Source organism: Stylophora pistillata, chromosome 11, assembly GCF_964205215.1.
Source record: "Stylophora pistillata chromosome 11, jaStyPist1.2, whole genome shotgun sequence".
Classification (NCBI taxonomy): domain Eukaryota; kingdom Metazoa; phylum Cnidaria; class Anthozoa; order Scleractinia; family Pocilloporidae; genus Stylophora; species Stylophora pistillata.
In genome coordinates, this window is record NC_142529.1 from 25,855,978 (window position 1) to 25,999,737 (window position 143,760).

At 40.8% G+C, this 143,760-nt stretch overlaps 8 protein-coding genes, 2 long non-coding RNA genes and 7 pseudogenes across 15 annotated transcripts in view; 14 read left to right on the forward strand and 3 right to left on the reverse strand.

The window, feature by feature from the left end:
- LOC148720845 (uncharacterized) overlaps positions 1-7,548 on the forward strand; it is a 12,503-nt pseudogene extending 4,955 nt beyond the window's left edge. The window contains exon 3 of the transcript XR_015992978.1: positions 313-7,548. The product of XR_015992978.1 is annotated as an uncharacterized LOC148720845 (transcript). The remainder of the gene's footprint in view (positions 1-312) is intronic.
- Positions 7,549-11,993: 4,445 nt separating this feature from the next.
- LOC111320615 (uncharacterized) lies at positions 11,994-13,920 on the forward strand. Its single transcript, XM_088737683.1, has 4 exons — positions 11,994-12,368; positions 12,483-12,737; positions 12,842-13,344; positions 13,501-13,920. The coding sequence occupies exons 1-4, from the start codon at positions 12,140-12,142 to the stop codon at positions 13,918-13,920; spliced, it is 1,407 nt and encodes a 468-aa protein (XP_088593809.1). The 5' UTR covers positions 11,994-12,139.
- Positions 13,921-20,779: 6,859 nt separating this feature from the next.
- On the forward strand, positions 20,780-26,153 carry LOC148720846 (uncharacterized; annotated as a pseudogene).
- A 4,813-nt stretch (positions 26,154-30,966) lies between these two features.
- On the forward strand, positions 30,967-45,017 carry LOC111346299 (uncharacterized; annotated as a pseudogene).
- A 10,568-nt stretch (positions 45,018-55,585) lies between these two features.
- On the forward strand, positions 55,586-56,517 carry LOC148720847 (uncharacterized). The gene is made up of 3 exons (XR_015992952.1): positions 55,586-56,021; positions 56,192-56,312; positions 56,423-56,517. It is a non-coding gene; the product is annotated as an uncharacterized LOC148720847 (long non-coding RNA).
- Positions 56,518-56,905: 388 nt separating this feature from the next.
- LOC148720848 (uncharacterized) lies at positions 56,906-58,011 on the forward strand. The gene is made up of 2 exons (XR_015992983.1): positions 56,906-57,022; positions 57,543-58,011. It is a non-coding gene; the product is annotated as an uncharacterized LOC148720848 (long non-coding RNA).
- LOC148720849 (uncharacterized) lies at positions 57,880-61,064 on the forward strand. 2 transcript variants are annotated; one of them, XM_088737860.1, is made up of 3 exons: positions 57,880-57,987; positions 58,102-58,114; positions 60,093-61,064. In XM_088737860.1, exons 1-3 carry the CDS (start codon positions 57,896-57,898, stop codon positions 60,645-60,647), a joined length of 660 nt encoding a protein of 219 aa, XP_088593986.1. In that variant the 5' UTR covers positions 57,880-57,895; the 3' UTR covers positions 60,648-61,064. The 2 variants fall into 2 exon arrangements, with proteins under 2 accessions (XP_088593986.1, XP_088593985.1); XM_088737859.1 differs by lacking the exons at positions 57,880-57,987; positions 58,102-58,114 and having other exon boundaries at positions 60,057-61,064.
- A 2,847-nt stretch (positions 61,065-63,911) lies between these two features.
- Positions 63,912-65,343, forward strand: LOC148720850 (putative ATP-dependent DNA helicase Q1). The gene is made up of 3 exons (XM_088737685.1): positions 63,912-63,948; positions 64,610-64,835; positions 65,151-65,343. The coding sequence occupies exons 1-3, from the start codon at positions 63,912-63,914 to the stop codon at positions 65,341-65,343; spliced, it is 456 nt and encodes a 151-aa protein (XP_088593811.1).
- Positions 65,344-66,501: 1,158 nt separating this feature from the next.
- Positions 66,502-71,701, reverse strand: LOC148720851 (uncharacterized; annotated as a pseudogene). The gene is made up of 4 exons (XR_015992980.1): positions 69,874-71,701; positions 69,043-69,539; positions 68,459-68,737; positions 66,502-67,971 (listed from the first exon to the last, which is right to left on the reverse strand). The product of XR_015992980.1 is annotated as an uncharacterized LOC148720851 (transcript).
- Positions 71,702-71,879: 178 nt separating this feature from the next.
- On the reverse strand, positions 71,880-72,876 carry LOC148720852 (uncharacterized; annotated as a pseudogene).
- Positions 72,877-83,961: 11,085 nt separating this feature from the next.
- Positions 83,962-101,600, forward strand: LOC148720853 (uncharacterized). The gene is given in 4 exon segments (XM_088737867.1): positions 83,962-85,573; positions 88,110-95,068; positions 95,070-96,321; positions 96,574-101,600. Coding segments are annotated over 4 exon segments (14,046 nt in total). The 5' UTR covers positions 83,962-84,747; the 3' UTR covers positions 101,583-101,600.
- Positions 101,583-107,347, forward strand: LOC148720854 (uncharacterized; the record flags this gene model as incomplete). The annotated part of the gene is made up of 2 exons (XM_088737686.1): positions 101,583-105,071; positions 105,954-107,347. A coding segment is annotated over one exon (3,321 nt), but the record flags the coding sequence as incomplete, so codon positions are not given.
- LOC148720855 (uncharacterized) lies at positions 104,904-107,347 on the forward strand (annotated as a pseudogene).
- Positions 107,348-113,443: 6,096 nt separating this feature from the next.
- Positions 113,444-119,263, forward strand: LOC148720856 (uncharacterized; annotated as a pseudogene). Its single transcript, XR_015992979.1, has 2 exons — positions 113,444-114,809; positions 115,292-119,263. The product of XR_015992979.1 is annotated as an uncharacterized LOC148720856 (transcript).
- A 1,843-nt stretch (positions 119,264-121,106) lies between these two features.
- LOC148720857 (uncharacterized) overlaps positions 121,107-143,760 on the forward strand; it is a 24,904-nt gene continuing 2,250 nt past the window's right edge. The window contains exons 1-3 of one of the 2 annotated variants that reach the window (XM_088737810.1): positions 121,107-121,246; positions 133,655-134,522; positions 137,279-143,760. The exon at positions 137,279-143,760 is cut by the window's right edge and continues 2,250 nt beyond it. In XM_088737810.1, coding sequence (XP_088593936.1) covers positions 133,697-134,522; positions 137,279-143,760 — 7,308 coding nt within the window. In that variant the 5' untranslated portion in view covers positions 121,107-121,246; positions 133,655-133,696. Of the gene's footprint in view, positions 121,247-132,006; positions 132,173-133,654; positions 134,523-137,278 lie in introns of those variants that run through there. The other variant, XM_088737811.1, reaches the window with a different exon arrangement.
- Positions 125,402-126,692, reverse strand: LOC148720858 (uncharacterized). Its single transcript, XM_088737864.1, has 3 exons — positions 126,433-126,692; positions 126,231-126,319; positions 125,402-126,093 (listed from the first exon to the last, which is right to left on the reverse strand). The coding sequence occupies exons 1-3, from the start codon at positions 126,628-126,630 to the stop codon at positions 125,664-125,666; spliced, it is 717 nt and encodes a 238-aa protein (XP_088593990.1). The 5' UTR covers positions 126,631-126,692; the 3' UTR covers positions 125,402-125,663.
- Positions 126,708-127,999, forward strand: LOC148720859 (uncharacterized). The gene is made up of 3 exons (XM_088737863.1): positions 126,708-126,968; positions 127,082-127,170; positions 127,308-127,999. Exons 1-3 carry the CDS (start codon positions 126,771-126,773, stop codon positions 127,735-127,737), a joined length of 717 nt encoding a protein of 238 aa, XP_088593989.1. The 5' UTR covers positions 126,708-126,770; the 3' UTR covers positions 127,738-127,999.

A 143,760-nucleotide genomic window follows, 5' to 3' on the forward strand; every position in this document is an offset into this window, starting at 1 on the left:
GAGTCTTACAGCTTTCCGTGCTACCTAAGTGTAAGGAAAGACCGCAGATTGCCATGTGTTGCTTAGAATGATTAGGTAAATTAAAATGTCTAGCGACTGGTTTCGATTATTTTTATATCTTTGTTTGTATTCAGTCTGTCATTTGACAGAGTGCTCAGATATTGTTTGTTGTTTATTTAAACCGCATGCAAAAAAACTTAATGGCCAGATTTATAATGGTACCGTATGATGTGCATTTTTTATTATTTTTTCTTAAAACTACCGCCATTGTAATTGGCTCTTTTATGATTCCATATGTTCGTTTCTTTCAAGATTCAAAGCCATTCCATCCGCCTTCCAATCTTCCTTTAAAGATTCCACACTTCACTGGCCGTCAGAAAGAGTGTGAAGAGATTAGCAGCCACTTGACTTCCAAAGGTACCCGGATCGTGTCGATATGGGGCTCGCCTGGTTTTGGTAAAACTTCTGTAGCAACTACTGTCGGACATCAACTCCAATCCGGAGGACTACCTGTGTTCTTCTTCTCCATGCGAGGACTCCGGTCAAAAGCTGATCTGACTTCGAGGCTTTTGAGCTTCTTTAGAAGACACTCTTCAAAAACTCAGATACCTCAGCGGATGACCATTGACGATGAACTTTCACTCTTTCTCAGCGAAATTTCAGATGAATTTGTGATGATTCTCGACAACGCTGATGACTTACTTGAAAGTGGAGCTCTGAACGTCAAAGAGGATTTCATACAATTCCTTGAGGTTATCCTCAGTCAAGTCGAAAATGCATCATTTCTTATTACGACGAGGGAATCTCTTGAATTCATAAATGTGCATTTCCAGGGCCATCGCACAGTAAGAATACGACCATTAGACGAGTCCTTTTCTCAAAGTTTAGTGGGTGAACTACTCCCAAGTGCGACCACGACTGACCGCTCGAAAATTGCGAAAATCTGCGGGAACGTACCTTTGGCCATAAAATTGTTGTGTTCCTCTATTTCTGAAGATAATGCTCAGCCTTGTCAATTTTTAAAGGAATTGGGGGAGTCTACGGGAAGAGACCTTGTCGACCTACTAGACAAGCCAGACTATCCTAGCAATCTGCGATTGAAGTTTCTAATGAAAACTTCTTTTGAGAGACTCTCTTTACCAGAAAAGGAGGCACTGGTATCTCTTACTGTTCTTCCAGAAGATTTTAACCTCTCTGTTGCTGCTGCTGTTTTAGATGTCAAATCAAGTGTCGAGGCCAAGAAGGTCTTACATAGACTTCGAAGGAAATCTCTCCTCGACTCCAGCTGCAAACCCGACTTATTTTCGATGCATAAATTGCTTCTGTCATTTGCAAGAGAAAGAGGCCAAAATGAAATGAAAAAAACCATGCTGAACTCCAAAGCACGTATGTCTACATATTACATCTCTCTTTTCGAGAAGCTAAATGACAACTTTTTGACAGGACATTCCATGCAAGCATTTATTGATTTCTTTGAACAGAAGCAGAACATTATTCAGAGTCTACTGGAGAGCTCTTCCGATCCCAAGACATGTGACGTTGCTTTTGGTGTATTAATAAAAGCGGAGGTATTTTTAGATTCCCTTTTCTGGTGCGAGGGAGAAAACATCGACAAACTTTACGAACATGCAGCTGAAGTAGCTCAGAAGTTTGGAAAAAGTGTGTTCTATAGTCGGTTACAGTTGTCTTTGGCATTCACAGAAGTGACCTTGGGGATACATGGAAGAACAATGAAGCTGCTCTTGAAAGTCGACAGCATTACTTTGTCTGTTTATGATAAAGCAAAAATCTTCTGTTACAGAGGCATCTGTCAGCTGGCCTCAAAGAAAATGGACGACGGAGCTCAGAACTTACAAGAGGCTCTTTTATTGATGGGTAACAGCGCTGAAGAGCGAGTTCTCAAAGTTACTGCATTACAGATTCTTGCAACCTACTTTCGTTTCAAAGAGAAGAGAGGAATTGCATTGGAGCTTTACTTGAAAGCTTTAGATGAATGCAGAGCATTAGGAGACGCAAGTCTGCTTGTTATTCCTCCATTAGAGAAGAGAGAGTTGAAAACTATCGAGGGAGAGAAGCCAAAGTCAGATTCTACAACCACGGGACCACTACGATTAGAAATAATTTGCGTTGTTAGCAAAGCTACAAAACAGTTCTCTGATGATGAGACAAAAGAAGCAATAAGCAATTCTGTGCTAAAAATATCAAAAGAAATAGGAAATCCAAGTATTTCACACTCAATTGGCTTATGGAATTTCCAACGCAACGTCAATAGAACATTAAGCAACGTAATGAATAATCCTAAAGCAGCAGTAAAATTGTGCGTCACAAGCATTAGTTACCACAAAGTGACCTTACACAAAAACGCAGAAGAGACCGCAAAGGATAACCCCAAGCCAGACGACGATTTCAACTTAAAGGTGCACCAGGAAGGACTACTAAAAAACTATTTGGACCATGGCTGCGCTCTTTACAAAATGCAAGACTATTCCAAAGCCATTCAATCTTATCAATGTGCCCTTAACATCGCAATAGGAATGTTCGGAAAAGAACACTTAGACACAGTTCAGAGTTACTTTTTTCTCGGACTAACACAACACGAATCAGGTGACCTCTCGTCTGCACTTCGGTCCTTTCAGTGTGCTCTCGACATAACAATTAGACTTTTCGGGGAAGGACACTCACGCACAGCTCACAGTTACTTTTGTCTAGGACAAACACAACATGCATCAGGCGACTTTTCATCAGCCCTTCAGTCCCATCAACGTGCCCTTGACATAAGGGTTGCACTCTTTGGGGAAGAACACCCATACACAGCTCAGAGCTACTCTTCTCTCGGAGCAACACGATATGACTCAGGCGACTTCCCCTCTGCACTCCAGTGCTCTCAGCGTGCTCTTGACATCCGAGTTAAACTCTTCGGGGAAGAACACCCAGACACAGCTCACAGTTACTTTTGTCTAGGACAAACACAACATGCATCAGGCGACTTTTCATCAGCCCTTCAGTCCCATCAACGTGCCCTTGACATAAGGGTTGAACTCTTTGGGGACGAACACCCAGCCACAGCTCAGAGCTACTATTCTCTCGGAGTAACCAAACATGCTTCTGGCGACCTTTTGTCAGCACTTCGTTGCAAGCAGCGAGCTCTTGACATCCGAGTTAAACTCTTCGGGGAAAAGAACCCTGACACAGCTTACAGTTACTTTTCTCTCGGACTGACACAACATGCATCAGGCGACTTTTCATCAGCCCTTCAGTCCCATCAACGTGCCCTTGACATAAGGGTTGAACTCTTTGGGGAAGAACACCCAGACACCGCTCAGAGCTACTCTTCTCTCGGAGCAACACAATATGAGTCAGGCGACTTCCCTTCTGCACTTCAGTGCTCTCAGCGTGCTCTTAACATCCGAGTTAAACTCTTCGGGGAAGAACACCCAGACACAGCTCAGAGCTACTCTTCTCTCGGAGTAACCAAACATGCTACTGGCGACCTTTTGTCAGCACTTCGTTGCAAGCAGCGAGCTCTTGACATCCGAGTTAAACTCTTCGGGGAAGAACACCCAGACACAGCTCAGAGCTACTCTTCTCTCGCAGTAACCAAACACGCTTCTGGCGACTTTTTGTCAGCACTTCGTTGCACACAGCGTGCTCTTGACATCCGAGTTAAACTCTTCGGGGAAGAACACCCAGACACAGCTCACAGTTACTATTCTCTCGGACTAACACAACGCGCTTCAGGTGACCTCTCGTCTGCACTTCGGTCCTATCAGTGTGCTCTCGACTTAAGAATTAGACTTTTCGGGGAAGGACACTCACGCACAGCTCACAGTTACTTTTGTCTAGGAGATACACAACATGCATCAGGCGACTTTTCATCAGCCCTTCAGTCCCATCAACGTGCCCTTGACATAAGGGTTGAACTCTTTGGGGACGAACACCCAGCCACAGCTCAGAGCTACTATTCTCTCGGAGTAACCAAACATGCTTCTGGCGACCTTTTGTCAGCACTTCGTTGCAAGCAGCGAGCTCTTGACATCCGAGTTAAACTCTTCGGGGAAAAGAACCCTGACACAGCTTACAGTTACTTTTCTCTCGGAAAGACACAACATGCATCAGGCGACTTTTCATCAGCCCTTCAGTCCCATCAACGTGCCCTTGACATAAGGGTTGAACTCTTTGGGGAAGAACACCCATACACAGCTCAGAGCTACTCTTCTCTCGGAGCAACACAATATGAGTCAGGCGACTTCCCTTCTGCACTCCAGTGCTTTCAGCGTGCTCTTGACATCCGAATTAAACTCTTCGGGGAAGAACACCCAGACACAGCTCACAGTTACTTTTGTCTAGGACAAACACAACATGCATCAGGCGACTTTTCATCAGCCCTTCAGTCCCATCAACGTGCCCTTGACATAAGGGTTGAACTCTTTGGGGAAGAACACCCAGACACCGCTCAGAGCTACTCTTCTCTCGGAGCAACACAATATGAGTCAGGCGACTTCCCTTCTGCACTCCAGTGCTTTCAGCGTGCTCTTGACATCCGAATTAAACTCTTCGGGGAAGAACACCCAGACACAGCTCACAGTTACTTTTGTCTAGGACAAACACAACATGCATCAGGCGACTTTTCATCAGCCCTTCAGTCCCATCAACGTGCCCTTGACATAAGGGTTGAACTCTTTGGGGAAGAACACCCAGACACCGCTCAGAGCTACTCTTCTCTCGGAGCAACACAATATGAGTCAGGCACCTTACTTTCTGCACTTCAGTGCTCTCAGCGTGCTCTTAACATCCGAGTTAAACTCTTCGGGGAAGAACACCCAGACACAGCTCAGAGCTACTCTTCTCTCGGAGAAATCAAACATGCTTCTGGCGACCTTTTGTCAGCACTTCGTTGCAAGCAGCGAGCTCTTGACATCCGAGTTAAACTCTTCGGGGAAAAGAACCCTGACACAGCTCACAGTTAGTTTGGTCTAGGACAAACACAACATGCATCAGGCGACTTTTCATCAGCCCTTCAGTCCCATCAACGTGCCCTTGACATAAAGGTTGACCTCTTTGGGGAAGAACACCCAGACACAGCTCACAGTTACTTTTGTCTAGGACAAACACAACATGCATCAGGCGACTTTTCATCAGCCCTTCAGTCCCATCAACGTGCCCTTGACACAAAGGTTGAACTCTTTGGGGAAGATCACCCAGACACACCTCAGAGCTCTTCTTCTCTCGGAGTAACCAAACATGCTTCTGGCGACCTTTTGTCAGCACTTCGTTGCAAGCAGCGAGCTCTTGACATCCCGGTTAAACCCTTCGAGGAACAAAACCCTGACAAAGCTCACAGTTACTTTTGTCTAGGACAAACACAACATGCATCAGGCGACTTTTCATCAGCCCTTCAGTCCCATCAACGTGCCCTTGACATAAGGGTTGAACTCTTTGGGGAAGAACACCCAGACACCGCTCAGAGCTACTCTTCTCTCGGAGCAACACAATATGAGTCAGGCGCCTTCCCTTCTGCACTTCAGTGCTCTCAGCGTGCTCTTAACATCCGAGTTAAACTCTTCGGGGAAGAACACCCAGACACACCTCAGAGCTACTCTTCTCTCGGAGTAACCAAACATGCTTCTGGCGACCTTTTGTCAGCACTTCGTTGCTAGCAGCGAGCTCTTGACATCCCAGTTAAACTCTTCGGGGTAAAGAACCCTGACACAGCTCACAGTTACTTTTCTCTCGGACTGACACAACATGCATCAGGCGACTTTTCATCAGCCCTTCAGTCCCATCAACGTGCCCTTGACATAAGGGTTGAACTCTTTGGGGAAGAACACCCAGACACCGCTCAGAGCTACTCTTCTCTCGGAGCAACACAATATGAGTCAGGCGCCTTCCCTTCTGCACTTCAGTGCTCTCAGCGTGCTCTTAACATCCGAGTTAAACTCTTCGGGGAAGAACACCCAGACACAGCTCAGAGCTACTCTTCTCTCGGAGTAACCAAATATGCTTCTGGCGGCCTTTTGTCAGCACTTCGCTGCAAGCAGCGAGCTCTTGACATCCGAGTTAAACTCTTCGGGGAAAAGAACCCTGACACAGCTCACCGTTACTTTTCTCTCGGACTGACACAACATGCATCAGGCGACTTTTCATCAGCCCTTCAGTCCCATCAACGTGCCCTTGACATAAGGGTTGAACTCTTTGGGGAAGAACACCCATACACAGCTCAGAGCTACTCTTCTCTCGGAGCAACACAATATGAGTCAGGCGACTTCCCTTCTGCACTCCAGTGCTCTCAGCGTGCTCTTGACATCCGAGTTAAACTCTTCGGGGAAGAACACCCAGACACAGCTCACAGTTACTTTTGTCTAGGACAAACACAACATGCATCAGGCGACTTTTCATCAGCCCTTCAGTCCCATCAACGTGCCCTTGACATAAGGGTTGAACTCTTTGGGGAAGAACACCCAGACACCGCTCAGAGCTACTCTTCTCTCGGAGCAACACAATATGAGTCAGGCGCCTTCCCTTCTGCACTTCAGTGCTCTCAGCGTGCTCTTAACATCCGAGTTAAACTCTTCGGGGAAGAACACCCAGACACAGCTTAGAGCTACTCTTCTCTCGGAGTAACCAAACATGCTTCTGGCGACCTTTTGTCAGCACTTCGTTGCAAGCAGCGAGCTCTTGACATCCGAGTTAAACTCTTCGGGGAAAAGAACCCTGACACAGCTCACAGTTACTTTTCTCTCGGAGTGACACAACATGCATCAGGCGACTTTTCATCAGCCCTTCAGTCCCATCAACGTGCCCTTGACATAAGGGTTGAACTCTTTGGGGAAGAACACCCATACACAGCTCAGAGCTACTCTTCTCTCGGAGCAACACAATATGAGTCAGGCGACTTCCCTTCTGCACTTCAGTGCTCTCAGCGTGCTCTTGACATCCGAGTTAAACTCTTCGGGGAAGAACACCCAGACACAGCTCAGAGTTACTCTTCTCTTGGAGTAACACATCATGAGTAAGGCGACTTGTCTTCTGCACTTCAGTCTTCTCAGCGTGCTCTTGACATCCGAGTTAAACTCTTGGGGGAAGAACACCCAGACACAGCTAACAGTTACCTTTCTCTCGGAGTAACACAACATGCATCAGGTGACTTTTCATCGGCACTTTACTGTAAACAGCGGGCTCTTGACATCAGAGTTAAGCTCTTTGGGGAAGTATACCCAGACACAGCTCAAAGCCACTATAGTCTTGCAATAACACAATTTGCCTTACGAAATTTCCTTTCAGCTCTTCGATCACTTTGGCGTTCGTTGCAAATCAGCTCGCAGATACAAAGCTGAGCTATTGTTTAGTGAGAGTATACATAGAACAATAGTGAAGGGACGACTTCTCCAGCTGTGCGTTAATCTACGCGGCGTGCACTTGACACTTAAAACTGCTAGGGATAGAACATTAAGTGATTGCTTAAACTTCTCGCGATAGAGCAGTAGAGGATATACCGAGCAACTGTATGAAAGAGTAATAATCATAATAAATCATTATCGTTTGTCTCGCTATGGATAGTCACTTAAGATGTGGATCGCGACGTTTCAACTGCGTACTGCTATCTTTCATCAGGTAATGAGATCGACTGCTTTCGGGTCTCTAAGTCTAATAACTTAATTTATGTCTAATTACTGAAAAGCACTGCCTTGTGTTTGGTTTAATCTCTTCTTGGAGAACCACCAAAGCTATTTAGTTACAAAAAAAGCTTACCGAGTCCCCAGGTTCAGGGAGTAGGGAAGAAGTGGGGTGCTCCCATTACCTTGCATTGGGAATACAACGTAAGCCTTTCAGACTCGATCTACGTCTGTTTTAAACATCGTTATTATATCAAAACAATTCTAGCATCCGTTTGAGTCGAATGCAAATGGATCAATCATCAGTAGAGGAGATAAAAAAAGACATTGGGAAACTCAAACAGTTAACAACCAATTTCATAATTTGCAAGTATGAAATAAGTTTCCAATTTGAATGCTTAATCGGAAACACTGGTAAAAACAAAACAGTACGTATACGTCATCAGCATGCTACTATTTGACTTTGTATGAGGCTGGCTCAGGTACAACTTAAAGAGGGCATTTTATTACGGGGGGAACGAATGTAAATTTACAAGGAATAATAGAGAATTACTTATTAATTCTGCGTCAAAAGTTAAGGAAGCAAATCTCTCCTTCTGACAGAAAGGATGATTTTGAACATCGTTCCAAAAGCCGTAATAATAAAATCCAGCTAAGAGACTCCTTCCCTTTTAACCTTTGTATGAAATTAAACCTCAACCCCGCTGGGAGGGGAAGCGACTTGAATTTGCAGAGAACTGAATGATTTTTTTGAAAACTTGAAAAAGCAAATTAGTCTGAAATAAACTTAAGATTGTTTACTTCATCTCCATGTTTACGGAAACTACATTAAAAATACTTCGGGCTGGTTATTTAATCAAAGTTTAGCCGTTGTTTGGCAAAACCGCGTTCTAAGCCATCTTCAATTTTTTCTATCTGGACATTTATTTTTTTTGAACAGTAGTGAGAGGGCCGAAAGCTTATAGGGGAAAGATATTTTTTAATTAAATCAACTATTGAGAATCCCTGAGGGCCTCTGCTTGCGTAAAACCGTGGTTTGGGTTACATCTCATGTAAATAACTGGTCCTCTATGTCATGAGTTTTGTCATCTGACATGTTGTGGAAACCAACAAACATTTTGGGCATTCCAGACATCTTGAACAGACTTTCCGTTACAGCAGTGCTCAGACAAAAGTTCGCTAGTTATAAAATCAAGATCTCAATATCCCTGACTTCGCTGCAGTTTGCTTTCTTCACCATAGTCTAGTAAATGTTTGTGTATCCAGCCCTCACACATGGTAACAAGATTTTATTGTCTCCTCCTGCTGCACTGTTATCGTCATCGCTCTATTGTGCTTGTATTTTAAACATCACTCCGAAAAAAGTATTTCAAATACCTCAAAAATTGAATGATGCAGAAAAGCTGGTGTTGACGAAATGTAAATAAAAATTCACGAGTAGAAATAATATAACAGTATCGACATTGAACTTATTCCTCAACGGTGTGCTTCCTTAGGGATATACCACCCTTTCCGCTTGCTCTTAACCCTTTCTCTCATTGCTTCCCTTTCTTTCAGCCTATCTCAACTTTCTTCCATCTCCTTCCCTTCTTTATCTCCTCTTCTTCCCTCCTTTCCTTTCCCCTTCCTACCCCTTTCTCTCATTTCTTCTTTCTTCCTGTCCATCCTACCTCTCTTCCTCTTAAATTCCTCCCTCAACATATCGTCCTCCTCTCTCTCCCTCCCCGCGTCTAGATTATATATAGTCACCCTACCGACCCTTCCTGTCCTTCCCTCCACCTTCCCTGCCATTCAACCTCCTCCTTCCCAATCCATGTTTCCTCCATCTTTCTCCCTGCCACGGTGTCTCTTCCCTCATCTCCTCCAATTTCCTTATCATCCTTCTCAGTTTTGCAATTCAAGAACCAGATTTGAATGAGGTCAAGCTGATTAAAACATCTTTCTAAACGACATCACACAACAGATTAGAACTCCATTGAACAGAAAATCCTACTCAGTCTTTTCATGGAAGGCGACATATTCAATAATTTCCGCTCCGTTCCCCTTGAAAACCATGTAATCTCAAAAATCTTCCACGCCACCCGCCGTCTCCTCTTCCGGGTGATCATGATAAATAATAACTGCTGCCTAACATCAGGCCGGTTCAGTCTCGCCATAAATGTTTTAGCACTAGTAAATGGCGCCAAAATACGAACCATGAGCCATAGCTCGACAAAACTCGTCTGATAATGCTACTGAAGGGCACCAATAGCAAGAAACATTATTACGACCATGACAAATACCCCTCGGCCAAAATATATCCTTAAATAAAGGGTACAAAAGTTGACCTTTTCCTACGAGAATATGAAATCCAATAGTCCATGCAGCAGCGCGCAAATGACGCTTCGTGTCAATTTACGCGGGCACAAAGCGTTAACTGTCCCATTTCACTTATCACGGATAATCTTCATTAATAATGATGACAATAATAATATAATAATTTAGCAATGGACATTCCACTGGATGGCTCTTCTTGTTCGCTGTTTCCAGATCGAATTGGAATTTGGAATGTTGATGAGTACACTGTCCTATTAGGGCTCAAATCACAGCACTGATTGCCAATCACGCTCGAGGATTTTGTTAACGTTTAGATGAAAGGGAAATTCCCTTGCTAAAACGTATCGTATGACCAACACGTCGCATTTTATTTGAGTCAAAAGCACTTTTCATACCAGAGCTTGCTGACGCCTTGTTGAATTTATAACGCAAGATTCAGTTTTGGAGTTTTAGAGTTTCCTTTCGTCTATGAATCTTTGACATAATCAACCAGGATGTTCACCATTACCGTAATACAAGCTTGGTACGTAAAAATATTTTCCAATTTACTGACTCAATAAACTAGACTAAATATGAATGGTTAAGAAAATTCGCGAGCTTGTTAGAAGTGACACAACACTGAATAGTACTCATCAGTTCAAAGTTAATGATCGATGTTCTTTGAGATCACCTCCACTAAGTCCTTTCTTGCACAAATTAAGAAAGCTACATGTCAAATCATAAGATGCCCCGGTGAAAATAAACATCAAATTGATACACTAATATCGAACACATTCTCTGATCTGACTCTCTCCAGATTCTTTGCTGTCAACAGTTTAATTAGTTGTGGAGTTTTTACTCATTCGGAGATTTGTTTGAGGAGGAAAGTTATCATCCAAAAGGTCTTAAGACGAAATCGCAGAGTTGCACACGACAGTCGCAGAATAAGGGAAAAATAAAGAGCAAAGATCAGGCAATCGAAGATTCTCCACTCCTAACAAATGTGTATTACTGTAGATTCTGAAAATCGACGATGTTCCTAAAATAGGAAAATACTATTTCAAAATCGATTTATACATTTTAATTCTATAACTTCCGCGATTTGATTGTAAATTCTCTCCTCTAGCTGCCATACATTTCATTGAAAATGAGTTGCAAGAATTTGGTGTTGGATCAAGATAACAAGTTCTACCTGACAAGTTTAAGTATTCTCATTATCAGTTTGCTGGATAATGTATGGATATTATAAGGAGAAGTTACATGTTAATCACTTCTGGGAGTTGAAAGGTTAAAGACTTGGGTTCAAACGACAAGAGCGGATTGTGTTTGCCTTGTTAAGGAAATTCTATCTTTGTAAGAAGTTATGTCTTGAAGGTATGTTGATGCCGGAAATGGAAATTGTTTACTACTGAGTCATATTTTTCGGATCTAGAGGAAATTTCCCTTACTCGATTTGCTAAGGTGTTTCTGACCTGTGAAATTCTTAGAAATCGAAATTTTGTTAAGATAACACTACACGCAACGTGTACAATTTCAACGGTTCTACGACTGAAGCTATCTCGCTATTTGACATTAAGTATTTGCTAAATCATTTACTGCAAACTACGACTGTCATAAGTATTAAGTCAGAGAATTTCTTTGTGAAAATAGAAACTGTAGTGAACTGCTTTAACAGTTAAAATTAAATGTTCTGCTTTTCAAAAAACATGAACCTTATTGCCGTATATCTAATTTTTCTTGAAGCGTTATTTCTACTTTTTGATGTCCGTGAAACGTGCGGAGGACCCCCATTTACCCCCCACCCCCAACCCCCCTCTTGTACCGAGCTTTCCGAGGATACGGAGACTAGGTATAACTTGAGGCTGGAGACCGTTCTAAGTGGCTAAAAGAGTATTTTCTTCGGTTCTCGTTCAAATTTCAAATTTCAAACCAGCAACGTTGTTTCCCCATCAAAAACTGCAAAAGATTGAAGAGAACTGCCCCGGCTCCGTTCGTATCATTTTTCATTTATCATATTTATAGAATTGGACATATTTTGTCTGGGTCTTAAATTTCATGACGTGATACGTGCGCTTCGCTATTCTTCGTTTGCACGTGACGTCACACCTAATTATGCGATCTCTGAAAACCGGAAGTCGGCCATTGCTGGTGGACCAGTGCCGGATGCAAACAAAGCGAAGCAAGGACTTTTCGTCGCAGTTGTTGAGTTTTTGTTGTTGTTTTATTCGGCCATGGGCTATATTTGTGCTCTCAAAGACTGCAGGAACAAAAGTAACAAAAAGAGAGGGGATTCTTGTATACAATATTTTCGCTTCCCCGCAATAAGAAAGAATGGAGGAGATAAACTACGCAAGCTTTGTGAAGATCGTCGAGGACAGTGGTTGGCAAACATTCGGAGAAAGGATTTAGATGACAAGAAGGCTGAAAATACGCGTGTTTGTAGCGAGCATTTTGTTAACGGTGAGTAAAAAAATAAGGAATAGATTCATGGTTTAGGAAAATGCACGCGATACGATTTACGCAAAGATTTTTACGTACCTCAAGTGGATCGCACGTGTTATCATTGCATTTTAGGTTCGCCTTCTAGTGTTTGGGATACCACAGATCCTGACTGGGCACCAACTCTTAAATTAGGCCATGGTGATATATGCAATTCTTCAATAGCAGTTGAACGCAATGCTCGCGCAAAAAGCAGAAAAAGACGTAGACAAGAAATAGCTGATATGGAGGCTGAAATTGCTGAAACAGTTGTTGAAAGTGTCGAAAGCCCACAAGTAGAGACTGAACCAACAATAGTTCAAGAATTCAAAGTTTCTGAACCAACTACTAGTGAGTTAATTTCTATTATTTCTGCATTCTATGTTTGTGTTCCGATATATTTCCTACAAAAGCTTATCTTGTGGTGTTATTATTTTGAATGTTTTAATCTACAGTGCGTGATTCAAGTACTCTAAGAGACAACAATTGCCAGGCAGAACAAGCTACTACCAGAGACCAGGAATGCCAAACAGACATAGACCTTACCCAAATGGAAAATGAAAAAAACTACCTACAACACTTGATAGAAGAACTAGCCAATTTAAAGAGTCAACTCCTATCTGCTCCATTTTCAGAACAAACATTTAAGAACAATGATGAAAAAACCAAATTCTACACTGGCCTGCCAAACTACAAAACCCTGATGAGTGTATTTAATCTTACCTCTCATTGTATCAAGGGAAACTTTCAGAATGGTCTTGAATCATTTAGTGAGTTTAATCTAGTTCTCTTAAGGTTGAAACTTAATCTCACACTTCAAGACTTGGCTTACAGATTTGATATTCCAGTTGCAACCGCATCAAGAATATTTGATCCATGGATCCATGCACTAAGTATTAGATTGAAATTTCTTATATATTGGCCAGTGCGTGAAGAACTGCAAGCAACTATGCCTAGAGTATTTCAAAAAAATTTTGGCAAGAAAGTTTCTGTTATTATAGATTGTTTTTAGATATTTATAGAAAGGCCAAGTAGTCTAATAGCAAGGGCAATGACTTGGTCCAACTATAAGCATCACAATACCATAAAGTTTTTAATCGGCATAACCCCTCAGGGTACTATCTCCTTCATATCCAAAGCATGGGGAGGCAGAGTTTCAGACAAACACCTGACAGAGCACTCAAGAATACTACGAAAGCTTTTACCTGGTGATATTGTACCAGCTGACAGGGGCTTTGACATAGAAGATAGTGTTGGCTTTCATCAAGCCAAACTACACATTCTAGCCTTCACAAAAGGAAAAAAACAATTGTCTGCTGTCGAGGTTGAGGACACAAGAAAAATTGCAAATGCAAGCATACATGTTGAGCGGGTGATCAGTCTGGTCAGAAGGAAATACAACATTATGCAAGGGATACTACCTGTACAGTTGGTCACGTCACGAAAAGGAGATGACCTTGCACCAATAGACAAAATAGCTATTATTTGTTGTGCACTGACAAACTTGTCTGGGTCAATTGTTCCATTCCAATAGAAATTCTTTTTTAAATTGCTACTGAAACGAAATTTTCGTATCTGAAATATTTGCTCTAACCTGTAGTTTTGAATATGCTGATCATCATGAGATAATTTGCTTTGGCCAAAAAGAAGCGAAAGATATCTTTTTTAACCGTTCAAATCAAAAATTTTTACACAAAACCATGTCCGGGCCCTGGTACCGAGCGAAATGGATTGATGACGTCACTGGTTGTGTTCAGTCCGATAGCGTGGTTTATTTCACTCACTGTTTGTTTGTATTCGGGGGCGAAGGAGATAGCAGATATTGAAGTTTTGTCAAGTGAATCTTCTTCTGAACGAAGCGAAGCTGTCTCCAGTAGCGAAGAGGAAGATGGTGGCGTAAAATGGGGTTGACAGGCCTACACGACTCTCAAGCGTGTGTTTAGGGTAGCCTATTCAAAGTTTAGCCCTCACGAGTATGTCTTTGAGCGACCGCCCTCTTTTATAAGATACGAGAGGCGGATTTTTGTATAGTTCGCACAGTAGTGGTTGTGTTTCTATTAAATGCCAGTTTTTCATGAGAATTTGCTTTATGTGTGGCACTGAGTACGTACATCAGGGATTGCGTCTTTTTAGAATCGTTTGCCTTTGTAGATGTACAGCTATTTTTTTTACTGTCTCGATCGTTAAGTTGTCTGGATTGCTTTCAGCTTGCACCACGCGCGCTGATTCGATCGTACTACAGTTCTTAGTGTTCAGTGTTCCAGCCGTTTTGGCTCGTTTTCTTTTCTTTATTTCGGTATTAAAACGACCGATTTCACGTTCATAGAAGCACATGATCGCCTTTACTGTTTCTTGCTCCGCGTTGTTAAGGATTTGCTTTCTCTCATTTTTTAAATATCCTCGTCTGCTCTTATTTTGGCCCTCGCCCTATATTGTAGGGATTCTAGGCATGTTCTGCTAGGCATTTGGTACAGAGGGATTTGTTCGTTATCCTCAGACTTGCCGAGTAGATCATCTTCAGTGGCGGTGTCGTATGAGGCTTCCATGTTTTCTTCATTCTCTGAATGGCATTGCTTTGGCCCGGGGCGTTTAGTAGCCCATCTGCCGTTATAATGTCTTTCGAATTTTCTGTAGATGGTCAGGCAAGACCGCGGTTTCGATCCTAATCTTGTGGATCTCGTCAGTTGCCGATTAACAAAATAGACTGGTAGAGATTCGTTCTCGGTATCAGTCGGGAATTTTGCTTCCTATCCAGGCGAACCTCTCGCAGATAGCCAAGATGCCGATGTGGCCGCCGATGAATAAGACAAGGATGGCATTTTGCCCGAAATCCTCTTTTTCGGCCTCCCAAAATGCAAGCCACACTCCATGCTTTTACCCTTCTTTCACAGAAGTACACAACCAGTGACGTCACAGGGCTGTTTTGGCCGCGCCAAGATGGCCGCCAATTTTGATCTCAGCCGGTCAACTTCGAATGCTTAAAAATGTACTTTCCGGTATGCGTTGGCCCAAAAAAAAAACACGGCGTTTGCAAATAACGTTCAAACTCTATTGTATTGCAAAAATCTTGGATATGAAAACTACGTTTCAGTAGCACTTTAATGACAAGGGTATTTAAATATAAAATACATATGTAGTCATTATATCTGACATACACTTTGCTAACAAGAAAAGTGCAAATTTCTGTGTTAATTAGTGCCATTTTGTATAATTTTTGAACAAAGTGTTACAGTGATAAACTGAATGCACTGTACTGTCTAGAAGTTGAAAGTTTGACAAGGTAATATATATATAGTGACCAGTATAACATAACAATAATATTTACATGTTCAGTACTAATCCCATATTTGACAAGACTCTAAAATCTAAGAAATATACATTGTCATTTCAATTGAATGTCAAAAAAAGTTCTTTTAAGTCCTGGCTAATAATACTTTTTGTAAATAATTGTAAAAATAGAAACTGCTGCAAATTTTAGAATTTCAGAAATGCTAAAATGCCACAAATTGGGACAAAGTTGTTGATTGAATACCATAAGTGATTACTTTTATAGGGATTTATATTAAAAACTTCAAAGAAAAAAACATGATTATAACCTGTGTTTGGTACAAGAGGGGCACACCCACATCCCTTCAGGTACACTACCAAGTCCCACACACTCCATATGAAACCACTTAACTCTGCAGTTCCTGGCACAGGCAGTCAATGTGCTTTCACGATTGTCCTCCTGGCATGTGCACCATGGCCCATGCTCTTCACTGTCTGATGGTAAATCACAGCCAGATGTTGGTTGACAGCCCCTTATAACCTCAGGTAGAATACATTTTTTGTAAAAAGAAATGGCCTTTGGTAAATTTACATTCCAGAAGTGTTCATCAGGCATTAATCTTTGAACAAATAGGTCACAGTCCAAACAACAAAATCGCAGTAGGCCATTTCAGTGACAAATAATTGACACTGCACCTGATAATAATATTGGTGCTTGTTGTCAAGTTCTAGTTCACTGTCGTTGAACCTTAAGCAGAAATCCTTGTCACTGTTGGCAGCCTCTTGAATAGCGGACTTTCTGTGTTTGTATGGACACTTTATTTCACAAAGGCCAATGCCACAGCATTCACACATAACTAGCCCATCAGGGGATGCTCCTAGAAATGGCAACCTTGGATTTAAATGCAGACCACAGTCAGCTACAGAAAGATTTAAATGGTCTCCAGCAATATTGAATATATAATCTTCTCTAGCTTTACTTTCATGATCAATACCCCATTTAGTAGCAGCACTGCTAAAGCGATGGGCTTCGGGATAACGAACCGTCTTAATTAAACTCTTTGATGGTTTTTCTGGATTACTGCGGCACGTTGACTTAAATTTTGAGGCTGTTATTCTAGCAGCTCTTTGCGTATACCACAATTTTGCTTCATTCTGGTTTCTTGTGGCACTTTCAACTGTCTCTGCTTCTTTGGCATTGACATGAAGAGCAGAAAATACTTCGTCAATCAATTCTGGCTCTTCTAAAGTTGCTGAAGAGCATCTGGACTTGACTTGGTCTGCTACTGATTCAGGCGGTCCAGCAACCTGCTCTTCGTGAAAAATAAAGATGAATTGTATGGGGGAATCAGTGAAAGGATGGCAGACTTTCCATAGTTAAATATTTCTTTGAAAAAGTTATCTCTCTCTGGTGCACTAAGCACTTCAATTTGAGGCCGCTCTTTTTCTGCTCTTTGCTTGGACCCCTCTGGCTCTTCAAGCTGTTTTCGTAACTTATTTGCCGAAGTTAAGTCCATGTCACTGACTGGCATGTACGGGATCTCTTTAAGATAACTCGGCATTATCCATTGGCTTTTTTCTCCAGTACATGTCACCGAATCCCTCATTCGATATCCAGCTTCAACTGCGAATAATAGGGCACCAATATGGGAACATGCTTCGCAAAGGCCGGCCATACAATCACAGTTTCATAGAATTACCTCACCACTCATGTCGGCGAGAAGCCATGTGCTCAATGGTGTTGTTCTGGTTCTTTGCGAGTGATTTACCCTTGCGGTAACAACAACTGAATTCGATTCAGCGACTTTCTTGGTGAATAAAGTATTGACCCATCCGGAAACAAAGAAATTATACGCGTCTAAAGCTTTGTACGCCTTCATGTCTTCTCCTGCTGCCCACGAGGTTTGGAGGACGAGATAGTTTACAATATCCGGATATTGGATGCTCGGAAAATATCGTAAATCATCACTACATTCACTATTATTTAAGAGATATGGGTCGAAACGACATAAATTAACTTTCTGACGATATCTAGCCTTCGCAAGTCTAGTCAAAGACAAGTATTTTTGAGATAAAGCTACACCATCGTTGGTACAAATGTTTGCGTCCACCATCTTGAATTGGTGCTATGGTCCACCAGCAATGGCGTCCCCTATTACGTAGTCGATTCTAGTCACGTGATTGCAAACGAAGAAATATGTGGTCTATTGACAAATTTGCAGGAATCGAAAGGACGAAAAATCTTTCAAAGACAGATCATTATATCATTAATGTAGTACTTGCAGAAAAGAGAACTAAAATCGTAGAATCGAAGAAATCTGTATTGCCGCCTGAAAATAGAAAAATATTTTTGTTTTCCCCTCTTGCAATCCACTTGGTTCAGATAACCGAGCGGCTTTATATAAGATTAAAAGGGAATTTCCCTCGCTTGGGCATACCTGACCTGTGACCATCACACCACGATTTCAAGAACAATAGACTGTCTATTTCATAAGCGCCTTAGAAACAGCAAGTCCATCTTAAACGTATTGTTCATTTTATGGGTGATTTTGGCGTCGTTATCTCGCATTCCGTCCTTAAATCATTGAGATAATCAGCCTGTGTACCTCTCGTCATGTTGTTTCCCGCTTTAGCCATTAAATTTTAATATAGGTGAGTTAAAGTTTCTCCATCTAACAACCTACTAAACAACACTTAACTTAACATCGAAGATCAGGAAATTCCAGTATTTTTTGCACTTGAAACCACACGTTACTCTAAATCACAAAATGCTTCGGTGAAAACAGACATCAAGTGGTATGCTAATCCCCTGATACATTCTCTGATCTGACTTTGTGCGAATTCTTTGTTGTGGGAGAATTTGACGAGCTTTCTGTACAATCAGAGACTAGGGTTAAGCTGAGTTCAAACTTATCAAGCAAAAGGTCTTCAAGCGAAATCAAACGTCGCAAACTTCAGTCGAAGAATAAAGGAAGAGTAAAAGAGAAAACCCTTGCAATCGACGACAGCTCACTTCATTTTTAGTGTCGCAGACAAGGATACTTCAACCATAGAGTCTAAGAAAATCAAATTAGCAGAATATGAGCCCAAAGTCGGCATATACTCACCGACTTAATCCAAAGGGCAAATGATACGAATTTATTTGTTTCTTAATAGTTCCTTTTCAAGCCTGATGAAAGTGCGGAGATCCGAAGGGAATTTTCCTTGCAAGGGTGAGTATATCTGACCATAACGCCACTTTTTTTTAAAAAGAACAATAGACTTTATTTCACAGGCATTTCCTCATATCATTTTAACTCCGCCTTGTATCTATAACACAACACTCAGTTTCGGGATGAATTTCGGGTCTTGATGTTGCATTTGGCTCATGAATCACTGGGGCAGTTAAGTTATCAGGACAGTCACGTTGCTCTATGCAACCGGTATTCGACGGAAATGACTGAGAATGTACATGTACAAACCTGCGGTAAATTAATCTTTACAGACAGTTTTCGTAAGGTTAACTTATAGATTGGAATCTTAAAGCGGACTTTGAGTCGTAATTTTATACACGTATTCAATTTCACCAAGTGAAGCAATAATCCTCGCAGTTGAGCTGTAGTTTAAACAATTGCAGAAGAGAAACCTGAAAAATTCAGCACAAGTATCTGGGAGGCCTGGGTTCGAGTCCCGTCGAAGCCTGAATTTTTTTCACGCTTCTTTTCTGCAATCGTTTACATTACAGCTTACCAGCGGAGATCATGACTCTACTAGATTTTTAATCCGCAGCTAGGTCAAATATAATCTATTTCGTATATGAGAACGATCCTTCGCAGTAAAGCACTATTTGAGCAATAGTGGAAAATCAGACCTGAAAAAAAAAATTTCAGGCCTGTACGGGATTCGAACCACTGACCTCTGCGATACTAGTGCAGCGCTCTACCAATTGAGCTAACAAGCCAACTGGGAGCAGGCCATCAAATTAATTCGATATAAACCCGTAGATGACAAATCAAACAACAACAAACATATGAAACATATGTGTGAACTGCGGTTATGAGACGTATATGAGAACGATCCTTCGCAGTAAAGCACTATTTGAGCAATAGTGGAAAATCAGACCTGAAAAAAATTTCATAGTGCTTTACTGCTAAGGATCGTTCTCATCTACGTCTCATAACCGCAGTTCACACATATGTTTCATATGTTTGTTGTTGTTTGATTTGTCATCTACGGGTTTATATCGAATTAATTTGATGGCCTGCTCCCAGTTGGCTTGTTAGCTCAATTGGTAGAGCGCTGCACTAGTATCGCAGAGGCCAGTGGTTCGAATCCCGTACAGGCCTGAAATTTTTTTCAGGTCTGATTTTCCACTATTGCTCAAATAGTGCTTTACTGCGAAGGATCGTTCTCATATACGTCTCATAACCGCAGTTCACACATATGTTTCATATGTTTGTTGTTATAATCTATTTCATTAAAAATTGTTGAGTGGAAGAGAAACGACTGTCAGCTGTCTGGATCACATTACTCCTTTAAACTTATTTACATTAAATTTCAAATGGGTCATTTCCGCGCGTCCCAATGACAACAGTGATCGACGTGAAAGATCAAGGAAGCTCAATCTCATGTCGGCTTCCGTCTAAGACATCGGTGCACGGAAGCACAGGCTTTCAAAAACTTGCCAACTTGATTTTTAAAACACAGTTTCATGATATTATTTATTAGACTTCTGATAAATCTTCTGTTTGTTCTTTCTTTTAGAGTCTTAATTTACTTAGTTGAATAATTCCTAGTTTTTATCTATCGACATGGCACATAATTTTTTACATTTACCTGATGGTTAATCTGTTATGGTTATTTTTCCTGCAATCCCTAATTTTTTTAGTTGTCAAGGACACCCATAACAGCCTCAGTTGGCAGGTTTACCCTGTTTAAATATAGTATTATTGCTATTATCATTATTATTATTATTATTATTATTATTATTATCAATTACTTTTAAGTGGAAAGATACCGTAAGTCATCAACTTTACATTATTTCTCAGTTCAAAGAACCTTATTATTCGAAATATATTTGAAATTTCTATAAAAAAGCATCTGCTAACAAAATTCTCTCACAACCATCAGGAATTAGCTCGGGATAACAAAATCTACTCTCGTTACCACTGACGCCTCTTCGGCCTTTCTCGAACGAGCAGCTTAATTATTTCAAATTTGTCTCCATTGTACTCAATGAGCTCTCCAGCGCCTTACGTCAAACGTTCAAATCCATGTGGGACAACATCTATGGACATCGTCCCGGATATCAACTCTGGGAGGACTCCACGTTGGTAAGAAATTTCTTTGTTGCTGAAGAAGGTGGTAAAACCAAAGTCCCCTACACACATCTCTTATGAAGAATGGGATTGCACAGCTCTGTTCCAGGCCACCATCTATGCAAGATCCTTTGCTACGCCAGATAGCAAAGGTCATTACAGGACACTTGGTGAGCTGTACGTGAGGCGTCATAAAGTACCTCATGGAAAGTTTCATGCATCTGTTGTGAGTCCAAGTGGAAATACAGCTGAAACCTTTGCTCTCGCTATCGATCAGCTTCGACTATTAAGAAACTCGCTTTGTCACTCAGACAGGTCGGAGATTGATAAACTAACCTTTGACCAATACGTGCAGCTCGCTAAAGAAGGATTTAAAGCTCTTGGTATCAACACAGATCCCATCGGTGCCATCGGTGGATTAACAGAATCTGATTTCCCCACCAAAGAGGTTCGTAGATTGGAGGAAAGTCTTCGGCAGGAGACCAGATCGTATATCGAGTGTCTCGAAGAAGTAAAATCAGGTGTGGACGAATTGATAGCACGGGGGAATGATCTAAAGGAAAAAGTTGACGACCTTGCTTTATTGAAGCAAAAATAGATGATCTGAAACAATACATAAATCAAGACTACACAGGTAAAAAGTTATTATTGTTGTGACTTTTAAAAGGGAAAAAGACTCAAAGATGCATTGCAGCAGAGTGATCTAAGCGCTCCTTCCGCGGGGATACACGAGAAGGACTTGGTGATTTTTCTCCTTACTTTAATAGTACCGATGAAATCCGGAGCTCAACTTCCTGCTTTCCCCAAAAAATGCCTAGAGAATGTCTTTACAATCCTTTCTGTATGTCCTGATTTACCTTCCTTCTTGAACAGGACTACCACCTTAAGCTACATGTTACTTTAATTATTTGTTCAAGACATAAACCGTACCTACTTTTTCTACCGAATTCGTGACTCCTCACATCGGATGCCATTAGAGGACACCTTAGAAAAAGCACACAAGCTTGTGGCATCCAGAAGGAACATGATGTCCAGATATTTGATGGTATCGCCTAATGTACCCTTTTTCGTGATCATTATTTCCGTTCGTTCTCCAAACTAGCACCATTATGATTGGCTCTTTTATGATTCAATCTGTTTGTTTCTTTCAAGATTCAAAGCCATTTCTTCCACCATCAAATCTTCCTTCCAAGATTCCACACTTCACTGGCCGTCAGAAAGAGTGTGAAGAGATTAGCAGCCACTTGACTTTCAAAGGTACCCGGATCGTGTCGACATGGGGGTCGCCTGGTTTTGGTAAAACTTCTGTAGCAACTACTGTCGGACATCAACTCCAATCTGGAGGACTATCTGTGCACTTCTTCTCCATGCGAGGACTCCTGTCAGAAGCTGAGCTGACTTCAAAGCTTTTGAGCTTCTTTGAAAGACGCTCCTCAAAAGATCAAATACCTCCGCGGATGTCCATTGACGATGAACTTTCTCTCTTTCTCAGCGAAATTTCAGATGAATTTGTGATGATTCTCGACAACGCTGATGACCTACTCGAAAGTGGAGCTCCGAATGGGAAAGAGAATTTTATAAGATTCCTTGAAGTCATCCTCGGTCAAGTCAAAAATGCATCATTTCTTATTACGACAAGGGAATCTCTCGAATTCATACATGTGCATTTGCAAGGCCATCACAGAGTAAGAATACGACCATTCGTCGAGTCCTTTTCTCAAAGTTTAATAGCTGGATTGCTCCCAAGTGCGACCATGAATGCCTGCTCGAGAATTGCGAAAATCTGTGGTAACGTACCTTTGGCCACGAAACTGTTGTGTTCCTCCATTTCTGAAGATAATGATCAACCGAGTCAATTTCTAAAGGACTTGGAGGACCCTACGGAAAGAGACGTTGTCGATTTATTAGACAAGCCAGACTATCCGAGCAATCTACGGTTGAAGTTCCTATTCGAAACCTCTTTTACGAGACTCTCTTTACTGGAAAAGGAGGCTCTTGTATCTCTTAGTGTTCTTTCACAAGACTTTAACCTCTCGGTTCCTGCAGCTGTTTTAGATGTCAAATCCAGTGTCGAGGCCAAGAAGGTCTTCCATACACTTCGAAGAAAATCCCTCCTTGACTCCAGCTGCAAACCTGACTCATTTTCGATGCATAAGTTGCTTCTGTCGTTTGAAAAAGAAAGAGGCAAAGACGAAATGAAAGAAACGATGCTCAACTCCAAAGCACGTTAGTCTGCATTTTACGTCTCTCTTTTCGAGAAGCTAAATGAACAGTTTTTGACTGGACATTCCATGCAAGCATTTATTGATTTCTTTGAACAGAAGCAGAATATTATTCAGAGTCTATTGGAAAGCTGTTCCGATCCTAAGATATGTGACGTTGCATTTTCTGTACTAATAAAAGCCGAGGTATTTCTAGATTCTCTTTTCTGGTGCGAAGGAGAAAACATTGACAAACTTTACGAACATGCAACTGAAGAGGCTCAAAAGTTTGGAAAAAGTACGTTCTATACTCGGTTACTGTTGTCTTTGGCATTTACGGAAATGACTTGGGGAAAATGTGGAAGAACAATGATGCTGCTCTCCGAAGCCGAAAGCCTTCCTTTGTCTGTCAATGATAAAGCAAAACTCTTGTGTTATAGAGGCATCTGTCAACTGGCCTCAGAGAAAATGAACGACGGAGTTCAGAACTTACAAGAGGGTCTTTCTTTGATGGGTAACAGCGATGACGAGCGAATTCTCAAAGTAACTGCATTACAGATTCTTGTAACCTACTTTCGTTTCAATAAAAAGAGAGAAAATGCATTAGAACTCTACATGGCAGCTTTACAAGAATGCAGAGCATTAGGACGCATAAGTCTTCTTGTTATTCCTCCATTGGAGAATAGAAAATTAAAAATTATTGTAGGAGAGAAGCCGGAACCAGATTCTACAAACACTGGACCACTGCGATTAGAACTCATTTGCGCTGTCAGTGAAGCCACAAAACAGTTTTCTGATGATGAAACAAAGGTTGCAATAAGCAACTCTGTGCTAAAAATATTAAAAGAAATAGCAAATCCAAGCATTCCACACTCAATTGGCTTATGGAACTTCCAAAGAAACGTCAATAATACATTAAGCAATGTGACGAATGATCCCAAAGCAGCAGTAGAATTATGCGACAAAAGGATCAGTTATCACAAAATGACCTTAAACCAAAGCGGGAAAGTAACCGCAGGGGATGACCCTAAACCCGACGACAATCTGGATTTAAACCTGCACCACCAAGGATTATTGAAAAACTATTTGGATCATGGCTGCGCTCTTTACAAGATGGGAAACTATTCTGGAGCCATTCAGTCTTATCAGTGTGCTCTTGACATCGCACTACGACTATTTGGAAAAGAACATTCAGACACAGCTCAGAGTTACTTTTCTCTCGGTCAAACACAACATGCCTTAGGCGACTTTTCGTCAGCACTTGAGTCAAAAGAGTGCGCTCTTAAAATCCGCTTGAAACTCTACGGGGAAGAACACCAAGACACAGCTGAAATCTACTCTACTGTAGGAGTTACACAACAGGCCCTAAACGACTTTTCGTCAGCACTTCAGTCTTTCCAGCGTGCCCTTGACATAAGAGTTAGACTCTTCGGGGAAGAAAACTCAAACACAGCTCAGAGTTACTTTTCTCTAGGGGTAACGCAACATGCCCTTGGCGACTTCCCGTCAGCACTTCCATCAAAACAGCGTTCTCTCCACATAAGAGTTAAACTCTTCGGGGAAGAACACATAAAAACAGCGGAGAGTTACTTTTCTCTCGGAGTGACACAACATGCCTTCGGCGACTTCTCGTCAGCACTTCAGTCAAAACAACGTTCTCTTCATATAAGACTTAAACTCTTCGGGGAAGAACACACAAAAACAGCTCAGAGCTACTTTTCTCTCGGAGAAACACAACATGCCCTAGGCAACTTCTCTTTGGCACTTCAGTCAAAACAGCGTTCTCTTCACATAAGAATGAAACTCTTCGGGGAAGAACACACAAAAACAGCTCAGAGCTACTTTTCTCTCGGAGAAACACAACGTGCCTTAGGCAACTTACCGTCAGCACTTCAGTCCTCTCAACGTGCTCTTAACATAAGAGTTAAAATTTTGGGGGATGAAGACCCAGGCACAGCCCAGAGTTACTTTTCTCTCGGAGTAATACAACTTCAGTTAGGCGACTTCTCGTCAGCCCTTAAGTCCTTTCAGCGTAACCTTGACATAAACTTAGATTAAACTCCCCGGGGAAGAACACTCAGACACAGCTGATTGTTGCTTTTCTCTCCGAGAAGCACAAAATTGGCTTAGGCCACTTACCGTCAGCACTTCAGTGAAAACAGCGTGCTCTCGAAATCCGATTCAATCTCTACGGGGTAGAACATCTGGACACAGGTGAGAGTTACTATTCTCTCGGAGTAGCACAACATGCCTTAGGCTACTTCTCGTTGTCACTACAGTCCTTTCATCGAAATCTTGACATCAGAGTTAAACTCCTCGGGGAAAGACACCCAGATTCATAACTGAGTGACTGTTCAGTCAAAATAGCACGACGGTTTCTTAGCGATTCTACTTCAGCTGTGCCGTGATCTACACGGCGTGCTCATGACATTCAGTATTTACTCACAGTAAAGCTGCAGAGAATATACTGAGGGATTCTATTAAAGGAATAAATGATTTAAATCAAATGATTGATGTTCATAAAAATTCAAGGTTTAAACGAGCCAGATAAAATAAAGATAAAATACTCTAATTAAAATTAAAGGTATCTTTGTTTAGGAAAAAAGGACATGATCAACCAGCTTTCATAATTTTGCTAAATGGCTTATGATAAATAAGATAGAATCACACACACTGAAAATTCTTGTTTGGTGTCAGTATTTTCTTCAACGCTGATTGCTTTAATTTTGGTTCGACGTCTTTTAACAAAACCACCATAGTTGCTTAGTTAAGAGCAAGTGGTGAACAAGAACCCAAAAAAAGGAGGGGGGGAGGGGAGGGAGAGGTGAGATACTGTGCTTATAGTAAACCCACTCCCTCTATGAGGAAAAGAAGCAGTACACTAAATGATCTAAATGAAACGACTAGCTTTATTGTTTGCAGAAATAAAATAAAGATTTTTAACTTCATGTCAATGTTTTATTGTACAAATTGTATTAAAAACGCTTCTTGTTTTAATCTGAGTTTACTTGAGATAGAGAAAAATTTCATTGACAAATTTTATAGTCACAGAAATATGAACAAAGACCATCTTCACGAAAACCCCTCTTTTTTTCAATTCAGAACTTTTACAAAATATACCCTAGGTTAAGGACATTAATTAGATGAGAATATTGTTTATATCTATATAAAGTTTGTTTTTTTTACAATCAAGTTCCGTTATCTGGGGAGAGGCACAGCAATACACAGACAAAATTCCTCTAGCTACAGAATATAGGTCTCAATATCACTGACCCCACCGCTCTTTGTGTTCGACACCATAGTCTTGTAAATGTTTGTATATCCAGCCCTTACACATGAAAACAAGATTTTATTCTCTCCTCCTGCTGCGCTGTTATCGTTATCACTCTGTTGTGCTTGTATTTCGAGAATCACTCCAAAAAAGTCTTTCAGCAGTAGTATTTGCTGTGTCAATAGCTTTTACAGCATTAAAAAGGTTTTTTAACTTTTAAATTTCACTCAAACAAAAAAAAATTTCAAAGAATTTGCCTTTCTTTCTACCGTGCGAGGCCAGTGCGCGTTAAGAACACAATAAACGCGCGCATGAAATAGCAAATCTCTTGGGCTCTGGCAGAAGTCACTTTTCGCTGTTTCACTAGCACGACTGGTTCTCAGGGTTCTGTCCTCCTTCATGCAGAGAGGAGCTTGGTGACGAGATTGTCACTATCGCCCAGTCGAGCGCGTGCTCAGAAGCTAAGATTTTTTTCCTGTATGAGTTAGAGCAGCAGATTGAACCAACGAGGAAGTTACAAGAGGAAAAAGACAAGTGATCTTTTATTGACACTCGAAGAAAACAATACGGAACTTGGAGGGGACCATAACTTATTTGTCTTGTGGATTAAATAGATGTACCGTCAGTTTTGGTAATTCAAAAGGGCAGTAAAAATGTATGATCTGTTTGGGACAGAATGCTATTTCACTGTAAGACTGCAAGCCCTTGTTATAATCGCATTCTAGTCACAGTATCAAACGTTTTTTGAGTGAACATTAGAGAGATTTAGCATCGCGTTTACGTGAAATGGCAAAAGTCGGCTTGCCCTTTGATGTTTCACGTAAAATAGCGTTACTTGCGTCATGATGGATTTGAACGCGTCCTTATAAGACTTACGAGGAAAAGTTTTGGTGCCCTTTTTCCGGTAAGTAACTTCTGCTCTGTAAGAAAAAAAGTGAAGAAAATTTTACGTTCACGGTAAACGCTAAACAGGTTGCTTTCACTAGAAACGGTTAAAGTCCCTATTAGCCCCTGGAGGTTTATATACATTTCCATTCTTTGCGTTATCAGGATTAATCTCCAAAATTTTTTTTGATTGATTAAATATTCCCCGAGATATGCCGCCTCAAAGTTCGTCCTCTGGCCACGCCCTTTTGATTTGGCCGGGCTAAGTTAATGCTGGTAACTAAAAGTCCCTCATGACGTCACAGCCAGACCGTCTTTCGATCGATGTGCATACACTCACTTGAATGTGCGTTTAGACGAATCTGGTGTATTTGAGCAACCAACGACCACGCAACGAGTCGGCATTTTCACATCATTTTACCGCAGTAGACATATGTTCTTATACAAGAAGTTAACATTAATTCTTGCTGTGACGTCACTGAATGTTGGAGAGGTAGTAGGTCCGAGACTCGGCTCAGTAATTCTCTCCCGGCCCAGTCAATAGGGCGTGGCCAAAGGGTAACTTTGAGGCGGCATATCTTGGGAAATATTTAATCAATCGCAACATTTTTGGGGGGGGGGGGAGATTAATCCTGATACCGCAAGGAATTTAAATATATATAAACCTCTGGGCGTGAATAGGGACTTTAAGCGCAACCGACAAACGTGAGAAAATGGCGGGGAAACGTGGTTACATGGTCACTCTTACCGTTCACGTTTCGCGTAAAAGCGGAGCTGAATTTCTCAATTATCATTTTGTGATTTACTGAGATCTCCCGTTTATATTGTGTCCACTCACTGAAAGGACAAGCTCCTGGTTGCGCCAGGCTGATCCAGGAATAATGCTGATCTGCTTTTCGAAAGCGAGCACGAGCCGAGCGCGGGTCGAGTAAGAAACGCGCGGGGGGTCTGGAGCGACAAAAAGTAGTTCGCACTCTTTCGTGCGATTCGTCCATCGCAATCACCTTCCGCTTCCTTCTGTTTGCTTGAAAGACGCAAAAAGCTAACTAGAAAACTAAAAGATACGCCTGTTCTGCATTTCAGAATAAAGAAAGTAAATTTAATTTGTCAGGATAATGTCGGAAAGTTCTGAAAAGCAATGTCCGGGGTGGTCATCTAGTTTCGAAACGGAAATTACCCAATACTGAGTGTATTGTTCAGATCAAAAGGGAAATTTCCCTTGCTACGGAGTGTTCGACGTGTAAACATCACGCTACATTTCTTGAGAACAAAGGACCTTTCAAAGTATAGGGATTTAGTGCGTCAAGGGTTTAAAAATTCCTTAAGGCACGAATAACAAGTCTGAACATTGCAGTCAGTCTCTGGATAAATTTCGAGTGGCAGTCTTGCATTTGGTTAATGCCTTGATGATCAGCCTGTGTGTCTGTGATCATGATATCTCCCGCTTCCACTTGAATTTCAAGGAAGGTAAGTAACAGTTTTTTCAACTATTAACGAAATAAAACATTAAAACAATCAATATCGATGAAGGTCTGACAAATTCAAAATTTTGTTAGATTTGACACAACACCCACTTTCTGATCTGTGCCGTCAGTAAGAAGATTTGACGTTTGGTATTTGCTGAGTGTATTTGCAGTCATCCTCGTGCGAAGAATGTGAACGTTTATTCCGCTTTTAGCAGAAATCCACATGCCATCTTTTATATCCTTCAGTTTCCTGTTACAATCAAATGCGCCATAATTTGTTTCTTGGTGCCTTCTTGTTCATGACATGCAAGCTCGTACTCCTATCCGGAATATCTTGCGAAAAGTTACAACAGAAGATATTAAGTCTTCAGGGACCAAAAGAGTTTTGAAATTTATAAACATGAAAATCAAAATACCGTGAAAATATCATTCCAGACGTGAAATTAATTCAAACTGTTTGCTGGCAAAGAAAACTCTGTATTTCTCACTGCATACCAATAACTTGGAGTTTAGGTTTAAAAAAGAAGGTTTTGATAGTAAAGGAAACCTATTGAACTGATTTTCTTAAGGAAGTTAGGTTCTGAGATGCACATCCATCCTATGGTCTTCGATTTCTCGGTTTCTGCATTTTGATGTGATAAAACATTTCACTCGAAAGGTGCTGGGAAATGGCATCCAAATAGAAAGCAGATTCAAAGTGTTCATCTTTATCAGTAGTACTTTGTTGAACGTAAGGATGAGTTTTCGCGATATCTTTATTTCATTAGAGATGTTTTGTGAACAATTTAGGAAGATAAAACAGAAAAGGTTGAGTCTATGAAGACTAACTAGTTTTGAAATTTCATAAACATGTCAATCAAAATATCGCAAAATTATTATTCTAGAGTTGAAATCAATTTGAACTGTTTGCTGGCAAAGAAAGCTCTTTCTTTTCATCGATAAACTGAAATTGAAAACTGGAAAATTAGAATTTCACGTTAAGCCAAGCTTATTGGAATGAACTTTTTCAATGAATTTAAGTTCTGAGATGCATATTCATGCTGTGGTGTCACAGTCTTTCTTTTCTTGATTTTTGCATTTTGATAAGATGCAACATGTAACGCTTGAATAGGAAAATAGTGCCTAAAGAGATGCAGGTACATGCCATCTATACAGTAAGTAGACTTAAAGAGTAATTCTCTTTAATGTACAGTTAGAATAAGTCTCCACTTTGTCTTCGGCAAATTCATTTGTAATGCCTCTTTCCGAATCCGTGTCGCCTCGTACGATATGATAAAGCCAGTGCGCATACGCGATTAAGTTGTTTAATGCTTAATTAGTTAATTTGAATGAAAACAACCTGACGAAGAGCCTTTTCCTTTACATGCATACATCCCCTCTATTTATTCTATTACTATTAAATGATGTTACCGAAGTTAGCGTGCAAAACATATGGAAGTTATCTTTCTTTTTTTAAAGCGAGCACGAGCCGAGCGTGAGTCGAGCGAGAAATGCGCGAGGAATGGAGCGCGAAAAACTGAGTTGATCCAACTCTGTCGCGTGATTCTTATATCGCGTTTATCTTGCACTTCCTTCTGTTCGCTTCAAAGACGCAGAAATTAAAAACTGGAAAACACAAAAATATGCTTCTCGTGCATGTAAGATTGAAGACACTATTATTTTATTTCTGTCAGGGTAAAGGCAAGGAATTTTGTAAAGCGGTAGCCGGGCTAATTTCAAAAAGGAAATTGCATAACATTTAGTCTATTATTCAGATTAAAAGGGAAATTTCGAGTTAGAGCGTTTGTCCATGAATCATCGAGATAATAAGCCTGTATGTCTGTAAAGTCTGTAATGTCTTCTCTGTGTCTTCCCCCAATAAATTTTTCAACTGTTAATTAAAACAGACGAAACCCCATAGAGATTCGCATCTAAACAGTAAGTAAATTCGAAGAGTCCAATGGAATTTAAAAATGAGTCTTCACTATGTCTCCAGTAAATTCAGTTGTGACGCCACTTTCTGATTCTATGTCCCCTCGTACGACTTGATAAAGCCAGTGCGCATGCGGAATAAAGTAGTTTTATACGTTAGGTAACTTAATTCTGAAGAAGAACCTTTTTTGATTTACCCTTGCATATGTCAATCACCCTTTGATTTCAATTAAGACGTATGCTTTAATAAATTTAATCTCTCTCAGGATTTTGATAGATGATACCAATCTCCAGAGCTTCCTCAGAGTATGACTCTACAGCCTTTTACAGACGAGCAGCTGAATTATTTCAAATTTGCCTCCATTGTACTCAATGAGTTCGCCACTGCTTTACGTCAGACGTTTAAATGTATGTGGAACAACATAATTGGACATCTTCCCGGATGTCAACTGTGGGATGACTCCGTGGTGGTAAGAAATTTGTTTCTCAGTAAAGAGGGTGGAAAAACTAAAGTTCCTACACACACCTCCTATGAAAAATGGGATTGCACAGCTCTGTTTCAGGCAACCCTCCATGCAAGGTCGTTTGCTTTGCAGGATAGCAAAGGTCATTACAGGACACTTGATGAACTGTTCATAAGGTACCATAAAGTACCTCGTGGAAAGTTCCATGCATCTGTTGTAAGTCCAGGTGGAAATACAGCTGAAACATCCGCTCTTGCAATTGACCAGCTTCGACTGTTAAGAAACTCGCTTTGTCACTTAGACAGACCAGAGATCGTTAAACCAACCTTTGACCAATACGTGCAGTTCGCTAAAGAAGCATTCAAAGCTCTTGGTATCAACACAGATCCCATCGATGCCACTGGCGGATTGACAGAATCTGATTTTCCCACCAAAGAAGTTCGCAGATTGGAAGAAAGTCTTAGACGGGAGACCAGATCGTATATCGAGTGTCTCGAAGAAGTAAAATCAGGTGTCGATGAGGTGAGATCAGATGTCAAAGAAATGAGATCAGATGTCGAAGAGGTTAGATCAAGTGTCGACGAATTAAAAGCCCAGGGGAATATTATAAAGGAAAAAGTTGAAGACCTCGCCGGTGATCCAAAGCGATACATGGATCAAGACCACACTGGTAAAATATATTAAAAGTTGTCTAGCTCTTAAATAAATGAATTATGCATTGCTGGAGAGTGTTCTTATCAGTTTTTATTTATTTATTTAATTAATCATTTATTTATCATCTAATGATATACATGAAAAATTTCTCAGTTCTGATTGGTTAAGATGAATGAAATCTTCAGTTAGTTCAGTGCAGAAGAGAGTTAATTCAGTGCAGAAGAGGGTCAATTCAGTGCAAAGAAAGAAACAAACCAGACATTCTGATTGGTCAGAATGATTTGTCAATGTCAAGGTCAATGTCACTTGCAGGGTTTGAATAAATTATTTTTGCACGTGATGCGCGCGCTTTTCTTCTGCGTAGTTATGAGAAGCTACCTCGTATTTTTTTTTAATGTATATTATTAATATATAATCACAGGACTTTATCGTGCAATTTGGAATAAATAGGCACCCTTAAATTTTTTCAAAGACCACAAATTGCACTCGCCCTACGGGCTCATGCAATTTTGTTAGTCTTTGAAAAAAATTACTCGTGCTTATTTATTCCAAATTGCACCCGAAATCATGTGATTACCTATACTAATTGTATTACAAGCTAATTGACGTATATAATACATGGGAAATAGATAAATGAAAAGGCGAGGAAGTCTCAAGAAGCCATGGAGGCTTTAATTAGACAAGTGTAAAGTACGGAAAAATCTTGATTAATTATCTAATATCAATAACCTTGCGACTGTTTTATGATTAACACTGACCGCTTTTCGGAGGCTATTCTTTGATTGTTTACGGGATCTATTCCTAGCCGAGTTTGTAAACTCGTTGCATTGTTATCGAAACTTGTGTGTGTTGTTTGTGTGTAAGCCTGGACAAATCGATTTAAAATTTGTAATGCTGTAATCCCCCTCGTTAAGCTTAGGTGCTTTAGGGGGAAACAATGAGAAATATCTTCAAACAAAAAAAAAACCTTGCTATGAGATTAACTGAGTATTTTGCAAATTAATTAAATAGGATCTGAGTAACCGTCTGAAAGATCTTATATTGTTAGACTCAATTATCGAATGAGGCAGAGAGTTCCACGATTTTGGTCCTTGGTGTAAAATTGTGAATTGTTTGATGTTACTACAGACTTGAGAACGGCATAATTTTGAAAAGAAGACTTACTAGTAGAACTCCGTACTACACTCTTGTAAATAAAATATGGATAAACTAAGGAATGATACAATAAGAAAAGAGGTTCGCTAAGTACGTGAAACCTTTCATTATTTTGCATTCCTATCGTTTTATAAATGTTTGTACAAACGAAGTTAATATGCATTTTTCGTGTAAAATGCTATTCTATGAAAACAGCCAAAACTTTTCAACTTCCTCGATAATTGTGTTATCAATTTCGAGAGGGCTTGTCGCTAGTGATCTTTTTCATTTAGGTCTAAAAATCATGATTTTGGTTTTTTCACATGAATGGACAACTTGTTAGCTTTTAGCAAAGTCGCAACGTGAGGAATTTATTCGAGGTAATCCACAAGAATTTTATGACTTCGGTTTTGGTATCGTCAGAAAAAAGAAAGTATTCAACATCTCTGATGATAATATGTATATCAAAGGATAATGGTAGACATAAGCAAATTGCCCAGTTCTGAAGCTTGCCTTCCTTGAAGTTTTTTACAACCTGAGCGAGCTGGTTTATTTGCATGCATGGGATCAAAACTTTCATGGAGGTATGAGGTATGATGGAGGACGAGACTGGCATTAGATATTCATAAAAAAGGTTTAAACGTTGGAACGATATTTCTCGCTGGATTCAAGCTAACGTTAGCGAAGAACTGGTAAAACCTGCTTCCAACAGGAAAGTTTTCGAGTGGGGGGACTAAAGAAGAATGCGCGAAGAAAATTTTTTTCCGATTTACTCCGATTTACTCCGATTTGCAAAAATGTGGGAGGGCTAAAGCCCCCCCCCAGCCCCTCCCTCTGCGCGGTCTGTGTCCAATCTCTTCAGAATCAGTAATAGTCACACTGTATTCCTACATTTGTAAAATCCTTATAGGTTTACATTTCGCGTGATTTATGGCACAATTTGGGATTTTCCATGTAGCTGTGATATCAATTTTTTATTTTTTAGCGCTTAGGGCTTCATGGCGTTGTTGTTTGTTTGTTTGTTTGTTTGTTTTTTTCAATTCTTATTTTTATATCTTTTATATCTTATCTTTTATATCTCCTTATAGGTTTACATTTCGCGTGATTTATGGCACAATTTGGGATTTTCCATGTAGCTGTGATATCAATTTTTTATTTTTTAGCGCTTAGGACTTCATGGCGTTGTTGTTTGTTTGTTTATTTTGTTGTTTTTTTTAATATCTTTGTAGGTATTAAGTTTGTCGTTTGACAGAGTGCTCAGATATTGTTTGTTGTTTTTAAACCGCATGCAAAAGACTTAATGGCCAGATTTGTATTGGTACCGTATGATGTGCATTTTTTACTATTTTTTCTTAAAACTACCGCCATTGCAATTGGCTCTTATATGATTCCATCTGTTTCTTTCTTTCAAGATTCAAAGCCATTCAATCCGCCTTCCAATCTTCCTTTAAAGATTCCACACTTCACTGGCCGTCAGAGAGAGTGTGAAGACATTGGTAGTCACTTGACTTCTAAAGGTACCCGGATTGTGTCAATATGGGGGTCGCCTGGTTTTGGTAAAACTTCTGTCGCAACTACTGTCGGACATCAACTCCAGTCTGGAGGACTACCAGTGTACTTCGTCTCCATGCGAGGACTCCAGTCAAAAGCTGATCTGACTTTAAAGCTTTTGAGCTTCTTTAGAAGACACTCCTCAAAAGATCAAATACCTCAGGGAATGTCCATAGACGATGAACTTTCCCTCTTTTTAAGCGAAATTTCAGATGAATTTGTGATGATTCTCGACAACGCTGATGACTTACTCGAAAGCGGAGCTCCGAACGTGAAAGAGGATTTCATACAATTCCTTGAAGTCATCCTCAGTCAAGTCGAAAATGCATCATTTCTTATTACGACAAGGGGATCTCTCCAATTCCTAAATGTGCATTTCCAAGGCCATCACACATTAAGAATTCCAGCATTAGACGAGTACTTTTCTCAAAGTTTAGTGGGTGAACTACTCCCAAGTGCGACCATGACTGACCGCTCGAAAATTTCGAAAATCTGCGGGAACGTACCTTTGGCAATGAAACTGTTGTGTTCCGCCATTTCTGAAGATAATGCTCATCCGAGTCAATTTTTAAAGGAATTGGGTGAGTCTACGGAAAGAGACCCTGTCGACCTCTTAGACAAGCCAGACTATCCTAGCAATCTGCAATTGAATTTCCTAATTAAAACTTCCTTTGAGAGACTCTCTTTACCAGAAAAGGAGGCAATGGTATCTCTCAGTGTCCTTCCAGAGGACTTTAACCTCTCCGTTGCTGCAGCTGTTTTGGATGTCAAATCAAGTGTCGAGGCCAAGAAGGTGTTGCATAGACTTCGAAGGAAATCTCTCCTCGACTCCAGCTTCAAACCTGACTCATTTTCGATGCATAAGTTGCTTCTGTTGTTTGCAAGAGAAAGAGGCCAAAATGAAATGAAAGAAACGATGCTGAACTCCAAAGCACGTTTGTCTGCATATTACGTCTCTCTTTTCGAGAAGCTAAATGACCAGTTTTTGACAGGACATTCCATGCAAGCATTCGCTGATTTCTATGAAGAGAAGAAGAATATTACTCAGAGCCTAATTGCAACTTGCTCCGATCCTAAGTTATGTGACGTTGGATTTAACGTCTTGGTTAAAGCAGAACTGTTCATAGATTCTCTTTTCTGGTGTGAGGGAGTAACTATTGACAAAATTTACGATTATGCAATAAAAGCAGCTAAAAAGTTTGAAAAATACATGTTCTACAGTCAGTTAATGGTGTCACTAGCATTCACTGAAGTGACTTGGGGGACACATGGAAGATCGATGACGTTTCTCTCTAAAGCCGAAGGCCATCCTTTGTCGGTAGACAAAGGAAAACTCCTGTGTTATAGAGGCATCTGTCAACTGGCATCAGGGAAAATAGACGACGGAGTTCAGAACTTACAAGAAGCTCTTTTATTGATGAGTGACAGCCCCGAACTGCACATTCTCAGAGTAATTGCATTGCAGATTCTTGTAACTTACTCTCGATCCGATGAAAAGAAAGCAATTGCATTGAAATGTTACACCGGAGCCTTTCAAGTATGCAGAGAATTAGGAGACACAAGTCTTCTTTTTATTCCCCCAGTGGATAAAAAAGAATTGAAAATTCTCAAGGCTGGTCTGCTGGAACCAGATCTTACAACCAATCAACCACTTAGATTGGAAATGATTTGTGTTGTTAGCATAGCAACCCAACGGTTCTCGGATGATGAAACAAAGCAAGCAATAACCGATTCTGTGCTGAAGATGTCAAATCAAACAGAAAAACAGATCCTTCCACACTCAACTGGTTTCTGGACCTTCCAGAGCAACGTTAATTCGACACTAAAGAATGTGTTAAATATTCCCAAAGAAGCAGCAAAATTTTGCGGAAAACGAATAAGTTATCATACAATGACCTTAAAGCAAGATGGAAAAGTTGACGCAGGAAATAAAACTAAACCCAACGAGAATATTGATTTAAATATGCATCAAGAAGGACTATTAAGAAGCTATTTAGACCATGGCCGCGCTCTTCATCAGATGCATAACTACTCTGGAGCCATGCAGTCCTTTCAAAGTGCCCTTGACATCGCAAAAGAACTCTTTGGAGAAGAAAGCCTAAACACATCTGAGATTTACTTTTCTTCCGGAATAACACAGCGTGATCTAAACGACTTCTCGTCAGCAATTCAATCCCAGCAGCGTGCCCTAGACATAAGAGTTAAACTGTTCGGGGAAGAACACCCAGACATACCTCAGATTTATTTTTCCCTCGGAGTAACACGACATGCTTCAGGGGACTTCTCGTCAGCACTTCAGTCCTTTCAGCGAGCTCTTGACATCAAAATTAAACTCTTTGGGGAAAAACACCCAAAAACAGCTGAGAGTTACTTTTTTCTCGGACAAACACAACATGCCTCAGGCGACTTCTCGTCAGCACTTCAGTCCTTTCAGCATGCTCTTAACATCAGAGTTGAAGTCTTTGGGGAAGAACACCCAGACACAGCTACGAGCTACTCTACTCTCGGAGTAACACAACTTGTCTCAGGCGACTTTTTTTCAGCGCTTCAGTCCCATCAACGTGCCCTTGACGTAAGATCTCAACTCTTCGGGGACGAACGTTTAGACACAGCAGAGAGCTATTTTTTTCTCGGAGAAACACAACATGCCTTAGGCGACTTCTCATCGGCACTTCAGTCAAAACAGCGTGCCCTTGATATCAGAGTCAAACTCCTCGGAGATGAAAACCCAGACACAGCACAGAGTTACTGTACTCTCGGAGTAACACAATTTGTCTCAGGCAACTTATCGTCAGCGCTTGAGTCCCATCAACGTGCCCTTGAAATACGATTTAAAATATTCGGGGAAGAAAATCTAGACACAGCGCAGAGCTATTTTTCTCTCGGAGAAACACAACATGCCTCAGGCCACTTTTCATCGGCACTACAGTCCAAACATCGTGCCCTTGACATCAGAGCTAAACTCCTCGGTGAAGAACACCCAGACACAGCTCAGAGCTATTTTTGTCTTGGACACACACAGCTTGCCTCTGAGGAGTTCTCTTCAGCACTTCATTCCATGCAGCGTGCTCTTGAAATCCGAGTTAAACTCTTCGGGGAAGAACACAAAGACACAGCTGATACTTACTTTTCTCTCGCTCAAATACAGTATGCTACAGGCGACTTCTCGTCAGCACTTCAGTCCTTTCAGCGTGCACTTAACATCAGAGTGGAGCTCCTCGGGGAAGAACACTCCGACACAGCGAAGAGTTACTTTTCTCTTGGAGTAACACAACATGCCTTACATGACTTCTTGTCGGCATCTCAGTCCTTTCGTCGTGCACTTGACATCAGAGTTAAACTCCTTGGGGAAGAACACATGGACACAGCTCAGACTTAATTTTCTCTGGGAGTAACACAACATGCCTTACATGACTTCTTGTCGGCACTTCAGTCCAAACAGCGTGCTCTTGAAATCAGAGTAAAACTCTTCGGGGAAGAATGCCCGGACATAGCTCAAAGTTACTTTTGTCTTGGAATAAACCAATATGATTTACGTCAATTTTCGTCAGCATTTCAGTCCTTTCATCGTGCTCTGGACATAAGAATCAAACTCTTCGGGCAAGAACATCCAGATATTGCACATAGTTAATTTTTCCTCGGAGTAACACAACTTGCCTCATGCAGCATCCCGTCAGCACTTCAGTCCTTTAAGCGTGCTTTGGGCATACGAATTAAACTCTTAGGGAAAGAACACCCAGACACAGCGCGAAGCTATTTTTTTCTCGGGGTAACACAATATCCCTTACGCGACTTTTTGTCGGCACTTCAGTCTGCTCAGAATGCTCTTGGCATCAGAGTAAAACTCTTCGGGGAAGAAAACCCAGAAACAGCTTACAGTTATTTTTCTCTTCGACAAACACAACTTGCCTCAGACAACATTTCCTCAGCGCTTCAGTCCCATCAACATGCACTTGACATAAGAGTAAAACTCCTCGGGGAAGAACAACGAGACACAGCACAAAGTTGCTATAGTCTTGGACAGACTCAACATGTCACAGGCGACTTTTCCTCAGCGCTTCAGTCCCTTCAACGTGTCCTTGACATAAGAGTAAAACTCTTCGGGAAAGAACACCCAGAAACAGCCCACTGTTACTTTTCTCTCGGAGTAACCCAACATGCTTCAGGCGACCTTTTGTCAGCACTCCACTCTGATCAGTGTGCTCTTGACATCAGAGTTAAGCTCTTCGGGGAAGAACACCTAGAGACAGCTCACAGTTACTTTTCTCTCGGACAAACACAACTTGCCTCAGACGACCTTTCCTCAGCGCTTCAGTCCCATCAACATGCCCTTGACATAAGAGTAAAACTCCTCGGGGAAGAACACCGAGACACAGCTCAGAGTTACTTTTCTCTCGGAGTAACCCAACATGCTTCAGGCGACCTTTTGTCAGCACTCCACTCTGATCAGTGTGCTCTTGACATCAGAGTTAAGCTCTTCGGGGAAGAATACCTAGAGACAGCTCACAGTTACTTTTCTCTCGGACAAACACAACTTGCCTCAGACGACCTTTCCTCAGCGCTTCAGTCCCATCAACATGCCCTTGGCATAAGAGTAAAACTCCTCGGGGAAGAACACCGAGACACAGCTCAGAGTTACTTTTCTCTCGGAGTAACCCAACATGCTTCAGGCGACCTTTCGTCAGCACTCCACTCTAAACAGAGCGCTCTTGAAATCAGAGTTAAGCTCTTCGGGGAAGAACACCTAGAAACAGCTCACAGTTACTTTTCTCTCGGACAGACACAACTTGCCTCAGAGGACCTTTCCTCAGCGCTTCAGTCCCATCAACATGCACTTAACATAGGAGTAAAACTCCTCGGGGAAGAACACCAAGACACAGCACAAAGTTACTATAGTCTTGGATAGACTCAACATGTCACAGGCGACTTTTCCTCAGCGCTTCTGTCCCATCAACGTTCCCTTGACATAAGAGTAAAACTCTTCGGGAAAAAACACCCAGAAACAGCCCGCAGTTACTTTTCTCTCGGAGTAACCCAACATGCAACAGGCGACCTTTCGTCAGCACTCCACTCTGATCAGTGTGCTCTTCACATCAGAGTTAAGCTCTTCGGGGAAGAACACCTAGAAACAGCTCACAGTTACTTTTCTCTCGGACAAACACAACTTGCCTCAAATGACATTTCCTCAGCACTTCAGTCCCGTCAACATGCCCTTGACATAAGAGGAAAACTCCTCGGGGAAGAACACCAAGACACAGCATAAAGTTACTATAGTCTTGGACAGACTCAACATGTCACAGGCGACTTCTCCTCATCGCTTCAGTGCCATCAACGTGCCCTTGACATAAGAGTAAAACTCCCCGGTGAAGAACACCAAGACACAGCACAAAGTTACTATGGTCTTGGACAGACTCAACATGTCACAGGCGACTTCTCTTCAGCGCTTCAATCCCATCAACGTGACCTTGACATAAGAGTAAAACTCTTCGGGAAAGAACACCCAGAAACAGCCTGCAGTTACTTTTCTCTCGGAGTAGCCCAACATGCTTCCGGCGACCTTTTGTCAGCACTCCACTCTGATCAGTGTGCTCTTGACATCAGAGTTAAGCTCTTCGGGGAAAAACACATAGAAACAGCTCACAGTTACTTTTCTCTCAGACAGACGCAAATTGCCTCAAATGACCTTTCCTCAGCACTTTGGTCCCACCAACATGCCCTTGACATAAGAGTAAAACTCTTGGGAAAAGAACACCCAGAAACAGCCCGCAGTTACTTTTCTCTCGGAGTAGCCCAACATGCTTCAGGCGACCTTTTGTCAGCGCTCCACTGTGATCAGTGTGCTCTTGACATCAGAGTTAAGCTCTTCGGGGAAGAACACCTAGAAACAGCTCACAGTTACTTTTCTCTCGGAGAGACACTGCTTGACTCAGAGGACTTATCCTCAGCGCGTCAGTTCCATCAACACGCCCTTGACATAAAAGTAAAACTCCTCGGGGAAGAACACCGAGACACAGCTCAGAGTTACTTTTCTCTCGGAGTAACGCAACATGCTTCAGGCGACCTTTCATCAGCATTCCACTCTGATCAGTGTGCTCTTGACATCACAGTTAAGCTCTTCGGGGAACAACACCTAGAAACAGCTCACAGTTACTTTTCTCTCGGACAGACACAACTTGCCTCAGGGAACTTTTACTCAGCGCGTCAGTTCCCTCAACATGCCCTTGACATAAGAGTAAAACTCCTCGGGGAAGAACACCAAGACACTGCAAAAAGTTACTATAGTCTTGGACAGACTCAACATGTAACAGGCGACTTCTCCTCATCGCTTCAGTGCCATCAACGTGCCCTTGACATAAGAGTAAAACTCCTCGGTGAAGAACACCAAGACACAGCACAAAGTTACTATGGTCTTGGACAGACTCAACATGTCATAGGCGACTTTTCCTCAGCGCTTCAATCCCATCAACGTGCCCTTGACATAAGAGTAAAACTCTTCGGGAAAGGACACCCAGAAACAGCCCGCAGTTACTTCTCTCTCCGAGTAGCCGAACATGTTTCAGGCGACCTTTTGTCAGCACTCCACTCTGATCAGTGTGCTCTTGACATCAGAGTGAAGCTCTTCGAGGAAGAACACCTAGAAACAGCTCACAGTTACTTTTCTCTCGGACAGACACAACTTGCCTCAGAGGACTTTTCCTCAGCGCTTCAGTCCCATCAACATGCCCTTGACATAAGAGTAAAACTCCTCGGGGAAGAACACCAAGACACAGCACAAAGTTACTATAGTCTTGGACAGACTCAACATGTCACAGGCGACTTCTCCTCATCGCTTCAGTGCCATCAACGCCCCCTTGACAAAAGAGTAAAACTCCTCGGTGAAGAACACCAAGAGAAAGCACAAAGTTACTATGGTCTTGGACAGACTCAACATGTCACAGGCGACTTTTCCTCAGCGCTTCAATCCCATCAACGTGCCCTTGACATAAGAGTAAAACTCTTCGGGAGAGAACACCCAGAAACAGCCCGCAGTTACTTTTCTCTCGTAGTAGCCCAACATGCTTCCGGCGACCTTTTGTCAGCACTCCACTCTGATCAGTGTGCTCTTGACATCAGAGTTAAGCTCTTCGGGGAAGAACACCTAGAAACAGCTCATAGTTATTATTCTCTCGGACAGACGCAACTTGCCTCAAATGACCTTTCCTCAGCACTTCGGTCCCACCAACACGCCCTTGACATAACAGTAAACCTCTTCGGGAAAGAACACCCAGAAACAGCCCGCAGTTACTTTTCTCTCGGAGTAGCCCAACATGCTTCAGGCGACCTTTTGTCAGCACTCCACTCTGATCAGTGTGCTCTTGACATCAGAGCTAAGCTCTTCGGGGAAGAACACCTAGAAACAGCTAACAGTTACTGTTCTCTCGGACAGACACTACTTGACTCAGAGGACTTTTCCTCAGCGCGTCAGTGCCATCAACATGCCCATGACATAAAAGTAAAACTCCTCGGGGAAGAACACCGAGACACAGCTCAGAGTTACTTTTCTCTCGGAGTAACCCAACATGCTTCAGGCGACCTTTAATCAGCATTCCACTCTGATCATTGTGCTCTTGACATCAGAGTTAAGCTCTTCGGGGAAGAACACCTAGAAACAGCTCACAGTTACTTTTCTCTCGGACAGACACAACTTGCCTCAGAGGACTTTTCCACAGCGCTTCAGTCCCATCAACATGCCCTTGACATAAGAGTAAAACTCCTCGGGGAAGAACAACAAGACACAGCAAAAAGTTACTATAGTCTTGGACAGACTCAACATGTCACAGGCGACTTCTCCTCATCGCTTCAGTGCCATCAACGCGCCCTTGACATAAGAGTAAAACTCCTCGGTGAAGAACACCAAGACACAGCACAAAGTTACTATAGTCTTGGACAGACTCAACATGTCACAGGCGACTTTTCCTCAGCGCTTCAATCCCATCAACGTGCCCTTGACATAAGAGTAAAACTCTTCGGGAAAGAACACCCAGAAACAGCCCGCAGTTACTTTTCTCTCGGAGTAGCCCAACATGCTTCAGGCGACCTTTTGTCAGCACTCCACTCTGATCAGTGTGCTCTTGACATCAGAGTTAAGCTCTTCGGGGAAGAACACCTAGAAACAGCTCGCAGTTATTATTCTCTCGGACAGACGCAACTTGCCTCAAATGACCTTTCCTCAGCACTTCGGTCCCACCAACATGCCCTTGACATAAGAGTAAACCTCTTCGGGAAAGAACACCCAGAAACAGCCCGCAGTTACTTTTCTCTCGGAGTAGCCCAACATGCTTCAGGCGACCTTTTGTCAGCACTCCACTCTGATCAGTGTGCTCTTGACATCAGAGTTAAGCTCTTCGGGGAAGAACACCTAGAAACAGCTAACAGTTACTTTTCTCTCGGACAGACACTACTTGACTCAGAGGACTTTTCCTCAGCGCGTCAGTGCCATCAACATGCCCATGACATAAAAGTAAAACTCCTCGGGGAAGAACACCGAGACACAGCTCAGAGTTACTTTTCTCTCGGAGTAACCCAACATGCTTCAGGCGACCTTTAATCAGCATTCCACTCTGATCAGTGTGCTCTTGACATCAGAGTTAAGCTCTTCGGGGAAGAACACCTAAAAACAGCTCACAGTTACTTTTCTCTCGGACAGACACAACTTGCCTTAGAGGACTTTTCCTCATCGCTTCAGTCCAATCAACATGCCCTTGACATAAGAGTAAAACTCCTCGGGGAAGAACACCAAGACACTGCACAAAGTTACTATAGTCTTGGACAGACTCAACATGTCACAGGCGACCTCTCCTCATCGCTTCAGTGCCATCAACGTGCCCTTGGCATAAGAGTAAAACTCCTCAGTGAAGAACACCAAGACACAGCACAAAGTTACTATAGTCTTGGACAGACTCAACATGTCACAGGCGACTATTCCTCAGCGCTTCAATCCCATCAACGTGCCCTTGACATAAGAGTAAAACTCTTCGGGAAAGAACACCCAGAAACAGCCCGCAGTTACTTTTCTCTCGGAGTAGCCCAACATGCTTCAGGCGACCTTTTGTCAGCACTCCACTCTGATCAGTGTGCTCTTGACATCAGAGTTAAGCTCTTCGGGGAAGAACACCTAGAAGCAGCTCACAGTTACTTTTCTCTCGGACAGACACAACTTGCCTCAGGGGACTTTTCCTCAGCGCTTCAGTCCCATCAACATGCCCTTGACATAAGAGTAAAACTCCTCGGGGAAGAACACCAAGACACAGCACAAAGTTACTATGGTCTTGGACAGACTCAACATGTCACAGGCGACTTTTCCTCAGCGCTTCTGTCCCATCAACGTTCCATTGACATAAGAGTAAAACTCTTCGGGAAAGAACACCCAGAAACAGCCCGCAGTTACTTTTCTCTCGGAGTAGCCCAACATGCTTCAGGCGACCTTTTGTCAGCACTCCACTCTGATCAGTGTGCTCTTGACATCAGAGTTAAGCTCTTCGGGGAAGAACACCTAGAAACAGCTCACAGTTACTTTTCTCTCGGACAGACACAACTTGCCTCAGAGGACTTTTCCTCAGCGCGTCAGTCCTTTCAGCGTGTTCTTGACATAAGAGTTAAGCTCTTTTGAGAGGACCACCCAGACACAGCTGACAGTTACTATTCTCTCGGAAAGATAAAACACGTTCTAGGTGACTTTTCGTCTGCACTTCAGTACCATCAACGAGCCCTTGAAATAAGGGTTCATCTCTTTGGGAAAGAACACCAGGACACCGCTCAGAGTTACTTTTCTCTTGGACAAACACAACATGCTTCAAGCGACCTTTTATCGGCACTTCAATCCTTTCAGCTTGCTCTTGAAACCCCAGTTACACTCTTCGGGGAAGAACATCCAGACACAGCTAAGAGTTACTTTTCTCTCGGAGAAACACAATATGCTGCAGGCGACCTTTTAGCAGCACTTCTGTCGAAACAGCGTGCTCTTGAAATCCGAGTTGCACTGTTCGGGGAAGTACACCCAGACACAGCTCAAAGCTAATATTCTCTTGCAATGACACAATTAGCCTTACGAAGTTTCTTGTCAGCACTTAAATCATTTTGGCGTTCTTTGCAAATTAGATAAACTATTCGTAAAAAAGTTCGCAGATACAGAGCTGAGTTATTTTTTATTCAGAATATACTGCGAACAACAGTGACAGGGCGAATTCTCCAGCTGTACGTTAATCTACGCGGTGTGCACTTGAAATTTAAAACTGCTGAGGATAGAACATCAAGTGATTGCTTAAACTTTTCGCGATAGAGCAGTAGAGGATATACCGAACAACTATATCAAAGAGTAATAATAAGTATAAATCATTATTGTTTGTCTCACGATATAGTCACTTCTGATATGAATCGCGACGGTACTGACTGCATACTGCTAGTCTTCATCAGGCGATAAGGTCGACTGGTTTCGGGTCTCTATGTCTAGTTATTTAATTGAGGTCTAATTTTTAAAAAGCACTGCCTTAAGTTTGGTTTCATCTCTTCTTGGAAAACCATCAAGGCTATTTAGTTAAAAACAAGAGCTCACTGAGTCCCCAGATTTAGGGAATAGGGAAGAGATGAGATACTCCCTTGACCTTGCCTAGGAAATATACCGTAAGCCTTTCAGACTCGATCTTCGCCTGTTCTAAACATCATTCTTATATATCAAAAGAATTCTATTATATGTTTGAGTCGAATGCAAATGGTCAAATCATTAATCAATTTGCAATTTGAATGCTTAATTGGAAACACCGGCTAAAACAAAACAGAATATGCATATTATTGGATATGCATATTATGGGATATTGACAGTTACCCATTTGATCAGTGATCAGCATGCTACTACTTCACTTTGTATGAGGCTGGCTCAGTTGCAACTTAAAGAGGGTATTTTATTACGGGGGGGGGGAGGGGATAAATTTCCAAGAAGAAGATAGAAGTAAATAAATTTCCAAGAGAAGATAAAAAATAGACATTCGGAAACTCAAATAGTTAACAAGTAATTTCATGATTTACAAGTATGAAATAAATTTGCAATTTGAATGCCTAATTGGAAAAGCTGGCTGGCTATGAGGCTGGCTCAGTTGCAACTTAAAGAGGGTATTTTATAACGGGGGAAGGGGGGGGGGATAAATCTCCAAGGAATACTAAAGAATTACTTATTAATTCTTCGTCAAAAGTTAAGAAAGCAAATCTTTCCTCGATCACGACAGAAAGGATGATTTTGAACCCCGTTCCAAAGAGGGGCAATAATAAAACCCAGCCAAGAGACTCCTTCCCTTTTGACCTTTGTATGAAAGTAAACCTCGACCCCTCTGGGAGGGAAAGCCACGTAGATTTGAGGAGAATTGAATGATTTTTTGAAAACTCGAAAGAGCAAATTAGTCTAAAATAAAAATTGTTAACTTCATCCCCATGTTTTCGGAAACTACAGTAAAAATACTTCGGGCTGGTTATTTAATCAAAGTTTAGCCGTTGTTTAGCAAAAACGCGTTCTAAGCTATCTTCAAGCCTTCTACCTGAACATTTATGTTTTTTTAACAGTCGTGAGTAGGCAGAAAGCTTATAGTGGAAGGACATTTTTTGATTAAATTTACTCCTTACTGAGGATCCCTGAGGGCCACTGATTCCATAAAACCGTGGTTTGGGTTAGACCTCGTGTAAAAAATCGGTCCTTTATGTTTAATGTCCTTAATGTCATTATGTTTTTTAATCTGACTTTGCCTGAGTAAACACGAGTTTACACTTAGACTAAAATATGAACAAATAAACAATTATCCCTTCCCCCGATCCCGATTCAATCCATGACATTTTTCACATTAAAATTTTCTCATGAAAAATGCATCCTAGTTTAAGGACACTAAAGATGTGAGAATAGGTTTTTTCTTTACAATTGATCAGGAGTTTTGTTATCTGAAATGTTGTGGAAACCAGCAAAAATTTTGGGCATTCCAGACATCTTGAACAGACTTTCCGTTACAGCAATGCTCAAATAAAAGTCCGCTTGTTGCAAAATCAAGATCTCAATATCCCTGACTCCACCGCTGTTTGTTTTCTTCACCATAGTCTCGACAATGTTTGTGTATCCAGCCTTTACACATGATAACAAGATTTTATTCTCTCCTCCTGCTGTACCGTTATCGTTATCACTCGGTTGTACTTGTATTTTAAACATTATGCACTTCAAAAACTTATTTTAAATACCTCAAATATTAAATGATGCAGAAAAGGTGTGGACAAAATGTAAATAAAAATTCACGAGTAAAAATTATACAACAGTATCGACAATGAACTTATTCCTGAGGATATACTTCCCTCTCCGCTTACTCTTATCCCTTCCTCTCATTCCCTCCCTCTCTTCCAGCCTATCTGCCTCTCTTTCATCTCCTTCTCTTCTTCGTCATCTCCTCTCCTTTCCTCCTTCCCCCGCTCTACCCATGTCTCTCATCACTTCTTTCTTCCTGTTCTTCTTACCTCTCCTCCTCCTGCATTCTTCCCTCATCATATCGTCCTTCCCTCTCTCACCCTCTCCCCGTCTAGATTATCTTTATTAACTCCACCCTCCCTCACTGTTCTCCTCTCTGCATCCCCCGCCATTCTACCTTTTACTTCCCGTCCCACGTTCCCTCCATCTTACTCCCTACAACGGTGTCTCTTTCCCTCATCTCTTCCTATCTTCTTGTCACCCTTCTTAATATTGCAATTTAAAGAGAACCCGATTTAAAGGAGGTCAAGCAGATTAAAATATATTTCCAAACAACATCACACAGCAGAATGTAACTCAGGGGGGTTTAGTCTCGCTATAAACATTTTAGAACGAGTGAATGGCACCAAAAGACGAACCATAAACCCTGGCTCGACCAAAACTCGCCTGATAACGCCACTTAAAGGTACCAATAGCGTAAAATATTATAAAGACTAGGACAAATATCCTTCGGCTAAAAATATATTCATAAAGGGTACAAAAGTTGACCTTTTCCTGCAAGAATATAAAATTCAATGGTCTGTGCAGTAGGGCGCGTTGACTGTCCCATTTCACTTATCACAAACAATGTTGATGGCTACACTGTCTTATTAGGGCTCAAATCACAGTACTGATCACCAATCACGTTCGAGGATTTTGTTAACGTTGAGATGAAAAGGAAATTCCCTCCCTAAAGCGTATCGTATGACCAACATGTCACATTTCATTCCATTTAAAAGCACTTTTCATACCAGAGTTTATTGACACCTTGTTGCATTTATAACACAACAGTCAGTTTTGAGATGAATTTCGGGTTTAAGAGTTTCCTTTCATCCATGAATCTTTGACATAATCAGCCGGGATGCCTAGCATTACGGCAAAACAAGCTAGGTAAGTGAAAGATTTTCCGATTTACTTGCTCATTAAAACTAGACTAAATATGAAGGGTTAAGAAAATTCGCTAGCTTGTTGGACGTCACACAACACTATATCGTATTCATCAGTTCAAAGTTAATAATCGACGTTCTTTGAGATTAGTATCCACTAAGTTCTTTCTTGCAGTAATTGAGAAAGCCATGTGTCAAATCATAAAATGCCTCGGTGAAAGTAGACATCAAATGGATACACTAATATCGGATACATTCTCAGATCCTACTTTCTCCTGATTCTTTTATGTTAGTAGTTAAATTAATTGTCATGCTTTTTTCTCATTCGGAGATTTGTTTGAAGAGGAAAGTTATCATTCAAAAGGTCTTAAGGCGAAATGGCTGAGTTGCACACGACAGTCGCAAAATAAGGGAAAAATAAATTGAAAAGATCAGGCGATCGAAGATTTTCTCCTTCTAACAATTGTGTATTGCTGTAGATTCTGAAAATCTAAGATACTCCTTAAAATAGGAAATACTACTTCAAAATCAATTTATACATTTTTTATTCTTTAACTCCCACGATTTGATTGTTAACTCTCCTCTCTTGCTGCTACACATTTTCTTGAAAATGAGTTACAAGAATTTGGTTTTAGGTCAAGATAACAACTTCTAACTGATAAGTTTGAGTATTCTCATTACCTGTATGCTGAATAATGTATGGGTGTCATTGGGAGAAATTACATCATAATGACTTCTGGTAGTTAAAGGGTTAAAGACTCTGGCCAAACAACAAGAGCGGGTTGTGTTTTTCTTGTCAAGGAAATTATATCTTTGTCAGAAGAAGTTATGTCTTAAAGGTATGTTAATGCCGGAAACGGAAATTGTTTACTACTGAGTCATAGTATAATATTTTCAGATCTAGAGGGAATTTCCCTTGCTCGACTTCCTAAGGCGTTTCTGAGCTGTAAAATTCTTAGAAAGCGAAATTTTGTTAGTTAACACGACACGTAATACATATAATTCCAAAGATTCTACGACTGAAGCTATTTCGCTGTTTTACATTAAGTATTTGCTGAATAATTTACTGGAAACTACGACTGTCATAAGGATTAAGTCAGAGAATTTCTTTGTGAAGATAGAAACTGTAGTGAACTGTTCTAACAGTTAAAATTAAAATTTGCTTTCTGCGAAACGTGAACCTTACCGTCGTTTATCTGAGTTTTCTTGAAGCGTTATTTGTAATTTTTGATGTCCGTGAGAGCTGCGGAGGACCCCCTTTACCCACCCAACCCCCCCTCTCTTGTACCGAGCTTTCCAAGAAAACGGAGATTCAGTATAACTAGAGACTGAAGACCGTTCTAATTGAGAAATGGTAAACACCACAACGTACACTTTTGAGTTATGGATGCACGCGGAAGGTTGCTAAGCACGAAAAAAGCGTAAGAGTCGCTCTCGGCTATCGCCTCGAGCGACTCTAGCTTCTTGAGTGTTTAGCAAACCTCCCAAGTGCATCCATAACTCAATAGTGGACGCTGTGGTGTTTACCATTTGTTTTATAACATAACATTGATACATTGTAGCTAAAGAGTTTCCTTTTATTTAACAAATCTTACGTGACCAGAAAAAAGAAGCGCGAGCGGAAAAATAGTCTTTGCATTTGCTCACGTCAGCAGCGTACACCCATGGGCAAGTAGGGGACGCTAAATTGACCAATCAGAGCGCGCGCTTTACTTTGGTTATGTTATAAGTGGCTGATAGACTATTTTCTAAGGTTCTCGTTCAAATTTCAAACCAGCAACGTTGTCTTCCCATTAAAAACTGCAAAAGATTGAAGAGAACTGCCCTCCGTTCGTATATTTTTCATTTATCATAGTTATAGAACTGGACCTTTTTTGTCTGGGTCTTAAATTTCATGACGTCATGCGTGCGCTTCGGTATTATGTGGTCCATTAACAAATTTGCAGGAATCGAAAGAATGAAAAATCTTTCAAAGACAGATCATTATATGATTAGTGTAGTATTCACAGAAAAGAGAACTAAAATTGTAGAATCGGAGAAAACCTGTATTGCCCCCTGAAATAGATAAATATTTTTGTTTTCCGCTCTTGCGATCCACTTGGTTCAGATAACTAAGCGTCTTTGTATAAGATTAAAAGGGAATTTCCCTCGCTGGGGGGACACCTGACCAGTGACCATCACACCTCGATTTCAAGAACAATAGACTCTCTATTTCATAAGCGCCTTAGAAACAGCAAGTCTATCTTAAACGTATTGTTCATATTCTAGATGATTTTGGCGTCATGTTCTCGTATTTCGTCCAAAATCACTGAAATAATCAGCCTGTATGCCTCTCGTCATGTTGTTTCCGGCTTTAGCCATTAAATTTTAATGTAGGTGAGTTAAAGTTTCCCCATCTAACAACCCACTGAACAACATTTAACTTAATTACGAAGGTCAGGAAATTTTAGTATTTGTTGGACTTGAATCCACACCTTACTCTAAATCACAAAATGCCTCGGTGGAAATAGACATCAAGTAGTATGCTAATCCCCTAATACATTCTCCGATCTGACTTTGCGTGGATTCTTAATTCAACGTGGGAGAATGTGACGGGTTTGCTGTCCAATCAGAGATTAGGTTGAAGCTGAATTCAAACTTATCATACAAAAAGTTTTTTAGTGAAATCAAAAGTCGCAAACTTCAATCGGAGAACACAGGAAGAGTAACGGAGAAAACCCTTGCAATCGACGACAGCTCACTTAATTTTTACTGTCGCAGACAAGAATACTTCAATCGTAGGATCTAAGTAAAATCAAATTAGCAGAATATGAGCCCAAAATCGGTATGTACTGCGGCAAATTAATGTTTACAGACAGTTTTCGTTAGGTTAACTTATACATTGGAATCTTAAAGCCGTCTCTAAGTCGTAATTTCATACACGTATTCAATTTGATCAAGTAAAACAGTAATCCTCGCAGTTGAGCTGTAATTTATACAAATGCAGGAGAGAAAACCTGAAAAAATTCAACACAAGTATCGAGGAGGCTTAGGTTCCAGTCCCGTCGAAGCCTAAATTTTTTCCAGGCTTCTTTTCTGCAATCGTTTAATTACAGCTTACCTGCGGAGATCATGACTTTACTATGTTTTTTTTTTAGTGGAAGGGAAACGATTCTCAGCTGTCTTGATCATAGTACTCCTTTAAATTTATTTACATCAAATTTCAATCGGGTCATTTCCGTCCCAATGACAACAGTGACATGAAGGATCAAGGAGCCTCAATCTCATATTGGCTTCCGTTTAAGAAATCGGTGCTCGGGAGCACCGGCTTCCAAAAACTTGCCAACTTGATTTTTAAAACACAGCTAATGATATTATTTTATTATAGTTCTGATAAATCTTTTGTTTTTTCTTTCTTTTAGAGTCTTAATTTACTTAGTTGAATAGTTCTTAGTTTTTATCCATCGACATTGTACATAGTTTATTACATTTTTGTCATGGTTCATCTGTCATGGTGATTTTTCCTGCAATTCCTAATGGTTTAGTTGCCAAGGACACCCATAACGGCTTCAGCTGGCAGGTCTGCCCTGTTTGAATATACTATTATTTATGTTACTATTTTTATTATTGTCATTATTATTATCATTATTATTATTATTATTGTCTATTACCTTCACGGGGAAAGATCCCGTAAGTCACCGACTTTACCGTTATTTCTCGCTTCAAAGAACCTTATTATTCGAAATATATTTCAAATTTATGTAAAAAGTATCTAATAACAAAACTCTCTCACAACCATCAGGAATTAGCCCAGGATAAGAAACTCTACTCTCGTTACCAATGATGGCTCTTCAGCCTTTCTCGAACGAGCAGCTGAATTATTTCAAATTTGCCTCCATTGTCCTCAGTGAGTTCGCCAGCACCTTACGTCAGACGTTCAAATCCATGTGGGACAACATCTATGGACATCGTCCCGGATATCAACCGTGGGATGACTCCACGGTGGTAAGAAATTTATTTGTTGCTGAAGAAGGTGGAAAAACCAAAGTCCCTACACACCTCTCATATGAAGAATGGGATTGCACAGCTCTGTTCCAGGCCACCATCTATGCAAGATCCTTTGCTACGCCAGATAGCAAAGGTCATTACAGGACACTTGGTGAGCTGTACGTAAGGCGTCATAAAGTACCTCATGGAAAGTTTCGTGCATCTGTTGTGAGTCTAAGTGGCAATACAGCGGAAACCTTTGCACTCGCGATCGATCAGCTTCGACTGTTAAGGAACTCGCTTTGTCACTCAGACAGGTCTGAGATTGATAAACCAATCTTTGATCAATACGTGCAGCTCACTAAAGAAGCATTCAAAGCTCTTGGTGTCAAGACAGATCTCATCGATGCCATCGGTGGATTGACAGAATCTGACTTTCCCACCAAAGAAGTTCGCAGATTGGAGGAAAGTCTTAGACAGGAGACCAGATCATATATCGAGTGTCTCGAAGAAGTGAGATCAACTGTTAAAGAATTAATAGCACAGGGGAATGCTATACAGGAAAAAGTTGAAGACTTTGCTTTATTGGAGCAAAAAATAGATGATCTTAAACAAAGCATCAATCAAGACCACACAGGTAAAAAGCTATTATAGGTCTGACTTTTAAAAGGGAAAAAGACTTAAAGATGCACTACAGCAGAGTGATCTAAGCGCTACTTCCGCAGGGATACACGAGAGGGACACAAGCGATTTTTCTCCCTACTTTAATAGTATCGATGAAATTTGGAGCTCAACTTCCTGCTTTACCCCAAAAACGCTTAGAGAACTTTTTACAATCCTTTCTCTATATGTCCTGATTTCTCTTTCTTTTTGAAGGGGACTACCACCTTGAGCTACCTGTTATTTTTATGATTTGTCCAAGACATAAACCGCACCTACCATATTTACTGACTTCGTAACTACTCACATCGGATGCCGTTAGAGGACACCTTAGAAAAAGCACGAAGTTTGTGGCATCCAGAAGGAACATGATGTCCAGATATTTAATGATATCGCCTAATGTACCCTTTTTTGTAATCATTATTTTCGTTCGTTCTCCGAACTAGCACCATTATGATTGGCTCTTTTATGACTCAATCTGTTTGTTTCTTTCAAGATTCAAAGCCATTTTTTCCACCATCAAATCTTCCCTCAAAGATTCCACACTTCACTGGCCGTCATAGAGAGTGTCAAGACATCAGCAGTCACTTGACTTCCAAAGGTACCCAGATAGTGTCGATATGGGGGTCGCCTGGTTTTGGTAAAACTTCTGTAGCAACTGGTGTCGGACATCAACTCCAATCTGGAGGACTACCTGTTTACTTCTTCTCCATGCGAGGACTCCGGTCAAAAGCTGAGCTGACTTCAAAGCTTTTGAACTTCTTTAGAAGACACTCCTCAAAAGATCAAATACCTTAGCAGATGTCCATTGACGATGAACTTTCTCTCTTTCTAAGCAAAATTTCAGATAAATTTGTGATGATTCTCGACAACGCTGATGACCTACTCGAAAGTGGAGCTCCGATTGGGAAAGAGAATTTTATAAGATTCTTTGAAGTCATCCTCGGTCAAGTCGAAAATGCATCATTTCTTATTACGACAAGGGAATCTCTCGAATTTATAAATATGCATTTTCAAGGCCATTACATAGTAAGAATACGACCATTAATCGAGTCCTTTTCTCAAAGTTTAGTAGCTGGATTACTCCCAAGTGCGACCATGAATGACTGCTCGAGAATTGCCAAAATCTGTGGTAACGTACCTCTGGCCATGAAACTGTTGTGTTCCTCCATTTCTGAAGATAATGCTCAACCGAGTCAATTTCTAAAGGACTTGGAGGACTCTACGGAAAGAGACGTTGTCGATCTATTAGACAAGCCAGACTATCCTAGCAATCTACGGTTGAAGTTCCTATTCGGAACCTCTTTTACAAGACTCTCTTTACTGGAAAAGGAGGCTCTTGTATCTCTTAGTGTTCTTTAACAGGAGTTTAACCTCTCGGTTGCTGCAGCTGTTTTGGATGTCAAATCAAGTGTCGAGGCCAAGACGGTCTTGCATACACTTCGAAGGAAATCCCTCCTTGACTCCAGCTGCAAACCTAACGTATTTTCGATGCATAAGTTGCTTCTGTCGTTTGCAAAGGAAAGAGGCGAAGATGAAATGAAAGAAACGATGCGGAACTCCAAAGCACTTTTGTCTGCATTTTACGTATCTCATTAATTAAATCATGTAATCGACACCGAAGTTAAGTATTCTTTCCGGTGCAATTCCTGAATTTAATAGTTGAAAGCGTTAAAGCAGGAAAAGCACCGGGTCGAAAGCGCGTTCAGAACGGGAGCTGTGAGCAAAATAACGTCGTTGGTGAAGATCGAAGGCTTTGGGCTGAAGGAAGAAAGGTTATCGCTTTCGGCGTTTACATTTTTCACCGCTGGAAGTCGACCAATCGGGCCGGTGCAATTCCTGTATTTAAGACTTGCGTTACAGAAAGGAATTGCACCAAGAGCGAAACGTTTGCAAATAGAACATATTACACAGCGAGTCAATTAAGGAACGAAAACTGCTCGATACTGAGGCGAAAACAAATATTATTGCTGTTTCAGGGGTGAATTTTCGACCATGAATAACGAACGGTAGGTAGCAAATCCACGCCATAAATTTACCCCTATACCGAAGTAGATTTGACCCGAAAATTTCTCTTCCAGCGATAATATAGAGGTTTGTGTTTATTTGATTTGAAAAAAGCAAAGATTTTTAATGCTAACATAACTTTCGACCACAAATGCTGACGTGATCTACAAGTCTCTTGAGCTCAACAGCGTGACTAATGCTATTTTTAACTTACAATCACAGGTAGGTGCAATCCCTGTATTTAGCTGCAAGTCTTCATGCTTACGTCGCCAGGTTGATTTCCGAAGTTTACAATGCGGTCGGGAGATGACGTCACTACGATGATCGGAAAATGCTAATCATTCGGGTCTACTTCACCCGACACCGCGGAAATACGTTTTTCAGTATTTTGCTGTATTTAGTTTTACAGTATTTTGCTGGTCAGCGGCACCCCTTGCGAAAACAAAAAAATGCCGGCAACTTCTTAATGGTTTTCGCCGCTAGTCTCACCTGCTTCACAAAAGTGTAAAACTTAGAAAAGATACTGCAAACTTAGCCTTAAAACTCGGCTCAAATCTAGGAAAGTTCTTGGTCTCTATTATATAATTTGCCAAAAATTAACAGAGGTTGCACACGATGTGAAATTGTTGTTGTTTCGTGAGGTATTACTTGATCTGCGAGTCCGTAGAAACAGTGCATTGTTTTTACGGGATGTTGTGCGCCAAGGCGAAAACCAGACGGCTAAATGGTGGCTGCAGTGGTGTTCTGAGGACACCAACCCCTCAGGTTTGTAGAGCTGGTTGCTTTGGACCCACTGAGTTGGTCTGTCAACTGCATATCGACCGTATTCGCCGAGAGGATGACAAAACTTGCTCGTGTCCGTCGACTTGGGGGCATTCGCGGAAGTTGCACAGCCATCGTATTCCAGCACGCTTTTACAAAATTCTGGACCAAGTTGGACAGAAAAGTTCTACTTATAGCCAGGGACACGGTGGTGTAATCTGTGTAGAGCTGAGGCCCACAAAAGATTCAAAAACTGGCCTCTACTCGGGGGAGAATTAAACGAGGTATGTATTATCATAAAATGCCTATTTAAATTGATACTGTGCTTTTAGAGGAGGGTTGGCAGGAGGAAATTTTTTTTTCAGCAACAGTATTAACTTCCAACCGTTTTGAAAGCTCATAATTAAGGAAACCAAGGTTGACAACAATTATCAACTGTATTTCGTTAACTTCTGATAAACAAGACTATTTCAACAGTTGACTGGTTTCTAAAAATAACTACCATTGCAGATGTGTGATGTCAAAATAACTGAGAGTCAGATAGAGACTGTTAAACAAGAGGTATGATTGTACTCAATGTGTTATGTGAACTGCCACAGTCACACATACACAATTTTTCTGTTTCAATGGGCCATTTTCTTTGCATGTACCACTATTCTCACCTTCATTGTAACACTATTGTAACAGGTATGTCAAGAAACTGAAGAGATGGATTTTGAAGCTAGTCAACAATTTACCTCCGAGGTACACTCTTAACTGTAAACATTGTTTGGTATAATAATCAATGGTACAATGTAGATCTTAGAATTACAGCATGTTACACCATAATGAAAATACTACATGTGGTTTTGAAGAAAAAGAATGTTTACTACGATAAAAAAACCACAAACAGCTCATCCCTCTCTGTGTCACAGCTGCAAAATCCTGATTACTGGAGGATTGTTGAAGGCCAGTTTGGTGACATGTTAGTTGGTCAGGATGGGGACATTATGCTTGAGGCATCAACTTGGAAACGCATTCAGGAGAAGTTAAATGGTAAACTAACACTCTCATCCTTTTTGAAGCTCTTTTTTACGTAGAAGATACACTGTAATAGCAATAATACTACAATTTGATTGAAGCTAAATTGTATTTATATCTAACAGAACCAACATTCAAAGACCTACAAACTCTAAGCAAAAAAATGGAAAAATGCTCAGATTGGCAGAGACTTGTAAGCCAGCCAGTTTTTAGATTTTAGATTTTAGATTTAATCACTTTCACCAGAGTGTGGTGTGGGTCGCACAACAGAGCGAGGCTCCTTATTAAGTGCGCCCTATATCCCACCCATCCCACCCCAGGGGAGGACATCCATCACACAGTAATCTCGTGTGTGGGAAATTAACGTCTCCTACCCCAACCCTGCTGGAGACGGGACCTCCATTTATTCGTCCCTATCCGAGAAGACTAGAATATCTAACCATTTCTTGATGTTATAGAAAGGTAGCAAATTCTTCTCAATTATTTTTAAGACCCTGAGTGTTGGTCCGGCCGCGGCTCGAACCCTCGACCTCCCGCACAACAGTCCAGCGCTCTATCCATTTGAGCTAACTGGGAGGCGGTTTTAAAGAATTCATAGAATCAAATTCCCCAAAACTGTTTAAGATCATCCTTGACAGTATTCTCTCTGAACGTCATGGGGAAAAAAGAGCAGACCTGCGGGAGAAAATGGCAACAGCTGTTATATGGCAGCTACTATATTACAGGTATTTTTAGTTATAGGCCACACTGGTGCTTATATATGAAATGAAATTCTAATGCAGAATACCACAGCAGACCAAGAACATTCACAGCATTTTAAATGAGTCACAATCACATGCATAATTTTTTTTTACAGGAAATTACAAAACAAGATGCAATACAAAAATAATAATAATTTTATGAACAATACAGCTTTTTTAATTAAATCTTTTAAAAAACTAAAACAAGAAACATATTAACCTGACAGACAATCCCCTGAACACTATAAAATGAAAGACAGTTGGAAGTTACTTCAATGAAAAATGCCTGCATGTGTTACAAAGCAAAGTTTTGAAGGTGGCAGGGTAGTGGTGGCAAAAATATGGATTCAAAATATTTGGGTGTAAGCCTAGCTCCTCCAACTCCACTGTGGTTCCTTTCACCTCCTTGCCTAGCATTGCTTTTAGATTTATGCATCTCGGTTCAACTATTAATGTGTGTTTCTAAGTGATCAAATGTGTAAAACCTATTTGGTCTGATAATCAGAAATCAGAGACATGGTGAATTCCTGGACGAAAGTTCGATCTTCTTAGAGCTGCATGGCCTCCAATCGAGTGGAATGGCTTTTGGAAAAGTGTTAGGATTTGCAAGGGATGATGGGAAAACTAACACTCAGAAGAGACACAGCATTGCATCTAGTATTGCACAGTATTGCATCTAGTATTGCACAGTATTGCATCTAGTATTGCACAGTATTGCATCTAGATTTGCAAGGGATGATGGGAAAACTAACACTCAGAAGAGACACAGTATTGCATCTAGTATTGCACAGTATTGCATCTAGTATTGCACAGTATTGCATCTAGTATTACACAGTATTGCATCTAGATTTGCAAGGGATGATGGGAAAACTAACACTCAGAAGAGACACAGTATTGCATCTAGTCATCTGGAGAGGGCAGAATACATGGTTTGCCAAGCAATTCAAAGAGTAATTAAAATTTGTGAAAATACATGTCTACATACATATATTGTTTTATACCTGGATTTTCCTACAGAAAACTCCTACCACTGAATAATTTTATTTTCTGCTTTGGCTTAGCAGAAATCCTTTCAAATACTATGCATGGATGATTTCCACAACATCAACACAGTTAAAAAACCAACAGAGCAAATACTTACCAATGCTGTCCATATGACAACTCTTCTCATGGACATACAGTCATCTGTAGATGCAGTTCCTCGACCAGTTGACACAGCCAGCATTCACAGATGTGTAATGGTTTCATCTCCTGGAAGTCCACCCCAGCTGTGCAGAGGAGGGATATCCACCAGAGCTGTCATAACAGAAATAAAAAGATTTTGGCCTGAATTTAGTAAAAATTTCTTCCAAGAGAGCTTGGCCCAACCATACAAGGAAATTGATCTCTCTATGATGCGCCAATCTTTTAAAGAGCTAAGGCAAGACAGACAACATCTAACTATTTCACTAATAATCCAAACTGATGACTGAGTGTATATTTCAGCACATCAGTACATGTATATTACTGTAGATACACCAAAAGAACCTTGAACAATCATTTATGATCATGAAGAAGAAAAAAGAAGAGACCAACAGCATCTACAATGCAAACTGGTGTAGAATTTGTGTGGCATTCTTGCTTAATGCAGTCCAGTCTTGGAAAAAGTATGGAAAGTGTAATGATTTGTGGACTTCATTGAATACGCAGTGTCTCATTAAGTCAGTTTGTCTGCTAAATATCTGGTTTCTAAGCCTGTGTATTTTGTTAAAAAGAGTCTCTCCTACAACGTACACAAGCTTGTTTCTAATTATTTAACTTTCTAACACTACTGTCTCTTCATTAATAATTTATTACTTATTACAGGGTTTATTCAGGAGAAAATCCCGAGGAATGTCAAACCTTGAAATCAACAATACTAATTGATGAGATTGAACAGACACTGCACAGTAAGGATGACAACCAGGCTTGCCACCAGTACATTTTTGATGTAATACCAGAATTCAAAGAATTTCTTTAATTAAATGTGGTTTCCACTGTGGGTGACTGGCCAACATGGTACCATCAAAAAAAGATTGTTTGCCATGCTAATTTAGATCAAGAAGTTACTTCCCTAATCCCTGAGTTGGGACAGTTTCATGTATATTTGAACAGTTCAGAAGATGTAGTAAAGCAGTACTATCCCGTTTTCAAAGAGATCTATGCATCAGTGTTTGGTCAGAGGATTAGATTACCTGAAAAGCCCAAGCCAGACAGAGTGGCACTGTGCATTGTGCTAGCATTTTGTGGTTGGCTGAGAATCCGCACACAAGTAATTCAAGCATTTGGACAATGCAAGGACACTGAATACAGTTGTCTCTTACATCTTTTTGAAGAGCTCACCCCTCTGTGTTTTCTGCATTATCCTGTAATTGTGAGAAGTGGGCAATTTCCGCAGCTTGCTTCCTCTATGAAGCGTCTAGCCATCATGTTTGTAGCTATGGACAGACACCATTACAATAAGGCATCGCTTTCGTGGATCAGCGATGAACAATACCAACGGGAAAACTTCCCTGCTTATCATGCTGCCAAGTCTGCTCTTTGTTCTGTTTTGAATGAGAAGAAGGTTGAGATCTTCCACTCCATTTTACAATCAAGAATACGAAAAACAGACAAGGGAGATAAAATCCAAGAAACTGCGAGGCTTATTGCAAGATCTAATTTTGAGGAAGATGGATTTGAAAAGACCTACGTCCCACAATATCTAAGAGGAGATAGTGACCAAGACTTGCTTGTACTTTCAGGTATGTATCAGTAGAAGATCTATGGGGCTTCTGAGAGTTTTAATTGCTCCCCTTAATACGCCCACTTGCATTTAACAAAAAGGAAGGCATAGATACAAGTATGTGCACAGCAGCTTTGATAAACTTACATTTATCACCAGATTATGTTGCTGTCAATATAAAGTACAGTGTTGTGTATTCTTCTATAAAAATGAGTATATAATTTTTGCACTTGACCTGTGTAATCAACAGGTTTGGCATCTGAGGGAATCCTGGCCATGTTTGAGAGAGTAGCACTGAATCTAGGCAAATCTTACATGTTGCCAAGGCCACTGAACAGAGCTGGACAGCCTTACGGCAAAGCACCATACTACCTAGCAAGTTTTCAGAAGGAATTCAGTACCAAATTGTTACCTTTGGCATACAGATGGCCTTCCTCCAGACCACAGCCTTCAGTAGATTGTGATGCAGAAGCATGTCATAATCCATCTCACGCATCTATCCAGCGACTGTCCTGTGGTCACACCTTTCATACTCTGTGCATGTCTGATGAGGGTAGCAACAGTCTTGGATACATCATGTGTCTCCCCAACCTGATTTCTGATATTCAGAAGCTGTCTGAGGCATGGAATAAAGGATTATTGTCAGGTATTGATGGAGATGATGGTGGAGGAGAAGTACATGATGATGATGATGATGATGATGACGACGATGGTGATGATAGTAGCAACAAATCTCCCAAGTTAGAAATGCCAAAGGCAAAGGATTACAAGTATTTCAAGTCACCCCTGTTTATCAAAAATATTCAGGAAAAAGTTCAAAAGATGAGATCAGCTGTCAATGCCCAATTCGTACGTCACGAGGAATGACCAAAAGGTTGTCATTAACTGGTAATATGGGAAGGGATAGTCCAGTACAAGATGATGTCCATTTCCTATTTTTTTAAAGGGAAGGGGGTAGTTGCACAGGGGTTAACCAATAAACAATTTTGCTAGTTTCAGTAATATGGTAGATTTCATTGATAAGCGATACCTATCTGAGAAGTTTACTGTTGTTCCAGTGTCGAAAGAAGTAAAACTTAGCCACATCCCACGATTGCAAACGCTTCGTGTCGCCAAGTACAGCTGTTGGGCAAATTAAAAAAATTAAAAAAGGTAGTAATTACAGTTTCTAGCAAACATACTGAAAACTTGTAATAGAGATCTTAAATCGCTTGTTAACAAAAAGGCTTCATGCAAAGAAAAATTGTAAGTGAGTCGGAGGTAATAATTATACGTTCTTATGTACTTACAAGCTTCTTCTATTCTTCTATTTACAAGTAGCCTTGAATAGCCCGTTTCAAAAGGTGCAGAATGTCAGAAAGGTGACAGAAACAGCAAAATCCTTACCAATGCAAATAATTTCCAAACTTATGAAGCGCCACATGTCGGCGTAAAGCTAAGTATTTGTGGAATCAACTACCTGAATGCATTAAAAACGCCGAATCTGTTGACTCCTTTAAACGCTCATTGAAGACTTATCTTTTCAAAAATTGAGCCACCAGATTTATTGATATCGTACGTTGTCAAATATATGTATAACACGTAATAATTCATTAGTTTAGATAGAGTAGCGAAAATTGCATGTATAGGATTTTTATTGAAATTTTGTTAATTGTAATTGTAAAGCGCATAGAGTTCAATTTTAATGCGCTATATAAGAACTTATTATAAAATTAAATTAAGTGATTATGAATACTTTCCAAACGCGAGAATGGCTCTGACTCACCTCTACCGTTACGAACAAATTACACTTTAAATCCAACCGGTGTTCAAACTTTCTGCCTAAGTATGATACAAAACCAGCCTTCTGCTTTGCTTGGATACATTTTCGCGGCTTTAGATACTACTGAAGTCGAGGAAAGTAACACGATCGACACTTCATCAACCGGAGTTCGCAAAAAACTACACTTTACTCCCCACAAAATGACTCCACTGAACCAGTACTCATTCAAACTTGGTTTCAGTTTCAAAAGCACATTTAGAGGATCAAATCTCACAAAAAGCTTGAAGTACCCGGGATATTTTTAACCTTAACCCAACGCAAGAGCCGAAACCTTCATTGATCTCGCGAACAAGTCGAAGCGCTCCTCACCTTTAGCTTGATGACCGCTGACCAGTTACTGTGACGTCACGAGAACGTATTTCCGCGGTGTCACTTCACCCATCCTCGGAGACCTGGGGCTGAGTTGATTTTAAGTTAGGGCATGAAGAGCCCCTGGGGACAATTGTCTTACAAGACCAGTTCCAAACGGTCGCAGTCGTTCTGGCATCTGATTGGTGCTAGAAAATCTTTGTGTTTTTCTGCCCAATCAGAGTGAAGTATGCTTCAGAGTCCTTTCGTGTATGTTAACACGGATATATTCATGAAGGTCAGCATCCTCAGAGACCCAGGGGCTGAGTCGATTTCAAGTTAGGGCACGAAGAGCCCCTGGGGACATTGTCTTACAAGACTAGTTCCAAACGGTCGCAGTCGTTCTGCCATCTGATTGGTGCCAGAAAAGCTTTGTGTTTTTCTGCCCAATCAGAGTGAAGTGTGCTTTAGAGTCCTTTCGTGTGTTTTAACACGGACATATACTAGTAGCTCAATTGCTCGCTTTGTTTGTTTGGACCGTGCGACGGAGATTTACTTGAGGTGAAAAGTTTCAGTCTCAGCGCACAATGTAAGAGAAATCCAACATGTCCGCGAAAATCTTACCAGAAATTGTACTGAATACTTCCGTAGGTATCACTAGAGAACGTGTTTTAAAGTTTGCGAGGTTTGTACACAACACGATGGTTGCAGTCATTGATATGTCGCTTTAAACGTTAAACGAGATTCAAGCTTAAATCTTTCTAGATTTTTTGCATAATTTGCTGTGACTAAAACTTTGCCAATCCCGGGAAGTTATTTCGTCGCACGGGCCACGCAGGTATGTCGAGCAACTGGTTCTCGCAACTTTCTGTGCGTGCCAAAATCTAATCTCATCTTCGCTTGAAAAAAAAGAAAAGCTGAGCGTGCAAACTTTTGCTTATTAGATGTGGGTAGATGATCCTGTTCTACTAAGCTGACATTTGCAATAAAGTAAACCCGCCCTTTCCATTCAAAATTTCTTGGTCTTTGGTTTTGTTTTTCCCACTGAAAACAGCATCGGATCGATTTCCAATGATCAAAGGTATTTAACTTGGTCTTAAACAATCGACCTAAGAGGTGAAATGACAATGACCAAGGGACAAGAAGAGAATCCGTGGCCTTCCTGGCTCAAGAATTTCAACACTCTAGGCAGCAGTTGAAAGATTAAACTCTTTCCAAAGCCCATCGGTAACTGCTTGAAAACATCTCTCCTTCCCGCGATGTTCTCGTTAATAAGTTTTTGTTCAGATTTTAATTAGCTAACCGGAAACACAGCTTAGCTTTCTCTTAGCACTTGCTGGAGGTCGTGCACGAACTCGACGTTCTCTGCAACCTTGGCCGTATTGTCTTTACTACTAAGATTAGATTTTGGCGCGCACAGAAAACAGAAAGCTACGTAGGCGAATGCGCCAGTTGCTCGACATACCTGCGTGGCCCGTGGGACGAAATAACTTCATGGGATTGGCAAAGTTTCAGTCACAGCAAATTATGCAAAAAATCTAGAAAGATTTAAGCTTAAATCTCCTTTAACGTTTAAAGCGACATATCAATGACTGCAATCATCGTGTTTTATACAAACCTCGCAAACTTTAAAACACGTTCTCTAGTGATACCTGCGAAAGTATTCAGTATAATTTCCGGTAAGATTTTCGCGGACAATCTGATCGACTTCTCTTACATTGTGTGCTGAGACTGAAACTTTTCACCTCAAGCAAATCTCCGTCGCAAGGTCCAGACAAACATAGCGAACAACTGAGCTACTAGTATATGTCCGTGTTAAAACACACGAAAGGACTCTAAAGCACACTTCACTCTGATTGGGCAGAAAAACACAAAGATTTTCTGGCACCAATCAGATGGCAGAACGAGTGCGACCGTTTGGAACTAGTCTTGTAAGACAATGTCCCCAGGGGCTCTTCGTGCCCTAACTTGAAATCGACTCAGCCCCTGGGTCTCCGAGGATGGAAGGTCAGTTGCTCGCCATGTTTGTTTGGGCCATGCGACGAAGCTTCGCTCGAGGTGAAAAGTTTCAGTCTCAGCAAACAATGTAAGAGAAATCGATCAGGTATTGACCGCGAAAATCTTACCGGAAATTATGTTGAATACTTCGCAGGTATCACAAGGGAACGTGTTCAAAAGTTTGCGAGGTTCGTATAAAGCGTAATGGTTGCAGGCGTTAAATATGTTGCTTTAAACATTAGACGAGATGTAAGCCTAAATCTCTCTAGATTTCTCGTAGAATTTGTTTGGACTGAAACTTTGCCAATCCCGCGAAGTTATTTCGTCGCACGGGCCACGCAGGTATGTCGAGCAACTGGCTCTAGATCTCGCGCTTACGTAGCTTTTTGTGCGCGCCAAAATCTAATCTTCTCACTTTGTAGAGTCTTTCACAATATGGCCAATGTTGCAGACAACGTTAATTTCGTGGACGACCTCCAGCAAGCGCGTAAAGAAAGCTTAGCTGTGTTTCCGGTTAGCGAATTAAAATCGGAAGAAAAACTTATTATCGAGAACATTGTGGGAAGGAGAGATGTTTTCGGACAGTTACCGACGGGGTTTGGAAAGAGGTTAATCTTTCAACTGCTGCCTAGAGTGTTTAAATTCTTGAGCTCTAAAGGCTACGGATTCTCTTCAAGTCCCTTGGTCATTGTCATTTCACCTCATTTGTCGATTGTTGAAGACCAAGTTAAATACCTCAGATTATTGGGAATTGATGCTGCTTTCACTGGGGAAAATAAAACCAAAGACCAAGAAATATTGGATGGAAAGGGCGGGGTTGCTTTATTGTATGGAAGCCCAGAGTCTTTGATTGGAGATGAAAAGTTCATGGCAATGTTTTGGAAATCGTTTTATCAAAAGAATACTGTTGCTGTAGTTTGTGATGAAGTTCATACTGCTGTTCATTGGTAAGTATATTAACCCCGAGTTAAACAGACAACGCATATTAAATAGTTTAGGCCATTCTAATGAACAGATTAAAATGTTTGAAGCTGAAGATTTGCACAGAAGTGAAAAACTACAAAACTTATTTGTGTTGGTAGAGAGGTAGTCTGTGACAAGTATGCAAACAAATGTTACTGACACATGCTTTTTTTAAAATCTACCTTCTCTGAAAAAAAAAAATCTGACTGAAATCAACAACATTTTGAATGGAAAGAGTATTTGGTGTGTGTGAAGCAGTTAGGCTGATTTACATAACTATATTGTGGTAAATTCTACAGGCAAGAAACACAGGCTAAGCCATCTCCATTTCCTGACCCTGCTGCCAACCTTTTCCTTGTCAGGGGTGAAAATACCAATAAAAAGAAAGATCCTTTTCATAAGTGGTGTGGCCTTGTTGGAGAAATAAGGTCTCTTCTGCCACAAGAAGTTCCACTATTGGCCCTGACTGCAACTGCTACAACAGCCACCTGAAAGAAAATCATGGAGCTCTTTAGTTTCAGACAAGGTATTCAAATCATTGTCAGCCCAAATAGGAAGAATGTGAAATTGATTGTTAAAAAGGTAACAAGTGACATTGTTCGTAACTTTTCTTGGTTGGCTCAGGAGGTTAGCACAAAAGGGGTTGAATGTCCAAGAACTTTGATTTATGTCAGAAATTATCAGACTTGTGGAGAACTTTTTAACTTTTTCATTAACACCCTACAAGATAAAGCCTACTGGCCCACAAGTTCCCTGAAAAAATCAGCAAATAGGATGATTGCAATGTATCCCAGTGGAACAACATTAAAAATCCAGCAGCATGTCATATCATCTTTGAAATAACCACATGGCAGTGTTCGAATCATTATTGCAACCAGTGCTCTTGGTATGGGAGTGGATATGAAAGGTTTGCACTGGGTTATTAATTACAGTCCTCCAAACACTATTGAAGCATATGTGCAGACATTTGGTAGGGTAGGTAGGGATGGGGCAAATTCTGAGGCATTACTTCTCTTTCATGGTCATCAACTTTGACTTTGTGAACCAGAGATGCTAGATTTTGTTAAGTGTACAACTTGTCGAAGGGAAAACATTCTTACTTTTTATGATGACATTGGTGAAAACAGGGAAGTGATTCCAAAACACTTATGTTGTGACATTTGTGAAAATGACTGTCAGTGTGGAGAGACAGAATGTCAAGGGAACACAGAAAGCATGACTTCCCTCATGTCCAAGGTAACAGAACCAACATCAAACCTACATGTATGAGATGTAACAGAAGGTGAGAAAGAAGAACTTAGGAGCCTGCTCAAGGAATGTCAGGAAGAAATGAGACAGGAATTTCAACAGTCAAATCTGCACTGCCTGTATTCTAGTGTTGACCAACTCACTTGTTTCTCAGACAGTCTTTTAAATGAAACAATTGATGATTGTGATAAACTTAATTCTGTGGAAAGTATTTTAGAGGCACTTTATGTATGGAATGCTGACCATGCCATCAAGATTTTTGTTTGTCTCAAAAGAGTATTTGACGATCTACAATAATTATTACCAGATAAGTAGGATTTTACTTTAAGATACAGGAAAGTTTACACATGTAATTTTAGTTACTGTAGGATTATTTGTTAAAAACATTCCCAAACAAAGATAGTTACTTTAAAACATGTATTAGTCTCTCAGGAGTTTCAGAACATTCTTGTATGATGCAAGTTGTTGTTTTCTAGGCATCACATGCATATGCTTCAAAAGCATATGCATGTAATGCCTTTTCTAACTTGACGACTCCTAAAGGAGCCATTGGTATAAAGTTGAGTAAGGTTGCCCATAGATTTGGTCTTTAAATTGCAGCAGTGGGAGCTGGGCATGTTGCACATCATTTAAATGTATCTCCTGAACCATTTCCAGCAACTGCCTCCAGCTCCCTTACTGAGTTTCCTTAGTAGTGCTGGGCACCAGGTCAAGGTCCATTTCAAAGGTAGTTCAATCCTGGTATGGATTGACCCAGGTTTTCTTATGTTTGTTTATCTAGATACTAAGATCCTTAAAATCTAGAGCTGAAATTGGGTCTTTGGGAAGTGTTCCTATTCCCTGGTGTGTTCCTATTCCCTGGAATTTCCTTCAAAGCATTCACTTGTTGCAAAGTTGTAACAACCTCAAAAAATGTCTTCATCTTTTCTCCTCTTGTGTTTAGAAGACTGCTTCTGCAAATCAATTTCACAATCAAAATTACAAATAGTTTCTATGATTAGAGTTGATGCCCTGCTATAGATTTGGGCAGAACTGAAATTTAAGTTGGCTCCATGTGCATACATAAGCTCTTTTGTTTCCTTGATATTGTGTTCCATCACTTGATCCATTGCTAGATTTCTCCCTATACCACCTTTCAGGTTAATGGTGCGATTCCATCTAAGGGAATGAGCAGCTCTGGGTGTCAGAAGTGCATTGAGCTGGGCATGCAGACATATGGCAGCCAAGGCATATTTTGTCTTCCCACACACTTTAAACATCAGCATCAGGAACTTCCAAATGTACTCTTGTTCTACCATCTTCTTTTACTGAATCCTGGAAGTCTCTCAGAAAAGTCCTGTCTTAAGAATGTTGTGGGAGTAGTTGAATATGCCATCCTCCTTTGCTGGATTTGGTGGGCTCCTGTCTAGACTTTGCTCTTGAATTCTGATTCCATGAACATTGAATTCATGGTTATCACGCCTCTTTTCATGGATATATACTTTCTCGCAGTCATGTTGGATACCTGCATTTGTACCTTGGCTGACACTGGTTATCTTGACTCTGTAATGCATCTTCTAACAGCAATTCTTCTGGCTGGACATGTAGAAGTACAAACTTGTCTACCATTTCTCCTACTTTCTCAAACAGGAAAGAGCCCTCTGGACCTGGGGCATTTTTGGAAGGAGTTCCATCTGTAGTTGTCATTCCAAAATACTCAATGGTGGCATAAACCACATACCCATCTAGAACTGTACTAAAGAATGACTCACATCCATGATAAGATTTGTTCACCTTCTCATCAACATCTTTTCTGTCCAGTTTACATTTAAGGTGAAACAATGTGCATGGGTCTCCTGCACTATGTGACTTGTACATATAATCAAAAATCATCTAAAAATGACAAAAAAGTTAATTACATTCTAGAATTACATGTTTTGTTACTTATGACCAGAATTATTTCAGAATCTGTACAGCATGATAAACAAACAGCACCAAGTCTATAGGTTGGGTGGCAGAAATTTGATTTGCAGCAGCAAAATAATATTTGACTGTTTACAGCTGGCTAGTTCAGAAGTGAATAGCAAGTACTATTGACTTAGCAGCTGATGAGACAAAATCTCATGTCAAGAGTTTTATTTCTGACTATTTTTCAGTATAGACAAATACACCTCTTTTTTTGGTATATTTGTGGTACATACTAAACAATTTACTGGATATTTACTGAGCCACTTCATGGCCTGGTGACTATTCACCTCCAGTTTGGTTGTTATTGTAATATGTTCCCTAATAGTAGCTCTTGCAGAAAGTAATATCTCTGCAAGTTTTTCACCAGGATTTAATAATAAAGCTGGAAAAGGTTACTGCAATAAAAACCAACCTGGAGCACATTCATTTCACAATGAAAGTCCTCATGCTTCAAGATAAGTCCTTCAAGCCTTTCAAAAGGGGTGTCTGAGTCAGAAACTGCTGCAGTGGCACTAATACCATGTTCAACTGTTAAATGGTCACCACCAAATGCGACTTTGTGGAGGATCTTGTAGTGGTTATCTGTATTGGTCTCTTTGGTCTTTGGCACGTATTCCACGTTGCAGTGCTGTAAGATTTCAAGCATTTCATGGCTTTTGTTTTCATTCTTCTCAAGGAGGCCAAGGTGCATCTGTTGAATAATAAAAAAACTGCTTGGTAAATAAATTTAAACAGTGTATAGCAATACCAGAAAGCAATAATGAGAAATGATACGAGAACTATTTGATTGTTTCATAGTTAAAATGCAACTTTTAATATGTATTTTAACATCAAGAACATTGAAAGTCTTAAATTATTACTCCTAAACAGTGAGTGATAGAATCATGTAATGCAGTAACTCCCTTTAATCGTTGTTGATCAACAATGGACTTCTGGCAGTTTTGTTCATTTCATTTATGGATGAACTTGTTTGTAACTAATATTCTTATGACTTACTACGTGAGTTTCTTTTCTCATCTCCTTGCTGAATTGGTGAGGGATATGACCTTGAACAAGTCTTGAAAACTGTTTAAAGTAGTTGCAGTGTTTAACCAGAATACGCAACACCAAAATAATGTAGTCTGCACGTAGATTTGAATGTTCCTCGAGTGAGGGAAGGAAGCTTTAATTAGGTAAATCCAGGACAGGTCTTATTGGCAAGTACTATCATCCAAATCCCAGCAGCTAACTCTGTTCTTGTAACAGAGCACATTAAACCAATGGATAGACTCAGTGCCCATGTGTGAAGAATAGATGGATGGCGTTCTCTGCCAGTCAAGGTTGTCTCCATTTAATCCATAATCAATGTGAACATCACTGCCGCTGTCTGAAGTTATCTCCAGGTTTTCCATCATGACTGTTTCCCCTTCTTCTGCCTCAGATAGTGATATTTCTGATGAATTCACTGCAGCTATCAGTGTACTCTGGTACTGATGAAGCACTGCTAGGATCAACTAATATAATAACAAAAAAAAAACTTCCAATAAGAAAGTTGTAATGTATTCTAGATGTGACATGCTTTTCAGAGATTGTAGATAAAGTACAAGTTAGCCTGAGAAAATATATTGTGGAAGTAGATAGCAACAAGTAAGTTCAGTAAAGGTGACATGCAATGGTGTATCAATGAGAGAGCAGAATTTCCCTATTTGTGTCATAGTTAGTTTAACTGGGAAGGGGCATCTAATTTTTAATATGTCATGTTCAAGTCTCATCTGCATCAGTGACATTGTTTGAAGTAATGTTATGATGTGTGTCTGAGAACATCATTAACATTTTTTTTCTACTCACCACTGAAATAAACTTGATCTTGAGGGCCATTCATGGTCACTCTCTGTTCATAAGGAATAGTTAAATGAGTCTGAGAAACAGCTGAACCCTGCATGGAGGACATATACCATTACCTTTTACACTCATTTTATTTTCAACTGATTTTGCCTAATTCACAAATAATTATAGGGTTAAGAGTCAAAAGAAATGGATGTTAAACCTTGGTTGAAACTTCTAACCTGAAAACATTGTTTGTTGATGAATAACATGGACCACAAAGTAAATGCCCCATGACACTTGAAAGAACTAGATCTTGCAAAATGGTCCCAAAGAGACAGTGACTAAATCACACACAGTTGTTAATTTATTAACAAAAAAAAACCAACAACAACAACTTAAGTATGTGCACCTGCTGTTGATCGCTAAATAAGGACGTTGTGCAGAGAAAAGGAATTTTTGGCACTATGAGCATTACTCATAATTTTTTTGCCATAAAATTCTTAATTGTTCAAGCATGATTATGAACTCTTCAACTTTTTTGAGTTTATTCAAGCAATTTAAATACAAGGGACTATTTTGCAAAACCTTGATTCAGAAATGTTTTCTCTATTAATTTTAATTAAAATACTGGTAAGAATAATTCATGTACATAGCAATCAAATAGTATTATTTATTAAAAAGGTATTTATTTATAATCTAGTTAAAACTGCACCTGTTGTTAATTTTGAGATGAAACTGAGGACTCTGAGGTTGGTTTGTTTCTTGCCATTTCTATGGAAACTTTCCATGACTTGACTTTCTTCTGGTAGTATTGTGCAGCCTCTTTGATCTTTCTATCAGTGCTCTTCCTACTCACGCACATGCCTAGCTTCTGAAGTTGACTGAAACCCTAAATGATTGGAAATGAGTCCAAATTGTGTGCCTGATTGATTTCCAGGCGGTGACAAAGGCATGCCATTCTTTTTGGAGTCTGCCACCTCGCAGTGACACTGGTGAGATGCTGACTAGCTGAAATGCTCTGACTAGCTGACTAGCAATGACTAGCTGAGATGCTCTCCATCGATGAATGAGATAATTTTGAACCTACACTTAAGCCATATTTTAAACTTAGCAAGATTTTAAGTTCCAGCATGTGATAATCATCCTTCACATTGCTAGGATAAGAATAATTTATTGTAAACAAAACAATTTTGCTTTCAAATTTAACAATGGCAATCATGCAATGAGGAAAGTATGGAATAAATGTCCTCAAACAAACCCTTTTTCTTGTACGACCAAGGAAGAGAGAAAGACCAACAAGATGATGAACAGTAGACATTTGCGCATTTCTTGCCTTCAATAGCATTGCACCAGCAGATCCGATTATAGGCTTATGTGATTGCATTCTCTTCTGGGAATACTGGGATGACACTGCAATTGCCCTTATAACCTTGTATAGAATAGGCGCCTCCCTTTTCCACTCTTTCATTAGATTAGACCATTTAAGTTTCTTCAGATCTTCTAGAGAATTACATTTTAATACTGACTTTTTACCCCTAGTAATTTTCTTGCATTCCTTGTCCAACTCCAAGCAAGAGCAGTTGATCAGTGCCTTGCACAACTGTTTGGATTTAAAAGCTGCTGAAGCAAAAGCTGATGTGGTCTTAGCCTTGCAAAGAGCAATTCCCAAGCTTTGCAAATTTGTTGGCAGTTCCTTTGAAATGTCTTTTTGGGGGTAATGAACAATAATCTGAATGTGAAAGACAGGTAAGGTTATTAAATACATTATTTAAGGCAACATTCAAAAAGGAAATTAACCATAAATCTTATTGGAACTGTACATGGCTGTAGGCAGGGCTGGTATTAGGTTTTTATCAAGTTTTCAGGGCTGCATTTTGATGTTGGGGCATGTCTACATTTGTATTAGCTATTTCTCTCATTTTCTATTGAAAACACAGATTATTGTATAGTAGTGGCAACTGTTTTATATCTGGCTATTTATTGAGGTACTATAATGACACACTTTGTAAAATGTCAGCTTAGTACAGGGTCATCTACCCACATCTAATAAACAAAAGTTTCCATGCTTAGCTTTTCTTTTTGTTCAACATAGGTTGTATCGCATCTGTGCATACCTCGACAAATGTTCCTTTAGTAGAAACTTGGAAACAGCAACAATTTGATTTTCTTGTTTGGGTACTCTGCTCATGGGAAATTTTTACCGATGCCTCTTTGTTGGTATCTGACACTACCAAGGATGGTGGCTTAGGCCTTATTGGCAAATTTTCGAATGGGATTCGAAAGCCCTACTTTTTGTTGAATTTGGAGGCCGTTTGCTCGTCCTCTTGACTCGATCTTAGTGGAGAGAGGGGATGTGTCCTCTTCAGAGATGCTTCGGCAGGGATGACAGCTGAAGACTTATGCTTATAATTCCGTTTCCATGAAGTTTCAATTCTATAGTGACAAGTGTCGCAAACTGCACGAGGAAGACCATCGTCTGGTAGAACCTTTTGACTAAAAACTTCCTCAAATATTTTCAAAAACTCGCCATTAAGATTTCTTTTTCTCTTAATGTTGATGAAAACGAAAGAGCATACTCGACAACGGTCTGAAACATTTTCACTCGAATTATTCATTATCGTAAATAACCCTGAACCTTACCTAACCAACTAGCCAAAGGAGATATTTTGGCGCGCACAGAAAGCTACGTAAGCGTGAGAGCCAGTTGCTCGACATACCTGCATGGCCCGTGCGACGAAATAACTTTGCGGGATTGGCAAAGTTTCAGTCCAAACAAATTCTACGAGAAATCTAGAGAGATTTAGGCTTACCTCTCGTCTAATGTTTAATGCAACATATTACGCCTGCAACCATTACGCTTTATACGAACCTCGCAAACTTTTAAGCACGTTCCCTTGTGATACCTGCGAAATATTCAGCATAATTTCCGGTAAGATTTTCGCGGTCAATACCTGGTCGATTTCTCTTACATTGTTTGCTGAGACTGAAACTTTTCACCTCGAGCGAAGCTTCGTCGCATGGCCCAAACAATCATGGCGAGCAACTGACCTACATGAATTTTTCCGTGTTAAGACACACGAAAGGACTCTGAAGCATACTTCACTCTGATTGGGCAGAAAAACACAAAGATTTTCTGGCACCAATCAGATGGCAGAACGACTGCGACTGTTTGGAACTAGTCTGGTAAGACAATGTCCCCAGGGGCTCTTCATGCCCTAACTTGAAATCAACTCAGCCCCTGGATCTCCGAGGATGATGCCGACCCTACTTAAAGGAGGATTAGTCAGGTATCCCACAATTCCACGCTTCAAACTATATTATCAATTCGCTCTAGTCACGTAATCCCTCAGTCGAGATGGAGGTAGTTGAGATCAACAGTGAAGTGCTCTCGCGTTCGTCACTAATTTATATGTCAACTGCTTGGATTTGGATAGTCAGACTTACATCAAACTTTCCAATTTGGCTTGTTGTCCGAGACTTCCAGCTTCTCAATGTGATATTCTTTCAATTTACCCAAACAGCTAGAGGATGAAAGCAAAGATCGAAGACGTTTAGTGTTTATAATCTTCGACTTCGATTGCGTCGAAAATCGGTCTCTTGCCGCTTCGGATATTCGACCATATGACGAATATGAAGGAGAAAACAACATCCCAGAAATGCCCTGGCTAGACTTAAGTCTCAAATTGTAATTGCAGTTGCTACCCGACGAAAGGAAAAATCGCCGTGAAAAGCCAGTCTTCTGAAGAAGTGGCAAGCGACTCGAGTTACCAAAAGAAATAAAGAAAACTTTCCATCACAAGATACTAACCTTAATTCAGGAGCAAACCTTTACACAGATGTACTAAAAGGGGCATTTAATATAGGTAGCAAAGGCTATTGATCGATCAAAAAGCGGGCCGGGTGATACACCAGTCGAGGAAAGACGTCAAAATTTTGGCGCCAATTTAAGCAATTTTCAACGGCCACATATTCCTACAAAATTTGGGGACTTAAGGGGACCTTCGCTAATATTGAAAAGTGCCATTATTCAGGCACCACCAGGCGGAATAATATGCTTAAGTACCAACCAATAATAGCACAACAGGCAAATGTCGATCAAGCGTTAAAGTAAAGCGCATAAACAAAGCCACTCAGTCGTGCATACCACTCATAATGTAGGCGTTTTTTTTTTTCCATTTAGAGAAGAGCAAGTTCAAGTACTAAAGTCAACTTAACTGTTACAAGAATATATAAAACCGTCCAAATCCCCTTCCGTGCTCCTGAATAAGGACAAACAGCCGTTTAAAATTTAGTCAACTTTCCAGCGCGTGCACTCGAACTCGATGCAATGTGACACCTCATCGACAATAACGCGTAAGGGCTAATGGGATACCCGACTAATCCTCCTTTGGTCTACTTCACCCTATGTTATCTAATGCTGACCGGATTTATTGACCTCTCACCTTGATCTGAAGGTCTCATTTTCTCACTGCCGGTTCAGATTAGTTTCTTCTACACTTCCCATCGCTTCAGCGGTGTTTTCGCTACAAGATATCTTCTCCAAAACCATTTTCGGCACAGGCAAGGATCGCGCGCGTGTCCGAAATTGTCCGAGGGTGAACCGTGAACTTTCAAATGAACGTTGTGTAACTTATATTCAAGGGTACCTCACCAAACTTGGTGAATAATTGGTTTGATATTTCAACATTCTACACACCAAATTTGGAGGAAATCGGAAGTAACGCAATATTATTTCGAGCCGGCGGAAGTCATAGGTGTAATTACATCTATGAAATGCAGGGGCTGCCGGGATAGGGTCACTAAAGGGAAAGGTGCTCCTCTCATGGGAAGGGATTGGTTGTCCGAGATTAAGTTGAACTGGCACCGCATTAATGCTGTTCGACAAGCTAACTAACCAAAACCCAAGTTAGAAGACATAGTTCAACAGTACCCCAAGTTGTTTGATGGTAAATTAGGTACCATTACTGGATCCACAGCGGAGCTCAAAATGAAAGAGAATGCTACACCTCAGTATTTCAAGTCTCGTCCAGTGCCTTTATGCTAAAAGTGAGCCTGGTACCATGTCACAGAAGATTTGTTCATTCTTATTAAGCTATCGCACTACACCGCACTCGGCAACAAGATGTACGCTCGCTGAATTGCCGATGAATCGAAGACTACGGACACGCCTAGATCTTTTACGTCCAGATCTCCGAAAGAAGGTATCTAAACCCTCCAAGTTACAGCCTACTGCGCCCAAGAGACAACTTGGTGTAGGAGATCCAGTCTTGGTGCAAGACTGCAGGAAGAGCCAAGATCCTTGGGTCAAGGGAGTGGCAGTTGCAAAGTTAGGACCTGTGACTTATCGTGTACAGGTGAAGGAGTTATTTTGGAAACGATACATCGATCAGTTAACAGACCTCTCAGGAACGAAGATTCAACCCCATAGACAGGAACAACTTGAGGACTGGGAAGTAAATGTGCCTCAGTCTTTTGCAGCATACTCGCCAACTAGAATGCCAGTCACCACAGCAGGACACTTTCCTTCGCATAGTGAACACCCAACCACAGTCAACCACGTGTCACGGAGGCGGAACCAGCTCCAGAACAACTAAGGGATCTAGAAAATCAAAAAACATCCGTTTCGTGCAAGAAGTCTGATCGACGTAACCAGACTGTTTGTCCAAAGAGACGCCACCCAGTTCGTGACAGAAGACCGCCTAAGAGCCTAATTGAACAAGTTCCTTTGGGAACTGTGGACTGTTTAAAGGAACTCTGACATTTCCTTATTTAGTGTTCGTTGATACTTTTTTTTTCCTAAGGAAGTGAGGAATGTTATGACGTAATGCTAAGCACGTGACTCTCCTCGTGCGTGTAGTGTTTACTTTGTACCTTCGTTACTTCCCGCCATTAAACTAGTTGAGTTGGTACTTCTATAGTCTATTTTTCTATTCAAACACAACAAGAAGCACGCTTGTCTGTCTGCCTCCTTTAGAGAAGGTTACCAATAACTTCGTTCAAGTGCACTCAGAGCCAGCATTTAATGTTTCTTTGAAGAGAAGCAAAATATTACCTGCATCAATTATCGTTGTAAATTGCCTTAATCCATTTCTGATGAAATAGCGGCAAAAAGTGTTAATCTCTCTCCAAAGTCAAAATTATCCCCTCTTAGCAACCTGAATGAAGGAATGAATTTCTTATTTATATTGCGCCCTTTCTATACAGTATTTAAAGGCGCATTAATTTGAGAGACACTACACAAAGATAGACCACAACACCGGGCACTACGTGCCCTACTCTTTCCGAACAGTGTGTGGGTTCTTTAACGTCCCACAATTTTTTTTTTTGATCACATACAAGGGCTTGTGAGACGGGACCTCCGTTTATCGTCCCTATCCGAGAAGACTAGAAAGTCTAACCATTTGCAGATATTATTACAAAGCAGCACTTTCTTCTCAGTTATTTAAAGACCCTGAATGTTGGTCCGGCCGGATTTGAACTCGCGACCTCCCGCACAACAGTCCGGCGCTCTACCACCTGAAATGTTTTCCCCGTGGCAATCCCAGAAACCTCTGCGCATAACACAAGGATCTTAGCAACTAATTTATTTACGTTGCTAAGGCGTATCTGTCTCGTGACCATCAGGCCACTTTTTTTTTAAAACAATGGACTTTTTGTTTCAGAAGCTGTATTTTTAACTGGGGCTTTAAAACACTGTCGTGCATCCACAACACAGAGAGCACTTTCGGGTTTAAGAGTTCCACTGATTTTGTAAAATCTGCCAGCGCGTCTGCCATAACCGTGTTCGCCGTCTTAACTTGATTTTCAAGGTAGGTTAGATTAGTATTAAGCGCCAAGCGCCAAATCATGAAATGCTTCAGTGAAAATAGAAATTGAACCCGGATACATTCAGCGATCTGACTTCTCTCCGGCGAATCCTCGTTGTAGGAAAATTTTCGAGTTTGTACGATCGGAGATTCAGTTGAAGTGCAAAATTATCATGATAAGGGTCTGCAGGCGAAATCATAAATTTGCTAGCTACATTAGCAGAATAGAGGAATAGTAAAAGCGAGAGAAAAATCATACAACCCGGCGAAGACTACACACAAATTACTGTTCTGAATCGCAGACAAGGATACTTAATCGTAGAATCTGAGATCCATGAATCAATAAGATAGTCAGGTGGTATGCCTATCATTACGATATTTCCCGTTTTGACTTGATTTTCAAGATAGGTGAGTGACATTTATTTTCCCTAAAAGCAAAACAAAACTGAGCAGGTTGTCGAAGAGATTCTTTGCAAAATTAACGCTGCGCGCCATGATGGCTGCCAGTGTTGTTCATGCCCTCGTGATTTTTTTGGACTATTCTGATGATCACTTGCCCTATGGACGGTTGCACTATATTTCTAAAAACTTATTCTTTGTGAGTTGTATGGATTTTCCTTGGTTGAGTCTATTTCTTGCTGTTTTGGACGCGAACTTGCCACGAACGGGTCCCTTGTTGTCTTTGAGCAGCGTGGAATTAGGAATTAGCAAGCCCGCCTTTTTAAAAATAGAAGTAAATTGATATATAATCTTCCGATACCTATTCCGATCTGATCCTCTATCCTTTGTTCTGTGGGTGTTTATCGGGTATTCTGTGACATCGAAGATTCGAAATTGGAGACTTATTACTGAAATTTTGAAGTCTATTTGAAAAATCGCAGAATTATAAACAACGGTGTAGAATAAAAAAAAAGTGATAAAACCGAAAATAACACTCAATCGAACACTCTCCCCTTCCCGGAACAATTGTAGAATCGGAGAAAATCGGAGATGCTTCGTGAAATAAGAGAACGTGCTTTAGAAACATCATAACGATGAACTGTATTCGAAATATACTTTATCAATCGAAAGTTTTCTTCCTGCTTTGAATTAATTATGTGTTATTGCTTTTCCCGTTTCCATTTCGCCGTGGCTGATGTCAGTCAACCTTTGTTCTCATGAATTGTTATGACTACGTTGGAAAACAATCACATTGAGTATGTTAATTTTTATACCACCTAGTGCGGCAAGGATACTGGCTTGTTTTCCTATTGGTGCCGCGCTCATAGTCGTATCGGAGAACAGTTTTTTAAAAGTCAAATAATTCGAAAGAATCTTAAAGCGTGCACATTAATATTATTCAGTTTGCAATATTTTAAAAGATAAAGATTGTAAGGTGTCCTATAGAGAAATACTCCTAACGGCACAGTTACACAGGTAAATTTCTTACACATAATGAATTCCCAAGTACAGTCAGTCGTTTTATAAACTACTTCATGGAAAGTTTGACGCACGAATTTGTTGTATCGGAAATCGAACGAGTGAGATGTCAGATTTCTGATAAAAACGGACGAGTGAGTAAATGCTGTACAAACAGACTTCCACGGTGTTATAAGTTGATCATATGCATACAGAGCCAAACTAATTTTAAACTACTTTTCCGATAGAAATAATTCAAGAATCTACTTATAGCAGGCGAAAAAATATTGAAATACCTCTCGATACTTGAAACACGGAAACCTAAGCTTGAGGGTTCATAATCTTCGCCGATTTGTCATCGAAAAGAGCGAATGAACCCCAGAAAGACAAGTTTAAATCCACGGGCGGTATGGTTTGTACTTCTAGCTTGTCGATCGTCTTCAAAAGTTCTAAATCTCACTTTGTTTCCCCTTTCGTGTTTTTGTTCTCCATGGTTTCCTCTTAATCTTTCAAAAAGTTTGATAAGTGAGAAATCTCTCCTCGGTTTCCTAAATACTTCGTATTTCAGTAGTTCATAACAAAAGCATTCAGACTTAACATATTTTTTTCAAATGTAGGAAGGAGATGATAATGAGTCCCATTATTTCCTCTTGTTATATGTAAAATGTTCAAGATGTAACTATCGTTCACTTGTCCGTATGAGTGAGGAGTTTTTGTTCCTGTATACGGCTCTGTATTTATTAATATTACCGACTACATACCATTTTTTTAGAATCAAACTAAAGCTGTTATACCTTTTGTTATCCACGGTTTGGATTTTTTTTTTTGAGCTGAGACTATTTTTAATGGGACATGAGAATTTAAAATTTTGTTAAATTTGGAATAAAAAATTGAGAATAATTTGTCGATATGGTCAGTTGGGCTCTTTTTGTAGCGTGGTGTACCAGATAATCTTGGAAAGGTCTTCTTTTAAATCATCATCATAAATCTTCAAAGTTTCCACGATGCCCCAATCGCACCTATTAGATTTAAATGTAAAATAATATTTGGGTTTTTCATCAAGCGTTGGCAAGAGGTCATTGTGAAATGATTGTGAGATATTTTTTGTCTCCAATTCTTGGGTTTCATGTGACGTCACAAGCTTTGCTGAAGTTAGTGTCCGCCATGTTGGTGTCCCTCGGGTGTCAAATTTATGAATATATAGTCGATTTCTATAGTGAAGCCCTCTCTTTTATCGCCGTATTATTTCGCCAACTACATGAATATCCAGAATGAAAAAAGCGATAAAAGTATCTGGCATTCATCTTAAGGTATCCCAGTGCTCTCTGAGTATGCCGAAAGCTTAGAGAGTTGGAAGGAAAGATGTTTGCAAAAGATCTCGGTCATCGGGGTTGACCCCGCAAGCATACCAGCCGAAAAGTTCAGTCCAAAATGCTTGCCTCCTGTGGAAGTGTCGGACTGCTGAGTTACCTCGGTCTTGAGACCAGCTTCTACACCAAGAAGCAGTTCAAGGCGTTCAAGAGTCTAGAGGCGTTTAATCAAATGGTGTCGGGATTTGTAACCTCATTTGTAAGCAAAGTAATCGCCGGCAAGTATGTCGTGAGAGCACGAGTTTGGCATTCACAATATATGAATGATACTTTAGTGAACATTTGGGTCATTTCCGAAAACGATGGGACTATTTTGTCAGCCCATTGCTTGGGATGCAAAGCTGGACTGGCTGAGTCATGCTCACATATCGCGAGTGTTTTATTTTATGTTAGAGGCAACTACTCGAATTCATGGCAAGCTCACTGGGTGTCACGAAAACTCAGACACCGAAAACTCAGATCCCTCGAAGTGTTCTCCAAGCTTCCGAAGTGCTCCATAATTCGATAGTGCATAGCATAAAGCATGAACCAATTGTTTTATAACATAACCGGTGGAATAATGCAACAAATCCGACGCGAAAGACGGACAACAATATCAAGAGTGATTCTTCAGTGAAGCGAATCGTGACGGCACTGATGCCGAGTCTTCTTTCCCGTTGTTTTTCTCTTTCTGCCTCATTTAAGAACTCTAGCCCAAGGGTCGCAAAATTGTCTTCGTTTTGGGACTGGTGGGCCAAGTCTCTGTTTGTATCCATTATTATCGCGAAATATTTAAGAATTTTAACAGAGCGACAACAAGGATCTGTGCGACGAAGTACAAAAAAGTAAACAAACGTCCCTTTCGGCTCGTCAAAATCACGCCACATTTTAATACTTTGGTGTTGGAGCGAGCGCATTTGATCCAGTTAACTGTGAATGAAAAGCTCAAAATTAATGGGAAAAATGGAGGAAATCTAAGCTAAATGAGGTCTTGTGTCACTCTAAAATGTTTTAATACTCAACCATCGGACGATTTTGCGAAACGTGCAACTTGCGGCCTTGTTTTTGCTGCTTCAGTTGGATGAAGACCCAAAAGGTCAAAATACACGCGGCATTACCAGGAGTGATCGTGAGTCGAGTTTATCTCTTGAATTTTCGAGGGGTCTGGGTTTTCGGGGTCTGAGGTCTGAGTTTTCGGGATGTGAGTTTTCGTGACACCCCAAGCTTGCTTGCACTCAGGTAAAATGCTCATGGATTTTGCCGACATATGTCAATGAAGTGCCGTATGCGAGGGCTAAAGACATCGATTTCTCATCGGCTAAGAAGCTCAAAGAAAAGCTCGACCAAAAAAATCGAGGATCTACAACAGCCGCAAGCCTCGAACAATACAACAACTTCTAGTTCCTCCAGTTCTTCCCCTTGATTTGTAATGATCTTAGGTATAGCGCATTAGATCATATATCTAATTAATTTTGCGCTATAGAAATAATAAAATTATTAAATTATTATACGAAAAATCCTTAGTCTTTATGCTTTCCACTTTTTCTCGAACAGCCAACAACAATGCATAAAACCATCCCTTCTTTCTCACATGAACTCTTCGTTAGATACGGTTTGTTTACGCTCGAGGGACACCAAGATGGCGGATAATAGCCGTTGCTAAGGTGTTCGTCACGTGGGTGAAACCCAAGGATAGGGATTTAGTGTGTCAAGGGTTTCAAAATTCCTTAAGGCATGACTAACAAGTCAGAACACTGCAGTCAGTCTCTGGATAAATTTCGAGTGGCAGTCTTGCAGTTGGTTAATGCATTGATGATCAGCCTGTGTGTCTGTGATCATGATATCTCCCGCTTCGACTTGAATTTCAAGGAAGGTAAGTAACAGTTTTTTCAACTATTAACGAAATAAAACATTTAAGAGGCTGTCCGCGTAAGAACCGACCACTCGAATTTCGGCCGATCACAGAATTCCCTCAAATTTTTACTGTGAGATATTTGATCTATTCTATCGGCAAAAATTATATTTATTTGGTTCGTAATGTTATTTGATCAAATTTTTGGCGACGAGATGAGAGGGCGGTCAAAAACAAAGAAAAGTGTTTATTTCAGCGTTAATTTTCAGCGTTTCGCTGGAGGCTTTAAACACTTACGCATGTGATCAAATAGCATATATCGGACATATGGTATCATTTTACATTTCTTCTTTTCATTAGTAGCAAATATGTAAATTCTGACCAAACTATGAAGAATTACGTTGTTTTGAAAATACCATACAGCAGCACTTTCCAAATTTGAACTAGTGTGCTGTTGTTCCAAGACGCTTTTCTCAAAAGTATAACGGGATCTGGAGTCCTCACCACTGTCTATGTTTAGTACTAAGGCTGGTGTGCCGAAAACAATAAAAACATTTTTGGCAACTAGTCTTTTCGAGCTACAGGAGCTCGATGAACTTTGCTAATTTTCAATGTTCAAAGTGCGTATGACTTAATTTATGCGTATTTGTGGTTACTTCATTTCTCGCTCAAAATCAATGTTTGAGGCAGTGCTTATTCTCAAAACTAGCACGGTTGTTTTGTTAAGGTGAAGATGTCCATAAATTCATCTAAACTTGCCCCAAAGTTAGCAGATGTAAAATGATACCATATGTCCGATATATGCTATTTGATCAAATGCGTAAGTGTTTAGAGTCTCCAGCGAAACGCTGAAAATTAACGCTGAAATAAACACTTTTCTTTGTTTTTGACCGCCCTCGCATCTCGTCGCCCAAAATTTGATCAAATAGCATTACGAACCAAATAAGTATAATTTTTGCCGATAGAATAGATCAAATATCTCACAGTAATTATTTGAGGGAATTCTGTGATCGGCTGAAATTCGAGTGGTCGGTTCTTACGCGGACAGCCTCTTAACAATCAATATCGATGAAGGTCTGACAAATTCAAAATTTTGTTAGATTTGACACAACACCCACTTTCTGATCTGTGCCGTCAGTAAGAAGATTTGACGTTTGGTATTCGCTGAGTGTATTTGCAGTCATCATCTTGCGAACAATGTGAACGTTTATTCCCCTTTTAGCAGAAATCCACATGCAATCTTTTATATTTTTCAGTTTCCTGTTACAATCAAGTGCGCCATAATTTGTTTCTTTGTGCCTTCTTGTTCATGACAGGCAAGTTCGTTCTCCTATCCGGAAGATCTTGCGAAAAGTTACAACAGAAGATATTAAGTCTTCAGGGACCAAAAGAGTTTTGAAACTTATAAACATGAAAATCAAAATACCGTGAAAATTGCATTCCAGACGTGAAATTAATTCAAACTGTTTGTATTTCTCACTGCATACCAATAACTTCGAGTTTAGGTTTAAAAAAAAACGTTTTGATAGTAAAGGAAACCTATTGAACTGATTTTTTTAAGGAAGTTAGGTTCTGAGATGCACATCCATCCTATGGTCTTCGATTTCTCGGTTTCTGCATTTTGATGTAATAAAACATTTCACTCGAAAGGTGCTGGGAAATGGCATCCAAATAGAAAGCAGATTCAAAGTGTTCATCTTTGTCAGTAGTACTTTGTTGAACGTAAGGATGAGTTTTATTTCATTGGAGATATTTTGTGAACAATTTAAGAAGATAAAACAGAAAAGGTTGAGTCTATGAAGACTAACTAGTTTTGAAATTTCATAAACATGTCAATCAAAATACCGCAGAATTATTATTCTAGACGTGAAATCAATTTGAACTGTTTGCTGGCAAAGAAAGCTCTTTCTTTTCATCGATAAACTGAAATTGAAAACTGCAAAATTAGGATTTCATGTTAAGCCAAGCTTATTGGAATAAACTTTTACAATGAATTTAAGTTCTAAGATGCATATTCATCCTATGGCGTCACAATCTTTCATTTCTTGATTTAATTTCTGCAATATGAATAGTTAAAACAGAAAACACTATTTCTTTGAGAAGTTACTAGTTTTGAAATTTCAAAAACATGTCAATCAAAATGCCGCAATATTATTATTCTAGACTTGAAATCAATTTAAACTGTCTGCTGGCAAAGAAAGCTCTTTCTCTGCAAAATTAGGATTTCACGTTAAGCTAACCTTATTGGAAAGAACTTTTTCAATGAATTTAATTTCTGAGATACATATTCATGTTGTGGTGTCACAGTCTTTCTTTTCTTGATTTCTGCATTTTGATAAGATGCAACATGCAACACTCGAATAGGAAAATAGTACAACTTTTCTTGCCTAAAGAGGTGCAGGTACATGCTATCTATACAGTAACTAGACTTAAAGAGTAAATCTCTGTAATGTACAGTTAGAATAAGTCTCCACTTTGTCTCCGGCAAATTCATTTGTAATGCCTCTTTCCGAATCCGTGTCACCTCGTACGATATGATAAAGCCAGTGCGCATACGCGATTAAGTTGTTTAATGCTTAATTAGTTAATTTTAATGAAAACAACCTGACGAAGAGCCTTTTCCTTTACATGCATACATCCCTTCTATTTATTCTATCACTATTAAATGATGTTACTGAAGTTAGCGTGCAAAACATATGGAAGTTATCTTTCTTTTTTCTAAGCGAGCACGAGCCGAGCGTGAGTCGAGCGAGAAATGCGCGAGGAATGGAGCGCCAAAAACTGAGTTGATCCAACTCTGTCGCGTGATTCTTATATCGCGTTTACCTTGCACTTCCTTCTGTTCGCTTCAAAGACGCAGAAATTAAAAACTGGAAAACACAGAAATATGCTTCTCGTGCATGTAAGATTGAAGACACTATTATTTTATTTCTGTCAGGGTAAAGGCAACGAATTTTGTAAAGCGGTAGCCAGGCTAATTTCAAAAAGGAAATTGCATAACATTTAGTCTATTATTCAGATTAAAAGGGAAATTTCGAGTTAGAGCGTTTGTCCATGAATCATCGAGATAATAAGCCTGTATGTCTGTAATGTCTGTAATGTCTTCTCTGTGTCTTCCCCCAATAAATTTTTCAACTGTTAATTAAAACAGACGAAACCCCATAGAGATCCGCATCTAAACAGTAAGTAAATTCGAAGAGTAAATCTCCAATGGAATTTAAAAATGAGTCTTCACTATGTCTCCGGTAAATTCAGTTGTGACGCCACTTTCTGATTCTATGTCCCCTCGTACGACTTGATAAAGCCAGTGCGCATGCGGAATAAAGTAGTTTTATACGTTAGGTAACTTAATTCTGAAGAAGAACCTTTTTTGATTTACCCTTGCATATGTCAATCACCCTTTGATTTCAATTAAGACGTATGCTTTAATAAATTTAATCTCTCTCAGGATTTTGATAGATGATACCAATCTCCAGAGCTTCCTCAGAGTATGACTCTACAGCCTTTTACAGACGAGCAGCTGAATTATTTCAAATTTGCCTCCATTGTACTCAATGAGTTCGCCACCGCTTTACGTCAGAAGTTTAAATGTATGTGGAACAACAGAATTGGACATCTTCCCGGATATCAACTGTGGGATGACTCCGTGGTGGTAAGAAATTTGTTTCTCAGTAAAGAGGGTGGAAAAACTAAAGTTCCTACACACACCTCCTATGAAAAATGGGATTGCACAGCTCTGTTTCAGGCAACCCTCCATGCAAGGTCGTTTGCTTTGCCGGATAGCAAAGGTCATAACAGGACACTTGATGAACTATACATAAGGTACCATAAAGTACCTCGTGGAAAGTTCCATGCATCTGTGGTTAGTCCAGGTGGAAATACAGCTGAAACATCCGCTCTTGCAATTGACCAGCTTCGACTGTTAAGAAACTCGCTTTGTCATTCAGACAGACCAGAGATCGATAAACCAACCTTTGACCAATACGTGCAGCGCGCTAAAGAAGCATTCAAAGCCCTTGGTATCAAGACAGATCCCATCGATGCCATCGCTGGATTGACAGAGTCTGATTTCCCCACCAAAGAAGTTCGCAGATTGGAAGAAAGTCTTAGACAGGAGACCAGATCATATATCGAGTGTCTCGAAGAAGTAAAATCAGGTATCGAAGAGATGAGATCAGATGTCAAAGAAATGAGATCAGATGTCGAAGAGGTTAGATCAAGTGTCGACGAATTAAAAGCCCAGGGGAATATTATAAAGGAAAAAGTTGAAGACCTCGCCGGTGATCCAAAGCGATACATGGATCAAGACCACACTGGTATAGTATATTAAAAGTTGTCTAGCTCTTAAATAAATGAATTATGCATTGCTGGAGAGTGTTCTTATCCGTTTTTATTTATTTATTTAATTAATCATTTATTTATTATCTAATGATATACATGAAAAATTTCTCAGTTCTGATTGGTTAAGATGAATGAAATCTTCAGTTAGTTCAGTGCAGAAGAGAGTTAATTCAGTGCAGAAGAGGGTCAATTCAGTGCAAAGAAAGAAACAAACCAGACATTCTGATTGGTCAGAATGATTTGTCAATGTCAAGGTCAATGTCACTTGCAGGGTTTGAATAAATTATTTTTGCACGTGATGCGCGCGCTTTTCTTCTGCGTAGTTATGAGAAGCTACCTCGTATTTTTTTTAATGTATATTATTAATATATAATCAGGATTTTATCGTTCAATTTGGAATAAATAGGCACTTGTAAATTTTTTCAAAGACCACAAATTGCACTCGCCCTACGGGCTCATGCAATTTTCTTAGTCTTTGAAAAAAATTACTCGTGCTTATTTATTCCAAATTGCACCCGAAATCATGTGATTACCTATACTAATTGTATTACAAGCTAATTGACGTATATAATACATGGGAAATAGATAAATGAAAAGGCGAGGAAGTCTCAAGAAGCCATGGAGGCTTTAATTAGACAAGTGTAAAGTACGGAAAAATCTTGATTAATTATCTAATATCAATAACCTTGCGACTGTTTTATAATTAACACTGACCGCTTTTCGGAGGCTATTCTTTGATTGTTTAAGGGATCTATTCCTAGCCGAGTTTGTAAACTCGTTGCATTGTTATCGAAACTTGTGTGTGTTGTTTGTGTGTAAGCCTGGACAAATCGATTTAAAATTTGTAATGCTGTAATCCCCCTCGTTAAGCTTAGGTGCTTTAGGGGGAAACAATGAGAAATATCTTCAAACAAAAAAAATACCTTCCTATGAGATTAACTGAGTATTTTGCAAATTAATTAAATAGGATCTGAGTAACCGTCTGAAAGATCTTATATTGTTAGACTCAATTATCGAATGAGGCAGAGAGTTCCACGATTTTGGTCCTTGGTATAAAATTGTGAATTGTTTGATGTTACTACAGACTTGAGAACGGCATAATTTTGAAAAGAAGACTTACTAGTAGAACTCCATACTACACTCTTGTAAATAAAATATGGATAAACTAAGGAATGATACAATAAGAAAAGAGGTTCGCTGATTACGTAAAACCTTTCATTATTTTGCATTCCTATCGTTTTATAAATGTTTGTACAAACGAAGTTAATATGCATTTTTCGTGTAAAATGCTATTCTATGAAAACAGCCAAAACTTTTCAACTTCCTCGATAATTGTGTTGTCAATTTCGAGAGGGCTTGTCGCTAGTGATCTTTTTCATTTAGGTCTAAAAATCATGATTTTGGTTTTTTCACATGAATGGACAACTTGTTAGCTTTTAGCAAAGTCGCAACGTGAGGAATTTATTCGAGGTAATCCACAAGAATTTTATGACTTCGGTTTTGGTATCGTCAGAAAAAAGAAAGAATTCAACATCTCTGATGATAATATGTATATCAAAGGATAATGGTAGACATAAGCAAATTGCCCAGTTCTGAAGCTTGCCTTCCTTGAAGTTTTTTACAACCTGAGCGAGCTCGTTTATTTGCATGCATGGGATCAAAACTTTGATGGAGGTATGAGGTATGATGGAGGACGAGACTGGCATTAGATATTCATAAAAAAGGTTTAAACGTTGGAACGATATTTCTCGCTGGATTTGAGCTAACGTTAGCGAAGAACTGGTAAAACCTGCTTCCAACAGGAAAGTTTTCGAGTGGGGGGACTAAAGAAGAATGCGCGAAGAAAATTTTTTTCCGATTTACTCCGATTTACTCCGATTTGCAAAAATGTGGGAGGGCTAAAGCCCCCCCCAGCCCCTCCCTCTGCGCGGTCTGTGTCCAATCTCTTCAGAATCAGTAATAGTCACACTGTATTCCTGCATTTGTAAAATCCTTATAGGTTTACATTTCGCGTGATTTATGGCACAATTTGGGATTTTCCATGTAGCTGTGATATCAATTTTTTATTTTTTAGCGCTTAGGGCTTCATGGCGTTGTTGTTTGTTTGTTTGTTTGTTTGTTTGTTTTTTTTTTTCAATTCTTATTTTTATATCTTTTATATCTTATCTTTTATATCTCCTTATAGGTTTACATTTCGCGTGATTTATGGCACAATTTGGGATTTTTCATGTAGCTGTGATATCAAATTTTTTATTTTTTAGCGCTTAGGACTTCATGGCGTTGTAGTTTGTTTGTTTATTTTGTTTTTTTTTTTTAATATCTTTGTAGGTATTAAGTTTGTCGTTTGACAGAGTGCTCAGATATTGTTTGTCGTTTTTAAACCGCATGCAAAAAACTTAATGGCCAGATTTGTATTGGTACCGTATGATGTGCATTTTTTACTATTTTTTCTTAAAACTACCGCCATTGCAATTGGCTCTTATATGATTCCATCTGTTTCTTTCTTTCAAGATTCAAAGCCATTCAATCCGCCTTCCAATCTTCCTTTAAAGATTCCACACTTCACTGGCCGTCAGAGAGAGTGTGAAGACATTGGTAGTCACTTGACTTCTAAAGGTACCCGGATTGTGTCAATATGGGGGTCGCCTGGTTTTGGTAAAACTTCTGTCGCAACTACTGTCGGACATCAACTCCAGTCTGGAGGACTACCAGTGTACTTCTTCTCCATGCGAGGACTCCAGTCAAAAGCTGATCTGACTTTAAAGCTTTTGAGCTTCTTTAGAAGACACTCCTCAAAAGATCAAATACCTCAGGGAATGTCCATAGACGATGAACTTTCCCTCTTTTTAAGCGAAATTTCAGTTGAATTTGTGATGATTCTCGACAACGCTGATGACTTACTCGAAAGTGGAGCTCCGAACGTGAAAGAGGATTTCATACAATTCCTTGAAGTCATCCTCAGTCAAGTCGAAAATGCATCATTTCTTATTACGACAAGGGGATCTCTCGAATTCCTAAATGTGCATTTCCAAGGCCATCACACATTAAGAATTCCAGCATTAGACGAGTACTTTTCTCAAAGTTTAGTGGGTGAACTACTCCCAAGTGCGACCATGACTGACCGCTCGAAAATTTCGAAAATCTGCGGGAACGTACCTTTGGCAATGAAACTGTTGTGTTCCGCCATTTCTGAAGATAATGCTCATCCGAGTCAATTTTTAAAGGAATTGGGTGAGTCTACGGAAAGAGACCCTGTCGACCTCTTAGACAAGCCAGACTATCCTAGCAATCTGCAATTGAATTTCCTAATTAAAACTTCCTTTGAGAGACTCTCTTTACCAGAAAAGGAGGCAATGGTATCTCTCAGTGTCCTTCCAGAGGACTTTAACCTCTCCGTTGCTGCAGCTGTTTTGGATGTCAAATCAAGTGTCGAGGCCAAGAAGGTGTTGCATAGACTTCGAAGGAAATCTCTCCTCGACTCCAGCTTCAAACCTGACTCATTTTCGATGCATAAGTTGCTTCTGTTGTTTGCAAGAGAAAGAGGCCAAAATGAAATGAAAGAAACGATGCTGAACTCCAAAGCACGTTTGTCTGCATATTACGTCTCTCTTTTCGAGAAGCTAAATGACCAGTTTTTGACAGGACATTCCATGCAAGCATTCGCTGATTTCTATGAAGAGAAGCAGAATATTATTCAGAGCCTAATTGCAACTTGCTCCGATCCTAAGTTATGTGACGTTGGATTTAACGTCTTGGTTAAAGCAGAACTGTTCATAGATTCTCTCTTCTGGTGTGAGGGAGCAACTATCCACAAAATTTACGATTATGCAATAAAAGCAGCTAAAAAGTTTGAAAAATACGTGTTCTACAGTCAGTTAATGGTGTCACTAGCATTCACTGAAGTGACTTGGGGGACACATGGAAGATCGATGACGTTTCTCTCTAAAGCCGAAGGCCATCCTTTGTCGGTAGACAAAGGAAAACTCCTGTGTTATAGAGGCATCTGTCAATTGGCATCAGGGAAAATAGACGACGGAGTTCAGAACTTACAAGAAGCTCTTTTATTGATGAGTGACAGCCCCGAACTGCACATTCTCAGAGTAATTGCATTGCAGATTCTTGTAACTTACTCTCGATCCGATGAAAAGAAAGCAATTGCATTAAAATGTTACACCAGAGCCTTTCAAGTATGCAGAGAATTAGGAGACACAAGTCTTCTTTTTATTCCCCCAGTGGATAAAAAAGAATTGAAAATTATCAAGGCTGGTCTGCTGGAACCAGATCTTACAACCAATCAACCACTTAGATTGGAAATGATTTGTGTTGTTAGCATAGCGACCCAACGGTTCTCGGATGATGAAACAAAGCAAGCAATAACCGATTCTGTGCTGAAGATGTCAAATCAAACAGAAAAACAGATCCTTCCACACTCAACTGGTTTATGGACCTTCCAGAGCAACGTTAATTCGACACTAAAGAATGTGTTAAATATTCCCAAAGAAGCAGCAAAATTTTGCGGAAAACGAATAAGTTATCATACAATGACCTTAAAGCAAGATGGAAAAGTTGACGCAGGAAATAAAACTAAACCCAACGAGAATATTGATTTAAATATGCATCAAGAAGGACTATTAAGAAGCTATTTAGACCATGGCCGCGCTCTTCATCAGATGCATAACTACTCTGGAGCCATGCAGTCCTTTCAAAGTGCCCTTGACATCGCAAAAGAACTCTTTGGAGAAGAAAGCCTAAACACAGCTGAGATTTACTTTTCTTCCGGAATAACACAGCATGATCTAAACGACTTCTCGTCAGCAATTCAATCCCAGCAGCGTGCCCTAGACATAAGAGTTAAACTGTTCGGGGAAGAACACCCAGACATACCTCAGATTTATTTTTCCCTCGGAGTAACACGACATGCTTCAGGGGACTTCTCGTCAGCACTTCAGTCCTTTCAGCGAGCTCTTGACATCAAAATTAAACTCTTCGGGGAAAAACACCCAGAAACAGCTGAGAGTTACTTTTCTCTCGGACAAACACAACATGCCTCGGGCGACTTCTCGTCAGCACTTCAGTCCTTTCAGCATGCTCTTAACATCAGAGTTGAAGTCTTTGGGGAAGAACACCCAGACACAGCTACGAGTTACTCTACTCTCGGAGTAACACAACTTGTCTCAGGCGACTTTTCCTCAGCGCTTCAGTCCCATCAACGTGCCCTTGACGTAAGATCTCAACTCTTCGGGGACGAACATTTAGACACAGCAGAGAGCTATTCTTTTCTCGGAGAAACACAACATGCCTTAGGCGACTTCTCATCGGCACTTCAGTCAAAACAGCGTGCCCTTGACATCAGAGTCAAACTCCTCGGAGATGAAAACCTAGGCACAGCACAGAGTTACTGTACTCTCGGAGTAACACAATGTGTCTCAGGCAAGTTATCGTCAGCGCTTGAGTCCCACCAACGTGCCCTTGAAATACGATTTAAAATATTCGGGGAAGAAAATCTAGACACAGCGCAGAGCTATTTTTCTCTCGGAGAAACACAACATGCCTCAGGCCACTTTTCATCGGCACTACAGTCCAAACAGCGTGCCCTTGACATCAGAGCTAAACTCCTCGGTGAAGAACACCCAGACACAGCTCAGAGCTATTTTTGTCTTGGACACACACAGCTTGCCTCTGAGGAGTTCTCTTCAGCACTTCATTCCATGCAGCGTGCTCTTGAAATCCGAGTTAAACTCTTCGGGGAAGAACACAAAGACACAGCTAATACTTACTTTTCTCTCGCTCAAATACAGTATGCTTCAGGCGACTTCTCGTCAGCACTTCAGTCCTTTCAGCGTGCACTTAACATCAGAGTGAAGCTCCTCGGGGAAGAACACTCCGACACAGCGAAGAGTTACTTTTCTCTTGGAGTAACACAACATGCCTTACATGACTTCTTGTCGGCATCTCAGTCCTTTCGTCGTGCACTTGACATCAGAGTTAAACTCCTTGGGGAAGAACACATGGACACAGCTCAGACTTACTTTTCTCTGGGAGTAACACAATATGCCTTACATGACTTCTTGTCGGCACTTCAGTCCAACCAGCGTGCTCTTGAAATCAGAGTAAAACTCTTCGGGGAAGAATGCCCGGACATAGCTCAAAGTTACTTTTGTCTTGGAATAAAACAATATGATTTACGTCAATTTTCGTCAGCATTTCAGTCCTTTCATCGTGCTCTGGACATAAGAATCAAACTCTTCGGGCAAGAACATCCAGATATTGCACATAGTTACTTTTTCCTCGGAGTAACACAACTTGCCTCATGCAGCATCCCGTCGGCACTTCAGTCCTTTAAGCGTGCTTTGGACATACGAATTAAACTCTTAGGGAAAGAACACCCAGACACAGCGCGAAGCTATTTTTTTCTCGGGGTAACACAATATGCCTTACGCGACTTTTTATCGGCACTTCAGTCTGCTCAGTATGCTCTTGGCATCAGAGTAAAACTCTTCGGGGAAGAAAACCCAGAAACAGCTTACAGTTATTTTTCTCTTGGACAAACACAACTTGCCTCAGACAACATTTCCTCAGCGCTTCAGTCCCATCAACATGCACTTGACATAAGAGTAAAACTCCTCGGGGAAGAACACCAAGACACAGCACAAAGTTACTATAGTCTAGGACAGACTCAACATGTCACAGGCGACTTTTCCTCAGCGCTTCAGTCCCTTCAACGTGCCCTTGACATAAGAGTAAAACTCTTCGGGAAAGAACACCCAGAAACAGCCCACAGTTACTTTTCTCTCGGAGTAACCCAACATGCTTCAGGCGACCTTTTGTCAGCACTCCACTCTGATCAGTGTGCTCTTGACATCAGAGTTAAGCTCTTCGGGGAAGAGCACCTAGAGACAGCTCACAGTTACTTTTCTCTCGGACAGACACAACTTTCCACACAAGACCTTTCCTCAGCGCTTCAGTCCCATCAACATGCCCTTGACATAAGACTAAAACTACTCGGGGAAGAACACCAAGACACAGCACAAAGTTACTATAGTCTTGGACAGACTCAACATGTCACAGGCGACTTTTCCTCAGCGCTTCTGTCCCATCAACGTTCCCTTGACATAAGAGAAAAACTCTTCGGGAAAGAACACCCAGAGACAGCCCACAGTTACTTTTCTCTCGGAGTAACCCAACATGCTTCAGGCGACCTTTTGTCAGCACTCCACTCTAATCAGTGTGCTCTTGACATCAGAGTTAAGGTCTTCGGGGAAGAACACCTAGAAACAGCTCACAGTTACTTTTCTCTCAGACAGACACAACTTGCCTCAGAGGACCTTTCCTCAGCGCTTCAGTGCCATCAACATGCCCTTGACATAAGAGTAAAACCCCTCGAGGAAGAACACCGAGACACAGCTCAAAGTTACTTTTCTCTCGGAGTAACCCAACATGGTTCAGGCGACCTTTCGTCAGCACTCCACTCCAAACAGCTTGCTCTTGGGATCAGAGTTAAGCTCTTCGGGGAAAAACACCTAGAAACAGCTCTAACTTACTTTTCTCTCGGACAGACACAACTTGCCTCAAATGACCTTTCCTCAGCACTTCAGTCCCATCAACATGCCCTTGATATAAGAGTAAAACTCCTCGGGGAAGAACACCAAGACACAGCACAAGGTTACTATGGTCTTGGACAGACTCAACATGTCATAGGTGACTTTACCTCAGCGCTTCTGTCCCATCAACGTTCCCTTGGCATTAGAGTAAACCTCTTCGGGAAAGAACACCCAGAAACAGCCCGCAGTTACTTTTCTCTCGGAGTAACCCAACATGCTCCAGGCGACCTTTTGTCAGCACTCCACTCTAATCAGTGTGCTCTTGACATCAGAGTTAAGCTCTTCGGGGAAGAACACCTAGAGACAGCTCACAGTTACTTTTCTCTCGGACAGACACAACTTTCCTCACACGACCTTTCCTCAGCGCTTCAGTGCCATCAACATGCCCTTGACATAAGACTAAAACTCCTCGGGGAAGAACACCAAGACACAGCACAAAGTTACTATAGTCTTGGACAGACTCAACATGTCACAGGCGACTTTTCCTCAGCGCTTCTGTCCCATCAACGTTCCCTTGACATAAGAGAAAAACTCTTCGGAAAAGAACACCCAGAAACAGCCCACAGTTACTTTTTTCTCGGAGTAACGCAACATGCTTCAGGCGACCTTTTGTCAGCACTAGACTCTGATCAATGTGCTCTTGACATCAGAGTTAAGCTCTTCGGGGAAGAACACCTAGAGACAGCTCACAGTTATTTTTCTCTCGGACAGACACAACTTGCCTCAGAGGACTTTTCCTCAGCGCTTCAGTCCCATGAACATGCCCTTGACATAAGAGTAAAACTCTTCGGGAAAGAACATCCAGAGACAGCCCACAGTTACTTTTCTCTCGGAGTAGCCCAACATGCTTTAGGCGACCTTTGGTCAGCACTCCACTCTGATCAGTGTGCTCTTGATATCAGAGTTAAGCTCTTCGGGGAAGAACACCTAGAAACAGCTCACAGTTACTTTTCTCTCGGACAGACACAGCTTGCCTCAAATGACCTCTCCTCAGCACTTCGGTCCTTCCAACATGCCCTTGAAATAAGAGTAAAACTCCTTGGGGAAGAACACCAAGACACAGCACAAAGTTACTATGGTCTTGGACAGACTCAACATGTCACAGGTGACTTTTCCTCAGCGCTTCTGTCCCATCAACGTTCCCTTGAAATAAGAGAAAAACTCTTCGGAAAAGAACACCCAGAAACAGCCCACAGTTACTTTTCTCTCGGAGTAACACAACATGCTTCAGGCGACCTTTTGTCAGCACTCCACTCTAATCAGTGTGCTCTTGACGTCAGAGTTAAGGTCTTCGGGGAAGAACACCTAGAAACAGCTCACAGTTACTTTTCTGTCGGACAGACACAACTTGCCTCAGAGGACCTTTCCTCAGCGCTTCAGTGCCATCAACATGCCCTTGACATAAGAGTAAAACTCCTCGGGGAAGAACACCGAGACACAGCTCAAAGTTACTTTTCTCTCGGAGTAACCCAACATGGTTCAGGCGACCTTTCGTCAGCACTCCACTCCAAACAGCGCGCTCTTGAGATCAGAGTTAAGCTCTTCGGGGAAGAACACCTGGAAACAGCTCACAGTTACTTTTCTCTTGGACAGACACAACTTGCCTCAAATGACCTTTCCTCAGCACTTCAGTCCCATCAACATGCCCTTGATATAAGAGTAAAACTCCTCGGGGAAGAACACCAAGACACAGCACAAGGTTACTATGGTCTTGGACAGACTCAACATGTCACAGGTGACTTTACCTCAGCACTTCTTTCCCATCAACGTTCCCTTGACATAAGAGTAAAACTCTTCGGGAAAGAACACCCAGAAACAGCCCACAGTTACTTTTCTCTCGGAGTAACCCAACATGCTTCAGGCGACCTTTTTGTCAGCACTCCACTCTGATCAGTGTGCTCTTGACATCAGAGTTAAGCTCTTCGGGGAAGAACACCTAGAGACAGCTCACAGTTACTTTTCTCTCGGGCAGACACAACTTTCCTCACACGACCTTTCCTCAGCGCTTCAGTCCCATCAACATGCCCTTGATATAAGGGTAAAACTCCTCGGGGAAGAACACCAAGACACAGCACAAAGTTACTATAGTCTTGGACAGACTCAACATGTCACAGGCGACTTTTCCTCTGCGCTTCTGTCCCATCAACGTTCCCTTGACATAAGAGAAAAACTCTTCGGGAAAGAACACCCAGAAACAGCCCACAGTTACTTTTCTTTCGAAGTAACCCAACATGCTTCAGGCGACCTTTTGTCAGCACTCCACTCTAATCAGTGTGCTCTTGACATCAGAGCTAAGCTCTTCGGGGAAGAACACCTAGAGACAGCTCACAGTTACTTTTCTCTCGGGCAGACACAACTTTCCTCACACGACCTTTCCTCAGCGCTTCAGTCCCATCAACATGCCCTTGATATAAGGGTAAAACTCCTCGGGGAAGAACACCAAGACACAGCACAAAGTTACTATAGTCTTGGACAGACTCAACATGTCACAGGCGACTTTTCCTCAGCGCTTCTGTCCCATCAACGTTCCCTTGACATAAGAGTAAAACTCTTCGGGAAAGAACACCCAGAAACAGCCCGCAGTTACTTTTCTCTCGGAGTAACCCAACATGCCTCAGGCGAACTTTTGTCAGCACTAGACTCTGATCAATGTGCTCTTGACATCAGAGTTAAGGTGTTCGGGGAAGAACACCTAGAGACAGCTCACAGTTACTTTTCTCTCGGACAGACACAACTTGCCTCAGAGGACTTTTCCTCAGCGCTTCAGTCCCATCAACATGCCCTTGAATTAAGAGTAAAACTCCTCGGGGAAGAACACCGAGACACAGCTCAGAGTTACTTTTATCTCGGAGGAACCCAACATGCTTCAGGCGACCTTTCGTCAGCACTCCACTCCAAACAGCGCGCTCTTGAGATCAGAGTTAAGCTCTTCGGGGAAGAACACCTTGAAACAGCTCACACTTACTTTTCTCTCGGACAGACACAGCTTGCCTCAAATGACCTTTCCTCAGCACTTCGGTCCCATCAACATGCCCTTGACATAAGAGTAAAACTCCTTGGGGAAGAACACCAAGACACAGCACAAAGTTACTATGGTCTTGGAAAGACTCAACATGTCACAGGTGACTTTTCCTCAGCGCTTCTGTCCCATCAACGTTCCCTTGACATAAGAGTAAAACTCTTCGGGAAAGAACACCCAGAAACAGCCTGCAGTTACTTTTCTCTCGGAGTAGCCCAACATGGTTCAGGCGACCTTTTGTCAGCACTCCACTCTGATCAGTGTGCTCGTGACATCAGAGTTAAGGTCTTCGGGGAAGAACACCTAGAAACAGCTCACAGTTACTTTTCTCTCGGACAGACACAACTTGCCTCAGAGGACCTTTCCTCAGCACTTCAGTGCCATCAACATGCCCTTGACATAAGAGTAAAACTCCTCGGGGAAGAACACCGAGACACAGCTCAAAGTTACTTTTCTCTCGGAGTAACCCAACATGGTTCAGGCGACCTTTCGTCAGCACTCCACTCCAAACAGCGCGCTCTTGAGATCAGAGTTAAGCTCTTCGGGGAAGAACACCTAGAAACAGCTCACAGTTACTTTTCTCTTGGACAGACACAACTTGCCTCAAATGACCTTTCCTCAGCACTTCAGTCCCATCAACATGCCCTTGATATAAGAGTAAAACTCCTCGGGGAAGAACACCAAGACACAGCACAAGGTTACTATGGTCTTGGACAGACTCAACATGTCACAGGTGACTTTACCTCAGCACTTCTTTCCCATCAACGTTCCCTTGACATAAGAGTAAAACTCTTCGGGAAAGAACACCCAGAAACAGCCCACAGTTACTTTTCTCTCGGAGTAACCCAACATGCTTCAGGCGACCTTTTGTCAGCACTCCACTCTGATCAGTGTGCTCTTGACATCAGAGTTAAGCTCTTCGGGGAAGAACACCTAGAGACAGCTCACAGTTACTTTTCTCTCGGGCAGACACAACTTTCCTCACACGACCTTTCCTCAGCGCTTCAGTCCCATCAACATGCCCTTGATATAAGGGTAAAACTCCTCGGGGAAGAACACCAAGACACAGCACAAAGTTACTATAGTCTTGGACAGACTCAACATGTCACAGGCGACTTTTCCTCTGCGCTTCTGTCCCATCAACGTTCCCTTGAAATAAGAGAAAAACTCTTCGGGAAAGAACACCCAGAGACAGCCCACAGTTACTTTTCTCTCGGAGTAACCCAACATGCTTCAGGCGACCTTTTGTCAGCACTCCACTCTAATCAGTGTGCTCTTGACATCAGAGCTAAGCTCTTCGGGGAAGAACACCTAGAGACAGCTCACAGTTACTTTTCTCTCGGGCAGACACAACTTTCCTCACACGACCTTTCCTCAGCGCTTCAGTCCCATCAACATGCCCTTGATATAAGGGTAAAACTCCTCGGGGAAGAACACCAAGACACAGCACAAAGTTACTATAGTCTTGGACAGACTCAACATGTCACAGGCGACTTTTCCTCAGCGCTTCTGTCCCATCAACGTTCCCTTGACATAAGAGTAAAACTCTTCGGGAAAGAACACCCAGAAACAGCCCGCAGTTACTTTTCTCTCGGAGTAACCCAACATGCCTCAGGCGAACTTTTGTCAGCACTAGACTCTGATCAATGTGCTCTTGACATCAGAGTTAAGGTGTTCGGGGAAGAACACCTAGAGACAGCTCACAGTTACTTTTCTCTCGGACAGACACAACTTGCCTCAGAGGACTTTTCCTCAGCGCTTCAGTCCCATCAACATGCCCTTGAATTAAGAGTAAAACTCCTCGGGGAAGAACACCGAGACACAGCTCAGAGTTACTTTTATCTCGGAGGAACCCAACATGCTTCAGGCGACCTTTCGTCAGCACTCCACTCCAAACAGCGCGCTCTTGAGATCAGAGTTAAGCTCTTCGGGGAAGAACACCTTGAAACAGCTCACACTTACTTTTCTCTCGGACAGACACAGCTTGCCTCAAATGACCTTTCCTCAGCACTTCGGTCCCATCAACATGCCCTTGACATAAGAGTAAAACTCCTTGGGGAAGAACACCAAGACACAGCACAAAGTTACTATGGTCTTGGAAAGACTCAACATGTCACAGGTGACTTTTCCTCAGCGCTTCTGTCCCATCAACGTTCCCTTGACATAAGAGTAAAACTCTTCGGGAAAGAACACCCAGAAACAGCCCGCAGTTACTTTTCTCTCGGAGTAGCCCAACATGGTTCAGGCGACCTTTTGTCAGCACTCCACTCTGATCAGTGTGCTCTTGACATCAGAGTTAAGGTCTTCGGGGAAGAACACCTAGAAACAGCTCACAGTTACTTTTCTCTCGGACAGACACAACTTACCTCAGAGGACCTTTCCTCAGCACTTCAGTGCCATCAACATGCCCTTGACATAAGAGTAAAACTCCTCGGGGAAGAACACCGAGACACAGCTCAAAGTTACTTTTCTCTCGGAGTAACCCAACATGGTTCAGGCGACCTTTCGTCAGCACTCCACTCCAAACAGCGCGCTCTTGAGATCAGAGTTAAGCTCTTCGGGGAAGAACACCTAGAAACAGCTCACAGTTACTTTTCTCTTGGACAGACACAACTTGCCTCAAATGACCTTTCCTCAGCACTTCAGTCCCATCAACATGCCCTTGATATAAGAGTAAAACTCCTCGGGGAAGAACACCAAGACACAGCACAAGGTTACTATGGTCTTGGACAGACTCAACATGTCACAGGTGACTTTTGCTCAGCACTTCTTTCCCATCAACGTTCCCTTGACATAAGAGTAAAACTCTTCGGGAAAGAACACCCAGAAACAGCCCGCAGTTACTTTTCTCTCGGAGTAACCCAATATGCTTCAGGCGACCTTTTGTCAGCACTCCACTCTGATCAGTGTGCTCTTGACCTCAGAGTTAAGCTCTTCGGGGAAGAACACCTAGAGACAGCTCACAGTTACTTTTCTCTCGGGCAGACACAACTTTCCTCACACGACCCTTCCTCAGCGCTTCAGTCCCATCAACATGCCCTTGATATAAGGTTAAAACTCCTCGGGGAAGAACACCAAGACACAGCACAAAGTTACTATAGTCTTGGACAGACTCAACATGTCACAGGCGACTTTTCCTCAGCGCTTCTGTCCCATCAACGTTCCCTTGACATAAGAGAAAAACTCTTCGGGAAAGAACACCCAGAGACAGCCCACAGTTACTTTTCTCTCGGAGTAGCCCAACATGCTTCAGGCGACCTTTTGTCAGCACTCCACTCTAATCAGTGTGCTCTTGACATCAGAGTTAAGGTCTTCGGGGAAGAACACCTAGAAACAGCTCACAGTTACTTTTCTCTCGGACAGACACAACTTGCCTCAGAGGACCTTTCCTCAGCGCTTCAGTGCCATCAACATGCCCTTGACATAAGAGTAAAACTCCTCGGGGAAGAACACCGAGACACAGCTCAAAGTTACTTTTCTTTCGGAGTAACCCAACATGGTTCAGGCGACCTTTCGTCAGCACTCCACTCCAAACAGCGCGCTCTTGAGATCAGAGTTAAGCTCTTCGGGGAAGAACACCTAGAAACAGCTCACAGTTACTTTTCTCTTGGACAGACACAACTTGCCTCAAATGACCTTTCCTCAGCACTTGAGTCCCATCAACATGCCCTTGATATAAGAGTAAAACTCCTCGGGGAAGAACACCAAGACACAGCACAAGGTTAATATGGTCTTGGACAGACTCAACATGTCACAGGTGACTTTACCTCAGCACTTCTTTCCCATCAACGTTCCCTTGACATAAGAGTAAAACTCTTCGGGAAAGAACACCCAAAAACAGCCCGCAGTTACTTTTCTCTCGGAGTAGCCCAACATGCTTCAGGCGACCTTTTGTCAGCACTCCACTCTGATCAGTGTGCTCTTGACATCAGAGTTAAGGTGTTCGGGGAAGAACACCTAGAGACAGCTCACAGTTACTTTTCTCTCGGACAGACACAACTTGCCTCAGAGGACTTTTCCTCAGCGCTTCAGTGCCATCAACATGCCCTTGACATAAGAGTAAAACTCCTCGGGGAAGAACACCGAGACACAGCTCAAAGTTACTTTTCTCTCGGAGTAACCCAACATGGTTCAGGCGACCTTTCGTCAGCACTCCACTCCAAACAGCGCGCTCTTGAGATCAGAGTTAAGCTCTTCGGGGAAGAACACCTAGAAACAGCTCACAGTTACTTTTCTCTTGGACAGACACAACTTGCCTCAAATGACCTTTCCTCAGCACTTCAGTCCCATCAACATGCCCTTGATATAAGAGTAAAACTCCTCGGGGAAGAACACCAAGACACAGCACAAGGTTACTATGGTCTTGGACAGACTCAACATGTCACAGGTGACTTTTGCTCAGCACTTCTTTCCCATCAACGTTCCCTTGACATAAGAGTAAAACTCTTCGGGAAAGAACACCCAGAAACAGCCCGCAGTTACTTTTCTCTCGGAGTAACCCAATATGCTTCAGGCGACCTTTTGTCAGCACTCCACTCTGATCAGTGTGCTCTTGACCTCAGAGTTAAGCTCTTCGGGGAAGAACACCTAGAGACAGCTCACAGTTACTTTTCTCTCGGGCAGACACAACTTTCCTCACACGACCCTTCCTCAGCGCTTCAGTCCCATCAACATGCCCTTGATATAAGGTTAAAACTCCTCGGGGAAGAACACCAAGACACAGCACAAAGTTACTATAGTCTTGGACAGACTCAACATGTCACAGGCGACTTTTCCTCAGCGCTTCTGTCCCATCAACGTTCCCTTGACATAAGAGAAAAACTCTTCGGGAAAGAACACCCAGAGACAGCCCACAGTTACTTTTCTCTCGGAGTAGCCCAACATGCTTCAGGCGACCTTTTGTCAGCACTCCACTCTAATCAGTGTGCTCTTGACATCAGAGTTAAGGTCTTCGGGGAAGAACACCTAGAAACAGCTCACAGTTACTTTTCTCTCGGACAGACACAACTTGCCTCAGAGGACCTTTCCTCAGCGCTTCAGTGCCATCAACATGCCCTTGACATAAGAGTAAAACTCCTCGGGGAAGAACACCGAGACACAGCTCAAAGTTACTTTTCTTTCGGAGTAACCCAACATGGTTCAGGCGACCTTTCGTCAGCACTCCACTCCAAACAGCGCGCTCTTGAGATCAGAGTTAAGCTCTTCGGGGAAGAACACCTAGAAACAGCTCACAGTTACTTTTCTCTTGGACAGACACAACTTGCCTCAAATGACCTTTCCTCAGCACTTGAGTCCCATCAACATGCCCTTGATATAAGAGTAAAACTCCTCGGGGAAGAACACCAAGACACAGCACAAGGTTAATATGGTCTTGGACAGACTCAACATGTCACAGGTGACTTTACCTCAGCACTTCTTTCCCATCAACGTTCCCTTGACATAAGAGTAAAACTCTTCGGGAAAGAACACCCAAAAACAGCCCGCAGTTACTTTTCTCTCGGAGTAGCCCAACATGCTTCAGGCGACCTTTTGTCAGCACTCCACTCTGATCAGTGTGCTCTTGACATCAGAGTTAAGGTGTTCGGGGAAGAACACCTAGAGACAGCTCACAGTTACTTTTCTCTCGGACAGACACAACTTGCCTCAGAGGACTTTTCCTCAGCGCTTCAGTGCCATCAACATGCCCTTGACATAAGAGTAAAACTCCTCGGGGAAGAACACCGAGACACAGCTCAGAGTTACTTTTATCTCGGAGGAACCCAACATGCTTCAGGCGACCTTTCGTCAGCACTCCACTCCAAACAGCGCGCTCTTAAGATCAGAGTTAAGCTCTTCGGGGAAGAACACCTTGAAACAGCTCACACTTACTTTTCTCTCGGACAGACACAGCTTGCCTCAAATGACCTTTCCTCAGCACTTCGGTCCCATCAACATGCCCTTGACATAAGAGTAAAACTCCTTGGGGAAGAACACCAAGACACAGCACAAAGTTACTATGGTCTTGGAAAGACTCAACATGTCACAGGTGACTTTTCCTCAGCGGTTCTGTCCCATCAACGTTCCCTTGACATAAGAGTAAAACTCTTCGGGAAAGAACACCCAGAAACAGCCCGCAGTTACTTTTCTCTCGGAGTAGCCCAACATGCTTCAGGCGACCTTTTGTCAGCACTCCACTCTGATCAGTGTGCTCTTGACATCAGAGTTAAGGTCTTCGGGGAAGAACACCTAGAAACAGCTCACAGTTACTTTTCTCTCGGACAGACACAACTTGCCTCAAATGACCTTTCCTCAGCACTTCGGTCCCATCAACATGCCCTTGACATAAGAGTAAAACTCCTTGGGGAAGAACACCAAGACACAGCACAAAGTTACTACGGTCTTGGAAAGACTCAACATGTCACAGGTACCTTTTCCTCAGCGCTTCTGTCCCATCAACGTTCCCTTGACATAAGAGTAAAACTCTTCGGGAAAGAACACCCAGAAACAGCCCGCAGTTACTTTTCTCTCGGAGTAGCCCAACATGCTTCAGGCGACCTTTTGTCAGCACTCCACTCTGATCAGTGTGCTCTTGACATCAGAGTTAAGCTCTTCGGGGAAGAACACCTAGAAACAGCTCACAGTTACTTTTCTCTCGGACAGACACAACTTGCCTCAAATGATCTTTCCTCAGCACTTCGCTCCCATCAACATGCCCTTGACATAAGAGTAAAACTCCTTGGGGAAGCACACCAAGACACAGCACAAAGTTACTATGGTCTTGGAAAGACTCAACATGTCACAGGTGACTTTTCCTCAGCGCTTCTCTCCCATCAACGTTCCCTTGACATAAGAGAAAAACTCTTCGGGAAAGAACACCCAGAGACAGCCGAGAGTTACTTTTCTCTCGGAGTAGCCCAACATGGTTCAGGCGACCTTTTGTCAGCACTCCACTCTAATCAGTGTGCTCTTGACATCAGAGTTAAGGTCTTCGGGGAAGAACACCTAGAAACAGCTCACAGTTACTTTTCTGTCGGACAGACACAACTTGCCTCAGAGGACCTTTCCTCAGCGCTTCAGTGCCATCAACATGCCCTTGACATAAGAGTAAAACTCCTCGGGGAAGAACACCGGGACACAGCTCAGAGTTACTTTTATCTCGGAGTAACCCAACATTCTTCAGGCCACTTTTTGTCAGCAATCAACTCCAAACAGTGCGCTCTTGATATCAGAGTTAAGCTCTTCGGGGAAGAACACCTTGAAACAGCTCACACTTACTTTTCTCTCGGACAGACACAGCTTGCCTCAAATGACCTTTCCTCAGCACTTAAGTCCCATCAACATGCCCTTGACATAAGAGTAAAACTCCTTGGGGAAGCACACCAAGACACAGCACAAAGTTACTATGGTCTTGGACAGACTCAACATGTCACAGGTGACTTTTCCTCAGCGCTTCTGTCCCACCAACGTTCCCTTGACATAAGAGTAAAGCTCTTCGGGAAAGAACACCCAGAAACAGCCGAGAGTTACTTTTCTCTTGGAGTAGCCCAACATGCTTCAGGCGACCTTTTGTCAGCACTCCACTCTTATCAGTGTGCTCTTGACATCAGAGTTAAGGTCTTCGGGGAAGAACACCTAGAAACAGCTCACAGTTACTTTTCTCTCGGACAGACACAACTTGCCTCAGAGGACCTTTCCTCAGCGCTTCAGTTCCATCAACATGCCCTTGACATAAGAGTAAAACTTCTCGGCGAAGAACACCAAGACACAGCTCAGAGTTACTTTTATCTCGGAGTAACCCAACATGCTTCAGGCGACCTTTCGTCAGCACTCCACTCTAAACAGTGCGCTCTTGAAATCAGAGTTAAGCTCTTCGGGGAAGAACACCTTGAAACAGCTCACACTTACTTTTCTCTCGGACAGACACAGCTTGCCTCAAATGACCTTTCCTCAGCACTTAAGTCCCATCAACATGCCCTTGACATAAGAGTAAAACTCCTCGGGGAAGAACACCAAGACACAGCACAAAGTTACTATGGTCTTGGACAGACTCAACATGTCACAGGTGACTTTTCCTCAGCGCTTCTGTCCCACCAACGTTCCCTTGACATAAGAGTAAAGCTCTTCGGGAAAGAACACCCAGAAACAGCCCGCAGTTACTTTTCTCTTGGAGTAACCCAACATGCTTCAGGCGATCTTTTGTCAGCACTCCACTCTGATCAGTGTGCTCTTGACATCAGAGTTAAGCTCTTCGGGGAAGAACACCTAGAGACAGCTCACAGTTACTTTTCTCTCGGACAGACACAACTTGCCTCTGAGGACTTTTCCTCAGCGCTTCAGTTCCATCAACATGCCCTTGACATAAGAGTAAAACTTCTCGGCGAAGAACACCAAGACACAGCTCAGAGTTACTTTTATCTCGGAGTAACCCAACATGCTTCAGGCGACCTTTCGTCAGCACTCCACTCTAAACAGTGCGCTCTTGAAATCAGAGTTAAACTCTTCGGGGAAGAACACCTAGAAACAGCTCACAGTTACTTTTCTCTCGGACAGACACAACTTGCCTCAAACGACTTTTCCTCAGCGCTTCAGTCCCATCAACATGCCCTTGACATAAGAGTAAAACTCCTCTGTGAAGAACACCAAGACACAGTGCAAAGTTACTATGGTCTTGGACAGACACATCATGTCACAGGCGACTCTTCCTAAGCTCTTCAATCCCATCAACGTTCCCTTGACATAAGAGTAAAACTCTTCGGGAAAGAACACCCAGAAACAGCCGACAGTTACTTTTCTCTCGGAGTAGCCCAACATGCTTTAGGCGATTTTTTCTCAGCACTCCACTCTGATCAGTGTGCTCTTGACATCAGAGTTAAGGTCTTTGGGGAAGAACACCTAGAAACAGCTCACAGTTACTTTTCTCTCGGACAGACACAACTTGCCTCAGAGGACATTTCCTCAGCGCTTCATTGCCATCAACATGCCCATGACATAAGAGAAAAACTCCTCGGAGAAGAACACCGAGACACAGCTCAGAGTTACTTTTCTCTCGGAATAACCCAACATGCTTCAGGCGACCTTTCGTCAGCACTCCACTCTAAACAGTGCGCTCTTGAGATCAGAGTTAAGCTCTTCGGGGAAGAACACCTTGAAACAGCTCACTGTTACTTTTCTCTCGGACAGACACAACTTGCCTTAAAGGACTTTTCCTCAGCGCTTCAGTCCCATCAACATGCCCTTGACATAAGACTAAAACTCCTCGGGGAAGAACACCAAGACACAGCACAAAGTTACTATAGTCTTGGACAGACTCAACATGTAACAGGCGACTTTTCCTCAGCGCTTCTGTCCCATCAACGTTCCCTTGACATAAGAGTAAAACTCTTCGGGAAAGAACACCCAGAAACAGCCCGCAGTTACTTTTCTCTCGGAGTAACCCAACATGCTTCAGGCGACCTTTTGTCAGCACTCTACTCTGATCAGTGTGCTCTTGACATCAGAGTTTAGGTCTTCGGGGAAGAACACCTAGAAACAGCTCACAGTTACTTTTCTCTCGGACAGACACAACTTGCCTCTGAGGACTTTTCCTTAGCGCTTCAGTTCCATCAACATGCCCTTGACATAAGAGTAAAACTCCTCGGGGAAGAACACCGAGACACAGCTCAGAGTTACTTTCATCTCGGAGGAACCCAACATGCTTCAGGCGACCTTTTGTCAGCACTGCACTCTAAACGGTGCGCTCTTGAAATCAGAGTTAAGCTCTTCGGGGAAGAACACCTAGAAACAGCTCACAGTTACTTTTCTCTCGGACAGACACAACTTGCCTCAGAGGACTTTTCCTCAGCGCTTCAGTCCCATCAACATGGCCTTGACATAAGAGTAAAACTCCTCGGGGAAGAACACCAAGACACAGCACAAAGTTACTATAGTCTTGGACAGACTCAACATGTCACAGGGGAGTTTTCCTGAGCGCTTCAGTCCCATCAACGTGACCTTGACATAAGAGTAAAACTCCTCGGTGAAGAACACCAAGACACAGCACAAAGTTACTATAGTCTTGGACAGACTCAACATGTCACAGGCGACTTTTCCTCATCGCTTCAGTGCCATTGACGTGCCCTTGACATAAGAGTAAAACTCCTCGGAGAAGAACACCGAGACACAGCTCACAGTTACTTTTCTCTCGGAGTAACACAATTTGCGTCAGGCGACTTCTCTTCTGCATGTCAGTCCTTTCAGCGTGCTCTTGACATAAGAGTTAAGCTCTTTGGAGAGGACCACCCAGACACAGCTCACAGTTACTATTCTCTCGGAAAGATAAAACACGTTCTAGGTGACTTTTTGTCTGCACTTCAGTACCATCAACGAGCCCTTGAAATAAGGGTTCATCTCTTTGGGAAAGAACACCAGGACACCGCTCAGAGTTACTTTTCTCTTGGACAAATACAACATGCTTCAAGCGACCTTTTATCGGCACTTCAATCCTTTCAGCTTGCTCTTGAAACCCGAGTTACACTCTTCGGGGAAGAACATCCAGACACAGTTAAGAGTTACTTTTTTCTCGGAGAAACACAACATGCTGCAGGCGACCTTTTAGCAGCACTTCAGTCGAAACAGCGTGCTCTTGAAATCCGAGTTGCACTTTTCGGGGAAGTACATCCAGACGCAGCTCAAAGCTGCTATTCTCTTGCAATAACACAATTAGCCTTACGAAGTTTCTTGTCAGCACTAAAATCATTTTGGCGTTCTTTGCAAATTAGTTAAACTATTCGTAAAAAAGTTCGCAGATACAGAGCTGAGTTATTTTTTATTCAGAATATACTACGAACAACAGTGACAGGGCGAATTCTCCAGCTGCACGTTAATCTACGCGGTGCGCACTTGAAATTTAAAACTGCTGAGGATAGAACATCGAGTGATTGCTTAAACTTTTCGCGATAGAGCAGTAGAGGATATACCGAACAACTATATCAAAGAGTAATAATAAGTATAAATCATTCTTGTTTGTCTCACGATATAGTCACTTCGGATATGAGTCGCGACGGTACTGACTGCATACTGCTAGTCTTCATCAGGCGATAAGGTCGACTGGTTTCGGGTCTCTATGTCTAGTTATTTAATTGAGGTCTAATTTTTAAAAAGCACTGCCTTAAGTTTGGTTTCATCCTTCTTGGAAAACCATCAAGGCTATTTAGTTAAAAACAAGAGCTCACTGAGTACTAGGTTTAGGGAATAGGGAAGAGATGAGATACTCCCTTGACCTTCCCTAGGAAATATAACGTAAGCCTTTCAGACTCGATCTTCGCCTGTTCTAAACATCATTCTTATATATTAAAAGAATTCTATTATATGTTTGAGTCGAATGCAAATGGTCAAATCATTAATCAATTTGCAATTTGAATGCTTAATTGGAAACACCGGCTAAAACAAAACAGAATATGCATATTATTGGATACGCATATTATCGGATATTGACAGTTACCCATTTGATCAGTGATCAGCATGCTACTATTTCACTTTGTATGAGGCTGGCTCAGTTGCAACTTAAAGAGGGTATTTTATTACGGGGGGGGAGGGGATAAATTTCCAAGAAGAAGATAGAAGTAAATAAATTCCCAAGAGAAGATAAAAAGTAGACATTCGGAAACTCAAATAGTTAACAAGTAATTTCATGATTTACAAGTATGAAATAAATTTGCAATTTGAATGCCCAATTGGAAAAACTGGCTGGCTATGAGGCTGGCTCAGTTGCAACTTAAAGAGGGTATTTTATAACGGGGGAGGGGGGGGGGATAAATTTCCAAGGAATACTAGAGAATTACTTATTAATTCTTCGTCAAAAGTTAAGAAAGCAAATCTTTCCTCGATCAAGACAGAAAGGATGATTTTGAACCCCGTTCCAAAGGGGGGACAATAATAAAACCCAGCCAAGAGACTCCTTCCCTTTTGACCTTTGTATGAAAGTGAACCTCGACCCCTCTGGGAGGGAAAGCCACGTGGATTTGAGGAGAATTGAATGATTTTTTGAAAACTCGAAAGAGCAAATTAGTCTAAAATAAAAATTGTTAACTTCATCCCCATGTTTTCGGAAACTACAATAAAAATACTTCGGGCTGGTTATTTAATCAAAGTTTAGCCGCTGTTTAGCAAAACCGCGTTCTAAGCTATCTTCAAGCCTATACCTGAACATTTATGTTTTTTAACAGTCGTGAGTAGGCAGAAAGCTTATAGTGGAAGGACATTTTTTGATTAAATCCACTCCTTACTGAGAATCCCTGAGGGCCACTGATTCCATAAAACCGTGGTTTGGGTTAGACCTCGTGTAAAAAATTGGTTCTTTATGTTTAATGTCCTTAATGTCATTATGTTTTTTAATCTAACTTTTCCTCAGTAAACACAAGTTTACACTTAGACTAAAATATGAACAAATAAACAATTATCCCTTCCCCCCGATCCCGATTCAACCCATGACATTTTTCACATTAAAATTTTCTCATGAAAAATGCATCCTAGTTTAAGGACACTGAAGATGTGAGAATAGGTTTTTTTTCTTTACAATTGATCAGGAGTTTTGTTATCTAAAATGTTGTGGAAACCAGCAAAAATTTTGGGCATTCCAGACATCTTGAACAGACTTTCCGTTACAGCAATGCTCAAATAAAAGTCCGCTTGTTACAAAATCAAGATCTCAATATCCCTGACTCCACCGCTGTTTGTTTTTTTCACCATAGTCTCGACAATGTTTGTGTATCCAGCCTTTACACATGATAACAAGATTTTATTCTCTCCTCCTGCTGTACCGTTATCGTTATCACTCGGTTGTACTTGTATTTTAAGCATTATGCACTTCAAAAACTTATTTTAAATACCTCAAATATTAAATGATGCAGAAAAGGTGTGGACAAAATGTAAATAAAAATTCGCGAGTAAAAATAATACAACAGTATCGACAGTGAACTTATTCCTGAGGATATACTTCCCTCTCCGCTTACTCTTATCCCTTCCTCTCATTCCCTCCCTCTCTTCCAGCCTATCTGCCTCTCTTTCATCTCCTTTTCTTCTTCGTCATCTCCTCTCCTTTCCTCCTTCCCCCGCTCTACCCATGTCTCTCATCACTTCTTTCTTCCTGTTCTTCTTACGTCTCCTCCTCCTGCATTCTTCCCTCATCATATCGTCCTTCCCTCTCTCACCCTCTCCCCGTCTAGATTATCTTTATTAACTCCACCCTCCCTCACTGTTCTCCTTTCTGCATCCCCCGCCATTCTACCTCCTACTTCCCGTCCCACGTTCCCTCCATCTTACTCCCTACCACGGTGTCTCTTTCCCTCATCTCTACCTATCTTCTTGTCAACCTTCTTCATATTGCAATTTAAAGAGAACCCGATTTAAATGAGGTCAAGCAGATTAAAATATCTTTCCAAACAACATCACACAGCAGAATGTAACTCAGGCGGGTTTAGTCTCGCCATAAACATTTTAGAACGAGTGAAGGGCACCAAAAGACGAACCATAAACCCTGGCTCGACCAAACTCGCCTGATAACGCCACTTAAAGGTACCAATAGCGAAAAACATTATAAAGACTAGGAAAAATATCCTTCGGCTAAAATATATTCATAAAGGGTACAAAAGTGGACCTTTTCCAACAAGAATATAAAATTCAATGGTCTGTGCAGCAGCGCGCGTTGACTGTCCCATTTCACTTATCACAAACAATGTTGATGGCTACACTGTCTTATTAGGGGTCAAATCACAGTACTGATCACCAGTCACGTTCGGGCATTTTGTTAACGTTGAGATGAAAAGGAAATTCCCTCCCTAAAGCGTATCGTATGACCAACATGTCACATTTTATTCGAGTTAAAAGCACTTTTCATACCAGAGTTTATTGACACCTTGTTACATTTATAACACAACAGTCAGTTTTGGGATGAATTTCGGGTTTAAGAGTTTCCTTTCATCTATGAATCTTTGACATAATCAGCCGGGATGTCTAGCATTACGGCAAAACAAGCTAGGTAAGTGAAAGTTTTTCCAATTTACTTGCTCATTAAAACTAGACTAAATATGAATGGTTAAGAAAATTCGCTAGCTTGTTGGACGTCACACAACACTATATCGTTTTCATCAGTTCAAAGTTAATGATCGACGTTCTTTGAGATTAGTATCCACTAAGTTCTTCCTTGCAGTAATTGAGAAAGCCATGTGTCAAATCATAAAATGCCTCGGTGAAAGTAGACATCAAATGGATACACTAATATCGGATACATTCTCAGATCCTACTTTCTCCAGATTCTTTTATGTTAGTAGTTAAATTAATTGTCACGCTTTTATCTCGTTTGGAGATTTGTTTGAAGAGGAAAGTTATCATACAAAAGGTCTTATGGCGAAATGGCTGAGTTGCACACGACAGTCGCAAAATAAGGGATAAATACAAAGAAAAGATCAGGCGATCGAAGACTTTCCCCTTCTAACAATTGTGTATTGCTGTAGATTCTGAAAATCTAAGATACTCCTTAAAATAGGAAATACTACTTCAAAATCAATTTATACATTTTTTATTCTTTAACTCCCACGATCTGATTGTTAACTCTCCTCTCTGGCTGCTACACATTTTCTTGAAAATGAGTTACAAGAATTTGGTTTTAGGTCAAGATAACAACTTCTAACTGATAAGTTTGAGTATTCTCATTACCTGTATGCTGAATAATGTATGGGTGTCATTGGGAGAAATTACATTATAATGACTTCTGGTAGTTAAAGGGTTAAAGACTCGGTCCAAACAACAAGAGAGGATTGTGTTTTTCTTGTCAAGGAAATTATATCTTTGTCAGAAGAAGTTATGTCTTAAAGATATGTTAATGCTGGAACGGAAATTGTTTACTACTGAGTCATAGTATAATATTTTCAGATCTAGAGGGAATTTCCCTTGCTCGACTTGCTAAGGCGTTTCTGAGCTGTAAAATTCTTAGAAAGCGAAATTTTGTTAGTTAACACGACACGTAATACATATAATTCCAACGATTCTACGACTGAAGCTATTTCGCTGTTTTACATTAAGTATTTGCTGAATAATTTACTGAAAACTACGACTGTCATAAGGATTAAGTCAGAGAATTTCTTTGTGAAAATAGAAACTGTAGTGAACTGTTTTAACAGTTAAAATTAAAATTTGCTTTCTGCGAAACGTGAACCTTACCGTCGTTTATCTGAGTTTTCTTGAAGCGTTATTTGTACTTTTTGATGTCCGTGAGAGCTGCGGAGGACCCCCTTTACCCACCCAACCCCCCCCTCTTGTACCGAGCTTTCCAAGAAAACGGAGATTCAGTATAACTAGAGACTGAAGACCGTTCTAATTGAGAAATGGTAAACACCACAGCGTACACTATTGAGTTATGGATGCACACGGAAGGTTGCTAAGCACGAAAAAAGCGTAAGAGTCGCTCTCGGCTATCGCCTCGAGCGACTCTAGCTTCTTGAGTGTTTAGCAAACCTCCCAAGTGCATCCATAACTCAATAGTGGACGCTGTGGTGTTTACCATTTGTTTTATAACATAACATTGATACATTGTAGCTAAAGAGTTTCCTTTTATTTAACAAATCTTACGTGACCAGAAAAAAGAAGCGCGAGCGGAAAAATGGTCTTTGCATTTGCTCACGTCAGCAGCGTACACCCATGGGCAAATAGGGGACGCTAAATTGACCAGTCAGAGCGCGCGCTTTACTTTGGTTATGTTATAAGTGGCTGATAGACTATTTTCTAAGGTTCTCGTTCAAATTTCAAACCAGCATCGTTGTCTTCCCATTAAAAACTGCAAAAGATTGAAGAGAACTGCCCTCCGTTCGTATACTTTTCATTTATCATAGTTATAGAATTGGACCTATTTTGTCTGGGTCTTAAATTTCATGACGTCATGCGTGCGCTTCGGTATTATGTGGTCCATTGACAAATTTGCAGGAATCGAAAGAATGAAAAATCTTTCAAAGACAGATCATTATATGATTAGTGTAGTATTCACAGAAAAGAGAACTAAAATCGTAGAATCGGAGAAAACCTGTATTTCCACCTGAAATAGATAAATATTTTTGTTTTCCGCTCTTGCGATCCACTTGGTTCAGAAAACTAAGCGTCTTTATATAAGATTAAAAGGGAATTTCCCTCGCTGGGGGGACACCTGACCTGTGACCATCACACCTCGATTTCAAGAACAATAGACTCTCTATTTCATAAGCGCCTTAGAAACAGCAAGTCTATCTTAAACGTATTGTTCATATTCTGGATGATTTTGGCGTCATGTTCTCGTATTTCGTCCAAAATCACTGAAATAATCAGCCTGTATGCCTCTCGTCATGTTGTTTCCCGCTTTAGCCATTAAATTTTAATGTTGGTGAGTTAAAGTTTCTCCATCTAACAACCCATTGAACAACATTTAACTTAACTACGAAGGTCAGGAAATTCCAGTATTTGTTGGACTTGAATCCACACGTTACTCTAAATCACAAAATGCCTCGGTGGAAATAGACATCAAGTAGTACGCTAATCCCCCGATACATTCTCCGATCTGACTTTGCGTGGATTCTTAATTCAACGTGGGAGAATGTGACGGGCCTGCTGTCCAATCAGAGATTAGGTTGAAGCTGAATTCAAACTTATCATGCAAAAGGTCTTTTGGTGAAATCAAAAGTCGCAAACTTCAATCGGAGAACACAGGAAGAGTAACGGAGAAAACCCTTGCAATCAACGACAGCTCACTTAATTTTTACTGTCGCAGACAAGAATACTTCAATCGTAGGATCTAAGTAAAATCAAATTAGCAGAATATGAGCCCAAAAGTCGGTATGTACTGCGGCAAATTAATGTTTACAGACAGTTTTCGTTAGGTTAACTTATGCATTGGAATCTTAAAGCCGACTTTAAGTCGTAATTTCATACACGTATTCAATTTGATCAAGTAAAGCAATAATCCTCGCAGTTGAGCTGTAATTTATACAAATGCACAAGAGAAACCTGAAAAAATTCAACACAAGTATCAAGGAGGCTTGGGTTCCAGTCCCGTCGAAGCCTAAATTTTTTCCAGGCTTCTTTTCTGCAATCGTTTAATTACAGCTTACCTGCGGAGATCATGACTTTACTATGTTTTTTTTTTAGTGAAAGGGAAACGATTCTCAGCTGTCTTGATCATAGTACTCCTTTAAATTTATTTACATCAAATTTCAATTGGGTCATTTCCGTCCCAATGACAACAGTGACATGAAGGATCAAGGAGCCTCAATCTCATGTTGGCTTCCGTTCAAGAAATCGGTGCTCGGGAGTACAGGGTTCCAAAAACTTGCCAATTTGATTTTTAAAACACAGCTAATGATATTATTTTATTATAGTTCTGATAAATCTTTTGTTTTTTCTTTCTTTTAGAGTCTTAATTTACTTAGTTGAATAGTTCTTAGTTTTTATCCATCGACATTGTACATAGTTTATTACATTTTTGTCATGGTTCATCTGTCATGGTGATTTTTCCTGCAATTCCTAATGGTTTAGTTGCCAAGGGCACCCATAACGGCTTCAGCTGGCAGGTCTACCCTGTTTGAATATTGTATTATTAATTGTTACTATTTTTATTATTGTCATTATTATCATTATTATTATTATTATTATTGTCAATTACCTTCACGGGGAAAGATACCGTAAGTCACCGACTTTACCGTTATTTCTCGCTTCAAAGAACCTTATTATTCGAAATATATTTCAAATTTACGTAAAAAGTATCTAATAACAAAATTCTCTCACAACCATCAGGAATTAGCCCAGGATAAGAAACTCTACTCTCGTTACCAATGATGGCTCTTCAGCCTTTCTCGAACGAGCAGCTGAATTATTTCAAATTTGCCTCCATTGTCCTCAATGAGTTCGCCAGCACCTTACGTCAGACGTTTAAATCCATGTGGGACAACATCTATGGACATCGTCCCGGATATCAACAGTGGGATGACTCCACGGTGGTAAGAAATTTATTTGTTGCTGAAGAAGGTGGAAAAACCAAAGTCCCTACACACCTATCTTATGAAGAATGGGATTGCACAGCTCTGTTCCAGGCCACCATCTATGCAAGATCCTTTGCTACGCCAGATAGCAAAGGTCATTACAGGACACTTGGTGAGCTGAACGTAAGGCGTCATAAAGTACCTCATGGAAAGTTTCATGCGTCTGTTGTGAGTCCAAGTGGCAATACAGCGGAAACCTTTGCACTCGCGATCGATCAGCTTCGACTGTTAAGGAACTCGCTTTGTCACTCAGACAGGTCTGAGATTGATAAACCAATCTTTGATCAATACGTGCAGCTCACTAAAGAAGCATTCAAAGCTCTTGGTGTCAAGACAGATCTCATCGATGCCATCGGTGGATTGACAGAATCTGACTTTCCCACCAAAGAAGTTCGCAGATTGGAAGAAAGTCTTAGACAGGAGACCAGATCATATATCGAGTGTCTGGAAGAAGTGAGATCAAGTGTCGAAGAATTAATAGCACAGGGGAATGCTATAAAGGAAAAAGTTGAAGACTTTGCTTTATTGGAGCAAAAACTAGATGATCTTAAACAAAGCATCAAGCAAGACCACACAGGTAAAAAGGTATTATAGGTCTGACTTTTAAAAGGGAGTAAGACTTAAAGATGCATTGCAGCAGAGTGATCTAAGCGCTACTTCCGCAGGGATACAGGAGAGGGACGCAAGCGATTTTCTCCCTACTTTAATAGTATTGATGAAATCTGGAGCTCAACTTCCTGCTTTCCCCAAAAAACGCTTAGAGAATTTTTTACAATAGTTGCTCTATATGTCCTGATTTGCCTTTCTTTTTGAAGAGGACTACCACCTTGAGCTACCTGTTATTTTTATGATTTGTACAAGACATAAACCGCACCTACTATATTTACTGACTTCGTTAGAGGAAACCTTAGAAAAAGCACGAATAAGGAACATGATGTCCAGATATTTAATGTTATCGCCTAATGTACCCTTTTTTGTGATCATTATTTTCGTTCGTTCTCCGAACTAGCACAATTATGATTGGCTCTTTTATGATTCAATCTGTTTGTTTCTTTCAAGATTCAAAGCCATTTCTTCCACCATCAAATCTTCCCTCAAAGATTCCACACTTCACTGGCCGTCATAGAGAGTGTCAAGAGATCAGCAGTCAATTGACGTCCAAAGGTACCCGGATGGTGTCGATATGGGGGTCGCCTGGTTTTGGTAAAACTTCTGTAGCAACTAGTGTCTGACATCAACTCCAATCTGGAGGACTACCTGTTTACTTCTTCTCCATGCGAGGACTCCGGTCAAAAGCTGAGCTGACTTCAAAGCTTTTGAGCTTCTTTAGAAGACACTCCTCAAAAGATCAAATACCTCAGCAGATGTCCATTGACGATGAACTTTCTCTTTTTCTAAGCAAAATTTCAGATGAATTTGTGATGATTCTCGACAACGCTGATGACCTGCTCGAAAGTGGAGCTCCGAATGGGAAAGAGAATTTTATAAGATTCCTTGAAGTCATCATCGGTCAAGTCGAAAATGTATCACTTCTTATTACGACAAGGGAATCTCTCGAATTTATAAATATGCATTTTCAAGGCCATTACATAGTAAGAGTACGACCATTAATCGAGCCCTTTTCTCAAAGTTTAGTAGCTGGATTACTCCCAAGTGCGACCATGAATGACTGCTCGAGAATTTCGAAAATCTGTGGTAACGTACCTTTGGCCATGAAACTGTTGTGTTCCTCCATTTCTGAAGATAATGCTCAACCGAGTCAATTTCTAAAGGACTTGGAGGACTCTACGGAAAGACACGTTGTCGATCTATTGGACAAGCCAGACTATCCTAGCAATCTACGGTTGAAGTTCCTATTCGAAACCTCTTTTACGAGACTCTCTTTACTGGAAAAGGAGGCTCTTGTATCTCTTAGTGTTCTTTCACAGGAGTTTAACCTCTCGGTTGCTGCAGCTGTTTTGGATATCAAATCAAGTGTCGAAGCCAAGAAGGTCTTGCATACACTTCGAAGGAAATCCCTCCTTGACTCCAGCTGCAAACCTGACGTATTTTCGATGCATAAGTTGCTTCTGTCGTTTGCAAAAGAAAGAGGCGAAGATGAGATGAAAGAAACGATGCGGAACTCCAAAGCACGTTTGTCTGCATTTTACGTCTCTCTTTTCGAGAAGCTAAATGAACAGTTTTTGACTGGACATTCCATGCAAGCATTTACTGATTTCTTTGAACAGAAGCAGAATATTATTCAGAGTCTATTGGAAAGCTGTTCCGATCCTAAGACATGTGACGTTGCATTTTCTGTACTAATAAAATCCGAGGTATTTCTAGATTCTCTTTTCTGGTGCGAAGGAGAAAACATTGACAAACTTTACGAACATGCAACTGGAGAGGCTCAAAAGTTTGGAAAAAGTACGTTCTATACTCGGTTACTGTTGTCTTTGGCATTTACAGAAATAACTTGGGGAAAATGTGGAAGAACAATGATGCTGCTCTCCGAAGCCGAAAGCCTTCCTTTGTCTGTCAATGATAAAGCAAAACTCTTGTGTTATAGAGGCATCTGTCAACTGGCCTCAGAGAAAATGGACGGCGGAGTTCAGAACTTACAAGAGGGTCTTTCTTTGATGGGTAACAGCGATGACGAGCGAATTCTCAAAGTAGCTGCAATACAGATTCTTGTAACCTACTTTCGTTTCAACAAAAAGAGAGAAAATGCATTAGAACTCTACATGGCAGCTTTACAAGAATGCAAAGAATTAGGACGCATAAGTCTACTTGTTATTCCTCCATTGGAGGATAGAAAATTGAAAATTATTGAAGGAGAGAAGCCGGAACCAGATTCTACAAACACTGGACCACTGCGATTAGAACTGATTTGCGCTGTCAGTGAAGCGACAAAACAGTTTTCTGATGATGAAACAAAGGTTGCAATAAGCAATTCTGTGCTAAAAATATTAAAAGAAATAGCAAATCCAAGCATTCCACACTCAATTGGCTTATGGAACTTCCAAAGGAACGTGAATAATACATTAAGCAAAGTGACGAATGATCCTAAACCAGCAGTAGAATTATGCGACAAAAGGATCAGTTATCACAAAATGACCTTAAACCAAAGCGGGAAAGTCACCGCAGGGGATGATCCTAAACCCGACGACAATCTTGATCTAAACCTGCACCAGGAAGGATTATTGAAAAACTATTTGGACCATGGCTGCGCTCTTAACAAGATGGGAAACTATTCTGGAGCCATTCAGTCTTATCAGTGTGCTCTTGACATCGCACTACGACTATTCGGGAAAGAACATTCAAACACAGCTCAGAGTTACTTTTCTCTCGGTCAAACACAACATGCCTTAGGCGACTTTTCGTCAGCACTTAAGTCAAAACAGTGCGCTCTTAAAATCCGCTTGAAACTCTTCGGGGAAGAACACCAAGACACAGCTGAGATTTTCTCTACTGTAGGAGTTACACAACAGGCCCTAAGCGACTTTTCGTCAGCACTTCAGTCTTTCCAGCGTGCCCTTGACATAAGAGTTAGACTCTTCGGGGAAGAAAACTCAAAAACAGCTCAGAGTTACTTTTCTCTAGGGGTAACGCAACATGCCCTTGGCGACTTCCCGTCAGCACTTCCATCAAAACAGCGTTCTCTTCACATAAGAGTTAAACTCTTCGGGGAAGAACACATAAAAACAGCCGAGAGTTACTTTTCTCTCGGAGTAACACAACATGCCTTCGGCGACTTCTCGTCAGCCCTTCAGTCAAAACAACGTTCTCTTCATATAAGACTTAAACTCTTCGGGGAAGAACACACAAAAACAGCTCAGAGCTACTTTTCTCTCGGAGAAACACAACATGCCCTAGGCAACTTCTCTTTGGCACTTCAGTCAAAACAGCGTTCTCTTCACATAAGAATTAAACTCTTCGGGGAAGAACACACAAAAACAGCTCAGAGCTACTTTTCTCTCGGAGAAACACAACGTGCCTTAGGCAACTTACCGTCAGCACTTCAGTCCTCTCAACGTGCTCTTAACATAAGAGTTAAAATTTTGGGGGATGAAGACCCAGGCACAGCCCAGAGTTACTTTTCTCTCGGAGTAATACAACTTCAGTTAGGCGACTTTTCGTCAGCCCTTAAGTCCTTTCAGCGTAACCTTGACATAAACTTAGATTAAACTCCTCGGGGAAGAACACTCAGACACAGCTGATTGTTGCTTTTCTCTCGGAGAAGCACAAAATTGGCTTAGGCCACTTACCATCAGCACTTCAGTGAAAACAGCGTGCTCTCGAAATCCGATTCAAACTCTACGGGGTAGAACACCTGGACATAGGTGAGAGTTACTATTCTCTCGGAGTAGCACAACATGCCTGAGGCTACTTCTCGTTGTCACTTCAGTCCTTTCATCGAAATCTTGACATCAGAGTTAAACTCCTCGGGGAAAGACACCCAGATTCATAACTGAGTGACTGTTCAGTCAACATAGCACGACGGTTTCTTAGCGATTCTACTTCAGCTGTGCCGTGATCTACAAGGCGTGCTCATGACATTCAGTATTTACTCACAATAAAGCTGCAGAGAATATACTGAGGGATTCTATTAAAGGAATAAATGATTTAAATCAAATGATTGATGTTCATAAAAATTCTAGGTTATAGGTCTCAATATCACTGACCCCACCGCTGTTTGTGTTCGACACTATAGTCTTGTTAATGTTTGTATATCCAGCCCTTACGTATGAAAACAAGATTTTATTCTCTCCTCCTGCTGCGCTGTTATCGTTATCACTCTGTTGTGCTTCTATTTCGAGCATCACTCCAAAAAAGTCTTTCAGCAGTAGTATTTGCTGTGTCAATAGCTTTTACAGCATTAAAAAGGTTTTTTAACTTTTAAATTTCACTCAAGCAAAAAAAAATTTCAAAGAATTTGCCTTTCTTTCTACCGTGCGAGGCCAGTGCGCGTTAAGAACACAATAAACGCGCGCATGAAATAGCAAATCTTTTGGGCTCTGGCAGAAGTCACTTTTCGCTGTTTCACTGGCACGACTAGTTCTCAGGGTTCTGTCCTCCTTCATGGAGAGAGGAGCTTGGTGACGAGATTGTCACTAACGCCCAGTCGAGCGCGTGCTACAAAGCTAAGATTTTTTTCCTGTATGAGTTAGAGCAGCAGATTGAACCAACGAGGAAGTTACAAGAGGAGAAAGACAAGTGATCTTTTATTGACACTCAAAGAAAACAATACGGAACTTGGAGGGGACCATAACTTATTTGTCTTGTGGATTGAATAGATGTACCGTCAGATTTGGTAATTCAAAAGGGCAGTTAAGATGTAGGATCTGTTTGGGACAGAATGCTATTTCACTGTAAGATTGCAAGCCCTTGTTATAACCGCATTCTAGTCACAGTATCAAACGTTTTTTGAGTGAACATTAGAGAGATTTAGCATCGCGTTTACGTGAAATGGCAAAAGTCGGCTTGCCCTTTCATGTTTCACGTAAAATAGCGTTACTTGCGTCATGATGGATTTGAACGCGCCCTTATAAGACTTACGAGGAAAAGTTTTGGTGCCCTTTTTCCGGTAAGTAACTTCTGCTCTGTGAGAAAAAAAGTAAAGAAAATTTTACGTTCACGGTAAACGCTAAACAGGTTGCTTTCACTAGAAACGGTTAAAGTCCCTATTAACCCCTAGAGGTTTATATACATTTCCATTCTTTGCGTTATCAGGATTAATCTCAAAAAAATTTTTTTGATTGATTAAATATTCCACGAGATATGCCGCCTCAAAGTTCGTCCTTTGGCCACGCCCTTTTTATTTGGCCGGGCTAAGTTAATACTGGTAACTAAGAGTCCCTCATGACGTCACAACCAGAACGTCTTTCGATCGATGTGCCTACACTCACTTGAATGTGCGTTTAGACGAATCTGGTGTATTTGAGCAACCAACGACCACGCAACGAGTCGGCATTTTCACATCATTTTAATGCAATAGACATATGTTCTTATACAAGAAGTTAACATTCGTTCTTGCTGTGATGTCACTGAATGTTGGAGAGGTAGCAGGTCCGAGACTCGGCCCAGTAATTCTCTCCCGGCCAAGTCAATATGGCGTGGCCAAAAGAGTAACTTTGAGGCGGCATATCTTGGGAAATATTTATTCAATCGTAGCATTTTTTTTTTTTTGGGAGATTAATCCTGATACCGCAAGGAATCGAAATATATATAAACCTCTGGGGATGAATAGGGACTTTAAGCGCAACCGACAAACGTGAGAAAATGGCGGGAAAACGTAGTCACATGGTCACTCTTACCGTTCACGTTTCGCGTAAACGCGGAGCTGAATTTCTCAATTATCATTTTGTGATTTACTGAGATCTCCCGTTTATATAGTCTCCACTCACTGAAAGGACAAGCTCCTGGTTGCGCCAGGCTGATCCAGGAATAATGCTGATCTGCTTTTCGAAAGCGAGCACGAGCCGAGCGCGGGTCGAGTAAGAAACGCGCGAGGGGTCTGGAGTGACAAAAAGTAGTTCGCACTCTTTCGTGCGATTCGTTCATCGCAATCACCTTCCGCTTCCTTTTGTTTGCTTGAAAGACGCAAAAAACTAACTAGAAAACTAAAAGATACGCCTGTTCTGCATTTCAGAATAAAGAAAGTAATTTAATTTGTCAGGATAATGTCGGAAAGTTCTGAAAAGCAATGTCCGGGGTGGCCATCTAGTTTCGAAACGGAAATTGCACAATACTGAGTGTATTGTTCAGATCAAAAGGGAAATTTTCCTTGCTACGGAGTGTTCGACGTGTAAACATCACGCTACATTTCTTGAGAACAAAGGACCTTTAAAAGTAGAGGGATTTAGTGTGTCAAGGGTTTCAAAATTCCTTAAGGCATGAATAACAAGTCTGAACATTGCAGTCAGTCTCTGGATAAATTTCGAGCGGCAGTCTTGCAGTTGGTTAATGCATTGATGATCAGCCTGTGTGTCTGTGATCATGATATCTCCCGCTTCCACTTGAATTTCAAGGAAGGTAAGTAACAGTTTTTTCAACTATTAACGAAATAAAACATTAAAACAATCAATATCGATGAAGGTCTGACAAATTCAAAATTTTGTTAGATTTGACACAACACCCACTTTCTGATCTGTGCAGTCAGTAAGAAGATTTGACGTTTGGTATTTGCTGAGTGTATTTGCAGTCATCAACGTGCGAAGAATGTGAACGTTTATTCCGCTTTTAGCAGAAATCCACATGCAATCTTTTATATCCTTCAGTTTCCTGTTACAATCAAATGCGCCATAATTTGTTTCTTGGTGCCTTCTTCTTCATGACATACAAGTTCGTACTCCTATCCGGAATATCTTGCGAAAAGTGACAACAGAAGATATTAAGTCTTCAGGGACCAAAAGAGTTTTGAAATTTATAAACATGAAAATCAAAATACCGTGAAAATATCATTCCAGACGTGAAATTAATTCAAACTGTTTGCTGGCAAAGAAAACTCTGTATTTCTCACTGCATACCAATAACTTGGAGTTTAGGTTTAAAAAAGAAGGTTTTGATAGTAAAGGAAACCTATTGAACTGATTTTTTTAAGGAAGTTAGGTTCTGAGATGCACATACATCCTATGGTCTTCGATTTCTCGGTTTCTGCATTTTGATGTGATAAAACATTTCACTCGAAAGGTGCTGGGAAATGGCATCCAAATAGAAAGCAGATTCAAAGTGTTCATCTTTATCAGTAGTACTTTGTTGAACGTAAGGATGAGTTTTCGCGATATCTTTATTTCATTGGAGATGTTTTGTGAACAATTTAAGAAGATAAAACAGAAAAGGTTGAGTCTATGAAGACTAACTAGTTTTAAAATTTCATAAACATGTCAACATTACCAGCAATGCGAGTCATATTGCGTCTCAAATACCGTACGTCAATCAAAGATTACTTTCAAAATGGCTTCCCGAAGATACAAAGAAATGTATGGGATCTGAAATAAAATCTTATTTTTTGGCAGTTTAAATAAATTAAATTCTACGTGCCGACCTCTCGTTGATAAATAATATGCAACTGCACTACGAAGCGAAAGTTTTTTCACCGTTTCGTTTATTCGTCGAGCCGCGGAATAGAGGTAAAATAACAAAGATCTTCGGTTGTACTTCCTTTATAGTTTCATCCAAATACCTTCACTTACCTTCACTTCCATGCTTTGAGCTGTCCGTGTGTTTCATGCTTTCATCGGTGCCGACCCCTCAAAATTTTCTTCAGTTTACGATCTTTCAAATACGTTAAATAAAGCCTTCCATGATAAAATAGGAGGCCGCAAATCAATCTTGAAAATAGGGCTTTTTCACTATTAGACGTAACCTTTACCTGAGCTCGCGAATGTCCTGTAGGACGCGAAGAACGACCACTTTCCATCGTTTTCTTCGTGAAAAAAGTCGCCATATTTACTTCAGCTTAGCAGCCTAGCATTTCCACGCTTTTTACCGCTGTTTTAACAATCTGCAGACTCCTACAAGCGCCAAATCGCGCCAATTATAAAAAACAAAACTTGTATCACTGTGAGCTCATTCCAGTCTGAATCGTCAAAAAATGTCTGATGTTTTGCTCGATTTCGAAAAGAAATCCCTAGAATTTCAACTTAAGGTCACTGAATCTCCTCTTTCTTATATAAAACAGCAATGCGTTCAAGAATCTCGAATAGCTCTGGCAATATACATCCCGTATCCAATTTTGATGAAATGGCATGAGCTTGTTGGAATAAAAGACGAGAGAGGAAATGAGTTAAACTACATTGACCTTCTTAATTTTTGGATTCCTGGTCGATGGTTTAAAGTAAGCAAGGAGAACGGATCAAGAATCCACGGAAGATTGAGACGTGAAGCCGGTGCAGTTGTGAACAAATACACTGGGAAGAAAGTTAGTGGAAGTAAGAGAGAAGAGGCAAACAGGAAAGGGCTAACCCTTAACATTTATGAAACTGAGCTTGTGGTGCCTCATGAAATAGAAGAGAATCTGTCTGCTGCAGAGCAAGAAATAAAAGAATGGAAATTGAGGTACAAGGATCTTGAGAAGGAGAAGGAAAGCTTGGCAAGGGGAATGATGGAAGCAATAAGAAGAAAAGAAAATGAAATGGGAGAAACGGTCAAAACTACAGAGGAAAAGTTCAGAGATATTGAAGAAAAAAATAAAGAACTTTCTGAGTACATACAAAATTTAGAGAAAAAGACTGGTTTTCTTTGCCAAGGGAAAACTATAGACAGTTTGGGAAAAAGACAGCAATCGAGAAGACTGAAGGAGCTGAAAGAAAAATCAGAAATTGCCCTCTGGTTTCTTGAGTCACATGGACTCAAGCTGTCTTTTCTCAAGGTCCAGGAGGCAGCAACTAATGAATTTCACACCCTGGAATTTGACCAGTTGTCAGCTAATGAGACTGACCAGAACAACCTAGAAACTCTTCTATTTTTACTGGACAAATTCTGTGCAAGTGATGAACTTTACCATGAGTTGTCTCTTTTGTCTGAAGATTTACCAAGGACATATTTGATCAAACAAAGGAGGAATGAACTGAATAAACTCTGTCATATTGAAAGAACACCAGGTCAATACCCTGGTGCACAACTTTCATTTTCTGAAACTCTACAAGATCACATCAAACAATTTTTGGAGTCAAATTCAAACCACAAAGGTGATGAACCAATAAAGGTAAAGATCAGTTGTGATGGTGCGAAGATGTCGAGGTCAGCAAATTTTATGATAATGTCATTCTCACTCCTTCAAACAGGGGATTTAGTTATGTCATCAAAGGGCAACAGGACAATTGGTGTAGTCAATGGCCCTGAAAAATATGAAACAATTGAGACATCATTTTCAGAAATTATCAATGACATAAATTCTGTGAATAAAAATGGGAAGATCAAGGTTAATGACAAAGAAATAGCTGTTCAATTATTTCTCGGTGGAGACTACAAGTTCTTGCTGATGGCCATGGGGATGTCTGGGGCTACCTCAGACTATGCATGCCTTTGGTGTAAGGTGCACAAGCTTTTCAGGTGGGACATGTCCAAAGATCTGTCCCATTATAACGAAGAGCTCAAGAGAACACTCCAAGAAATTAAAGAGTTAAGTTCCTCTTCAAAGAAATTTTCATGTGTGAAAAGTCCATTGTTTACTATTGAGCTTGACCACATTATTCTTGATGAATTGCATTTAATGCTGAGAGTAACTGACAAACTGACTGAAAATTTAATCACAGAAGTAATGGAGAAGGATGCAAAGCAAGATTTTAACATGGCTCGGGGTAAGGAAAAGGGTGTAAACCTTGACATTCTCATTAAAACAATCAATGAACTCGGCATAACTTTTTCTCTCTGGGAGAAAAAAAATGCTGATGGGAAAGGCAGTGGAACATATGACTGGACTAGCCTTGTTGGGTCTGACAAGAAAAAGCTGACAAAACTTTTGCCAGCAAAACTCGAAGAACTAGATATCCTGTTCCCAGAAACAAAAGAAACAGTCATCAAACTCTGGAAAGATTTTTATACACTCTACAGTTTAATCAACTCTGATTCAAATGCTGGTGACTTTTACCTTGACATTTTCCAGAAATCTAAAGACTTTGTAAATTTGTTTTGTTCACTTGGTGGTGTTCGAATAGGATATGAAAAGAAGAGAGTGACTCCTTACATGCATGCATTAGTATATCATGTACCAATGTTCATCAAAAATCATAAAAACTTCAGACAGTTCACTGGTCAAGGCATTGAAAAAAATAATGATGATGCCAAGAAAATATACTTTCAAAAATCAAATAAGTGGGATGCGGCTCAGGATGTTCTGCTTCTGGAACACAGGCAGGAGGCACTAAAGCACTGCGAGAGAGAAAAAAGGCAGTACACCAAACGAAAAGCAGCTTACTGGGAGGATGGCATCATCGAGACACGAAAAAAAAGAAAGAGGGCATGTTTAAGAGAACTACAAAATGACCACAATGGAGCTGATGTACAAGGAAATAACTTAAGCGAAGATAAATACAACAAAATGACTGTTAAGCAGTTAAGACAGGAAATCAAATCTATAGGTATTAATGTGAAAGGGATTGCAAAGCTGAAAAAATGTCAATTGGTTGAGATTTTGAAGCAAAATCAGTAACTATGGCAAGCAAAGGAACAACAGATATGCAGACATGTATCACAAAATATATTTTTTAATTTGATTATTTGCAAAAATATCTTGTGAATAATTTTTAATGCTAATATGAATACTAAACTTTTGTTTGTTTATATGCTTACAACAAAATAATAACAATAATTTTGATATAGTGTATTTAATCATAAAGCATATAACTTTCTTTGATTTTCAATTGTTGCAATCACATATTCCACTAGAAATCTCTGCAAAATTATTTTGTAGATTTTCTTGTTTTATATTTATCTGTTCTAAGATAAATTAAATGTTTTTACAATCGCATGCTTTCCTGTTGACATATATCATAACTTTTTCAACTGGAAAATTTGGAGCAATTTTGACCTGACCACTGGATAAAACGTAACGTTTTTTTGAATTGTTAAGGACAGTTTTTAACTTAACAGGAAAGTCAACTGCTATTCCTTGTCCAAGTTGATTGAAATAATAGTACCAATATGGTGGAAGTTCAAATCGAGTAAAATCATTTTTTTCATAGAGTATACTAACTCCGTCTTCTGCTCTTTTACCTTTTCCTTTAAAAACGTATCTCACAATATCATGATCCATTCTAATTTCAGTGGAATAAAGAACTTTAACCGCATTCGATTTTAGGATTGAAAGAATGCCTTCCAGAAATGCAACTGATGCGCTCTGTAGTCTTTCCACGGTAACAGTGGGGTTGCTGTATGCCCTAGAAAGTTTTTAATGCAGAAAACAAAACATAAGATTGGAATCGAAAACGTGTTACGGTTAAGACGATCAAACCATCTTCTATAATGAAGCTCACATTTAAGCTTAAAATCACCATCGAAAACAAACTAAATATACCTGATAAGATGCTCATTCAAATGAGCCGAAGGCTCCCACGTGCTTGTCCACAATGGCCAGTCCTTCCATTTTACTAGGTATTCAAAGTCCTGAAATTGTCAGAGATTGATTAGAGCTGTTTATGAACTTACTTCGATTGTAGTATAAATTTCATCCGAAGTAAAATATAGCTGCAGGAACATAAAAGGGTCAATACGCATACCTCGTTCTTCAATCTTCGCCGGCTGATAAGTCTCTCCACAAAATAAACTTTAGATCCGCTTTTAAATTTTCTCCTTCCTTTCAAATGAACTTCTAAATCCACTGTAGAAAGAACATTTAGTGCTTTATAATCAACTCGATTCCTCCGCGGAAATCTACTTCGCTCCATGTTTACATGAAATCTGACGCCATAGCGCATGAACAGTAGAACCTGAAGAAACTACTGACCTCGCGGACCGCGGGAGTAAAATGTCTCGGATTGCTGGTGCATACCAGCAATCCGAGACATTTTACTCCCGCGGTCCGCGAGGTCAGTAGTTTCTTCAGGTTCTACTGTTCATGCGCTATGGCGTCAGATTTCATGTAAACATGGAGCGAAGTAGATTTCCGCGGAGGAATCGAGTTGATTATAAAGCACTAAATGTTCTTTCTACAGTGGATTTAGAAGTTCATTTGAAAGGAAGGAGAAAATTTAAAAGCGGATCTAAAGTTTATTTTGTGGAGAGACTTATCAGCCGGCGAAGATTGAAGAACGAGGTATGCGTATTGACCCTTTTATGTTCCTGCAGCTATATTTTACTTCGGATGAAATTTATACTACAATCGAAGTAAGTTCATAAACAGCTCTAATCAATCTCTGACAATTTCAGGACTTTGAATACCTAGTAAAATGGAAGGACTGGCCATTGTGGACAAGCACGTGGGAGCCTTCGGCTCATTTGAATGAGCATCTTATCAGGTATATTTAGTTTGTTTTCGATGGTGATTTTAAGCTTAAATGTGAGCTTCATTATAGAAGATGGTTTGATCGTCTTAACCGTAACACGTTTTCGATTCCAATCTTATGTTTTGTTTTCTGCATTAAAAACTTTCTAGGGCATACAGCAACCCCACTGTTACCGTGGAAAGACTACAGAGCGCATCAGTTGCATTTCTGGAAGGCATTCTTTCAATCCTAAAATCGAATGCGGTTAAAGTTCTTTATTCCACTGAAATTAGAATGGATCATGATATTGTGAGATACGTTTTTAAAGGAAAAGGTAAAAGAGCAGAAGACGGAGTTAGTATACTCTATGAAAAAAATGATTTTACTCGATTTGAACTTCCACCATATTGGTACTATTATTTCAATCAACTTGGACAAGGAATAGCAGTTGACTTTCCTGTTAAGTTAAAAACTGTCCTTAACAATTCAAAAAAACGTTACGTTTTATCCAGTGGTCAGGTCAAAATTGCTCCAAATTTTCCAGTTGAAAAAGTTATGATATATGTCAACAGGAAAGCATGCGATTGTAAAAACATTTAATTTATCTTAGAACAGATAAATATAAAACAAGAAAATCTACAAAATAATTTTGCAGAGATTTCTAGTGGAATATGTGATTGCAACAATTGAAAATCAAAGAAAGTTATATGCTTTATGATTAAATACACTATATCAAAATTATTGTTATTATTTTGTTGTAAGCATATAAACAAACAAAAGTTTAGTATTCATATTAGCATTAAAAATTATTCACAAGATATTTTTGCAAATAATCAAATTAAAAAATATATTTTGTGATACATGTCTGCATATCTGTTGTTCCTTTGCTTGCCATAGTTACTGATTTTGCTTCAAAATCTCAACCAATTGACATTTTTTCAGCTTTGCAATCCCTTTCACATTAATACCTATAGATTTGATTTCCTGTCTTAACTGCTTAACAGTCATTTTGTTGTATTTATCTTCGCTTAAGTTATTTCCTTGTACATCAGCTCCATTGTGGTCATTTTGTAGTTCTCTTAAACATGCCCTCTTTCTTTTTTTTCGTGTCTCGATGATGCCATCCTCCCAGTAAGCTGCTTTTCGTTTGGTGTACTGCCTTTTTTCTCTCTCGCAGTGCTTTAGTGCCTCCTGCCTGTGTTCCAGAAGCAGAACATCCTGAGCCGCATCCCACTTATTTGATTTTTGAAAGTATATTTTCTTGGCATCATCATTATTTTTTTCAATGCCTTGACCAGTGAACTGTCTGAAGTTTTTATGATTTTTGATGAACATTGGTACATGATATACTAATGCATGCATGTAAGGAGTCACTCTCTTCTTTTCATATCCTATTCGAACACCACCAAGTGAACAAAACAAATTTACAAAGTCTTTAGATTTCTGGAAAATGTCAAGGTAAAAGTCACCAGCATTTGAATCAGAGTTGATTAAACTGTAGAGTGTATAAAAATCTTTCCAGAGTTTGATGACTGTTTCTTTTGTTTCTGGGAACAGGATATCTAGTTCTTCGAGTTTTGCTGGCAAAAGTTTTGTCAGCTTTTTCTTGTCAGACCCAACAAGGCTAGTCCAGTCATATGTTCCACTGCCTTTCCCATCAGCATTTTTTTTCTCCCAGAGAGAAAAAGTTATGCCGAGTTCATTGATTGTTTTAATGAGAATGTCAAGGTTTACACCCTTTTCCTTACCCCGAGCCATGTTAAAATCTTGCTTTGCATCCTTCTCCATTACTTCTGTGATTAAATTTTCAGTCAGTTTGTCAGTTACTCTCAGCATTAAATGCAATTCATCAAGAATAATGTGGTCAAGCTCAATAGTAAACAATGGACTTTTCACACATGAAAATTTCTTTGAAGAGGAACTTAACTCTTTAATTTCTTGGAGTGTTCTCTTGAGCTCTTCGTTATAATGGGACAGATCTTTGGACATGTCCCACCTGAAAAGCTTGTGCACCTTACACCAAAGGCATGCATAGTCTGAGGTAGCCCCAGACATCCCCATGGCCATCAGCAAGAACTTGTAGTCTCCACCGAGAAATAATTGAACAGCTATTTCTTTGTCATTAACCTTGATCTTCCCATTTTTATTCACAGAATTTATGTCATTGATAATTTCTGAAAATGATGTCTCAATTGTTTCATATTTTTCAGGGCCATTGACTACACCAATTGTCCTGTTGCCCTTTGATGACATAACTAAATCCCCTGTTTGAAGGAGTGAGAATGACATTATCATAAAATTTGCTGACCTCGACATCTTCGCACCATCACAACTGATCTTTACCTTTATTGGTTCATCACCTTTGTGGTTTGAATTTGACTCCAAAAATTGTTTGATGTGATCTTGTAGAGTTTCAGAAAATGAAAGTTGTGCACCAGGGTATTGACCTGGTGTTCTTTCAATATGACAGAGTTTATTCAGTTCATTCCTCCTTTGTTTGATCAAATATGTCCTTGGTAAATCTTCAGACAAAAGAGACAACTCATGGTAAAGTTCATCACTTGCACAGAATTTGTCCAGTAAAAATAGAAGAGTTTCTAGGTTGTTCTGGTCAGTCTCATTAGCTGACAACTGGTCAAATTCCAGGGTGTGAAATTCATTAGTTGCTGCCTCCTGGACCTTGAGAAAAGACAGCTTGAGTCCATGTGACTCAAGAAACCAGAGGGCAATTTCTGATTTTTCTTTCAGCTCCTTCAGTCTTCTCGATTGCTGTCTTTTTCCCAAACTGTCTATAGTTTTCCCTTGGCAAAGAAAACCAGTCTTTTTCTCTAAATTTTGTATGTACTCAGAAAGTTCTTTATTTTTTTCTTCAATATCTCTGAACTTTTCCTCTGTAGTTTTGACCGTTTCTCCCATTTCATTTTCTTTTCTTCTTATTGCTTCCATCATTCCCCTTGCCAAGCTTTCCTTCTCCTTCTCAAGATCCTTGTACCTCAATTTCCATTCTTTTATTTCTTGCTCTGCAGCAGACAGATTCTCTTCTATTTCATGAGGCACCACAAGCTCAGTTTCATAAATGTTAAGGGTTAGCCCTTTCCTGTTTGCCTCTTCTCTCTTACTTCCACTAACTTTCTTCCCAGTGTATTTGTTCACAACTGCACCGGCTTCACGTCTCAATCTTCCGTGGATTCTTGATCCGTTCTCCTTGCTTACTTTAAACCATCGACCAGGAATCCAAAAATTAAGAAGGTCAATGTAGTTTAACTCATTTCCTCTCTCGTCTTTTATTCCAACAAGCTCATGCCATTTCATCAAAATTGGATACGGGATGTATATTGCCAGAGCTATTCGAGATTCTTGAACGCATTGCTGTTTTATATAAGAAAGAGGAGATTCAGTGACCTTAAGTTGAAATTCTAGGGATTTCTTTTCGAAATCGAGCAAAACATCAGACATTTTTTGACGATTCAGACTGGAATGAGCTCACAGTGATACAAGTTTTGTTTTTTATAATTGGCGCGATTTGGCGCTTGTAGGAGTCTGCAGATTGTTAAAACAGCGGTAAAAAGCGTGGAAATGCTAGGCTGCTAAGCTGAAGTAAATATGGCGACTTTTTTCACGAAGAAAACGATGGAAAGTGGTCGTTCTTCGCGTCCTACAGGACATTCGCGAGCTCAGGTAAAGGTTACGTCTAATAGTGAAAAAGCCCTATTTTCAAGATTGATTTGCGGCCTCCTATTTTATCATGGAAGGCTTTATTTAACGTATTTGAAAGATCGTAAACTGAAGAAAATTTTGAGGGGTCGGCACCGATGAAAGCATGAAACACACGGACAGCTCAAAGCATGGAAGTGAAGGTAAGTGAAGGTATTTGGATGAAACTATAAAGGAAGTACAACCGAAGATCTTTGTTATTTTACCTCTATTCCGCGGCTCGACGAATAAACGAAACGGTGAAAAAACTTTCGCTTCGTAGTGCAGTTGCATATTATTTATCAACGAGAGGTCGGCACGTAGAATTTAATTTATTTAAACTGCCAAAAAATAAGATTTTATTTCAGATCCCATACATTTCTTTGTATCTTCGGGAAGCCATTTTGAAAGTAATCTTTGATTGACGTACGGTATTTGAGACGCAATATGACTCGCATTGCTGGTAATGATCAAAATACCGCAAAATTATTATTCTAGACTTGAAATCAATTTGAACTGTTTGCTGGCAAAGAAAGCTCTTTCATTTCATCGATAAACTGAAATTGAAAACTGCAAAATTAGAATTTCACGTTAAGCCAAGCTTATTGGAATAAACTTTTTCAATGACGTTAAGTTCTAAGATGCATATTCATCATATGGCGTCACAATCTTTCATTTCTTGATTTAATTTCTGCATTTTAATAAGATATAACACGCAACACTAAAATAGGAAAATAGTACAATTTTTCTGGCCTAAAGAGGTGCAGGGAAATGCCATCTAAACAATAAGTAAATTTAAAGAGTAAATCTCCTATGTAAAGCTAGAATAAGTCTCCACTTTGTCTCAAACATATTCAGTTGTGATGCCTCTTTCCGAATCCATGTCGCCTCGTACGATTTGAAAAAGCCAGTGCGCATGCGGGATAAGGTATTTTAATGCATTCGCTTATTCATATGAAATTAACACCACAAGGAAACTTTTTTCATACATACATACATACATTCTTACATGTAAAATTGAAGATACTATCCTTTTTTTTTATTTCTGTCAAGGTAAAGTCAAGGAATTTTGTAAAACAGTAGCCATGCTAATTTCAAAACGGAAATGGCATAACATTTAGCCTATTGTTCAGATTAAAAGGGAAATTTCCCTACATTTTAAGTGCTTTAGAATTCCGTCGAATTCCGTGTAGCATGATTAACAAGAAGCTATCAAGTCAAAACATCAGAGCAATCTCGAGAAAAATTTCAAGTTGGAGCGTTACAATTTGTCCATGAATCATTGATACAATCAGCCAGTGTTCTGTGATCATGATTTTTCTGTTTGTACTTGAGTTTCAAGGTATGTAAGTAATAGTTTTTCCAACTGTTAATCATAACAGACGATAGCAATGAAACCCTATGAAACTCGAGCGTTTGTTAGACTATATCTCACAAAACTCAATTTGTGGTCGCTGCCGTCAGTGCAAAAACAAAACGTTAGGCATTCACTGAGTGCCATCGTCAATCAAAATACGGCAATATTATTATTCTAGACTTGAAATCAATTTAAACTGTCTGCTGGCAAAGAAAGCTCTTTCTCTGCAAAATTAGGATTTCACGTTAAGCTAACCTTACTGGAATGAACTTTTTCAATGAAGTTAAGTTCTGAGATGCATATTCATGCTGTGGTGTCACAGTCTTTCTTTTCTTGATCTCTGCATTTTGATAAGATGCAACATGTAACACTCGAATAGGAAAATAGTACAACTTTTCTTGCCTAAAGAGATGCAGGTACATGCCATCTATACAATAACTAGACTTAAAGAGTAAATCTCTTTAATGTACAGTTAGAATAAGTCTCCACTTTGTCTCCGGCAAATTCATTTGTAATGCCTCTTTCCGAGTCCGTGTCGCCTCGTACGATATGATAAAGCCAGTGCGCTTACGCGATTAAGTTGTTTAATGCTTAATTAGTTAATTTGAATGAAAACAACCTGACGAAGAGCCTTTTCCTTTACATGCATACATCCCTTCCACTTATTCTATTACTATTAAATGATGTTACCGAAATTAGCGTGCAAAACATATGGAAGTTATCTTTCTTTGTTTAAAGCGAGCACGAGCCGAGCGTGAATCGAGCGAGAAATGCGCGAGGAATGGAGCGCGAAAAACTGAGTTGATCCAACTCTGTCGCGTGATTCTTATATCGCGTTTACCTTGCACTTCCTTCTGTTCGCTTCAAAGACGCAGAAATTAAAAACTGGAAAACACAAAAATATGCTTCTCGTGCATGTAAGATTGAAGACACTATTATTTTATTTCTGTCAGGGTAAAGGCAAGGAATTTTTTAAAGCGGTAGCCAGGCTAATTTCAAAAAGGAAATTGCATAACATTTAGTCTATTATTCAGATTAAAAGGGAAATTTCGAGTTAGAGCGTTACGGTTTGTCTATGAATCATCGAGATAATAAGCCTGTATGTCTGTAATGTCTGTAATGTCTGTAATGTCTTCTCTGTGTCTTTCCCCAATAAATTTTTCAACTGTTAATTAAAACAGACGAAACCCCATAGAGATTCGCATCTAAACAGTAAGTAAATTCGAAGAGTAAATCTCCAATGGAATTTAAAAATGAGTCTTCACTATGTCTTTGGTAAATTCAGTTGTGACGCCACTTTCTGATTCTATGTCCCCTCGTACGACTTAATAAAGCCAGTGCTTATGCGGAAAAAAGTAGTTTTATGCGTTAGCTAACTTAATTATGAAGAAGGACCTTTTTTGATTTACCTTGCATATGTCAATCATCCTTTGATTTCAATTAAGACGTATGCTTTATTTCTCTCAGGATTTTGATAGATGATACCAATCTCCAGAGCTTCCTCAGAGTATGACTCTACAGCCTTTTACAGACGAGCAGCTGAATTATTTCAAATTTGCCTCCATTGTACTCAATGAGTTCGCCACCGCTTTACGTCAGACGTTTAAATATATGTGGAACAACATAATTGGACATCGTCCCGGATATCAACTGTGGGATGACTCCGTGGTGGTAAGAAATTTGTTTCTCAGTGAAGAGGGTGGAAAAACTAAAGTTCCTACGCACACCTCTTATGAAAAATGGGATTGCACAGCTCTGTTTCAGGCAACCCTCCATGCAAGGTCGTTTGCTTTGCCGGATAGCAAAGGTCATAACAGGACACTTGATGAACTGTACATAAGGTACCATAAAGTACCTCGTGGAAAGTTCCATGCATCTGTTGTAAGTCCAGGTGGAAATACAGCTGAAACATCCGCTCTTGCAATTGACCAGCTTCGACGGTTAAGAAACTCGCTTTTTCACCCAGACAGACCAGAGATCGATAAACCAACCTTTGACCAATACGTGCAGCACGCTAAAGAAGCATTCAAAGCTCTTGGTATCAAGACAGATCCCATCGATGCCATCACTGGATTAAAAGAGTCTGATTTCCCCACCAAAGAAGTTCGCAGACTGAAAGAAAGTCTTAGACAGGAGACCAGATCATATATCGAGTGTCTCGAAGAAGTAGAATCAGGTATCAAAGAGGTGAGATCAGATGTCAAAGAAATGAGATCAGATGTCGAAGAGGTTAGATCAAGTGTCGACGAATTAAAAGCCCAGGGGAATATTATAAAGGAAAAAGTTGAAGACCTCGCCGGTGATCCAAAGCGATACCTGGATCAAGACCACACTGGTAAAAAATATTAAAAGTTGTCTAGCTCTCAAATAAGTGAATTATGCATTGCTGGAGAGTGTTCTTATCCGTTTTTATTTATTTATTTAATTAATCATTTATTTATTATCTAATTGTATTACATATTAAAAGGGTAACAAAGCTAATTTACGTATATAATACATGGGAAATAGAAAAATGAAAAGGCGAGGAAGTCTCAAGAAGCCATGGAGACTTTAATTAGACAAGTGTAAAGTACGGAAAAAGCTTGATTAATTATCTAATATCAATAACCTTGCGACTGTTTTATAATTAACACTGACCACTTTTCGGAGGCTATTGTTTGATTGTTTAAAGGATCTATTCCTAGCCGAGTTTGTTAACTCGCTACATTGTTATCGAAACTTGTGTGTGTTCTTTGTGTGTAAGCCTGGACAAATCCATTTAAAATTTGTAATGCTGTAATCCCCCTCGATAAGCTTAGGTGCTTTTGGGGGGAAAAATGAGGGGGAAAATGTTTGGGGGGGAAAAATGTTCAAACAAAAAAAAAACCTTGTTATGAGATTAACTGAATATTTTTCAAATTAATTAAATAGGATCTGAGTAATCGTCTGAAAGATCTTATATTGTTAGACTCAATTATCGAATGAGGCAGAGAGAGAGTTCGACGATTTTGGTCCTGGGTGTAAAATTGTGAATTGTTTGATGTTACAACAGACTTGGGAACGGCATAATTTTGAAAAGAAGACTTACTAGTAGAACTCCATACTACACTCTTGTAAATAAAATATGGATAAACCAAAGAATGATAGAATAAGAAAAGAGGCTCGCTGGGTACGTGAGACCTTTCATTACATAGCATTCCAGTCGTTTTATAAATGTTTATACAAATTATACAAGTTAATATGCATTTTCCGCGTCAGATGCTATTCTATGAAAACACCCAAAACTTTCACGTGTTCAACTTCCTCAATAATTGTGGTATCAATTTTGAGAGGGCTTGTCGCTAGCGATCTTTTTCATTTAGGTCTAAGAATCATGATTTTGGTTTTTTCACATGAAAGGACAACTTGTTAGCTTTTAGCAAAGTCGTAGCATGACGAATTTCATCTAGGTAATCCATAAGAATTTTAGGACTTCGGTTTTGGTCTTGTCGGAAAAAAAAAAAGAATTCAGCATCTTTCGTGCAATTTGGGAGGTTATTGATATGCAAAATATAGAACAATGGCCTTTGCAGGACGCCGCAGACAAGTTCTCTTTCGCATAAAGTTTTCCTATTGACTTGGACTACTTGTAATATATCTGACAAGGAACATTTCAGTCAGTCAAGTGCTATACCTCTTAGACCATAAAATTCAAATTTTATAAAAGAATAGAGTGATCAATTGTGTCTTTGGTTTTAAATAAGTCCAAAACGACACCTGAAAAGGAATTTTTGTTATAAATTGCATTTGGTATTGTGCTGATGAGGCTCACTAATGCATGTGAGGTGGAGTGTTTTAGACAAGATCATACTTTCAATTATGTACCTTGAGATACGATTATGAACAATGTCTTCCAAAACATTTTTAAAAAGCAAAAAGTATTAAAATTAGAATGCATTTTTTCAATCAAGCACGGGTCGTCATCTTTAAATACAGGCGCTACTTGATTTTAAATGGAAAACCACCCGCGGTCATAGAAAAGTTGATAATATGATAATATGTATGTCAAAGGACTTCTTAATGGTAGACGTAAGCAAATTGTCCAGTTCTGAAGCTTTGCCTTCCTTGACGTTTTTTACAACCTGAGCGAGCTCGTTTATTAGCATGCACGGGATCAAAACTTTGTATGATGGAGGACGAGACTGGCATTAGATATTCATTAAAAGATTTAAACGTTGGGATGATATTTCTCCCTGGATTTGGGCCAACATTAACGAAGCACTGGTAGAACCTGCTTCCAATCTCTTCAGAATCAGTAATAGTCGCACTGTATTCCTGCATTTATAAAATCCTTATAGGTTTACATTTCGCGTGATTTATGGCACAATTTACGATTTTCCATGTAGCTGTGACATTAATTTTTTATTTTTTAGCGCTTAGGCCTTCATGGCGTTGTTGCTTGTTTGTGTGTTTGTTTGTTTGTTTGCAATTCTTATTTTTATAAAGGCTGATAGTTTTTCAAGAAACTGTTTGCGGCTGCGTCGGTGGGAGTAACGAAATAATTTAGATATATCAACAAAGTTGAAATGGTAAATTGGCCACCGTAACGATTACAAAAGCTGACGTTTGGAGCGTTACCCCTTCGTCGGAGCGAATAGAGGAATTGTGGGTTGTGTGTGCTTTTAAAGGCAGAAAATGGAGCTACGTTATTGGTGGGAACATGGCAACGAGAAAAAAACGAATAAATTAGTGGAATGAAAAGCTTTCGTTGATACCTGTGGGATTTAGACTGCCGGTTTAAAAGATGAGCTTTTGTTCAAGAGTTTTACAGCTTTCCGTGCTACCTAAGTGTAAGGAAAGACCGCAGATTGCCATATGTTGCTTAGAATGATTAGGTAAATTAAAATGTCTAGCGACTGGTTTCCATTCTTTTTATATCTTTGTTTGTATTCAGTTTGTCATTTGACAAAGTGCTCAGATATTGTTTGTTGTTTATTTAAACCGTATGCAAAAAAACTTAATGGCCAAATTTATAATGGTACCGTATGATGTGCATTTTTTTTAAATTTTTTCTTAAAACTACCGCCATTGCAATTGGCTCTTTTATGATTCCATATGTTTGTTTCTTTCAAGATTCAAGGCCATTCCATCCGCCTTCCAATCTTCCTTTAAAGATTCCACACTTCACTGGCCGTCAGAGAGAGTGTGAAGAGATTAGCAGTCACTTGACTTCCAAAGGTACCCGGATCGTGTCGTTATGGGGCTCGCCTGGTTTTGGTAAAACTTCTGTAGCAACTACTATCGGACATCTACTCCAATCCGGAGGACTATCTGTGTTCTTCTTCTCCATGCGAGGACTCCGGTCAAAAGTTGATCTGACTTCGAGGCTTTTGAGCTTCTTTAGAAGACACTCCTCAAAAATTCAAATACCTCAGCGGATGTCTATTGACGATGAACTTTCACTCTTTCTCAGCGAAATTTCAGATGAATTTGTGATGATCCTCGACAACGCTGATGACTTACTCGAAAGTGGAGCTCCGAACGTCAAAGAGAATTTCATACAATTCCTTGAGGTTATCCTCAGTCAAGTCGAAAATGCATCATTTCTAATTACGACGAGGGAATCTCTTGAGTTCATAAATCTGCATTTCCAGGGCCATCGCACAGTAAGAATACGACCATTAGACGAGTCCTTTTCTCAAAGTTTAGTGGGTGAACTACTCCCAAGCGCGACCACGACTGACCGCTCGAAAATTGCGAAAATCTGCGGGAACGTACCTTTGGCCATAAAATTGTTGTGTTCCTCTATTTCTGAAGATGATGCTCAGCCTTGTCAATTTTTAAAGGAATTGGGGGAGTCTACGGGAAGAGACCTTGTCGACCTACTAGACAAGCCAGACTATCCTAGCAATCTGCGATTGAAGTTTCTAATGAAAACTTCTTTTGGGAGACTCTCTTTACCAGAAAAGGAGGCACTGGTATCTCTTAGTGTTCTTCCAGAGGATTTTAATCTCTCCGTTGCTGCTGCTGTTTTGGATGTCAAATCAAGTGTCCAGGCCAAGAAGGTCTTACATAGACTTCGAAGGAAATCTCTCCTCGACTCCAGCTGCAAACCCGACTTATTTTCGATGCATAAATTGCTTCTGTCATTTGCAAGAGAAAGAGGCCAAAATGAAATGAAAAAAACCATGCTGAAATCCAAAGCACGTATGTCTACATATTACATCTCTCTTTTCGAGAAGCTAAATGACCACTTTTTGACAGGACATTCCATGCAAGCATTTATTGATTTCTTTGAACAGAAGCAGAACATTATTCAGAGTCTAATGGAGAGCTCTTCCGATCCCAAGACATGTGGCGTTGCTTTTGGTGTATTAATAAAAGCAGAGGTATTTTTAGATTCCCTTTTCTGGTGCGAGGGAGAAAACATCGACAAACTTTACAAACATGCAGCTGAAGTAGCTCAGAAGTTTGGAAAAAGTGTGTTCTATAGTCGGTTACTGTTGTCTTTGGCATTCACAGAAGTGACCTGGGGGATACATGGAAGAACAATGAAGCTGCTCTTTAAAGTCGACAGTATTACTTTGTCTGTCAATGATAAAGCAAAAATCTTCTGTTACAGAGGCATCTGTCAGCTGGCCTCAAAGAAAATGGACGACGGAGCTCAGAACTTACAAGAGGCTCTTTTATTGATGGGTAACAGCGCTGAAGAGCGAGTTCTCAAAGTTACTGCATTACAGATTCTTGCAACCTACTTTCGTTTCAAAGAGAAGAGAGGAATTGCATTGGAGCTTTACTTGAAAGCTTTAGATGAGTGCAGAGCATTAGGAGACGCAAGTCTGCTTGTTATTCCTCCATTAGAGAAGAGAGAGTTGAAAACTATCGAGGGAGAGAAGCCAAAGTCAGATTCGACAACCACTGGACCACTACGATTAGAAATAATTTGCGTTGTTAGCGAAGCTACAAAACAGTTCTCTGATGATGAGACAAAAGAAGCAATAAGCAATTCTGTGCTAAAAATATCAAAAGAAATAGGAAATCCAGGTATTTCACACTCAATTGGCTTATGGAAATTCCAACGCAATGTCAATAGAACATTAAGCAACGTAATGAATAATCCTAAAGCAGCAGTAAAATTATGCGTCACAAGCATTGGTTACCACAAAGTGAACTTACACAAAAACGCAGAAGAGACCGCAAAGGATAACCCCAAGCCAGACGACGATTTTAACTTAAAGGTGCACCAGGAAGGACTACTAAAAAACTATTTGGACCATGGCTGCGCTCTTCACAAAATGCAAGACTATTCCAAAGCCATTCAATCTTATCAATGTGCCCTTAACATCGCAATAGGAATGTTCGGAAAAGAACACTTAGACACAGCTCAGAGTTACTTTTCTCTCGGACTAACACAACACGCTTCAGGTGACCTCTCGTCAGCACTTCGGTCCTTTCAGTGTGCTCTCGACATAAGAATTAGACTTTTCGGGGAAGGACACTCACACACAGCTCACAGTTACTTTTGTCTAGGACAAACACAACATGCATCAGGCGACTTTTCATCAGCCCTTCAGTCCCATCAACGTGCCCTTGACATAAGGGTTGAACTCTTTGGGGACGAACATCCAGCCACAGCTCAGAGCTACTCTTCTCTAGGAGTAACCAAGCATGCCTCTGGCGACTTTTTGTCAGCACTTCGTTGCAAACAGCGTGCTCTTGACATCCGAGTTAAACTCTTCGGGGAACAAAACCCAGACACAGCTCACAGTTACTTTTGTCTAGGACAAACACAACATGCATCAGGCGACTTTTCATCAGCCCTTCAGTCCCATCAACGTGCCCTTGACATAAGGGTTGAACTCTTCGGGGACGAACATCCAGCCACAGCTCAGAGCTACTCTTCTCTAGGATTAACCAAGCATGCTTCTGGCGACTTTTTGTCAGCACTTCGTTGCAAACAGCGTGCTCTTGACATCCGAGTTAAACTCTTCGGGGAACAAAACCCAGACACAGCTCACAGTTACTTTTGTCTAGGACAAACACAACATGCATCAGGCGACTTTTCATCAGCCCTTCAGTCCCATCAACGTGCCCTTGACATAAAGGTTGAACTCTTTGGGGAAGATCACCCAGACACAGCTCAGAGCTACTCTTCTCTCGGAGTAACCAAACATGCTTCTGGCGACTTTTTGTCAGCACTTCGTTGCAAGCAGCGAGCTCTTGACATCCGAGTTAAACTCTTCGGGGAACAAAACCCTGACACAGCTCACAGTTACCTTTGCCTAGGACAAACACAACATGCATCAGGCGACTTTTCATCAGCCCTTCAGTCCCATCAACGTGCCCTTGACATAAGGGTTGAACTCTTTGGGGAAGAACACCCAGACACCGCTCAGAGCTACTCTTCTCTCGGAGCAGCACAATATGAGTCAGGCGACTTCCCTTCAGCACTTCAGTGCTCTCAGCGTGCTCTTAACATCCGAGTTAAACTCTTCGGGCAAGAACACCCAGACACAGCTCACAGCTACTCTTCTCTCGGAGTAATCAAACATGCTTCTGGCGACCTTTTGTCAGCACTTCGTTGCAAGCAGCGAGCTGTAGACATCCGAGTTAAACTCTTCGGGGAAAAGAACCCTGACACAGCTCACGGTTACTTTTGTCTAGGACAAACACAACATGCATCAGGCGACTTTTCATCAGCCCTTCAGTCCCATCAACGTGCCCTTGACATAAGGGTTGAACTCTTTGGGGAAGAACACCCAGACACAGCTGACAGCTACTCTTCTCTAGGAGTAACCAAGCATGCTTCTGGCGACCTTTTGTCAGCACTTCGTTGCAAGCAGCGAGCTCTTGACATCCGAGTTAAACTCTTCGGGGAACAAAACCCTGACACAGCTCACAGTTACCTTTGCCTAGGACAAACACAACATGCATCAGGCGACTTTTCATCAGCCCTTCAGTCCCATCAACGTGCCCTTGACATAAGGGTTGAACTCTTTGGGGAAGAACACCCAGACACCGCTCAGAGCTACTCTTCTCTCGGAGCAGCACAATATGAGTCAGGCGACTTCCCTTCTGCACTTCAGTGCTCTCAGCGTGCTCTTAACATCCGAGTTAAACTCTTCGGGCAAGAACACCCAGACACAGCTCACAGCTACTCTTCTCTCGGAGTAATCAAACATGCTTCTGGCGACCTTTTGTCAGCACTTCGTTGCAAGCAGCGAGCTCTAGACATCCGAGTTAAACTCTTCGGGGAAAAGAACCCTGACACAGCTCACAGTTACTTTTGTCTAGGACAAACACAACATGCATCAGGCGACTTTTCATCAGCCCTTCAGTCCCATCAACGTGCCCTTGACATAAGGGTTGAACTCTTTGGGGAAGAACACCCAGACACAGCTGACAGCTACTCTTCTCTAGGAGTAACCAAGCATGCTTCTGGCGACCTTTTGTCAGCACTTCGTTGCCAGCAGCGAGCTCTTGACATCCGAGTTAAACTCTTCGGGGAACAAAACCCTGACACAGCTCACACTTACCTTTGCCTAGGACAAACACAACATGCATCAGGCGACTTTTCATCAGCCCTTCAGTCCCATCAACGTGCCCTTGACATAAGGGTTGAACTCTTTGGGGAAGAACACCCAGACACCGCTCAGAGCTACTCTTCTCTCGGAGCAGCACAATATGAGTCAGGCGACTTCCCTTCTGCACTTCAGTGCTCTCAGCGTGCTCTTAACATCCGAGTTAAACTCTTCGGGCAAGAACACCCAGACACAGCTCACAGCTACTCTTCTCTCGGAGTAACCAAACATGCTTCTGGCGACCTTTTGTCAGCACTTCGTTGCAAGCAGCGAGCTCTAGACATCCGAGTTAAACTCTTCGGGGAAAAGAACCCTGACACAGCTCACAGTTACTTTTGTCTAGGACAAACACAACATGCATCAGGCGACTTTTCATCAGCCCTTCAGTCCCATCAACGTGCCCTTGACATAAGGGTTGAACTCTTTGGGGAAGAACACCCAGACACAGCTGACAGCTACTCTTCTCTAGGAGTAACCAAGCATGCTTCTGGCGACCTTTTGTCAGCACTTCGTTGCCAGCAGCGAGCTCTTGACATCCGAGTTAAACTCTTCGGGGAACAAAACCCTGACACAGCTCACAGTTACCTTTGCCTAGGACAAACACAACATGCATCAGGCGACTTTTCATCAGCCCTTCAGTCCCATCAACGTGCCCTTGACATAAGGGTTGAACTCTTTGGGGAAGAACACCCAGACACCGCTCAGAGCTACTCTTCTCTCGGAGCAGCACAATATGAGTCAGGCGACTTCCCTTCTGCACTTCAGTGCTCTCAGCGTGCTCTTAACATCCGAGTTAAACTCTTCGGGCAAGAACACCCAGACACAGCTCACAGCTACTCTTCTCTCGGAGTAACCAAACATGCTTCTGGCGACCTTTTGTCAGCACTTCGTTGCAAGCAGCGAGCTCTAGACATCCGAGTTAAACTCTTCGGGGAAAAGAACCCTGACACAGCTCACAGTTACTTTTGTCTAGGACAAACACAACATGCATCAGGCGACTTTTCATCAGCCCTTCAGTCCCATCAACGTGCCCTTGACATAAGGGTTGAACTCTTTGGGGAAGAACACCCAGACACAGCTGACAGCTACTCTTCTCTAGGAGTAACCAAGCATGCTTCTGGCGACCTTTTGTCAGCACTTCGTTGCAAACAGCGTGCTCTTGACATCCGAGTTAAACTCTTCGGGGAGGAACATGCAGACACAGCTCAGAGCTACTCTTCTCTCGGAGTAACCAAACATGCTTCTGGCGACTTTTTGTCAGCACTTCGTTGCGAACAGCGTGCTCTTGACGTCCGAGTTAATTTCTTCGGGGAACAAAACCCAGACACAGCTCACAGTTACTTTTGTCTAGGACAAACACAACATGCATCAGGCGACTTTTCATCAGCCCTTCAGTCCCATCAACGTGCCCTTGACATAAGGGTTGAACTCTTTGGGGAAGAACACCCAGACACAGCTCACAGCTACTCTTCTCTCGGAGTAACCAAACATGCTTCTGGCGACTTTCTGTCAGCACTTCGTTGCAAACAGCGTGCTCTTAACATCCGAGTTAAACTCTTCGGGGAAGAACACCCAGACACAGCTGACAGCTACTCTTCTCTAGGAGTAACCAAGCATGCTTCTGGCGACTTTTTGTCAGCACTTCGTTGCGAACAGCGTGCTCTTGACATCCGAATTAAACTCCTCGGGGAACCAAACTCAGACACAGCTCACAGTTACTTTTGTCTAGGACAAACACAACATGCATCAGGCGACTTTTCATCAGCCCTTCAGTCCCATCAACGTGCCCTTGACATAAAGGTTGAACTCTTTGGGGAAGATCACCCAGACACAGCTCAGAGCTACTCTTCTCTCGGAGTAACCAAACATGCTTCTGGCGACTTTTTGTCAGCACTTCGTTGCAAGCAGCGAGCTCTTGACATCCGAGTTAAACTCTTCGGGGAACAAAACCCTGACACAGCTCACAGTTACTTTTGCCTAGGACAAACACAACATGCATCAGGCGACTTTTCATCAGCCCTTCAGTCCCATCAA

Excerpts from the sequence above, each read along its gene's own strand:
- LOC111320615 (XM_088737683.1), top strand. The coding sequence starts at position 12,140 with ATGGGCTATATTTGTGCTCTCAAAGACTGCAGGAACAAAAGTAACAAA. Across the intron at positions 12,369-12,482 it reads TAGCGAGCATTTTGTTAACG|GTTCGCCTTCTAGTGTTTGG; the intron begins GTGAGTAAAAAA and ends ATTGCATTTTAG. Across the intron at positions 13,345-13,500 it reads TGCAAGCAACTATGCCTAGA|GGTACTATCTCCTTCATATC; the intron begins GTATTTCAAAAA and ends ATAACCCCTCAG.
- LOC148720849 (XM_088737860.1), top strand. The coding sequence starts at position 57,896 with ATGATGGGAAAACTAACACTCAGAAGAGACACAGTATTGCATCTAGTC.
- LOC148720850 (XM_088737685.1), top strand. The coding sequence starts at position 63,912 with ATGTTTGTTTGGGCCATGCGACGAAGCTTCGCTCGAG. Across the intron at positions 63,949-64,609 it reads GCGACGAAGCTTCGCTCGAG|ACCAAGTTAAATACCTCAGA; the intron begins GTGAAAAGTTTC and ends CGATTGTTGAAG. Across the intron at positions 64,836-65,150 it reads GTTCATACTGCTGTTCATTG|GCAAGAAACACAGGCTAAGC; the intron begins GTAAGTATATTA and ends TAAATTCTACAG.
- LOC148720858 (XM_088737864.1), bottom strand. The coding sequence starts at position 126,630 with ATGCGCTATGGCGTCAGATTTCATGTAAACATGGAGCGAAGTAGATTT. Across the intron at positions 126,320-126,432 it reads GGCGAAGATTGAAGAACGAG|GACTTTGAATACCTAGTAAA; the intron begins GTATGCGTATTG and ends TGACAATTTCAG. Across the intron at positions 126,094-126,230 it reads TTGAATGAGCATCTTATCAG|GGCATACAGCAACCCCACTG; the intron begins GTATATTTAGTT and ends AAAACTTTCTAG.
- LOC148720859 (XM_088737863.1), top strand. The coding sequence starts at position 126,771 with ATGCGCTATGGCGTCAGATTTCATGTAAACATGGAGCGAAGTAGATTT. Across the intron at positions 126,969-127,081 it reads GGCGAAGATTGAAGAACGAG|GACTTTGAATACCTAGTAAA; the intron begins GTATGCGTATTG and ends TGACAATTTCAG. Across the intron at positions 127,171-127,307 it reads TTGAATGAGCATCTTATCAG|GGCATACAGCAACCCCACTG; the intron begins GTATATTTAGTT and ends AAAACTTTCTAG.